The 140987-nt window shown below is 37.9% G+C and overlaps 12 protein-coding genes, 1 long non-coding RNA gene and 3 pseudogenes across 33 annotated transcripts; 7 read left to right on the top strand and 9 right to left on the bottom strand.

Moving 5' to 3' along the window:
* Positions 1-12182: 12182 nt before the first annotated feature.
* Positions 12183-19936, bottom strand: LOC103416293 (uncharacterized). Of its 3 annotated transcripts, none has more exons than XM_070822981.1 (3): positions 17914-19936; positions 15580-15685; positions 12183-12564 (listed from the first exon to the last, which is right to left on the bottom strand). In XM_070822981.1, exon 1 carries the CDS (start codon positions 19395-19397, stop codon positions 18051-18053), a length of 1347 nt encoding a protein of 448 aa, XP_070679082.1. In that variant the 5' UTR covers positions 19398-19936; the 3' UTR covers positions 12183-12564; positions 15580-15685; positions 17914-18050. The 3 variants fall into 3 exon arrangements, with proteins under 3 accessions (XP_070679082.1, XP_017182556.1, XP_008352771.1); XM_017327067.3 differs by lacking the exon at positions 12183-12564 and adding an exon at positions 16329-16481 and having other exon boundaries at positions 15167-15685; XM_008354549.4 differs by lacking the exon at positions 12183-12564 and having other exon boundaries at positions 15167-15685.
* Positions 19937-23294: 3358 nt separating this feature from the next.
* LOC103416316 (4-hydroxyphenylpyruvate dioxygenase-like) lies at positions 23295-24287 on the bottom strand (annotated as a pseudogene).
* A 1583-nt stretch (positions 24288-25870) lies between these two features.
* Positions 25871-28746, top strand: LOC103416292 (sm-like protein LSM3B). The gene is made up of 3 exons (XM_008354548.4): positions 25871-26164; positions 27199-27294; positions 28406-28746. The coding sequence occupies exons 1-3, from the start codon at positions 26048-26050 to the stop codon at positions 28484-28486; spliced, it is 294 nt and encodes a 97-aa protein (XP_008352770.1). The 5' UTR covers positions 25871-26047; the 3' UTR covers positions 28487-28746.
* Positions 28747-29008: 262 nt separating this feature from the next.
* Positions 29009-32647, bottom strand: LOC103416291 (fructose-1,6-bisphosphatase, cytosolic). Of its 2 annotated transcripts, none has more exons than XM_008354547.4 (12): positions 31975-32647; positions 31608-31655; positions 31449-31523; positions 31301-31362; positions 31118-31184; positions 30882-31032; positions 30697-30783; positions 30359-30429; positions 30221-30286; positions 29964-30050; positions 29758-29833; positions 29009-29266 (listed from the first exon to the last, which is right to left on the bottom strand). In XM_008354547.4, exons 1-12 carry the CDS (start codon positions 32070-32072, stop codon positions 29156-29158), a joined length of 999 nt encoding a protein of 332 aa, XP_008352769.1. In that variant the 5' UTR covers positions 32073-32647; the 3' UTR covers positions 29009-29155. The 2 variants fall into 2 exon arrangements, with proteins under 2 accessions (XP_008352769.1, XP_008352768.1); XM_008354546.4 differs by having other exon boundaries at positions 30882-30992.
* A 14237-nt stretch (positions 32648-46884) lies between these two features.
* On the top strand, positions 46885-49821 carry LOC103416296 (dof zinc finger protein 5-like). Of its 3 annotated transcripts, none has more exons than XM_008354556.4 (7): positions 46885-47113; positions 47882-47993; positions 48812-48859; positions 48959-48996; positions 49090-49162; positions 49258-49408; positions 49500-49821. In XM_008354556.4, exons 2-7 carry the CDS (start codon positions 47961-47963, stop codon positions 49685-49687), a joined length of 531 nt encoding a protein of 176 aa, XP_008352778.1. In that variant the 5' UTR covers positions 46885-47113; positions 47882-47960; the 3' UTR covers positions 49688-49821. The 3 variants fall into 3 exon arrangements, with proteins under 3 accessions (XP_008352778.1, XP_070679081.1, XP_070679080.1); XM_070822980.1 differs by having other exon boundaries at positions 47882-48742; XM_070822979.1 differs by lacking the exon at positions 47882-47993 and having other exon boundaries at positions 46902-47121.
* A 178-nt stretch (positions 49822-49999) lies between these two features.
* LOC103416295 (uncharacterized) lies at positions 50000-57796 on the bottom strand. Its single transcript, XM_008354555.4, has 7 exons — positions 57178-57796; positions 53999-54077; positions 53352-53503; positions 51974-52097; positions 51648-51833; positions 51466-51537; positions 50000-51342 (listed from the first exon to the last, which is right to left on the bottom strand). Exons 1-7 carry the CDS (start codon positions 57597-57599, stop codon positions 50518-50520), a joined length of 1860 nt encoding a protein of 619 aa, XP_008352777.1. The 5' UTR covers positions 57600-57796; the 3' UTR covers positions 50000-50517.
* Positions 57797-58904: 1108 nt separating this feature from the next.
* LOC103416294 (LYR motif-containing protein At3g19508-like) lies at positions 58905-61884 on the top strand. Of its 6 annotated transcripts, XM_008354553.4 has the most exons (4): positions 58905-59104; positions 60079-60153; positions 61223-61520; positions 61623-61884. In XM_008354553.4, exons 3-4 carry the CDS (start codon positions 61326-61328, stop codon positions 61674-61676), a joined length of 249 nt encoding a protein of 82 aa, XP_008352775.1. In that variant the 5' UTR covers positions 58905-59104; positions 60079-60153; positions 61223-61325; the 3' UTR covers positions 61677-61884. The 6 variants fall into 6 exon arrangements, with proteins under 6 accessions (XP_008352775.1, XP_008352776.1, XP_070679079.1 ...); XM_008354554.4 differs by lacking the exon at positions 60079-60153 and having other exon boundaries at positions 58928-59104; XM_070822978.1 differs by lacking the exon at positions 60079-60153 and having other exon boundaries at positions 58960-59104; positions 61282-61520.
* A 1239-nt stretch (positions 61885-63123) lies between these two features.
* Positions 63124-70525, top strand: LOC103402149 (protein WHAT'S THIS FACTOR 1 homolog, chloroplastic). Of its 10 annotated transcripts, none has more exons than XM_070822974.1 (8): positions 63200-63348; positions 63535-63647; positions 64706-64874; positions 65048-66562; positions 66668-66765; positions 66852-66931; positions 68770-68958; positions 69942-70525. In XM_070822974.1, exon 4 carries the CDS (start codon positions 65090-65092, stop codon positions 66311-66313), a length of 1224 nt encoding a protein of 407 aa, XP_070679075.1. In that variant the 5' UTR covers positions 63200-63348; positions 63535-63647; positions 64706-64874; positions 65048-65089; the 3' UTR covers positions 66314-66562; positions 66668-66765; positions 66852-66931; positions 68770-68958; positions 69942-70525. The 10 variants fall into 10 exon arrangements, with proteins under 10 accessions (XP_070679068.1, XP_070679070.1, XP_028957705.2 ...); XM_070822973.1 differs by adding an exon at positions 68122-68189 and having other exon boundaries at positions 65048-66765; XM_070822967.1 differs by having other exon boundaries at positions 63124-63348; positions 64719-64874; positions 65048-66765.
* On the top strand, positions 66454-70325 carry LOC139196007 (zinc finger CCCH domain-containing protein 19-like). Its single transcript, XM_070821669.1, has 4 exons — positions 66454-66478; positions 66668-66744; positions 68770-68958; positions 69942-70325. The coding sequence occupies exons 1-4, from the start codon at positions 66454-66456 to the stop codon at positions 70323-70325; spliced, it is 675 nt and encodes a 224-aa protein (XP_070677770.1).
* Positions 70526-71222: 697 nt separating the features above from the next.
* LOC103402150 (cytochrome b-c1 complex subunit 6-1, mitochondrial-like) lies at positions 71223-74069 on the top strand. The gene is made up of 5 exons (XM_008340888.4): positions 71223-71423; positions 71543-71574; positions 72163-72247; positions 73701-73790; positions 73871-74069. Coding segments are annotated over exons 2-5 (210 nt in total). The 5' UTR covers positions 71223-71423; positions 71543-71572; the 3' UTR covers positions 73904-74069.
* Positions 74070-74670: 601 nt separating this feature from the next.
* LOC103425307 (eukaryotic translation initiation factor 5B-like) lies at positions 74671-91391 on the top strand. 2 transcript variants are annotated; one of them, XM_029101871.2, is made up of 12 exons: positions 74671-75699; positions 75941-78718; positions 78811-78918; positions 79008-79108; positions 79215-79305; positions 79395-79505; positions 79669-79734; positions 81159-81218; positions 81312-81869; positions 82592-82711; positions 90511-90630; positions 90713-91391. In XM_029101871.2, exons 2-12 carry the CDS (start codon positions 75998-76000, stop codon positions 90776-90778), a joined length of 4122 nt encoding a protein of 1373 aa, XP_028957704.1. In that variant the 5' UTR covers positions 74671-75699; positions 75941-75997; the 3' UTR covers positions 90779-91391. The 2 variants fall into 2 exon arrangements, 1 of the variants encoding a protein (XP_028957704.1); XR_011581718.1 differs by lacking the exon at positions 90713-91391 and having other exon boundaries at positions 81312-82450; positions 90511-90542.
* Positions 91392-93446: 2055 nt separating this feature from the next.
* Positions 93447-94470, bottom strand: LOC114824740 (vacuolar iron transporter homolog 1-like). The gene has a single exon (XM_029101870.2). The coding sequence runs from the start codon at positions 94387-94389 to the stop codon at positions 93598-93600; it is 792 nt and encodes a 263-aa protein (XP_028957703.2). The 5' UTR covers positions 94390-94470; the 3' UTR covers positions 93447-93597.
* Positions 94471-105457: 10987 nt separating this feature from the next.
* LOC139196625 (uncharacterized) lies at positions 105458-106478 on the bottom strand. The gene is made up of 2 exons (XR_011581717.1): positions 106369-106478; positions 105458-105740 (listed from the first exon to the last, which is right to left on the bottom strand). It is a non-coding gene; the product is annotated as an uncharacterized lncRNA (long non-coding RNA).
* Positions 106479-107049: 571 nt separating this feature from the next.
* LOC103402152 (THO complex subunit 7A-like) lies at positions 107050-108169 on the bottom strand (annotated as a pseudogene).
* A 15894-nt stretch (positions 108170-124063) lies between these two features.
* On the bottom strand, positions 124064-128846 carry LOC103402223 (disease resistance protein RUN1-like). The gene is made up of 6 exons (XM_070822965.1): positions 128447-128846; positions 127878-128402; positions 126643-127744; positions 126251-126526; positions 124927-126159; positions 124064-124854 (listed from the first exon to the last, which is right to left on the bottom strand). Exons 2-6 carry the CDS (start codon positions 128357-128359, stop codon positions 124351-124353), a joined length of 3597 nt encoding a protein of 1198 aa, XP_070679066.1. The 5' UTR covers positions 128360-128402; positions 128447-128846; the 3' UTR covers positions 124064-124350.
* An 8163-nt stretch (positions 128847-137009) lies between these two features.
* Positions 137010-138221, bottom strand: LOC103402153 (THO complex subunit 7A-like; annotated as a pseudogene).
* Between the last annotated feature and the right edge of the window lie 2766 nt (positions 138222-140987).

Below are 140987 nucleotides of genomic sequence, written 5' to 3'. Positions count from 1 at the left end.
GGAACTGATGATTTGATTGTTATTTAAGCATTCATAAACGTGTTCATGCCTATTATAGTGACAAATAATTTAGTTTGTAATTTTAATCTGCAAATTAAATCTCCTTATTGTTACCCATTTGTTATCTTAAAAGAGACATTTAGGAGTGGGATCCACTGTTGGAATTAGTTGAATTAATCTTTCTATGGTTAGATGTAGGTCATTTTATTAGGCCAAAGCTATTTATGAAAAGGAGTAAATGGGGGCCAATTTTTCAGTTGGGTTATCGACCTACCACAATAAATTTTGTGGAATTTTGGACGGCTGTGATCTAATCATCAACGATGATGCGGAAATAATTTGGACATTTTTGGGACCATTAGCTTGTGATTTAATTCCTTGTGTTCTCTAATTGTGTCATGATCAAAGCATTGTAGCCACACATACACAATTTGTGCCACGACTGTATATACTATTACCATGGTTACGTTTCTCTTTCGTATTTTAAATTCCACTTAGAAACGGAATGTGACTTTTGTTTTTTTGTTATGAGGTTTTTATGATTTGCAAACTGGTTTTCTTAACATTAATATTTTTGACCATTCATGCATTAAAAATTATAATTTTCCGAAATATCTAACATGTACAATATCTTATAGTCATAAGTTGTAGTTACAAATACGACAACATCACATGTTACACTGTTAGAAAAGCTTCGAAAACATCGTAAAACGTGTGACCCAAAAACTTGTCTAGATATGTTACATGCGTGAGAAGTTATACGTTTGAAATCTCTTCTATTAATTTCATTAAAAACGTTATTTATTAATATAGTTAATTACCGTGTCAAACAAATAAAACTTCATCCTTGTGCCATTATCGTAGCCAAAAGGTCAAGAAATGAGTTTTGACCTAGTGGGTTGCAATTATGGGTAGTTTTCTTTTTCGAGCTCATAAAAATCCATGAAAATTCATAATACTCTTTAAAGTACATGGTGGACTTTATGATCAACTGATGTTCTTAAAATAAAGAGAAATGCACAGTAGACACTCTAAAAAATGTTATTTTTTATGAACTCTTTGCTATCTCATATTTTTTAGACAATATTTTATAATGTCGACACAATATTTAACGTTAAACTGTGAGGTGACAGAAAGTTCATGAATAGTTCCACTTTAAGAGAGTCTCATTAGCATTTCTCTAAAGTAAAATGTATATTAGAGACAAGAATATGATAAAAGATCATACATGGTTGCGTAATACAACGTTTTTCTTTAAGATCTAAAATAAATTACAACGAATATTATCGACCAATCTTTAATTTTTCATCGATCCTATATTCGGTGTGATAATTTTCCGAATTCAGCATATACAATGGATTTGGGAAAATATATTGGCATAAAAAGGCAGAATGAAAAAAAAAAATCAACTTGTAGGGAAAGGAAAGAAGGGAAAAGGGAAATCAAATTTTTGAAAACATTACAATTTGCAATCAATTCCGTAACTCAATTATTGAGTTGAAAAAACAAGTGGATTGCCAAACCATATAATGCAACGAGGTGGGACCCCCTTGAATGAATAAGCCATTTAATGCACAAATCATCGAAGATTAACTTTTTATGTTTACACACTATGGTTAGTGAGTTCAATTTTTTTGTATTTATTTTATTTGTGAAAATATTTTCTAACGTGATAACACATATCAATTAAAAATTAGAAGAAATCTATAAAATTAAATAAAAAATCAGAGAAAAACAAAACACAAAATAAATGTAAATTCGCCTTCACTAGTAAATAAAAATGGAAGTTAAAAACCCAAAGAACGTGAAGATTGTGTGATGAGGGTAACGTTTTTTGGGCCAACAGAATAGCGTAAGCGATTGGTAAAAGCGATAAGCAAGGATCAGGGGAGGGTCATGTTGGTAAAATGAGTACGAAGAGGTGGAGTAACACGTAAGGTAAACGTGAAAGGATGAGCACCGTCTATTTTTAATCCTTATTTTGGACAAGGGTAAACCTTATGTAACTGATAATGATAAAAATTAGTTACATTCACCATATGTTATCATTTGTTAAAAAAAAATCACTTTTAAAATATACTTTTACTGGCACTAACTAGTTTTCCATTATCTTTACAAATTATAAGAATAGGGTATGAATAGCCACTATAGCACTACAAACTAGTTAATAGTTTTTTTTTTAGAATGAATTGACACACCCCGACCTAAATCGAGGCATGCTGACCGTCACGTGAGGATGACGTAGCCATGTGCACAGTGCGGAAGCAATAATGATATAAGAAATGCGAATAAATAAAAACCAATTGACTAAAACACTAGATGAGATAATGTGAAAGTGCGATATTAAAAGTGACTACACATAATCAGAGCATAGGTAGCCTAAGTGCAGTCTAGCAGGACGAATACTAATTATACAATACCAAAGATGGTCCTACAATAGTGATAATCTGTCAGAGGAGGGCGCAAAACAGAAAGTGTGAGTGGGCAAAAACAAAGCTTTTCAAAACCATTTCATTATCAAAGTAGTAACCCCTCACCGTAAAACCTGCATAATTCCCAGAAAATAGCATATACGATTATATCTCAAAATCATATTCAAAATAACAAATCCACTGAAAATACCATGTCAAATCTCAGGAAGAAAAATAAGTAAGCCAGTTGCAATAAATCAATATGAAATAGTATGTCAGCCGAAGTTACCTAAAGTGACCTGTACGGCTGGGTCCACAACTCATTAATCAAATTCTACACACGAGTCTGAACCACCTAATGTGGTCTGTACGACAGGCTAGGTGTAAATAAATAGGCTTAAGTGCTACGGTCACGTGAAGGATGTGCGAAGTATTCGCAAGTCACATACGAGTCAGAACCACCTAATGTGGTCTATACGACAAGCTGGCACCTGCCGTGGATCCAAGGTGAGCATGTGGTGCGGGAGGTGAACGATCACGTGAAGGCTAGGCCTTGTCCTCGGGCGGAGCACTAACACTGGGGTGCAGGATAATAATCTCAAAATATATCTCAGCACTAATGTACTCATTACCATCACTACCATCAACATACTCACATGAAGCTTACCTGTGCGTTCGCAGCGTCGAGCAACAATATATATATAACCATACTAATGCACAATTAAACATAAATAGCATTTGACATGGCATTTCAAAGTATCAAACCATTTAATTAAGTTTTATGGGAAAAATACCAAGTATATATATATACTGAAAACCAAAAGCCCACTTACTGATATGTGGAAGGGTCATAACCCCCGAGCCTTGCTTGACTACGCTCGTCCTCAAGATAGGTCTCACCTATATGTGAAACAACTATTTAAATGTTATTTTTAAGCACATAAACAAAACTAGGTAATAACTTATCATACATTGCTCAATAGGGGTATATGAATATACCGCTGTGTCCTACTCAACCTTAGGAACATGCTCATATTTTTAGAAAAGTTTTCTGACGTTCCACACGCCAGCCAAGGCACGGTCACTCGTAGGCACGTGCCTGGCACACCAAACAGATTCCCTAACGGCGTTAGGGAATATTATGTTAAAAATCAGCTATACCGTTAAAGATACTTGATGCCATTAGAATATTTCGTCAACTTTGACGGAATATTGTGACAGCCCGTTCCAAATTTTACGTTTTTATTAATTTTAGAAGCGTGAATTTACGAAAATGCCCTAGAGGTAAGGACTTTGACTTTCGTTGATCATCAGTTAGAGTGGCGTATAACTTATTCTTTTTGCATATCCTCGTAGTACTCGTCACTACGAACGCATAGGCAAAAGCCGTTTGCGAGCCTGAATTATAACGGTATAGTTACGGACGTTTGAAGTTGGTTATTTAAAGGTAATTAAATTATTTGAACTCCCACCTTGTGGGAAGACTAACCAATCAGCCTTTAAGCAAAGAGAAAAGGGAACCAATCACATAAAAGGAGGACAAAGCCTCCATCCAATCAGAAAAATAAAGGGGGAAGGCTGGAGCTTTCCCATGGGTTTTTCCACTCACGACCAACCATTTTCCAAGGCTGATTCCGGCCAACTCCGACGGAGATTTTCGAAGTCACCACCACCATCTTGAAGCTCTCATTCCCCTCTACAAAACTCACTCAAGAACCACCTTGGTTAACCTCTGTACGTGGCGGTTCGAGGCCACAAAACCCGATGAAAACCAATGGTTTTTCAGCCACCCTTTTCATTTTTTCCAGCGAATCGGCAAAGCAATGGCTGACACCATCACTTGGGCTTTGTAGCCCATCATCCCAGGAAAAATCACGAACAGCCTTGACCCCGTTGGAGCACTGAGGAAGAAGAATCAAAGTTCACCCAAGTATAGGGTTACCGACGGGTTTTAACAAAACTGAAGCTCTTCCCGGCCTATTTGGCCTTGGTCATAGGTATAAATTGATTCGTCATGTTGTGTAGATGAATTTTCATGTTTGGATCGTGTGATTTGGTGGAGCAATGAGAAAGTTATAATGATTTAAAGTTTGCCCAGTTTCCGGTGACCTCCGTCACTTTCGAGGTGTTTTCCAGGCAAATCACGGTGAGATAGCCATCGTATAAGGTACCAATTTCTTCGTCTCATCGAGAACTATGATTTTTGTTTTTGAATCACTTATTTTCGTTGAGTATTGACAAAGTTATGGACGTTGAAAGGTTACCCAGAAATTCCAGCGAGTTACCCGTTTTTCTAAACATAAAAAAAAAAAAAAATATTGGTCACATCCCCGCCCCATTGCACTACCGTAGCACGATATTGTCCGTTTTGGGCTTACCATTCACTCACAGTTTTGTTTTTGGGAACTCACGAGCAACTTCCGAGTGGGTCACCCATCCATCGTGTGAGTGCTCTAGCCTCCTTCTTGCTTAACTTCAGAGTTCCTACGGAACCCGAAGCCAATGAGCTCCCAAAAGGCCTCGTGCTAGGTAGGGATAAGAATATACATTTAAGAATCCCTCCCCTAGGCAATGTGGGATGTTACAATCCACCCCCCTTAGGTGGCCCAACGTACTCATCGGCACACTTCTGGCCAAGAATTGACTCTGATACCAATTTGTCACATCCTGGCCCAGGTCCACTACATCCCGCGCCCGTTCCACCACCGTAGCACGATATTATCCTCTTTGGGCTTATCATTCCCTCATAGTTTTGTTTTTGGAAACTCACGTGCAACTTCCCAGTGGTTCACCCATCCTGGGAGTGTTATGGCCTCCTTCTCACTTAACTTCAGAGTTCCTACAGAACCCGAAGTCAATGAGCTCCTAAAAGGCCTCGTGCTAGGTAGGGATGAGAATATACATTTAAGGATCACTCCCCTGGGCGATGTGGGATGTTACAAATATTCTCCCCCTTCTTCCTTGGTTTGCCGGAGTCCAACACTGGTTACCGCTGTGATCGCCGGATTTTTGAAAATTTTCAAACCTTAATATCTTCTTCAATTCTCAACCAAAATTCCTAAAATTTATACCAAAATGAAGCCCTCAACATGTAGAACATGATCTTACCTTTCAAAGGTCCTAAAAGCAACGGAAACTTGCTAGAAAAATTTCGATAATCCGGCCACCTCTGCAACTTGCCAAACCCGAGCTTCCCGACGTCCAAAACATTCCAAAACTCTTCCCTAAGCATCGTGAAGAAGTTCTAAAGCTCCCTAGCACCCTAAAACTCGACGAAAAGTTCGCGATCACCACAAGTGAACTGTACACCCATCAGAGCTCCTTGGTTCTCGAGTCTCCGAAGTCCCCACATCCAACCAACGCTATGGATCAACTCCTAAGGTTGCAAGGAGCATGAAAACAACTTCCAAAACCCCGATCCGTGAATGGAGAGCTAGGGTAGGAGTTGTCCATACCGTTGTACGGAAATGGAAAAAAATCTGAGAGGGAAGGAGAGAAAGTCAACGAGTGTGGGTATGTGTGTGTGTGGTCCAGATTTTGTCACCAAACAAAACTAACAAATGACTTCAATTCCAAATGCTTAGGAATAAAAAGGATTGGTCCAAATCCAAAGCTTAAACCACACAACACAACTCAACGATTAAAGGGCATAAAAGTCATTTCACACCATCAATAAAATATTTCGGGACGGGCTGTCACATGAACTATCAATTTAGTCTTTAAATTATTAATATAGTGAAAATTAGGTCTCTAAACTATTTTTTCTGTAAAATCATTCCTCAAGCTAATAAAAATCTGCCAAATACATCTCTAATATTATATCAAAGTTATTCTATTCACTTTTTCATCAAGTAATTAAGGTATGTGACTTGCATGTGATACACTTTAGATGGTAGATAGAAATTTTTCATAGTTTAAGGACTTATTTTCTTCGAAGAAATAATGTATAGAGTTCATTTCGAAGGGTAAATTAGATGTTAAATTCGCAACTATATGCAACATTAAGGTCATAGGCTAGAAAATAACAGCAATATCATCTAAATGTGTCATGTGACTTAAATTGATGAAAATTGGATAAAATAGCTTTGAATATAATATTAGGAATGAAATTAGCAGTTTTTAATGAATTTTGTTACTGATTTTACCCCAAAAAAAATTTAGGAACCAAATTTTCACTGATGTGATAATTTAGGGACTAAATTGAAAGTTCCCCCTTTCTCTTATTCTAGGTGTGAGTTTTACGTTTGACTTTCATTACTCTTGAATATGAATTTAGTATCAAATTAGGCATGGCTTGTGGCTTATCCAATCTCTCATGCCCAATATCGATAAAAAAAATGATAGGATATTCATGAACTTTTTTTTTTTTTTATATAAAGGGGGGTAAAACTCACCTACACCAAATCACAATGAACCACTCATTTGTATTGAAAATCACTACAAATACAGTTTTCACCGCGTGAGTCAAACTTTGAATCTTCTCAAACCAAGTAGAGACTGGGTGCAGCTAAATTAACTGATCATGTCCGCACCAATTGGCTTGTGGTCTAATGATCTTTGGCCGCACTTAATTGGAGTAGGTCTCTTATCGACTAACATGAATGACAATGACTATTCTTCATGGTGAATTCGAATCCATACCTAATTGTTATGATATCGTGATGTGTAACTTTATTTGTAACAATCAACAATGACAAATCATATCTTTAAATGGTGATAAAAAGATCAAGAATTTTGATTATGAAATTTATACCATGAAGGACGTTACTCGCAAGTGAGTAATTCATACGCCACCATAATGGGGTTAACCTCCACTTAAATATCAAACACATAAGAAATACATATAAGGTATATGAATCGAATTTGATACCTCTTCAACTAGCGAAAACAACTACCAGTTAAATAAAACTTGCTGCAAGAGATCCTGTCTTCTAATAGTTGTACTATAATGACATAGGATAATACTGATAGCAGCACACTTGACGGTTGTCGACAGTACGCCATAATCGACTAATGAGTATGTCAAATCCAGTTATATATATAATTATATTGTACTAGAAAACAACGATGAGACACAATCGCCATCGATTGTGCACAAGTTGTACACAAATTAATTACCAATTGTTAACTGTCATTATCTGGCCTCGTCGATCAACAAATAGTAAACATGTTAATTATATTGCTTCTATTATAATTAAGGCATTAGATTTACTGGGTTACACATACACACACACACATATATATATATGGCCTGCTTAGCTGGCAGAACATATGTATCTGTAAAATCTGTAGTTGGATAGTATCCTTAGATAGCAGATGCCTTGTGCAACTTCTCTAAGCTAGCTAGCTGGAGATCGAGCGAGATGCCTTCCTCCACTATGCCCACCACTTTGTATTTTACATCCTTACACCTACTAAGTACCTCTCTCTACCATTCTGTATTTACAGCTTTTACAACGTAAACTCTCTCTCTCTCTCTCTCTCTCTCTCTCTCTCTCTCTCTCTCTCTCTCTCTCTGAGGAACTCACATGGTACAAACACATCGTTATTGTAATAATATAATGACATATGCAGTGATAATGTACTTGTACTGTATAATTCACTATAAAACTCTAGACTCGAGTTATCATTTTTACCAAGGAATGCATGATGCATGCAGTAGTGTATAGCAGGCTGCAGCCATCTTGGTCATATTATAAAAAAGAAGCAACCTTTTTTGAATAATCAAGATTCATAGTTTTACAAGATAAGGATTTGTACAATATATTAGGTATGGTAAAGATAATATTAACGTATATACACGGACGCGTATACGTCACTTGCTAATATTGATAAAATGAAATACTATTTTCGATCGTAGTTGTCTTTTACTGCAACAACTTGTAGGAAAACCCAATCTTGGTGACTTGTGAAAGCCAGATATTCTGCTAGCTGCAGAACTTTAGGCATAAAATGTAAGAAACCGAAAAAAAATACAACAAATTTAAATGAATAGGAACAGAATCGTTTCGATATGATCCAACCTTTGGGTTAAAATACAACGTTTACTTTGTAATTGTAATATATATTATTTCTGGTATCGTATCGATTACCTCACTTTTACAAGACAAACAAATGCCTCGAACTAGGAAAATGTTTTGGAGCATTATCATCATTTTCTTTTTCCTCTTATTAGATGTAGGAAATTATTTAAATATATCTACGGAAGCCTTCAAAGACTAACCAATCGATAAGTTAATACAGTGTTAATTATATGTTTGAGTGCACTCCACAATGTCATCTCATGATGTAACTGTTTATCGGTAATTATTTGAAGGCAACCCTTGCGAAAATTAGCCGCACTAAAAAACATTATTTAAATATATATATATAGGAAACCTTCAAACACCAACCGATTAATAAGTAATACGGCATTAATTACACATTTCAATTCACTCCACAATGCGTCTGATCATCTAACTTTTTGTCAGTAATCAATTCAAAATAATACAATAACAACAAAGCATTTTCTCACTAAGTAAAGGTTGACTATATGAATCTTAGAACACTATTGTACTCGATTTTGAGTCACGTCTTCCGTTAGATCCAAGTACTATAAATCTTTTCTAAGAGTCTCTTCCAAAATCCTTCTAGGTCTTCCTCTAATAGTTATTACAAAAATTAGCGAAATAAAAAAAATTTAATCATCTAACTATAAGACAGCAAATAAATGAACACAAAATTGCATATTAACAATGAAAATTTCCACAACAATATCAAAAGACGATTTTTTTTATTTGACTAATTCTTTTGCAATAGTGAAACTTATATATGTGTATACATATTCGAATATTTGAAAAGTGATATTTGAACCAATATATGTATGTAGAAATGTATTATAAGAAATGATAAACACATATTTATTTTATCATTTTTGTTTTTTTTTTCATTTGATTTTTTGACTCGATAACCAAAGATAAAGACGCGTGTGTGAAATGGTTGACTCCAAAACGAATGATAAAGAAGCGTGTGTGAAATATCTGACAATAATATGAACAAATATGTATGTAGAGGTGGCCGAATTTTATAAATTACAGCCCATTTGGAAAAATAAAGTTTACACTTTACATGTGGACAAAAGGGTTTACTTCACATGGGTGGACATGTGATGTGAATGTACACACATACTTCTGTCTACCATGTGGTTTAACCCCGTGGATTTTATCTGTCACCAGCTAAGCATGCCCACACCCAATTGATTCTCTTTTTTTTCTTTTTTTTGGACCAACTCTTTCTTATTTGTATTTTTTATTTTCTACCCCCTTTCTTTTTACCTTTTTCTTAAATTAATAACAAAAAATTATGCATCACATATTAATTTTCAAGGAGCCCACCAAGAACAATTTAAGACTCCTGTCACTCAACCTCATGGAATTAATGATTTTTTTTTCTCTTTTTATCTTTTTTCAACTTATTAATTTTCCATGTGGGATCTAGAGGTAATTACTTGAATGTGACCCATCAACAAAGCTAGCTAGCTAGCTAGAATAATGTTTTTGAATGGTTCCTACTTTTATCACACTTGATTATTTATTGATGCAGAATTTTTTTTTTTGGGTACTTTGAATTTCCTGATACTCTGAATGTTTTAACTGTTAAATATTTGTCATAGATATTATTTGTCACTTTCCTCTTCAAGTTGTACCATTTCATAGTTTTCTAATAGTAATTAAATATATTTTTTTCTTCTTTTTTCTTCAAAAGAAAAGAAGGTATAAAATTAATGGTGAAAGAAACAAAGCATTAAGCAAATAGGTGTTACAATGATTAATTAGTTGTAATAGTGACCGCCGTTGTTCTTTACCAACAATGTTTGATTAATAATTTACTATATATAACACTTTCTATTAGAACCTTCCTTGTTGTCCAACCCATATCATAATATTCCTTGAGAATCGTTTAAGCATATAATAATTAGACCTTTTGAGTTTAGATGTAATTAAGTGTAGATTATTACTTGAAAGATGATAGCTAGTGGAGTGAATTGAAAGCCATTGCAGCATATATTGCAAGTTTGCAACCATGTGCCAAAGATTAGCATACTTAATCATGTTTTATTATGCAAAGCAAACCCAAATGCTGCAAACGTTTATATTAATTTGGAACATGAAAGCATGTGCATGCAAATAACTATTCCATATGGCAGTGGAAGATCCTAATTGAAGGATTCTAAGAAATTTGTATTTTCATAAAAAATTTAAAAAAAAAAACTTGTAACTCAAATGATTAAATTCATTCTAGCAAGGGAAGGTCCTAATTAAAGGATTACATTTTCGGTGGGCAAGAGGCTTGTAGACCAAGTAATTAATTTGAAGTAGCATAATATAGAAAATAGTTCTATTCACGCACTAATTTTAACCTCTCCCACACTTTTTGTTAATTTTTTGTCATTGATCTTCTTTAATTCATCGATCCGACAACCGAAAATTGAGAGAGATGTATAAGCAGTAAAAATAAGTGTGTAGATATTTCTTCAATTCATTTGATCCAACGATCGAAAAGTATGTAAAAAGTAAAAATGGTGAGTAGATATTACTACCCATATAGAATTGGTTGTATTACCCTAATGCAGGAGCTCATTGAGGATGGGCCCCGTGTGGGCCAAAGGAAAGCACCCAAAAAGCCCATATTGGGCAAGAAAGAGTGGAAGGGCCCCATGCGGCCACAAACAAGAAGTTAACAGTGGGAAAGAAAGGGAGAGTACCAAAGGAAAAATCACGTTCTCACGTCCACTTCTTTGCTTTTTTCCGCCCTTTGTTACTCACGTCCATTTCTTTGATGTTATAGTTAGACCCAATTGGATAACAGGATAAGCTTTTCCCAATACGCTTTAATGTAACACTGTTGCTTCTGTGCATTTTGTTATATTATATCTTTCCAACCCTAGCTCACGAGGATGGACCAACAAAAACATAAACATTCCGATTATACAATATGTCTGGACGACATAGTTGATGTTTCATATAATTTAATGGTATAGCACGAGTTCATTGATAGCACCATTCTCACATTGAACAATTGCTCGAAAGTGTAGTTGTGAATTGCTAGGAGAAAAACTCGGCTATTCCGGATGTATGCCCCCGAGAGTCCCAAAACATTGTTTCAGTTAAGTTTTTCTTCAGTTGAACTGTATGTAGTGAATTGCTCTAGTGGTTATGATCTCACTCTTCAACCCAGTGCATCCTGAATTTACTCTTCTTCCTCATTTCTATTGGGGGTCAAATGACATGAATCTAACTTAGCAATAACAATGGCACCGAATTTGTAGCCAAAACTTTGTAGGGAAAGGATACTCTTAATTATCCAACAGCAACAACCAAAAGAGGTCTTAAATTTAGCCCATAAGGGTCTAGGATGAGAAAACTTAATACACTCACATGATAACATGCATTTTTCTCAACCATTTAAAGTGGGATGATGCTCACTATCTCATTGGATACTATAGATTAGTTTGATTTAATTGATTTGAGACACAAATTTTGAAATTTAAACTAATCTAACGACAACCAATGAGGTGATGAGCGTCATCCTCACTTTAAAGAGTGAGCAAAAGTATTATTCCCTATAAGTTATATCAATTGATAAGAATAATATATTTATAGTTTAAAATAGAAAATTGCCATAATCCATTGAATGTTGAAATGTGTCGGCCCTATTATCTGGTTACTTTCAATTCATCCAAAGCATTGAACTAGATAGAGAATTTTATACTTTTCTAGTGAACATGCATCATCCAAAAATTGAAATCCACCTACTTGAAGAAGAATAGATGTACACATAAACCCGGGGAGGGCGGTGCTATCCACACATCTCTTTTTACCTTCCACACACCTCTTTTAATTTTTGATCATCAGATCAAATGAATTAAAGAGAGTGAAATGACATAAATTAATAGACGGTCGTGCAATGAAAATCAATGAATTCTATAGTCATTTAATAAACAACAGACTTGATGATTCCTCCTCCTCCTACCATATATTTGCCAATATAGGGGTTCCTGCACCATGAATTTTCCAATTACGGGTCTGTGCTTTCATTTACCTGGCTAAGGGGCCATGGCTAAGCTTTAATGCATGTCTACTGGGTAAATTGCAGTAAATTTAAATTTCAACTTCTGCGAGAAAGCAAGTAGTCCCAGTTAGTTAAAACCACTGTAACAAAGTAAAGAACCTACTCTCTCATTTGTAACAACAATGTCTGTCAATAAATATTAGGGCACGTACAACTAAATTTACAGGCTAACATCTCAGCACATAAATTCTCAATGAATTGGCACTTGTGTTGACAGGCCGACTGATAAGGCGTAGTGGTTGCACCATCACTGCCAACACAAGTTGTTGCGAAGATTCGACACTAATTCATGTTCAGTTCTGACGTTTTATAATCTAAGCACATTTTGCACATTCAGCAGCAATCCACCTTGAAAGCAACCTATTCAGGACTACTATACAGAAGCCTAGCTCAAAACTTCATGTGAAATGTTTCCGCAATTCACATTTACCGCTACTAACGGACTTTCATAACTACAGCTACTGTTCTCTGAGCCAGACTAGCCAAATAAACCAAAAACAAGGAACTCGACCATATACAAAATGAAAACGAATACTTGATGCAATCAACTGCTGTAATCCTACAAAGATTTGTTTCCTCTTTATCATAATGGCAAGCACTTAGAAGTTAGACATTCTTTCTTTCGCACTATTTCCTGTAGCTTCATGAACCGAGTAAAATATTAATCTTCCATAGTCGATTACTACTACAAATATTGACATATCCCATAGCAGCATCCGATATATCTACATCCATTACACAGCTTTTATATTTTGATTTTGCTTAAATGAAGCTAGCAATCTCTCTTGAGCTTTCAATCGTCAACTTATGATGCACTAGTTACACAGAGTCATTGATTCTAGCACTCTCTAGAAAAAATAAGACAAATCAACAATTAAGTAAGAGAGCTACTGAGCAGGATAAAAGTACAAGTCAGGTGGATCAATGTAAATATCAATAGATGAGCCTACACTTGTGTGAAAAATATTGAACACTGTGACAATCTAATTCTCTAAACGAAGGTCAAGCATGTTGATATTAACATTTAATGGAAAATACCGGAAGATAGATAACTGAACTGGAGTATTGTACACAGTGATTATTAAAACGTGAGACTAACTGGCCAAGAATTGCAACTTACGTAAGTATCAATACATCTGAGTCCAGCACACACAGTGCATCCTTCCCCAGCTAAGCACTTGTTTCCCTTCTAAACTCTGGCGTGGTCAACTGAAAATTCTTTTCAGAGTATATACTAATATGGAATCTGGAAACTGAAAAAGAAATGAAATTGTTTGACCGGTTTCTAACAACAAGATTCTAATCTGAACCTCAAAACCGTTAACTTTCGACATATAAACTTCAAGGCACCAAAGGTTATCCACGTCTACGGTACATGAAGAAACATATAGAATCAAAAGTTACTAATTGGTGTATGCTTTTCGCAGATGATATAGTTCTAATAGATGAAACGTGGGAGGGAGTAAATGTGAAGCTTAACCTTTGGCGAGAGTGTTGGAATCTAAAGGTCTTCGCTAGAGTATATGGAGCGCAAGTTCAGTGGAAATGGAGATCCTAATGAGATAAGGGTGAGGGTTGGAGATCAGGAAGTACCAAAGAGTGAACGCTTTTGTCACCTTGGATCTATCTTGCGAAAGAACGGAGAATCGAATGGAGATCTCAACCATAGAATACAAGCTGGATGGATAAGTGGAAGAGTACATCAAGTGTATTGTGCTACCGTCGTATGCCAATAAAGCTTAAGGAAATTTTTTTATAGGAGGGCAATAAGGCCATCAATATTTTATGGCACAAAATGTTCGGCGGTCAAGCATCAACACGTGCAAAAAATGAGTGTGGCGGAGATAAGAATGCTTTGTTGGATGTGTGGACACACGAGAAAGGACAAGATTAAGAATGAGGATATCCGAGGTAAAGTAGGAGTGGCAGCAAATGAAGATAAAAAAGGTCGTACCCAGCAAATGAAGATAAGATGAGAGAAAATCAGTTAAGATGGTTTGGACATGTTAAATAAAGACGTACAGATGCTCCAATAGAAAATGAGATGACAGAGACTCAGTGCAAAAGGGGTAGAGAAAAACTAGGAAGACTTGGACAGAGACCTTAAGAAAAGACATGGAATATTTGGCGCTAATGCACAACTTGGCGCAAAACCAAGCGTAGTAGCGTTCTAGGATTCATACAGCTAACTCCACTTAATGGGATAAGGCTCTATTTTTGTAGCATTAAAAAGTTACCAATTCACAGTATGCGAGTATCATATAGCCATCACAAAGTTCTTGTAAACCTAATTCTCTAATTTCAAGCTTAGTAGTCTTAGACCATAGCCTATCCACATATCATCCAGGTAACAAAATTCTATTACTTTAATTGAAGGTAGCATGATTCCTTACTACTGGTTGCTTGATACGTATTAGGTATTGCACAACCTCTCACTGGATAAAAGGGTATATTTGTCATATACAAATCAGCTCCAATATTTCTTTTCAGCCAGATACAGATTTCACTTCTCTGTTACTGGTTATGGAGGCAATTGCAATGGCAAGTACAGAAAGTAACTTCAACCAAATATGCCCGATTACCCGTAGGCTAACATCACAAAGGAAGGTAACATGGCTTTGTCACCAAAATATAATACAACGAAGGAACAGAAATTAGGATATATACCAAATCCTCGGATCATGTATTGAAAGTTATATGCTGACTCGGGTGCTATAGAAATTACAAAACAAGACCCGAAGTTTACATGTCTGCGAGAAAATGAACAATATCTATCACTGATTAACTCAATTAGAGGTCCCTCGGTTATTTCATGCACCAACAGCACTTCAAAATTCACATTAAACAAGCTAGTCTCAGGTTCTCATTTTCTTCCTTCACAGTTTAAGCATTTTGAGCTAAATTACCATTGCTATGCACAGTGTATCAATTTATAATTTGACTACACCAATACCCGCCCCTCCATGGTGTGAGGAATCTCTTCATTTCTCATCAAGTCCAATCATGCAATGACCACTGCCCAGCAAAGAGAGTCACAAAGTCAGGAGGAGGAGCGCACCTGACATGAGCAATGAGTTATTTGACAGGACAATGGCAGGGTGATCTTGACGGGAATGAGATCCTTCCTCACAATAATGGGCTAAAACCCACAGCTGCAGCCTGCTCTGTAATCAGCACAGATTTAGTTCTTAGTTCAGCAGAAACTTTGTCTTGAGTATCTCCGGTTAAGTTGTTAACACAACGATCAATGCAGAAAGATAAGTAAAGACGGAAGTAACAGCATATTATTGATAAGCAAATCTTCAACCTCTAGTAATAATTTTCTGAAGGTTTCTGATCACGACCAAACATTACATTCTAGCTGGTCTTTATAGTTTATACAGTACACTGCCTGATTCTAGTATCAGAATAATAGTTTATACATGCAAATTACTTGTGATTATCATTGTACAAGTAATATGTGATATCAGTCTCAAAAATAAACTCATAAACTTGAAGATGAAATATTGCATGCCATTTTAGACATGATAACTCTTGGAAATGGGATATAGGTAAGTTTCAATTTCTACAAAAGAAAAACAAGATTACTTGTGCGAGGCCAGAGCCTGCAAAAACTCACACACATATATGAAGCATTCTGGTATATCTAATTCCCACATAGATAAACCATCTATAGCTCTTGGATTTCAGGAATTTTATTGCATTCACTATGATGTCAAAGTTACAAAATTCTGAAATAAAATGATGCAAAAAATTGCGATGGTGAAGAAAATAATTCCTGGCTAAATCAACAGGAAGAAAACTAACTGTAAGAATCCAGTTCTGCAAGCTGATAAAGTGGTATGGACAGGGAGTGGACAAACATCTTAAACATGCAGTGTAGACTCCACAATCAATGTTGTAAAAGGCGAAAGCGAAGCCAAAGCCTGTCATGGATAGTCTTGCCTAGGCGATAGGTACCTAAAATTATTATAATAAATAAATATATATATATACACACACACACACCTGTAAAATGTAATATTTTGTAAAACAATCAAGCAAGCATGCCAAGCTATCAAATATTTGACTATTATTATTATTATTATTTTTTTTTTTGAATCTAGTGTCTCCGGGTCTTTGACCCGACTACTCACTAGGCCACCCGCCTGACCCCACAACATTTGGTAGGCAAGAAACTCTAGCAATTGCGAGGTGGGTACCTTGAGAGGTGTCGAACCCCAGACCTCTTGGTAACAAACCAAGGGCCTAACCATTAGACTAAACACTCTTAGGTATTTGACTATTATTATTATTTCTCTAATTCACATCATAAAGTCATAATAAACCAATAGAAACTAAGTTAGAAACATAAAATTAGCATGAACGTTGTAAAAACCCAGCACAAAACGACATCTTTTGGATTTGGGCTATTTAAAAAAAATTAAAAAAATTCAAACGCCCAGGTGGGGCCTCGACAACTCCTCAGGCGCCTAGGCGCACCTCCCAAACGCCTAGGCTAGTCTATAGCCCACTCCCGCTGGGGCAGAGGCATTTTATTGATATCCCCACCCAAAAAACCGCCTAGGCTAGTCTCAATACTAGTTTTTCAAAATATTGCTCCACAAAGAGAATAAAAGAGACCTACACGAATTATAATGTCTAATTGAAGCTTTCCCGTCCAAGATTCAGAATAACTAACACAGTTCTAGATTAGCACGAGTATCACAGACTACAACTTGAGGTGACAAGAAAGATACAACAGCTTTAAGCCAGAAACTCATAATCCTTGACCTTAAATCTGAGGATGGGCTAGCGTATTATAGCATGCAGTAATATGAACATGCATGAGGAAAACAAAGCTTGCGGTAGTAGTTGTTTCTAGCATTGAACATGACATACATATTTATGGAGGGTACAGGATGGACTGCAGAACCTGCTCCTGTGGACTTCCTAATTACAAACCTACTCTTTTTGGTTATTATAGAGAAAATAATATTACTTGGGACATAGGGACATAGACCTAAAATCATGTAAATCACTAGTACAAATTCGACATAGACCTAAAATCATTTAAATCACTAGTACAAATTCTTTTGAAAAGAAAAAAATACAAGAACAATAACTGTAACATTGAATAACAATATTTGTAAGCTGCCAGTAAAATATGGAAGATCAAAAGTAAAAAAGACAAGAAAATGAATGCCAACATTCATTTGAGAAAACCAAACAATAATACAAGAGATAAAAAGCTGATGAAATACGGAAAGCACCAGCATACAATAAGCTATTAAGACATTGTTCATACAGTTTTCAATAAAGGTTTCAACCATAGGAAATTGCCATTTTACCATATGCAAAATACTGAAAACTAGACATTGATATTGCCAAAATCATAAGTTTTAGAGAGTACATCTAGGTAGAGTCATTCCAAGAAAGCTCCCCCAACCAATATGTGATACTTGAACCCACAGCAGCTTACCAAATTCGAGAGAATCAACATGGCCTAGATGTCCCACTATTGCAATAAGTACTGATCAGAAGAGCCACTTAACTAAATCCAGCACCCATTTCCTTCTGTTTCAATTCTAATATCATACGCTCATTCTCAAGTTTCATCCTCTCATTTTCCAACCTCAGCTTTTCCAGTTCATGGTCCCTTTTCTTGCTAAATCTTTGCCACTTCAAACGCTGCTTCTCCAATTCTAACATCTCAACTTGAATTTGTAGCTTCTGTTCTTCTAACTGAAATGAACGCGATTCAACCCACTGCTTCTGTAACCAAACAGCTTTTGTACCATCAGGTAAAACTTGATTCATATCAGGTTGGGGAAGAATCTGGGGGTGAGAATAAGAACTTTTGTTACTGTCTTGGGAATTCAAAGAACTCCCAAAGTTAAAATCTTCACGGCCCTGGCCTTGTCTCAACCTCTTTACAGAGTCCTCTGAAATGTATATTCCCCTGTTATCTCCACGTAAAGCATTATTTTCCTCAAAGTCGTCATGCTCGTCATTTTCCATATCTTGATCATCTTCATCAAGATCATCATGGTGGTGCCTTCTCAGATCATCGTTGTCAGGATCATCTCTTTTAAGTGCCCTTTGTAAAGATTTCTGCAAGGCTGGATCGTGAGGCAGATGCAAACGATTTCCATTATGATACGAACACATCTCCTCATAAAACAAGTGCTTCGAGCTTAATATTTTCCTAACATCGTCTTTTTCTTTCTCTGTTAGGTACTCTATCACATCCAAAAGCGCAGGGTTCTCAACAACCTGGCAAGAAGTGCCCCTCCCAAGCATATCGTTAAGTTTCTTATACCTTTTGTTAAGGTCATTGAATTTATCTTCACACTGCTGCGGAGAAACATGATATCTTCTTTCTGCCATGACCTTGGAAACAGATTTCCACTTTCCCTTCTTCTGTACAACAGAATATTTCCTTCTTCCCCCGCTACCGCAATCTGAACTTGTATCCTCGCCTATATATGACACAGCAGTAATCAGAAGCTTCACCATCTGATCAGTCCACTTCACACGCTGCCATGGCGACCCCTTCTTCCCTTTACTAGCTTCAGGGTGACCATCAGCACCATCTTCCGCATAACTCGGCTCATCCTCATCACTTGCCGAGTTCTTGCCTCTCTCCCCCTTATTGTAATCCACCATGGAAATGGTTTGATCACAGTGATGCATGGTTCCCATTTTGAGCGGAAAACCTTCGGGAATTGATGGGTGGACCAACGACCCTTGATGAGGATGAGGAAGGTGATGGTGTATGGTGTGTTGGTGTTGGGTTTGGTGATGACCCCTCATTGATCCTTGCAAATCAAGCCCACCAAACGAAGCCCCGCCCGGAACCAAACCTCCTCCTCCTTGTGATAAATTCCCTTCCATTCCTTAATCCTCACTATTAACAACAATCACAACAACAACTTCTTCATCCTAGAACCATATTCTACATCTATTCACACGCCTCAAGCACTCAGAGGTAAAAATCAATCACCTTCCTTATCAATTTTTGAGCTTTTCGAGCTTTTTCAACCCCCAATTCAACTACCTGAAGCTACTTACAGTCTTACACCATCAAAGTATATGCATGTCCAATTCCCACAAACACCATAACCAAACAGAAACCCATTTCCTAAAATCCAACACCAATCACAGATTTTTACCAACTGAATAACAAATTTATCCAAAACCCACCAACAAAAAACTACTCAAATCAGCACAAATTCAAGGCAACAAGTTCCATAAAACGAAACATCATTCTTCAAAGATCAAGAACACAGAAGCAAAGCAACTTATCTGCAGAGAGATGCCCACACAAATCTGAGAAGCTTCCAGTAATCGAGCCAAGATTCCTGGGCAGAAGATGACGAAGAAACACCTGCTATCTGGCTCACACGGGCATAAATAAATACAAGGGGTTGGAACTTGGAACTGTGTAACGTTATACCCCTATATAATAATAGTAGGACCACATATACCAAATTTTTTATTTTTATTTTTTCCAAATTGTAGGAAGAGTGGTAATATTTACACGTCTTTTTTACTTTTCATATACCTCTAGAGAATTATCTATTAAAAAAAAATTATTCAATTACTAAACTGTTTATTTCTTGTTAAGTTTTTAAAATTAATTTAGATTAACCTTTTTCAATAAAAAATATATAAAATTTATTTTAACCTTTCTTGTTTCAATAATTCTCTTACGTTGAGTTCCTTGTTGTAGTTTGTGTTGGGAAGAAGCCAACAAAGTGATTTGACTTTGATAGGTTCAATGTATGGGATGATTCGGGGGGTGATTCGGGGGGTCCATTAGTCACAAATTTGATAAAACCCATTGTCACTAAACCAAAAAAACAATATAAAAAATAAGCAAATTACATTATGTACCCTTAATTTTGGAAACAATTGCAAACTCGTAAATCATCATTAAATTTGGACAAAGTAAATCCGACCGTGAATCTGCAATAAATGTAAATAGCACAAGATGTATCGTAGCTCACCCCAATGTTTGGGCTACGTCCACACTGATATTGTGTTTCTTAGTGAGGGAGAGAGAGCCTTTGAATAGGAGAGTGAGGCTTCTGAAGGTGGGACCCAGGCCTAAGAATTGGTCTCTCCTAATGAGGAGAGTGAGGAGTCCTTTTATAGAATAAGGGCTCCTCACTTATTACATATTTGTCATTTCCTTTATTACATAATTACATTTGAGTTCCCCGAGTATTTATACGAGATCTAAATATGGAGGCCCTAAGTATGGTACAAACAATAGTCCCCCAAATCTTCAGTCAAGAGAGTCTTTTGGCTGGAGACTTGCAATTCAGTCCATGTGTGGGCTGAAGTAACTAGATGTCGTCTAGAACTGAATACTTGATATGAGGCGGTGCTCAATGTGAAATAATGCTTAACTAGAAGTAGCACATGTTGCGAGGCTGCTCGGCTTGTGGCTTATGTTGCCTTGATTGGCTCTGCTTGTGGCGTTGAAGGTGAGGGAGTCCCTTTTATAGAAAAAGGGCTCACTCCTCAATACATAAATGATAGGCTAGAGTTGATGCTCATGGCGAGCCGGTTGCTCAGTAGGCGGTGATGCTATCTAATGATGGTGAGGGAGTCCCTTTTATAAAATAAGGGTTCGCTCCTCAATAAATAAGTGATGGGTTATGAGTGATGCTCGCGGCGAGGCGGTTGCTCAGCTGGTGGCGATGCTCTCTAATGATGGTGAGGGAGTCCCTTTTATAAAATAAGGACTCGCTCCTCAATACGTAAGTGATGGGCTAGAGTTGATGCTCTCTAATGATGGTGAGGGAGTCATTTTTATAAAATAAGGGCTCGCTCATCAATACATAAATAATGGGCTAAGTCCCCCAAGTATTTTTCATGAGGCCCAGTTGAGGCCTAATATATGGTACATACTTCAAATTGAATCCATGTATGGGCCGAAGTGGCGGTTGTTCGGATGCGGTATTTGTATACCCTACACTGAAGCTTTGCAGGTGAAGCTTTGCTAGTAAAGCTTTGAAGCTGGAGCTTTTGTAAATGAAGCTTTTGAAGCTGGAGCTCTCGAAACTGGAGCTCTGTAAATGAAGCTTTCGAAACCGATTGACATGAGTGATGCTCATATATGTTGACATGAGTGATGCTCATGAATGTTTATGTATGATTGTCATGAGTGATGCTCATGAATGTTTATGTATGATTGTCATGAGTGATGCTCATGAATGTTTATGTATGATTGACAAGAGTGATGCTCATGTATGTTTATGTATGATTGACATGAGTGATACTCATGTATAATTTTGGAGTACTGAACATACTTTCGATCACCTAGTGGGTGATAATAGGGGCAGGTTGCCGAATAATTTTGGAGTACTGGGCGTACTTTTGATCACCTGGTTGGTGATAATAGCGGCAGGCTGCCGAGTAATTTTGGAGTACTGGGCGTACTTTTAATCACCTGGTTTGTGGTAATAGCGGCAAGCTACCGAATAATTTTTTGTAGTATTGGACGTACTTTTGATCACCTGGTTGGTGATAATAGAGGGCTTGGCTACCGAATAATTTTTTGTAGTACTGGATGTACTTTTGATCACCTGGTTGGTGATAATAGAGGGTCTGGCTATTTTGGGCATATGGGCCTTCTCCCTCCACATAGTATTCCAGCCCATTATTTTGGGCTTGCTATTTTTTATTATTATTATTATTACCCTCTTATGGGGTTTATATAGATATCTCCGAAATATACAAAAAATAAATCACATCATTCAAAAACAAGAAAAGTAAATCACATCATTCTGGTGGGGTGTTTATTCCTTGCTTTTGCAGTGTGGGTGTTTATTCTTTGTTTTTGCATATGGGTGGTCGATGGCGCGTCCTCTTCTGTGAGATCCAGAACACATTTATGTGTTTGCCCCACCATCAAACATTACTTTTACTTTCTTCTTTTATTCCTGTCATTTCTTTTTGCTTTTGCTTTTGCTTTCGGCTTTTCTCCATGAGCGACTGCTTTGGATATGTCGATTGATGACATGATTAAGGGCAATATTCCTTTCTCTAAAGTGACAGCTGCTTGGACAGCCTTTATTGACAGAGAGACTTTTGGACGATCTGTTGATGCTCTCCCATTCCCCTTCCATCCCAATGCCACCAATCACCGCCCCCTCCCACACGGATCACCACCTCTTCAAGCACAGCAGCAACATCTCCCTTGATGACATCATAGAGATCACCAAGGTTATGAGGAACCGATCCATGGCCGAAGGAGCTCGCGGGAAACGGTGAAGTAGATTCTCGGAATCTGCGTCTCGGTGGGCTTCACGGTCATCGGCAAGGATCTCCCGGATTTGTAAAAGGAGATCGTTGTGGTGATGTCGAGATCCATCTCGATCGACAAGGGTGTAAATTCAACAAATTTTGCAAATTCTCAACCAAAACTGCACCTTGTTTCTATCCCCAATCTCTTTCCTTTGAGACCATTAGCCCTGAGAAACTGTCCATAGCCATCCACCATAATGTACTATGAGGGTCTATTTATGGTAATATCGTTGCTATCAATGCCGACAATAGCATCCATGACATGAACATAATCAGCTACAGTCCTACAGATTGGCCCAACTGTGTCCTATCTTGGACCGACTGGGACAACTCCAGCTCGACTAGTGAGACCAACGGTTGGCTTGAAGCCTACTACCGAGTTATAACTGGACAGACAGAAGATAGAGCTATCAGTCTCTGTCCCTAGAGCCACAGTTACCATATTTGCAGAGCAGAGCAGAAAAACTGTGTCGGTTACACCAATTGGCAATATAAGTTGGGTGTAATATCCGTCAGCACGTCCCCCACCCTCTTCTTCAAATTCCTGTAATACGTTGGCGGCGGCGCTGGCATGAATTGAAACCCGCCGACGCTGCTCTGGCTCCGCATTTCCCTCAACGTCTTGAATATGTCATCGCTCACCAACGCTAAATGCTGAACCCCTGCACCCTCGTTGTGCTCCAGGTACGTCTGAATTTGGCTCTTCCTCTTCGTCCTGTACATCGGCTCGTTCATCGAAAACAGCACAATCTCCTTGTTGTTCGCCAAGACGATAGAGTTGAGTTCACTTTTGCTCGTCCCGATGTCCTCACGGTGAACTCGGGGAACTCGTGGAATCCAGTGAAACCTTTGATGTAGGACACTGCCGATTTGAGATCCTCCACGTTGCCAACAGCGTGGTCAAGGCGGCGGATTCCAAAGTCGATTAGGAACGACGACGTTAGGGATTCGAATCCAGGGAGGAACCAGAGGTGGGGGTCGGGGTCTGTGAGGTGGTTGCGGTCCGTATAGCTGACGTATCACAAAATGACATCATCATATAGTTGGACTTTGGTGATGGTGACGCGGTTATCCAGGAGGATAGGGGCCGCCGAGGGTTTGGCGTCGTAGGCGACACTGGTTGTGAAGGAGGAGACGACGTTCTCGACTTGGATGGAGATGGTATGAACGCCAAGGCCGTGGGTGGCGGAGAAAGCGTGAGAGACGGAGTGGTCGAAGCTGGGGATCGAGGTCGCCGGAGCGGAGGAGGTAGGAATCATGGGTTTGATTGCTGGTGGATAGGCCCGACTTAGCTTCCATGGGCATGCCGAGTCCCCAGGAGAATCAGAAGGCAGCATTGGTGGCGTCGGTGCACCAAAACTCGACGTGGTGGAAGCGGTAGACTTTGAAGCGGTCGGACCGGGGGTTGGTCCGTACAAAGATGGAGAAGCCAACGAGGTTGAATTGGGTGTCGTTTTCCTGGCCCATGATGCTGCTGGTTACGATGGCTGTTATAGTGGTGGTGTGGTTGGGATCTATGGTCATGGTGGTGTCTGCGGGCAGTGGCGGGGAAATTTGGGAATTTGGTGCTCTTTGCAGCTTCTTCTCGTGTATTATCTCCGTGGTTGTGTCTCTGTGTGGGTTTTTGCAGATCCATGGCGGAGGTGAAAAATTGAGAGAGAACCGACATAGCTTTTCGTGTCGATTCTCATAGACGGCGCCAAATGTTGATGTACAAAACCGAAGGTCTTGGAACAACGTAAATCCGACCTTGAATATGCAAGAAATGTAAATAACACAAGATGTATCGTGGTTCACCCCAATGTTTGGGCTACGTCTACGCTGATATTGTATTTCTTTGTGAGGGAGAGAGAGCCTCTAAATAGGAGAGTGAGGCTTCTGAAGGTGGAACTTAGGCCTGAGAATTGGCCTCTCCTAATAAAAAGAGTGAGGAGTCATTTTATAGAATAAGGGCTCCTCACTTATTACATATTTGCCCATTCCTTTATTACATAATTACATTTGAGTTCTCCGAGTATTTATACGAGATCTAAATACGGAGGCCTTAAGTATGGTACAAACAAGTTGTAATGTCATATACTAGTTAAAGATATTTTAAATTAACCATTAAGTGATGATACGACAAATATAAAACCTATATTTTTGTTGACATTGTTGTCAAATATGCACCATGTGGATAAGAAGCAAATTAAAAAATTTGGATTACAATGGACAAAGACAAATTTATTCATTTAATTAAAAATAAAATCAAAATCCTATTTAAAGTTTTCTCCTGTACTATCTCTCTTTTTTTTTATTTGTTTTTTTATTCGCATAACACAAATTTGATAGTCACGTTTGGATTTGTGATACTTTTATGTTATCATTTGTATTTTCTATTCGTGTTTGAATTAAAGGTGCAACTTGGGTAAAGTCAATCGAATCCATTTATGCACAATTCGATTCAATCCGTTCAGGCGAGTTACAATGAAGTAAAAACTCGTCCAAGCATAACTCGACCTCAACCCTATAATTTAGGGTTGGATTGGGTTGAGTTGATGCTTTGCCCACCCATGTCAACCCAAACCCGATTTCTAGCCCAAATTGTTCATGCGCATATCACTCGTCCCACTTCATGTTATATAAGCTAGGTACAAGTCTGGGAGGGCTATACTTAAGTTAGTTGTTTGGTCTTCATTTGAACAATGAACGATAGTATTGCTTTTACATTTTTATTAGTTAAAAACTTTGGTCTTGTCTTATTATTTAAATTCAACTTTGCATGGTTAAAACTTTGCAAATGTGTCCCACACTATTTGGTTTATCTTTTGTATGGACGATGACATGTAGATAATTTGATGTTATATGGTTACTTGAGATTTACCTCATAAAATAACATATAACCAGATTGAACTTTATAAAGTTGGACAAACCCAAACTCAAACCCCAGTAAGCCCCAACCAATTTAAACCGGAACTCGAACAAACCCGCATGAAAACCTAATCTAAACCTGAATTACAAATATTAGTTTAAAATTAGGTTGACCATCTAACCTTACACCCTAATTTGAATAGAACATCTGTTCGAAAAGCAATTTGGTGTTAGGCCTGTTTACAGTGGGCCTTGCAATCAAAGACAAATTGTCCAGTCTATATTACAATATAATATTTAATATAATAAATAAGCTCAGTCCATACAAATTGCCCCCAACATAATAAACCCTTTCGAAGAAAGAGCAAAATACAAAAATGGCGAGTGAGGAAGAGAGCGCCGTGAAGGAGCCGTTGGATCTGATAAGGCTTAGCCTCGACGAGCGCATCTACGTCAAGCTTCGCTCCGACCGAGAGCTGCGCGGTAAACTCCATGTACGTTTCCACGCCCTATCTACCATGTCTCTCGCTCTGCTATATATTAGGTTTTTTCAGGTTTTCTCTGCTTTCTGGGTTTTTTGAATTAGGGTTTTAGATTGGGCAAAAACAAAAAGTAATGAGAAAATAAAATTAGGGTTTAAAGATTGCTACTTTAGTGTTAACAGCTGAATGGAAATTACATCCCATATGCATCAAGGTTTGATTCTCCTCTTTATAGTCTCGAACACCAATAACAAAATTGTCATGTATGCTCAATAATTGTCTATTTTTTCATTTGCGATAGGAACTCGAGTCTTTCCATTTTATTTGCAATTCTATGTTTTTTTTTCTTTTATATTTTTCTTTCGATGTTGCTTTTGACACTATGATGATTATGGCAATGATAATGGTGGTCAGTTGGTGGTTACTATTGCAGTTTATAACTTGTATAGTTTGCTCTTATCGCGAAATTATACTTCCGGTTTAGCGGAGCTAGGAAAATTGTGTAGCTCTATAAGAAATTTGTAGCTATTTTTATGGTTTTTTCGAGGATGAATCTTCTTTTCTCTTGGTGCCGAGTCAAATTTTAAATTTATAGTATGTGAAGTGAGTGTCAGTCTGGCACTTTTATTAGTGAACTCATCTTTATTGAACCTATGAAATATACGACAATATCTCTACCTAGTTTAATGCTAAGCTTCGAAATATATGGTCTAGCCGACTCATCCTAGTATGAATAAGTAGATCCTGAGTAATCTATGGACTTTAGCTGGGATTGTAATTCTTGTAAGGGTTATGCTAAGCCAATCACTGATATTTTCCAAATAATGTATCTTTTCCACTCCACCTTTGTTTCCATGGTTCTCGAAAATACTTTCTATAGAGTCACTAATTGTTAGCTGCTTCTGTTGTAAGGAAAGGCGTGTAAACAAACAGTATTCTTCTATCAAAGAATTAGTATGTGAAGTGATATTTGCTAGCATAGTATTTGTGGTTATAAAGCTTCCTGTTCGATTCTGATTTTGTTGTTAAAATTCTGGCTTTTGCAGGCTTATGATCAACACTTAAATATGATTCTTGGTGATGTTGAAGAAGTTGTTACATCTGTAGAAATTGATGATGAAACTTATGAAGAGATTGTCCGGGTATGTAGCTCACACTCTGTTTTCTTTTTCACTAGTTTATATAAAACAAAAGATTTTGGAAATCAATTTATCTTGGAGTGTTGTTTTCCTAGAGGACTAAATTGCATAAATAATAAAAGAATGCATAACTTTGGGGTCAAGGTTCTAAAAGACGCTAGACGCTAGTCAGGCAGCGGGCTGGGGCCTAGTGCCTAGGCGTCTAAGCGGACTAGGCGGATTTAAGTAAATCTATTATATTTCATTAAATAAGTGTGTTTATACTCAATATATATATAATTTCATCATAAACTACAAAATATAATGACATATATATTATTAAGTATTGGAATACAATGAAAACATGGGGAACAAGCCTATAATATGCTCATTTAAGTATTCAACAAGTCTCTTACAATTTATTGAAAAAAATAAAATTCAAAATTAAAGTTATCTATTTTCTGTTTAAGTGAGGTGCAACCTAGGCGGGTATGGATGGGCTAAGCAGGTGCCTAGGCGGTCTAGGAAGGCGCCTCAGCAGGTTTAGGCGTCCTTTATTAATTTTCAAACTCCTAGGCATTAATTGGGAAGGTGACCAGCCGCCTAGCGCCTAGGCAGGGCCTAGGAGGTGCTAGGCGGGGATTTTTAGAACAGTGTTTGGGGTAGAGCTGCTGTAGTGACTGTACCCTCAGATAGGTCCAGAGGTAACAATGTTTACTACCTATGGGGATGCTCAGTTAGAAATGAATGTTTCTGCATTACCACTGTGGACATGCTAAAATTTGGAAAACATCTGTCTACGGAAATTTATGCTAACATGATCACGTCTGCTCCTGAATGTGTTGTGTTTTGTTCTGTCATTCATTTATCTCATCGTTAAAAGATACTAAACTGAAGCTAGTATAGGTTATGTTAAATATCGTGCCTTTTTTCCCTATGATCAAAGTGTAACTTATATTTGGTATGTTTGGTTTCTCCTTTTTCAATTAATAACCAAAGAAATTGCTTTTAGCGTTGGCATCATCAGTGAGAATGCGTTCTTGTAGAATTAGCATGATTTTTAGCTTTAGCTTTGGCTGTCATCGGTTTGATCTTGTATTACATTTTTTGGCCGACTTTTCTTTTTCCATTGCAGACTACAAAGCGGATGGTTCCTTTTCTCTTTGTCAGAGGAGACGGTGTCATCCTTGTTTCACCTCCTTTAAGAACAGCTTGAGTTAGTTACTTGTATTGGGAAATCAACTGTTGTGACATTTACCAAATCTATCTTATGTTATTCCGCTTTAAGATTTCTGAATGAACGAGATTTCTTGAATCCCGAGCTACCTAGGATCAGAATTTTAACTGTATTTGAGGAAACCGAAAGAGTAGAATTATAAGAATCTCAGTTTCAGGTGCCTCAGAATTGATGGATCCAATTTAATGTAACCTTCATGGATGGAACTCATATCTATGAAATGTTTTCTTGAGGTCCAAGCCTGTGTTTTTTTTTTTCTTTCGAAACTTTGTTATCCGATTTTATACTTGACAACAAAGTGACGAACACAACACTTTGAACAAAACACTTCGCCATCTTTCTCTCGGTCGCCCCTTGGCAGCTCGGAGCCTTGAGCCTGTCTATGCTGCAACGGGGGCTGGCCTCCGCCCTTCTCTTTTTCTTTTCCGTTAATTTGATGGATTTCTTTAATTGAGTAGAGTTGTTTGAAATCTGAGAACATAAGGAAAGAAAGTAGAGCAGTTCTCCAGAATATAAGACGATAACCTTGTTAGAGTTGTAAGCATCAACAAATTATTGTACGCTCTCCATACAAACTTCATCTAATAGAGGAGTTCAAATAGATTAACAATTATGTGATTTACGATGAGAGAACCAGAATTCTAAGTTTCATTCCTTTCCCTCAGCTGCATAGAGTGCCTTGATTTCCTCAACGTCGTCGTAGCTGCCGAGGAAGATCGGAGAGCGCTCGTGTATCTTGGTCGGAACCAGGTCAAGGGCCTGTCAAGATGATGTTAAAATCAATTAACAATCAATTTGAAATCGACTCACAAATGAAAAGAAATTAATCCTGTCTTGGCTTGCAAGTAATGTTCAATGTTCTTTTGTTAACCATCAATCTTAACAACTAACAAGGTGAATCATTATTTATAGATGTGATTTAAATTGACAATCTAACAACATAACATATTCGACTAACAATTTTAGTAATAGATTGCTCGATTAACAATTCAGTTTGATAATTCTTCGAAGTTTTCTGCAGTTACGAGAAATTGTCTATATTGCACAAAGTATACTTTGTTGGCACAAAGCTTCATGACGGAGTGTGGAGCAGAGTTCTATAATTTCTGCCGGCGGCTGCCTATTCCATCTACCCTCAGGGCCGGCCCTGACTTCTGGCATGAATCGGCTTTATACACAGAAAACTAGCAAGCTATTTAACCATTTTCATTCATCATATCAACGAATAAGAAATGTCCGAGAGTCGATACCCGTTCCTTGCCAGTGAAGGACTGACCGCCCGCTTGTTCCAACAAGAAGGACATTGGGAAGACTTCGTAGAGAACCCTAGTTAACACAAGTTAAACCAAATGCGTCACTTAAGTCCATAAACTTAAACCTGAAGCTACAGAACATGATACAAAGCTTCCATGACTGTTTCAAATGAAAATGAAAGCTGTAATTGTGCTTGACATACCGCAGTTTCCCGTTTGGACTCTTCTTATCAGCAGGGTACAAAAAGATACCGCCATACAGCAATGTCCGATGAACATCAGCAACCATGCTGTTAACCATGACGATAAATCATAACTATCACTACTTACTGAACGAAACAGAACAGCATCATATGTCGAACACAAGAACGGGATGAAGGATCAACATTCAAATTCAACAGCGGCAGATGGTTCATATAGAAAAACCAGATTAAACTTCTACGATGAGAATCCACGGTACCTTCCAATGTATCTTAGCGACTTCGGGGATGAACCATCTTCCGGGTACTTGCACTTTTGCACATACCTGAAGCCAAAAGGGTCATAAATTTCCAATGCTGGACGTCAAAATAAGAACTATTAATTGAGCTTGACATACTTGGCTGTCGGGCCATCCCAATTTTTGGCATTCCCTTCATTCACTGAATAAATCTTTCCTTTCTTTGGAATCTGGGGAAAGAAGCAGATATGTACTGAACGTTGGACACTCCAAAGTAAGAAAAAAAAAAAGCTAATTACAAAGATAACACATCTCATTTACTACATTCTCATCAAAACGACATATTCACTATATATATGTGCACGCACACGCTCACAAAAATTTTGGGACAATAGATGAGAATGTAGTACGCTCTCAAGTAGCACACGAATTATCATAGCAACATTCAGATACAAAAGAGGTTGAATTCCTTCCGTGTGTTACAGCAAGAGAAATACCTGGATGTCTGGGTGAGTTAGTATGAACTCCCCGAGAGAAGGATCAAGGGTGAACCCATGAGCTCCAGATCCAGTGCTTATCACCAACTGTAAAACCATTACATTCCCAAATAGTTAAAAGCAGTGTCTTCCAAATCTGGACTGCAGGCAACGAAAATCCACAAGAAAGGTGGAGTTTTGTATACCGTGCAAGAGCTTCCGTACATGCAGTAGCCTGCTGCAACCATATTCTTTCCAGGTTGCAAGACATCGTCAAGAGAAGGTTCACCATCTTTTACCACATAAATCCCAAAAATCTGATAAGACAAATGTTTCGCACCATAACACTGAGTTATTCTGGAACAAATGATTCAAGTACATAGATTTTGTCAGTAGTCTTTTGATGCAATAATAAATAAATAATAAGAATGAGGGATTGTACCGTTCCAATGGAAACACCACAATCAATGTTTGACGAACCATCCAGTGGATCGAACACAACACAGTACCTGCTCCAGTATTAGTTCAAAGCATTGTTCAGACAGACAGCCTTCAGTTATATGTCTCAAAAACAAACATTCATTTGAACAAGCTCTAATAGCAGGCATAAAGCATAGACAATTACTTTCCACGCAATTTTGGCTCCACGAAAATCGCCTCTTCATCTTCTTCTGAAACAAGAATAGACTGCCACAAAACCCAAATTGTTAGCAATATTGGTCCTTCAAATTCATCTAACGCAAACATTAAAAAGGAAAACTTTGATGACTTACGGTTCTGCCACTGCTAACCAGAGCCTTAACAAAAACTTCATTTGAAAGAACATCCAGTTTCTTTTGCTCTTCACCCTATAACCGAAAAATCGAACAATTTCACGTTATAGAATAACCCCAATAGAGTATATTCAATATAAACAGATATCAAATACTTACCTGAACATTGGTCTCTCCAGCAAGCCCGATAAGTTTGGCCAGACCAGCCTGCCCAAGTCAAAAAATTCCAGATTAAAATCCCCATTTCCACAGTCACAGTCAGTTCCCCAAAAACAGAGAAAAGCCATGCATACAAAAGCTACAGTACCAAGTTAAGAATGGAAAATATTTTCTATTGTATTCGAGCGATATTCCAATTTAATCCAAACTACAACAGCAAGATTCGAACTTGGGTGGAGAACTCGACCACACTGCTCTAATCAAATTGACTACGTCATGACAATGATTCGAAAACTTTCATTCCAAGAACAAATTTGGCGTTCAATATAATCTTTGAGGAAAATGATACTATAACAAAGAGAGAGACCTTGTTGACTGCAGAGCAGACAAACTTGCAGCCAAGAACAATATGATTGAGCAAGATAGTGAAGTCACCGCGAGACTCAGGGCGCTTGGACTGCTCATTCAGCACGAACCTCGTTAGGGTCATCAAGTCCGTCCGGTGAGCATCGGCTGCGTGATCCATTTTTTTCTCTGCTGTCGTTACTATTCCTCCACCAAACGCGCTGTCACTTAGAACCTCCAATAACAAACCCCCAAACAGCTGACCACTAATTATATAGAGTTTGGTTATTCACACTCTCTCTCCCTCCGTTTTTTTAATGAAATTATGGATTACAGGTTCGTTTATTTATAAAATACGATGTAAGGATCTTAAAAATATATAATAATAATAATAATCATTTAATATTACGATTTAGTTGTATTTTTTTTACTTGATTTATAACTGAGAAGCTTTAAATCGATTCTAGTGAATAGCATGGCTTTTCCTATCCCTCCTCCTGAAAACTATAAGGAGAAAAAAGGAAGGAAAAATGTAAGGAGGAAAAAAAGGTTTGGCTTGGATTGGATTAGAAGGTGGTGGTGGTGCTGGATTCGAGGGCTAATGGATTGGGGAAGGGAGGCTAATCCGGCGCTAATGGAAGTTTCGGCAGACACGTGGAGGGCTTGGGATGGGAGAGTGAGGTATGTGGTTATCACTAAAGATAACGCCTGTCGTCGTTTTCTTTCTGATTCGGCGGTTACCAGGTTTTTGTCTCTTCTTTCTCCATCATGGAAGAAAGGGACGAGGTTGCCTTCATTTCAAGCAACTGTTCACACTTTTCTCAACAAGTTGCCTTTTTGCATGGAGGTACTAATTCTTTTATGCAATAAATCGGACGTCTTCCTTCTTTTCCTTCTTTTCTTTTTATGCAATAAGTGTGAAGTTTTAAGTTTAATTCTCGTTAAAAGTAAATTTAAACTATAGAATTATAATTAGTTCTGTATGGGGCTTTATCCATTCTTCGATCTCTAATATAGATAATATCGTTTGTTAAAAAAAAAAAAGTAGCACAATGATCTAAATTAAGATTCTAAAAGACATTAGACCTTAGTCAAGAGGCGGACTAAGCTGATTTTTAAATAAATTTACAATATATTGTATAAATAATTCCATTGTTATAATAAAAAATATATATATATAATTATATCGGAATACATAAATTGCAAAATAAAATGATATATAGATTATAAAGTATTAAAATTTATTGAAAACATAGGAAACAAGCATATGACAAGTGTTCATCCAAGTATTCAACAAATCTCTCCTATTTTAGTGAAAAAAAATTAAATGCAAAATGAAAGTTATGTGTTTTCTGTCTAAATGAAAGTTACTACATAAGTGAGTGCCTAATTGGTTATAGGCAGAGACAGGCGCCTAAGCAGGTCTAGGCACCCTTTATTAATTTTCAAACACCTAAGGTTAATGGGGGCAATGGCTAGCCACCTAACGCTTATGTGAGACCTAGGCAGCGCTAGGCGGATATTTTTATAACATCGTCGAAATTGTTTACGTTTTATGTTACTTAAAAAAATTAATTATGCAAAAAATAAACTAAACTAGATGCGCTAACCATTCGATTAACGTTGTTAAATATTAATGTTTAATCAAAGAATATTGTTGAAATATCAAGATTGTAACAACATTGTGTAATTTATCAAAAGTAATATAAGAAAATATGGCGATCTTCACCTCCACATATTAGTCTTCCATTTTTACAAACATGATCCATTTATTTATCATATACCATTAGGTCATCTCCAACTGAAAGAGGGGGGGGGCCAAAAGACCATGTTTAGCCCTATAGGTCTGCAAGAAATTATTTTTTTTAATGAATAGTGCCTGACCATATTTTATATCATCTCCAACCGAGGGGGTCAAAAGGCTATAGGACAAAACATAACCCTTTGACAAAAAACCTATAATGACCCATCCCTAAAAATTATGATTTTTATAGTTTTTAAATGTGAATTTACGGAAATGCCCTTCGAGGCAAAGATGTTGACTTTTGTGGACCATCTTGTCATGTCATGTAAGGTTTGTTTTCTTGGTGTATTCTCGTAGTACTTGTCGCTACAAACGCGTGGGCGCGAACATAATGTAATTTGAAGTTATAACGAAGATTCTATGAACCTTTAAACGTCAAGGATATTTTGGTAAATTGATAATTAATTAAACATGTGTTATTTTATCGGACCGTTGGATGAGTGCCACGTGGGACCATCCCCACTTTTCTGGAATACTCTCTCTTTCTTTTTCTTCTTTCTTCCGTAGCTCTTCTCTCTACTCTCCTAACTCTCTCTCGGCTCTTCCTTTCTCCCATGAAACAAACCACCATCATCACCAAATCTTTCGGATTGTTGAACATCAAAACCATCATTATCTGCATGTCTTCACCGCCATAAACCCAGTTTTGAGTTTTGTTTCATTGAAAACGAACCCGAAACACGAGTTCGAAGAACAAGGTTTTGGGCCGAGACTTCTAGGCGTGATTCAGATAATTTCTAGCCATATTTTGAACTCTAAAGGTATAAATCGATTCTTCTTGTCGATTAGATAAATTTTCATGTTTGGATCGTTTAATTTGGTGAAGAAATGAGAAAGTTATAACGATTTAAAGTTTGCCCAGTTTCCAGCGACCTCCGCTACTTTCGAGTCATTTTTCTGTCAAATAATGAAGATATAGCCATCGTCCAAGGTACCAATCTCTTAGTCGCATCGAGAACTATGATTTTCATTTTTGAATCACTTGATTTCGTTGAGTATTGACAAAGTTATGGACATTGAAAGGTTGCCCAGAAATTCTGGCGATTTTCCCTGTTTTCCCGCGGACAGCCATCTTTCAGGCCATTTTCTGGCCATCTCCGGTGACCATTTGGACTCCAAGAAGATATAATTTTGTTCTATACATCTCTAGCTTCGATTTGGTATATTATGAGTTGAATTTGGTTGAAAAACAAGTGAGATATGGAGCTCTAAATATTGCCCATGAAATCTGCAAAATCTGTTGAATCCAGCGAAGTTCTATTAAGGTCCGCCACTTGATTAGAATAGTAATCGACGATCCGACAGTTTGATTGTCACCAAACTTTAATACATTATATTACGTAATATTTGAGGACCATGGGAACTTACAGATCGAGAATCCGACATATGGATCTTTCCGAATTAGACTTGTAAGTTAGTAAAATAAAACGTTGATTGCCACTTGAATTTGCAATTGGTGGAGATCCAACCGTTGGATCATAATGAAATTTTAGTATGTTATTCTAAAAGCATAATGTGGATCTTTGGAAGTTACGGATCGAAAATCCGAAGTGTGGATGTTCCGAACATGCTGGGTGTAAATAAGTACGCTCAAGTGCTGGGTATAAATAAGTACGTTCAAGTGCTACGATCACGTGAAGGCTGTGCGAAGTGTGGATCTTTACTGTCTTTGTGCATTGTTTTACGTATATACGTAGTATTATTTTCTGAAAACTATACAGGTTTTACGGCGAGGGGTTATAACGTTTTCAAAGGTTTTTATTAAAACTTTATTTTCAGACCAACTCACCCTTGTTTTTCGCCCCTCCAGGTTTTAGCTGCTAAAAGTTCGTATCGATGAGGATTTTTGGCGAATCTTAGTATAGGTGGCTACCTCTGAGGGTATGATCCTTACCCACACTATTGTACTTTACTTATGCTCTGACGGCGTGTGTGAAATATGTTCATTCCCGTTCACAACGCACTCGTCTTTAGGCACTTTTGGGTTTAAATTTATTCACATTTTCCACATCACTATATTTTATGGCTTCGTCAACTTCCAGGTGTCGGCCAGCACAGCTCGATTCTGAGTCCCAATGGACATTCTGGATTGGGGTGTGTCAAAACCCATCTCCAACCGAAGTGGGCTATTTTTTGGCCCCTTGAATAATTTATTAATTTAATTGAATTAATATGATTAATTGAATTAAACTACCATATTAAAATAATATTTTCAGACATAATTGAATTAAACTACCATATTGAAATAAAATGAGATAAGATAGTATGAAATGATGAAAAGAATGTGAGAAATGGTGTAGGAATGACTTAGGTATTTATAGAAGAAAAAAATTAGAATTTTTGTTTTTTAAATTTTGTCTAAAAAGCTTTGTAATTTATCATAAGATTAAATTATGTTAATGCCAAATGCACCTGACAAATGGCACTGGAACTAACTGCTTCATAAAATTAAGGGCTCGTGTATTAATCTGTAATTAGATTGAAGGGAATTGTATTGATGATGAATTGGACTAAGGAGGAATCATAATTAGATTCATGTTAAAGTTGTTTACTAAACTAGCTGGAATAAGAGTAAGAATGATATTTTGGTTTCGTATAACTTGTTTACTAATTCACCTGAATTGGAATTAAAACTAGCTTGATTACTAAGTTGCCCTTGTTAAAATAAATTATTCTTGTAATAATGAATAAAATTCAAGTTTATATAGATGACTGACACACCCCGACCGATGTCAAGGCATGATGGCCATCACGTGAGAGTGACGTAGCCATGTGCACAGTGCGGAAGCGATAAAGATAGTAAATATACGAATAATTAAAAACCAAATTACTAGAGTGCACTACTAAACGAAAGTGATATGAGTTAGTTACAACAATGAACACTCCTAATCAGAGCATAATAAGTCTAGGTGCAGTCCAGTATGACAAGTACTAGTTATACAGTACCAGGAATGTCTACTATTATTCAAATAGGTCAGAACTGCTGACGATCCCGAGCCACCAATAGCAACTTACTTAGAACCTGGAGGGGCGCAAAACAGAAAATGTGAGTGGGCAAAAACAAATGTTTTACAAAAACATTTCATTTATCAACATACTAACCCCTCGCTGTAAAACATGTAAGATTTTCCCATAATTAAGATATAAGCACACACACACACACACACACACACACACACACACACACATATATATAATCATATCAATTCAATTTGTTTATACCATATTTAGGGCCTCGTATTTAGATCTCGTACAAATACTCGGGGGACTTAAATGTAATTATGTGATAAAGGAAGGGACAAATATGTAATAAGTGAGGAGTCATTATTCTATAAAAGGACCCCTCACCCTCACAATGAGAGGAGGCCAATTCTTAGGCCCTCTCACCCCCTTTCAAAGCCTCACTCTCAGAGGCTCTCCTCTCTCTCAAATAAATACATAATCACTGTGGACGTAGCCCAAACCTTGGGGTGAACTACGATACATCTTGTGTTATTTACATTTATTGCAGATTCACGGTCGGATTTACGTTGTTCCAAGACCTTCGGTTTTGTGCATCAACATTTGACGCCATCTGTAGGAATAAATGTATGCTATGCCAATCATATTCACACAATCATATTCATATGTATGCTATGCCAAAACATAACAAAGTAAACAATCCAGGTAAGAATAATTTCATAGAAATGTGATATGCTAGCCGGAACTCCTGAGGTAGTCTGTACGGCTGAATTCATAGCTCAAACTCAATCTAGCTGGAGTCACTACTATGACCTATACGGCAATATACTGCACACAAGTCGGAACCACTGAAAATGGTCTGTACGACAAGATTGGGTGAAATATAATTATGCTCAACTTTATTCTCTCATAATAGCTGGGTGATAGTTCGCTAGTCACCTACGAGTCAAAACCATGAATAAGGTCTGTACGACAAGACTGTGCACTTAAGTTGGATCCAATATGAGCATATAGTGCGGGAGGTGATAAACAGGCATGTACTTCACATTGCTGGCTAAATCACAATCACCCTAGGTGCAGTCTTATGAGCTCAACATTACTTAATCACATATCACATATCACATCATCGATGATTCACACAACCAAACATAACTTACCTGAACTCACTCCACAGCACCACATTTATAAATGTATGCAATCATGCAATGCATACTTAAAATATAGAAGCATTTGACATATTATTTCAAAGCATACTTTCTTTAAAATGCATTTCTGGGAAATATATCAAGTATATAAATATATACTGAAAATAAAAGCCCACTCACTGATAAGTTGAAGGGTCGTAGCCCCCGAGTCGCCCGTGGATACGCTCGTCCTCGGGATAAGTCTCACCTATATGCGAATTAACTATTAAAACGTTATTTTTAAGCACATACACAAAACTAGCTAATAACTTCTCATACATTGTTCAAAATAGGTATATGAATATACCACAGTAATCTACACAACCTCAGGATCATCCCCATATTTTTAGAAATATTTTTGGACCTCCCATGTGCCGCCACGCGCCGGCAAGGGCAAGGCAAAACGCACTCCCACGCGCGGCCCAAACCTGACGGATTCCCTAACCACCGTTAAGGAATATTCTGTTAAACCTAATAGATTCCGTCAAATCTAACTGACACCGTGAGAATATTCCGTCCAAACTGACGGAATATTCAGTCTTCATCCCCGGTCACTAGAAAACTGGGTAAAATTTCAAACTCACCATTCTCACTCGTTTCTCAACCATTTTTCATGAAATTTGAACCAAATGAAAGCTTAGAGTGAGAAAAATGGCGTTATACCTATTTGAAGCTTCAAATCTCACGAAATCACGTCGGGGAAGCTTCGAAATTCCGACCAAAACTGCAACTCAACGTTTCTCGTGATCCTGACGTCCAAATTCCTCAAACGAGCTACCCCGAGACTCGTGAGGACCTCATTAAGCTTCCTATAAGCTTAGAATTCCCTGAAATGCAAGGTTTTACGTTTACATGAATAGTGCATGAAAATTGGGTTACGGGTTCTTGAGATTTCGAAGGGATTCTTACCTGAAATGGGTACCAATCAACTCGTAGCACCACGAGGAACACAATGGTGCACCCAAAGCCTTCGATCTGTGAAGTTTGGGGTGATCTTGAAGCTTGTCCGTATGAATAGCAAGGAGAGAGAGAGAGTGAAACCGAGAGAGAGTGTGTACGGGGAGGAAGAAAGAGAATGAGGTTTGTGTGTGTGTGTGTGATCCACATGGGTCACCCATCCAAAACCACAATATAATATTTAAGTCTCAATATGTCATACACACACACGACAATTTCCCCGTCCAAGGATAAAACCGTCATTTCACATTATCGAAAAATTAATTATTTGGGACGGGCTGTGACAATAACCGTATATAAACTTTTTATCTATATAAAATTCATCTATATAAAGTTTATTTGTATAAAAATATTCAAACAAATAATATATATATATATATATATAATAACACTTATCCAGATAAAATTCATCAATTATCTTTTCTTCCCGATCTCCAATCGTTTCTTTCCCCAACCTGCACAGCCCTCCCACGCATTCCCTTTTGTTCACAGGCTACCATGCCTTCCCCCTATTCTTTCCCACCCCTTCCTATCAGCTTCCATTTTCACAAGTCCTCCACGCCTCCCCTATCCTCCATATCATCTTCTTCCCCGGCCCAACAACTTCTCATATTCACAAATCCCTCCCACTGCCTCCTGTATTCATATGTCTTCCCACCGTCTCGCAAATTGATGGATTTCTGAAGAAGACAAATTGAGGGCAATTGAACTCTGTGCAATTCCGTTTCCGCTCATTTCATTACCCCTTCGTAAACATGCCATAAGTTTTGTTATTTTATCGGAAAATGGAATGGAGTAGCTTTTGGAATTTCAGGCTGGTAAATGGAATGGAATCAATAAATGGCGCTGGCTAGGCTACTGCATCGGGCTGGCTAGGTAGCTCATTTTGACCAGCTAGTTGGCCTGGTGTCTGATTTTTTGCCGGGTGTGGCCCACAAGCCCTTTGGCCTAGCTTGCGGTTAAAGACGGTTTTCGTGTCATAACGGGCTATATTTTGGCCTATGACCCTTTAGTCGGGTCAGTTGTAGATGACCTTAAATGATTAATAAATTTCGAATTTGGTTAATTTTTTGTTGAGTAATTCATAAAGGGTAACTGAAAAACCAAACCGTTCATATGATCGCGCAACACTAAGAAGTAGGAAAGAGATCCCCAAGAGAGAGTGGAAAGAGAGAACACACAAGCATTGCGAGTCTTGGAGCCCTGACTAAACTATATGTGTGTTCATTTATTACAGAGTACTATCAAACTCACCAAATGATAGGTGATCTTACAAGAAAGTTAATTAACAATAATTGGGTAAATTTTAGGCGAATTTTGAATGAAAATTTTCTCACAAAACAAAAATTTAATAAAAAAACGCCTAATGAACAATTCTTAACCATTAAGTATAAAATAAACAGCAGCCCCAATAGGCAACAACAACCAAAATCAAGACCCAGCTTGTTGGATTTTGACCACATGGATGTTGTCATTTTCATTAAAAAAATTTGACCAAGTGTTTTTGTCATTTTCAGTATTGGGTATGGATATTTTTTTTAACAAATGATATTATTTATACTAAGATGTTGGAAGAGTTGGCTAAGTCTCATAATGGATAGTTATAATAATATGGTTCAAATTCGCCTTTGGCGAGAATCGAAACTAAGACCTCTCATTTAGAAGTGAAGAGGAATATCACTAAACCATAGTACTAAATGATGGGTTTAAATAAATTTTAAAACTAATGTAGCTCTTTTCATTAATTTTCCACAAATTGTAATGGAAAATAATTTCTAGACATAATTTTTCACTTCTTCACATACTTTTATCTCACCATTAGATTAAACAAATCAAAGCAGAATTATTGACCAAATTTAACAAAAGCATAAGGTAAACAAAAATGCTATCATTTGTACCTCATCTCTATTAGATATGAAAACCACATGTGTTGGTATTCTCTCACATTCTGCTAGGGAAGAAATAATAAAAATGATAAACCCTATAGGATGACGCCATAAATTCCATCCCCAAAAACCATATTTTGATTGTGCCTCAACAATATCAATTATACTGGAACAGTTAGCTAATTATAATCGGTGATATCATCATCATTACCATATAACAAAATTGTACATGAGATTTTCAACTCATATGACTCCTTGAAGGCCATAAGGCCATCTCCAACCGAAGGGTTTAGAGGGCCAGAGGGCCGAAAATAGCCCTAAAACCGTCTCCAATCGAGGGCTAGGCCAGAGGGCTCGGGAATCTGGGAGGGCCCCACAAAATTTCAAAGGGCCAAAGGGCAGGGCTGGCTGGTTGGCTGGGTTTTTTTTTTTTTTTTTTTAATGTTTTGTTATTCCTGTTGGTTATAACCGACAAGATTTATTAAGAAAAAATTCAAATGAAACGGCTACTAGCCGTTGCATTTGATTTGATTTTTTTTTATATTATTATTATTATTTTTTAGGGTAAAAGACTGTTTACTACCCTCATGTTTCATGGTTTTCAACATTTAGTACATCAAGTTTTTTTCGTCTCAGAGTCATACCTAAAGTGTAAATTTTGGGACAATCTCATACATCCGTTAGTCAAACTGTTAAATTTGCCGTTAATTGTGACGTGGCGCCCATGTGGACAATGATTGGGCGCCACGTGTCAACCACGTTTTGTTTTTTTTCTTTCTTCTTTTCTTCTTCTTCTTCTTCTTCTTCTTCTTCTTCTTCTTCTTCTTCTTCTTCTTCTTCCACCCGACTGCAACATTTTTTTTTCCTTCCTCCTTCTCCTTCCTTCCCCTTCTTCTCCTTCTTCCTTCTCTTCCTCCGAATCTGGGGAAGTTTTTTTTTTCTTCCTCCTTCTTCCTCCTTCTTCCTTCCTCTTCTTCTTCTTCTTCTTCTTCTTCTTCCTCCGAATCTGCCCAGATTCGGTTTTTTTCAAAAAGTTGCAGTCGGAGGAAGAAGAATGAGGAAGAAGAAGAAAAAAAAAGAAAAAAAAAAAAGCCGAATCTGGGTAGATTCGGAGGAAGAAGAAGAAGAAGAAGAAGAAGAGGAAGGAAGAAGGAGGAAGGAGAAGGAAGAAGGAGGAAGAAGAAGAAAAAAAAAAAAAAAAAAAAAACTTCCCCAGATTCGGAGGAAGAAGAAGAAGAAGAAGAAAAAGAAGGAGAAGGAGAAGAAGGGGAAGGAAGAAGGAAGAAGGAAGAAGGAGGAAGAAGAAGAAAGAAGGAAAAAAAAAACGAATCTGGGCAGATTCGGAGGAAGAAGAAGAAAAAGAAGAAGAAGGAATAAGGAGGAAGGAGAAGGAAGCAGGAAAAAAAAATTTCCCCAGATTCGGAGGAAGAAAAAGGAGAAGGAGAAGGAAGAAGAAGGAAGAAGGAGAAGAAGGGGAAGGAAGAAGGAGGAAGGAAGAAGGAGAAGGAGGAAGAAAAAAAAAAGTTTGCAGTCGGGTGGAAGAAGAAGAAGAAAGAAGAAAGAAGAAAGAAGAAGAAGAAAGAGAAAAAAAAAATCCCCAGATTTGGAGGAAGAAAAAGGAGAAGGAGAAGGAGAAGGAAGAAAAAGGAGAAGGAGAAGGAGAAGGAAGAAGAAGGAAGAAGGAGAAGAAGGGGAAGGAAGAAGGAGGAAGGAAGAAGGAGAAGGAGGAAGAAAAAAAAAGTTTGCTGTCGGGTGGAAGAAGAAGAAGAAGAAGAAAGAAGAAAGAAGAAAAAGAAGAAGAAAGAGAGAAAAAAAAAATTCCCCAAATTCGGAGGAAGAAAAAGGAGAAGGAGAAGGAGAAGGAAGAAGAAGGAAGAAGGAGAAGAAGGGGAAGGAAGAAGAAGGAAGGAAAAAGGAGAAGGAGGAAGAAAAAAAAAAGTTTGCAGTCGGGTGGAAGAAGAAGAAGAAGAAGAAGAAGAAAGAAGAAAGAAAGAAAAAAAAAAACGTGTCACAAAAAAAAAACGTGGCTGACACGTAGCGCCACGTCATTGTCCACATGGGCGCCACGTCACAATTAACGGCAAATTTAACAGTTTGACATACGGATGTATGAGACTGTCCCAAAATTTACACTTTAGGTATGACTCTGAGACGAAAAAAACTTGATGTACTAAATGTTGAAAACCATGAAACATGATGGTAGTAAACAGTCTTTTACCCTATTTTTTATTTACAAAAATTTTCATATAACTTCTATTTTTTCCTATAACTTCTATTTCACAAAATTTATTTCATATTTTTTTTAAATTCCATTTTTTTCCTATAACTTTTATTTCACAAAATTTGTTTCATATATTTTGTAAATTCTATTTTTTTTCCTATAACTTCCTAAGTCATTATACAACATTAAATTAAATTAAGTAACATGAAACAACATTAAACAATATGAAACAACATTAAATAATATGAATTTATGTTGTAGTTTTTAAATAATAAATTATGTTTAGCCCTATGACCCTTTGGCCTTCGGTTAGAGATGGTTTTTTGTGAAATGGCTAAAACGAGCCATCTGGCCCTCTGGCCCTTGGTTGGAGACGGAGACAAATATGGTCATGTACTGTTCATTAAAATATTAATATCTTGGAGATGGCGTCTCCAACCGATGGCTGGCCAGATGGCTCATTTTAGCCCTTTGGCCCTCTAAGATTCTCTAATATATTAATATTTTAATAAATAGTACATGACCATATTTGCCTCTGACACACCCTGTCCTGAAGGAGGGCATGCTGGCCGTCACGTGAGTGTGACGTAACCATTTACACAGTTCGGAAGCTTTAAAGATACAATTACTAAGATGAAACACCCGAGGGTGAGTCCTACTTTTGTGAATTCTGTCAGAACACCGTTGGATTCCTCGTGGCCACCAAAGCTCTGCTATCTAGAACCTGGAGGGACGCAAAACAAAGTTGAGTGGGTTAGTAAAACAAAGTTTTTCGAAAACATTTCATTTAAAACATTTATAACCCTTCGCTGTAAAACCTGTATACTTTCCCAGAAAATAATATAATAGCATATACCTTCAAATATCTCAAATCATCAATCTTTATCAAAACCAGAAAGTATGTCATGCTATAATGTCAAAAACAGAATATGGATGCATCAATATAACAGGTGAAATAAGGAATCAACCGGAGACCCTGCAGTTGGTCCTATACGGTTAATTCTATAGCTCAATATCCAATCCAACCGGAGTCACCACGGTGACCTGTACGGCGCTACTCTGCACATAAGTCAGAACTACCTGAAGTAGTCTGTACGACAAGAATGGTGTAATAATACGCTCTAGTGCTTCTCTCATCAATCATCTATGCACATAATCTAAGGTCACCTACCAGTCGGAACCACCTCTAATGGTCTGTACGACTAGCATGTCGGAACCCTCTATCGGTCTGTACAACATGCACCTACTTGGATCCAAGGTGAGCGTGCGGTGCGGTGAATAATATAAGCACTAACACCAAGGGTGCAGGTTATGAGCTTTCAACACAATTCACATTATCAACAATTCACATGATTAACATAAAACTCACCTGATACTCACCTGTGCGTCCACAGCACCAATTCACATATATATGCATCAATTACTAATTCATATATCTCATAATATGCATGCATGGCATTTTAAAATGTACTTTCATTTAAATTCAATTTCTGGGAAAAATATCAATAGTATATAGGTATAAACAGAAATACTGCCCACTCACCTGGAGTTCGCCCAACAACTCCCTAGCACAACACATCAAGGCGTCATGACGATCGGCGCCTAGAACAAAAATCAAATCCAACATCAGAAATCATATCGATAGAATATATAACTTATATAAAACACGTAACTACGTAATTCGATCCGGAAGATCTGCAACCCAGATTTCCAATCCATAACTTCCAGAGGTCCATAATATACATCTAGGACAACATCCTAAAATTTCATTACCATCCAACGGTCGGATCTCCGTCAATTTCCAAAACCAAGTGACGGTTAACATTCTATTTTATAAACTTACAACTCCAATTCTGAAAGATCCGTAAATCGGATTCCCGATCCGTAAGTTCCTATAATCCTCAAATATTACGTATTACAACGTATCAAAGTTTGGTGACAATCTGACAGTCAGATCGTCAATTCACATTTTCACCTAACCACGAATCGTAACGAACTTAGGTTCAATTACTCAATTTACGTCCATCAATTATCAAAACTGAACCTAGAACCTTAAACACATGCTAAGAATGACATTGGCGGGCCATTGGCCACGCGCCGCCGTACGGGCCGCCGCGGGTGGCGGGTGGCGGTCGGCCGCCCCAGCTCGCTGGAAAATCCAACTATTTCAAAAAATTCTCAAAAATATAGAATTGAAGATCTCAATTAGTAGAGTAAAATTTATACCTGAGGCCAAGGCCAATGTGGCCTGGAAACATTTCAATTTCACCAAAATCCGTGCGGAACCCTAGAATTGGGTGAGTTCCAATTCGTCTTTAAATCAACTCCGTCGTCCCAACCAATGCTTGGGATTTGTTCTAGGCCTCAAGAGGAAGCTATGGGTGGTGGCAATTGGAAGAAATTGCTTCGGGATTGGGTGATTCGAAGCCAAAGCCGCCACACCCCTCCTTGCGGTTTTCTCCATTTTGAAAGCCAAATATCTCAAATTTTGAGATGGAATGGGTAGAGGAAGGCTCCTAGAGTGTTTCCCATGAGGTTTCTTGAAGCAATTCGCCGGAAAAACGGGTGAAAATCGTCGGAAAATAGAGATGGGTGCGTGGGTAAACGGGTTGGGGAAAAACCCGTTTCTGATCTTCTCTCCTCCGCTTCTCGCCCTCTCTCCTTTCCTCCTTTCCTCTGTTCCGATTGGCCATCTTCTCCTTCTCTCTTCTCCTGATTCGTCCCCTCCTTCTTCTTTCAGATTGGGCAGTTTTGCCCAATCCCATTTTTTTTTCCTTTCTTCTTTCTTCCCGACTGCCCAATCCTCATTCTTCTTCTTCTTCTTACGCACACACACCCACAAACCTTCTTCTCTCATCCCAGCCATCCATTTAATTCTTCATTAAATCTGGGCCGTCCATTATCATAAAAAATTTTCCAGATTTTACTAAATTATAATTCCTAAAATGCCCAAATTTCAAACATTAATAAATTATTCGATACAACTCCAAATCACGCACCGTCTGCGCCCACGCGTCCGTAGCGACGAATACTACGAGGATATGTCAAGAAAACAAATCTTAGATGGCACGACACAACGATTAACCTCGAATAATGCGCGTGCCTCAAAGGGCATTTTTGTAAAATCCTTTATTAAAACTTTAAAATTCTTAAAATCAGGGACGGGCTGTCACAGCCTCTGTCTCCAACTGAGGGCCAGAGGGCCAGAGGGCTCGTTTTAGCCCTTTCACAAAAAACTGTCTCCAACTGAGGGCCAAACATAATTTATTATTTAAAAACTACAACTTAATGTTGTTTCATGTTACTTAATTTAATTTAATGTTGTATAATGGCTTAGGAAGTTATAGGAAAAAAAATAGAATTTAAAAAAAAATATGAAACAAATTTTGTGAAATAGAAGTTATAGGAAAAAAATGGAATTTAAAAAAAATAGATGAAACAAATTTTGTGAAATAGAAGTTATAGGAAAAAAATGGAATTTAAAAAAAATAGATGAAACAAATTTTGTGAAATAGAAGTTATAGGAAAAAAAATGGAATTTAAAAAAAAATATATGAAACAAATTTTGTGAAATAGAAGTTATAGGAAAAAAATGGAATTTAAAAAAATATGAAATAAATTTTGTGAAAAAGAAGTTATAGGAAAAAATAGAAGTTATATGAAAAAAAATTTAAATAAAAAATAATAAAAAAACTGTAAAAAAAATTAAAAATAAAAAATCAAATGCAACGGCTACTAGCCGTTGCATTTGAATTTTTTCTTAAGAAATCCGATAATCGACAGTAATACATTTATACTAAATCATAGCATGTATTCCTATTGGTTATAACTGACAAAAATAACAAAACATTAAAAAAAAATGGCCAGCCCCGGGCTGGCTGGCTGGATAGATAACTATCAGCCGGTTCCAAATTAGACCAATTGAATTCTGAAACCCTACTTCTATTACAGAGGTGGTATGGTACAAAAAAATGTGTGGTAAGTAGAGCATTTACGGTCGAACCAAGACAAGTAGCAGTAGGTACCTCACAGAGAGAGAGAGTGGGAGAGAGAGATGGATGGGTTGCCTGCAAGGGGAGTGAGAAAGAGAGAGATCATACCGGACATAGTTGAAGTAATCAACTTAGAAGAAGACAATGCAGCTCAAGGTAAAATTGCTCCCAATTTGAGCATGCATTTCTTTCTGGTTGGGCTCAAAGCTCAAATCTTTTTAGGGTTTACGGGTTAGATTTATTCTGTTAGGGTTTACATGAAAGGCCAGATTGATACATTACATTTGCTGCCTGCAAGTATAATTTCTTGTAAAGAATTTCAGTTTGGATTTTTGCTTTTTTTTGTTTTTATATGATAAAATTTGTAAACATAAACTAGGTGCATTGCTCTGTTTGATTGCTGAATTATATGAGGGATTGTAACTGAAATTTTTGATCTATTTTTTTTGTAATTCATGCTTTGGTTTTAGAAAGGGTGGTGCTATCCACACACCTCTTTTATCTTCCACACAACCCTGTTAATTTCTGTCATTTAGTCATCTTGAATTCATCGGACCGGTGTCTGAAAGTTACTTAAGAAGAATGTGTGGAAGATAAACAGGAGTGTGTGGATAGCACCACCCCTTCGAAAAATGAGTGAAATTTTTAGGCCTTTTTGTGAGATTATGCTTTGTTATCTGAAAAAAGACTGAAACTTTTTGGCTTTATGTAAAGTTAGCTTTGTTTACTTGAAAATGACCTAAACTTCTGGTTTTTTTTTGTAAGATTATGCTTTGTTTTTCTGAGAAAAGACTGAAAATTTTGGGCTTTACGTAATATTATGCTTTGTTATGTTAAAAAGGACTTATATTTCTGGGCTTTTTTCTAAGATTATGCATTGCTTGCTGAAAACGACTGAGAATTTTGGCCTGAATTCGATGCCAGATAAGAAGAAAACATGTAAGAAAGTGGAGGGATCGAATGCGGATCAAGTTGGTTCCTTCACTAAGGCCATCTCCAACTGATGGCTAGCCAGAGAGCTCGTTTTATCCATCTGGTCCTCCAAGATTCTCCAAGATATTAATATTTTAATGAACAATACAGTGTCATATTTGCATTCGTCTCCAACCGAGGGCCAGAGGGCTAGAGGGCTCGTTTTAGCCCTGTCACAAAAAATCGTCCTCAACCGAGAGCCAAAGGGCCATAGGACCAAACATAATTTATTATTTAAAAACTACAACTTAAATGTTTTTAAAAATGTTGTTTAAGTTTCATGTTGTATAATTTTTATGTTGGTTAATGTTATTTAATGTTGTTTCATATTGTTTAATGTTGTTTCATGTTACTTAATTTAATTTAATGTTGTATAATGCCTTAGGAAGTTATAGGAAAAAAAAAATAGAATTTAAAAAAAAAATATGAAACAAATTTTGTGAAATAAATTTTGTGAAATAGAAGTTATAGGAAAAAATAGAAGTTATATGAAAAATTTTGTAAATAAAAAATAATAATAAAAATGTAAAAAAAAAAAAACAAATGCAACGCTACTAGCCGTTGCATTTGAATTTTTTAAGAAATCATGTCGGTTATAACCGATAGAAATAACAAAACATTAAAAAAAAAAAAAAAAAGCCGGTCAGCCAACCTTCCAGCCCTCTAGCCCTCCCCGATTCCGTGGGGCTCTCCTAGATTCCAGAGCCCTCTGACCTAGCCCTCGGTTGGACGGTTTTCGGGCTATTTTCGACCCTCTGGCCCTCTGAACCCTTCGGTTGGAGGTGGCCTAAAGTGACTCAAAATATTCATGATGTAAGTATTCCTTTTTTTCCTTTATTCCTCTTCATTAATGTGACTTGTTTGATCTGAATATGTTGTCAGGAAAAAATGATGCTCATGCAACTTTATTCCACAACCAGGAGTGAAAAGGTTGTCTTTTTGTCAATCTGATTTGGCTAAATTGTTTTGTTTTTGATGATTTAGTTTGTTTAATTACTTTGTTATATTATCTTCTGAATGTGCTGACAGAATGCCAAGATGCTGCTTAAAATTTTGGGAGACAGCGCGTATCCTTTTCTCTTGTGATCTATTTGGTAATTTTTCTCTTTTGTTTTCGTCTATCATTTCTACCGTTTGGGGTACTTAATTCAGTTGCGAAGTAAATCTCTGAACAACATTGGTGAGTTGGAAAGAATTAGAGAGGAGAACAAGGTGCATGTTAAGGAGGAAAGGGTAAGTTCAACTGACGAAATCACAAATGTGTAGGCTTTCGCTTTTTTATATTCAAACGGAGGATGTAACATGTATTATTCTGTTCATTCATACAGGCTGTTGAGGCCAAGAAGCCAGAGACTCAGAAGAAGGACGTAGAGAGGAAGCCAAGAAGCCAGCCAGAAACTCAGAAGGACGTAGAGAGGAAGAAGAAGCCAGAAGTTGTAAACAAGAATGGAAGAGAGGAAGCCGGCTCCTCCAGACCTGGTAATTAACTTGACATTCCTAACGTTTGAGATTTTGGCATCTTCGTACTACCGTACCAACATTCCTTTTGACATTTGGTAAATGCCTACAGCTTTGCATCCTGCTGCTGATGAAAGAGACCGAGCTGGAGAGGAGGCTCGCAAGAAGACAATTCCCTGCGCTCGCTGTGGTGGCACGAACACAACGTTTCGTTACTTCAATCAAGGGGATCTCAGGAAGGACACACGTAAGTGTCATGATTGTAACAGAGCGTGGGTTGTAGGTGCAAAATTGAGATAATATTAATAGGATTGGGACAGTACGGTAGTACAAAGATGCCAACAAAATCTCAAACGTGAGGAATGTCAAGCTATTGACTGTTAAGGACAAGGTTCGAATTATGTGGTATGGTTGCAGATATGTTTTAGCTGAAACTCCATGCATACGTTCACCATCTAACGGTTAGATATGTTCAAATATGATATAACCAGTCGATGGTGAATGCGTTAAATACATGCATGTACGGTAGCCAAATCCGGATATTTAATTCTATTTATGCATATATGCTATTCTGTAAGCAGTGTAGAACTTTTATAGGCAAAATTGTAAAAATGGGACATAAAAAAGAAGCTTATAGCTTTTAACCTTGCAACAAGGTTCAGGAGAAGGGATTACATATGTAACACATCAAGACCAGGAAAACTTGCTACTGTATAACAGCAGTAATGCAGTAAAAATCATTACAATAATTTCGACAACGCGACAGACTCGATGTTCGTTTATTGAAGTCTTTCCCAGGAACCGATAACTCCTCTACTCCACAACAAAGGTGATTATATGGATGAATTTTACAATTTGGATAGACAATAAACTTGCACAAGATCTTTTTCCCCCTCCCTTCAATATGTTGACGAATCAAAGATCGAATTGATTGCTGAAGCTGCAGCATGTACAGAGGATGCCATCTACACTGTCCACGTGTTGAGACTGAAGAAAACATTAGATGAACACTTCGTATCTTAATGGTGGCACTTCGACCACAAGCTCATCCTTTTAGCTTGCAATATTAGTTCTCCTGCTTCAGCAATGAAAGTACGGCAAACGATACCCAAATAAGATTCGCAAACAACTCAGACTATGCTAGGCGGGTCACCTACCCAATTGCAGACAGCACGGGGCCAGCGTGTTCTTATGCAGTCCACCAGAGGTGCGTGCTGAGCAGGCTCCGGCTTAGCAATTTCTGAGACTTTCCCTCCAGATTCATTACCACTAGAAGCTGAGGTCACTACCACATCTGTCATGTATTCTTCAGGAGTCCACCTTGGAGGTACCGACACCCTCAATTTTGTGAGCCTAGGTCTTTGAACTGGAATCTCGCCTCCCGAGCTTGTCTGGCTTCCATTCAGGTCAGATTTTGCAATTCCATTAAAATGGTAAAGATCAAACACCTTCTTACCCATCAATCCAGTTGAATCCTTCAGGCCTCCTAAGCTCTTGTCCAAATCCAAAATGACCTGCCAGAATTCGCTCCATACAATAAATCCTGTGCTGCAGAGGAGGTCAACCTTCTCAGTTGGAAGTTTTACGTTAGTTTCCCTAAGGACTTGATGAAAGCCTTCTACACTAATAAAACCACCGCCGCCGCTCTGATCTTGTGCATCAAAAGCTTTCCGAATATGTGATTCCCTTCCTTCCAGTTCATTCTCATCTTGGACAGTGGTATCAAGAGAAAAAAGGACTGTATAGTGAGACTCGCTTCCAACTACCCAGATTGGCCATTTTGGACTTTTCAAATACTGACCAACCTTACAGAAATTTAGGGATTCTAACAGAGTGAGGAATCCAACTTCCACAGTTTTCGATATGCCTTTTAAAGACATGCCACCACCCAAATCCATCTTTCCATCGAAAACATTAGGGACTGCCTGCCCGCAGAGCAATAAGTTCACAATTTCCTGTTCCATAACGTACAAGGCAGAACAATGAAATTTTAATGCAAGGTTCATAAAGAGAATAGCAAATGGATCAAGTACTGAAGCACTGGGCCAAAAGTGGAACTCAGTCACATGGATGCATACCTGTGAGGCATGGCCAAACGGAGCAGTGACAAGGGGTAGGCTGGGGTCGTCCCTATCAGATTGAACTAAGTCCTGCAGTAGAGTAAGTTCAATAAATTAGTTTAGTTAACAAAAAAATATCACTGCGTTACTGAATTAAAGTGTACAGTGTTCAAAAGAGCTTTCAAGCTTGAAAAACATACCAGTCCACGAGAAAGTAAAGCAGAAATAAGGAACAGCAGTGCCCCCATACGACTTTGAAAAGCAGGAAGCACTGCTTGGAGCCTCTGAAATGCACTTTCTTGTGTTGTGTATGTGCTAACTCTTAGCACTTTATGCAAATCAGCAGCCGATTCGATTGAAAGACCTTCAAGTGACTTGGTTATTACCTGTCAAGGCAGAAATATAAAGGCTCAAAGTTTAATTCAAACCAAATCCATATGAATATTCTGCGAGTGCATCATACATTATTCTTATCAGGAGAAAAGAAAAAAATAAGTGTATGAATCACTAGCTCCAGTTCACTTACTTCATCATTCAGTCTGTCTTCAGACCTCTCAGTTTCTTCTCCAATAACACTTAAAGTCGCAATCACCGCCCTTTTGTTGCTTCCACATAAGAACAATATCTCACCCATACTTCTAATAAGTACTCTGTCAAAAGGACGAAGTGTTGGTTTCAGCAACATGAATTCCCATGAGTCAACTTAATCAATCATGAAAAATATTATCAAATTACCAACATGAATCAACATAGGGTCAAATAATTTTCATACAGAGAGGATGCAAGAAGATGGTGCTTAGAACTTTCATGCAAATTTTCTTATAATCCTATTTCAAACCGGGTTCAGACACATATCAGGCAGTCGTCTTTTTCTTCCTTTCAGCATGATTTGGAAATATATGGTTTCACTCAAGGTTATGGTTTTTGGCTCGGTTGGTGGTACATGGGAAGGTTAACACCAGCAATTTACTCCAAGGACATGGGCTGGGATTCTTTTTATGCCCAGATTGGTGTATTTATGCAAGAGTTTGGGGGAGAGAGTGGATCATGTTTTCTTATCTTTCCCTTTTAGTTGTAAGTCAGGGTGCTTTTTATTAACCAGATTAAAGTTTATTGGTTGGCGACAAAACTCTTTTGTTTGTTTGCTGAGAAGTTAATTATTGGGTGGTGGAAGGAAGGCTAATCAATATATGGGTTGCTTGGGGTTGGCTATTATTAAGGCTATTTGGTCAGAAAGGAATCAGCGGATCTTTGAAGATGTTGGGGGAATGGAAGTGGAAGAGGTGTGGAAGTAGTTCAAGTTTTGGGCAGCGCTTAGGGCTTCTGGATCTCGTCTTTTGGGTGAGATTCTGTATCTCTTAGTCTTTACGAATACCTCTTTATCCAATACTATTCCAAATAGAAAGAAAAAAAACATATTTGTGCCAATTTCAGAGAAAAGAAAATAATAATCCTAAAAGCAGAAGCCTTGCACATAAAAAGTTAAGGTACAATGTGAAATCGTAAAACAATTTCTGAAGAGCGCAAGGAGATGGTAAATCTTACAAAAGTTTAATATACAAAGGTAAAGTGGTTACAAAAAGTAAGACTTACTAGTCATTAGCCTTGCACATAAAAAAAACTGAAAAACATTTTTGCACATCCTATAAAAATGCTCTGATTTCTCCTTATACTTTATGTAGAAACAAAAGTTAAACAATAGTTTTCCAGTGAAATTAGTGTATATTTACAAAGGAGGGAAAAGTTTGCAATGTGTGCTTACAACTCAATAATGTGCAACAGAAATGAGTTAACCAGAATGGATGTACAGGAAGTGTCTGTGGCTTGTGCTAATTACAATATGAATAACTTAATGCATAAGCATGTTCAACCATCATATAAATTACCATGCAATGATTAATCACCTTGCTTTTGCATCTTCAGTTAGAGAGGCAAAATTATTTGTTGCAACACACTGACTATTAGACGGTGTCCCTGAACCCGTATTTTGATGCATGTTTGGTGCAACTTTACCTAATTCAGCTGGGTAGAAAAGTAGGTATTTGAGAACAAATGCCTGCACAACCAAACAGAAAATACTATTACCAGTCTAAAAGAGAATCATGAAATGCCTGTCAAGTCAATAACATTTTTTAAAAAGCACCAAGAAATATTAAATAATAATACTAATAAATTGAAGAAACATCAATTAAACCTAGGGGGTGGGTAGGGGCAAAGACACATATCTTATTACAATGACAGAAACATGTCTCAAAAACATCACATATTAAAAAAAAAAAAAAATTTCTTCATATGACACAGATATTAGGAAAAAAAAAGGATAAAAGGCTCAATACAATCTTTTTGTTTCCTCCCACCGTAATTTCACTCACATCAATAAAATTGAGGAGTAAAAAAACTTTCTTATGCGAATAGCATGAAAATTGAGTTATATTCCTCAAAATACAAAAGGTGCCATTGATATTGCATGTGCAAAGCAAGAGAATTTTGAGCAACACCACATTATTAAAAGAAACACATAACATATTATGTTGAGAAATCAGGAAGTTACTTGAATGGCTGCTAAAACGCCACAGGGCCCACCTTCATGCTGCACTAGACCCATAGATGTTTCTGGATCAGGGCTAAACCTATAAAAAAAAGTTTTTTATATTAGCCAAACAAGTGAAACAACCACAAATTTATTTTTCAATACCATAATAACAGTAAACAATGGAGATCATATTAAGGGGTGGTTTGGGAGTGAGGTGCTTAAAAAAAAAACACCCATGAAAAAAAGCTGTGAAGGTTTTAGGTGTTTGGTAAACTAAAAAAAAGGGCTTATTTTGGAAGCTGCTGTGAGAATAAGCTGAAATCAAAGGAAAAAGCTGAAGCAGCTATTTGTAGCTTTGGAAAACTGGCTTTTTTTCAAAGCACACGGAGCTACAATGCTCCTTGAATGAAAAGACCCACTATCAGACTGCTTTTTTTTCCAAAAGCACTTTTACAAAAAAGTTTACCAAACACTCTGCTGATTTATTTCACAGCCACTTATTCTCACAGCATAGCCGCTTATTCTCACAGCAGCTTTTTTTCTAAGCACAGCAATACCAAACCAGCCCTAAGGATGTGATGAAATTCAAAGTGAGAAGAGAATTCAGTAAACTTGTTAAACATGGAGGCAAAATTTCTAACCAGGCACAAGTTTCCTCAAGTGATTTAAATATGTCCATAACTGGTGTCTTACAGAAGTGTTTCCGATAACTTATATATTATGGTGGCATAATTGGATGATGCACAAAGAAACCTAAGTTTTGAGCATAGAATCATAAAACTACAACAATACAGAACTGTTGAGTTGATTCAGTAAATTTAAATTGATTGTCTTCTGATGAATAAAGTATAAAGTAAACTAACTGCGGCACATGTGGATTAGTACAAGCATGACCAGATATGAAGGTTTTTATCTCCATAACCTGAAAAAGCTAATAATAGTCCCTTTCTCTGTTTGTTTTTGTTCTTTTCTTCCCATCATCATTCCAAAGACATACTAAAAACAAAGAGGTGGGCCATAGTTTTAGTGAATTGAGTTTTGAAGGTCCAGTATAGAGTTTCTGCTAGCTGGAAAAGAACAACTAGAAGAACAAAAACTTCCATCCATTCAGTGTTAGCTTAAAGGGCCCTTTAAACTTTCAAAGATAAAAATGAAAGACAAATACTCCGGAAATGCATCGCCATGTTTTTGTCAATGTATGTCCCTATTAAATTATCAGCAAAACCATAAAACATTTCATGAAGATGTATTAATATCCTAATTCTTAAGTTCCTATCTCTGTCCGTGTAATGTGAGTCCAACCATACAAATAACTAATGACAGGGCCCAACAACCATACTCTATTTCAAATATGGGTCCAGATATCCAGCTGATTGGATAGAATGCTTACTTTTCTATAGTAAATCTGCCACATCATATCTTTTAAAGCTTTACTAAAAGTCTACAACCATGTTAGCATTTTCATGCTATGTGGGTAAAGATTGCATAAGCATGTGTGCCTCGGGGAAAAGTAACAAATGTGTGAAGGCGACCAAGTTTTTACCATTATACAACAATCATCACAAGCAAGCTTAAGCTTTTTATAAACCTATATATTCCCACCCCATTTGTTATATGTGGAATGGTCTCCAAAGAAAAAGTAAATGAGAGAAACAAGTTCCCTTGATGGATTATGCCGCCAAAAGCAATCAAAGACAACCTAATCCATCAGAATTGGGGATTTCACTTCTTTGCTATCTTTTTCTAAGGGAATGTGTTATCTTCCTCTAAATATACTTTTTTCTTTCTTTTGAGAAGATTGTAGGACAGTTACTAGAAGGTGGAAACTCTGGATCATATGCACCTAGAGTTAAAACCCAGAATATCATGATCTCCACCATCTAAATCACATACTAGAAGGTGACAAAGAAAACTGCCCCGTAACTTCGGGAGAAGGGGTGCCCTTCGCAAAGGGAGTTGCAGTGAACAGGTCCGGTCAACTGTTTACCAAAAAGCACAAGTCTCCGCAAAGTAGTGAGACCATGTATGGGAGTTGATTCCTGCCCAGTGCAGGAAGGTCAAGAAAGGAAGGCTGGAATGCCAAAGGGTGTTCATTATTGAGTCCAATTCACCCAACCCGATAGTACATACCCATTTTGGGAGATAATAAATCCTCTAGGCATTTAGTCTGGATGCAACACAAAGCCAAGAATAAGGAGGCGAAAATTTTGGTCCTTTTGTGTATTTAAGAGTTAGTCCATCTCTTTCCATACTTTCCAACCTGCTTCTCTGATTTGGATGGCTAAAAGAAGGAAAAAGCTTTATGGAGTTAATGTCTGCCAGTTTTTAAGGTAATTTAGAGTGAGCGTAACAAACGGATTTGGGAGAATCACAGTGCACAGAGAGAAGAGGTTTTATGTGATAAAAGTCAGATTTTGGTCTTCACTTTGGGCTTTAATGTCCAGAGCTTTGGGATATTTTGTTTTCTTCTATTTTGGAAGATTCCAAAGTAGCCGTTCATTAAGAGTCAATTAGTGTCTTTAGAATTATGTTAAATAGATTTTATAATAAATACTCTGGCGGTACAACATTCTGTTCTCGTTAATACAGTTTTTATGATAAATTAATAACCTCTAATGGGATGAACCTTTCTTGACAACACAGCTCCCACCCCTATGCCTGATACATCACATTCCACATTTACTCCCTTCTGGCTTTACCTTTAGGGATTCTTACCCTTGATGTTTTGGTTCTTTCTAATCATGACACTTTTCTTGTTTCTTTTGTTTGTGTCCAGCCAGTTGTGTGTGCGTTTTAAAGGCTTATCCGGCCTGATTCCACCTAGTGGCAAATTCAACCAACAGAGAAAGCAACCCTAGCCCTTAGCGCAAGCACTAAGTAAGTAAACTACCTTTGTTCTGCATTATGACACTGATTAAAAGACCCGCTAAAGTCATCAATTTTTTTTTACATAGCTGCTTACTTTTAAGAAAAATATCGCGGCTTACTTGCATATAAAATGCAAATGAAATGTTTTGAACATAGAAAACAAGAACCCTAGTCCAACTCACTACAAAGACAAATCTTTTTCTAATTCCCAGCCCCATCCCAAATGAACCGTTCCACTGGTGCATCAAAATACACAAACTTTACAAGAAAAGCCAGAAACTTCAGCCATGAAAATTAGACCACAGTTACAAAAGGAATGTTATACACACCTTATACCCTGATTACTCCACTGCGCAAGAATGCCCTTGGTAACCTCGGACCCGAAAACCATCGAAAACAGCTGCTTTGCATCCTCTTCGCTCAACCCCTTTCCCAAATTCACTTGCTCCAAACTCAATTCCTTATCCTTCGTCACCACCTTTGGCGCCAAACCCGAACAGGAACCCGCAGACCCGGACAACACCTTGCTAGGTGAAGCCGAAGGCGAAGACTTCTTGGCGACCAGCATTCTCTTCTCAGCTGCAGCAGCCATGAGCTCTCGCTGAAGTCTCCGGGTCTTCACTGCCGACGGCTCCTCAGCCGGAGCTCCGGCGGGTCCGTCCCTGGGTTTGCTACGCTTGGGATCCGGGGGTGAATTCTGCATACTCATCCGCAGTGCCATTCGGAGGTCCTCCTCCTCGTGATTCGCCATTGGAACCCTTTAGATCCAAGGCTCGACAATTAGGGTTCCGATTCCAAATCGCACAACAACTGTTGAGATTTGAGGAAGAAGGAGAGGAGGAATCGGAAATGGAATTCAAAACCCTCGATGGGAGGGTTAAACGTTACAAAAAGCAAGACATGGAAAGAAAGGAATGAAAATTATGAGAGACAACGAATTCCAGACCATTTGCGACGCGAAACGGTGCGTATAAGGTAGCGACAACAACCGTGAGTCCGTAGGAAATTACGATTTAGGTCTTCGTGTTTTGTGTTACGGTTGATAAAATGAGGATATTTTTGTCAATTAGTATTGGCAGATAGGATAAGCGTTACATTAACGTGGCCGGTGATACCTTTCCCTTCATGGGAAGCAAAGCAAAAGCCGTTTCCTGTTGGACGAATCTTTTTCTTTTTCTGTTACAGCTCGTATGCTATGAATCAAGTTGTTAAAATGGTGCTTGAATTTTAAGTCAATTGAAACAATAATTTTTTAATTAAAAATTCATGATTATTGGTCTCTTAATACTTAACTTATCAAAACGTGTAACTATGATTATTTTTATCAATTTAGTTAGAATTCTGTCAAATTGAGTTATATTGGAATGACTATTAATTTGATTAAAGTTGAGGGATCATTATTCAAATCAGATTAAAATTAAGAAATCATTTCTCTAATTAGGTTAAAGTTGAAAAATCATTGCAACATTTTTCTCATTTGATTTTCTGTATTTGCTATTTGATTCAGCTTTACGTGCGTATCCCGCAACTTAATTTGACAAAAGTTTTAACAAAGTTAATAAAAAATACCATAACTACACGTTTTAATTAAGGTTTTTTAGTTAAAATAGTCTCTGATATTTGCATAACACATAACTTTGGTTCCTGAGATTTAAAATCAATAGAAGTGGTCCTGAGATTGTTCATCATCCATTATTTTGGTCATTTAGTTAAAAAAGTCCGTTAAGTTGAGGGTATAACACAGAACTTTGGTCTCTGAAATTTACATAACACATTATTTTGGTTACCGAGATTTGCATAACACTTTGGTCAATGATATTGTCCATCATCTATCATTTTGTTAATTCCATTAAAAATCACAGGACAACTTAACAAAGTTCTTTAATTGAATGACCAAAATAATGGATGGTGGATAATGTTGCAACCACTTCCATTGATTTTAAATCTTAGGGATCAAAATTATGTGTTAGGAAAATATCAAAAACAACTTTAATTAAAAAAATCTTTAATTAATTAAAAATAAACCATTACTTTTATTAAGTTAAAATTGAAAGAGATTGCTGCAATTTCCTTGTGAATCAAAATTCATCATCTTCTCTCTCTGCCTTACCAGTCGCCGAACCCGAAACCGAGAGACCCATTTTACAGCTCCACTTTCTCGGTTCCAACTTTCACTTCCATTTCCTCCCTCGGTTTTGTCTATCTCTTCTGCCCATTGCAGCACTCCAGAGCCGACCTTTCTCTTCGAATTACAAGGTAAAGCTCTTTTTTGCATCCGCTATTGAACTAGACTTGGTATCGTTTCCTTTTTTATGTGTTCTTATGCAGGAAATCTGAGAGCTTTCATGGTTCCTTTCAATGATTTTGATTTTACTTGGTGGGGTTTTAATTATTTTGATTTTCCGCAATTCTTAGATTGCATATTTAATTTGGAAAACATGGAAGATTACAAAGGAATTCTACCAAGTAATAATTAATGAGATTTTATGAATGCTTTGCCTGCTTTTGATGAAGAATCCAATTTGCATTCATGAATTCCATTTTTCTTTCCTGGGCAATGATATTAGTTTGATTGTTAATGGAAACACACATAAAAACTGAATTTAAAAAAAACATGGGTTGGTTAACTCATTCTTTTTTGTTTTTTCCGCTATGTTGGATTCGAAGCATTTTGGTGCTGGGTTTGCATCTACCTGAAGACGTGGATAACCCCAAGCCATGAAAAAGTAAATATGATCCCTTCGTTGTTAATGCAGCTATCGAGTTTGTTTGAACAGGAGATTTTATACCAAACACATACAAAATTTTTCTCTGTTACAAAATAAACACCCATTTGTTTTGTAAATGACTTTGGTTTGTAGGATGGTGGTTTGCTTGTCCTATTTATTTGAACATGAGATTTTATACCAAACCCATACAAAAATTTTCTCGGTTACAAAATAAACACCAACAACAACAACAACAACAACAAAGCCTTTTCCCACTAAGTGGGGTCAGCTATGTGAATCCTAGAACGCCATTACGCTCGGTTTTGTGTCATGTCCTCCGTTACAAAATAAACACCCATACAAAATTTTTCGTTACAATATTTGATGCATTTGTTGCAGTTGCAATTATGTGTTTGTTAAGATTAGGGCTACCCGTCCTGGTATAAACTTTGAACAGTTATGTTTATTTATTCTCTCTCTCACCTATATATCTTTTTATTTACTCTATACGGGGCGGACAAGGAACTTGTTGATCAAAAGAAGTATCTTGAGGCGTCTTGCCAGCCTTAATGTGTGAAGCCTCTGATTGAATAACAGGTGATGTACTTCTGTATAATTTCCTGGGTGGCTGTTGAAAAATTCTATCTGTTACAACGTTGAGTATCAGGAATTGGCATTAGTATGAACTTACAGTTGGATCAGATTATTACTAGCTTACTTCTAAATGGTATTAACTCGTTGGTATTGTGTTCTACATTTGTCTTTTATCCATATCCATGCTTCCTTCTCTTCACGCGATGGAAATTACAACTAGAAAAGCTTCCAGAATGAAGTGTCCTGTCAAAGCTTCAAACTTATATTTGCATTAGTGGAAGCAATTTGTTAATAATTTATCAAAAGTGAAAGTTAGTGATTGTAAGTTGTTAAGTATAGAAGACTAACTTACAAAGAGTAATTGTGCAAAGGTTTTAGCATGAAAAAATAAAGATTAAAGAGTCTGTTCAGACTATGAAGTCCCAATCAAAATCTATAGCACTTGAACCTGTAGACATTTGGACTTGATATGGATATTGAATCTCGCATTTTTGGAACTTATTGCATTGTATGTTGCTCTGTGAACATTGTAATTCCGTCTCCAATACCGCAGTTATGCAGTGAATAGTGATTACCAACATTCCAAAATTCTCTAGCTACTTTAATTATCATGCTAGATTTAATAAACTGCTCTCGTCTGTGCTTACAAAGAGTAGATGACTAGGCAGTTGTTTCTATTGAGCATCAGTTATTGCTCAACCTTAGAAATTGTGTGGATAAAAATGTCTTGATAAAGTCTTGATTTCTAACCTTAGAATAAGAATATTGAATTTACATTCGACATAAACTGAGGATCTGCATAAGCTGCAATATCTTTTCATGTCCGTGTTTGAATCTCTTTTTTTTTTTTTTTAACAGATTAAATAAAATAAAATATAACTTTATAAGATCATCTCCAACTTTTGAGTTAAAATTTAAGGAAAACTAATGAAAAGGGCTTCAAAACTTTAAGTTTTAACCAAAAATCATCTACTAACTTTATTTAATGATAAGGACAAGAGAAAGAAAAAAAAAAAAAAAAACGTAACAAAAGTTTGGTGCAGCTCTTACTTAGCCCATTATATCTTGTTAGGCAATGAACAAGGGCCCGTTTCTTTAGACAAGCAAGAGCTCTTTTTGTTTTCGTGGAAGGTTTTGAGGCAATGATCACTGATCGGCGAGTCGGAAGTTGAGAAATGGAGAAAGCATTGAAAATCTACGCGGAAGTTGTGAGATTGGTGAGGAGGTTGCCAAAGGACTCTCAATCGTACTATGCTAAGTACGCCCGTGAGAACTTCGTCAATTACAGAGAGGTCGAGGCCAACGACGACCAAGCCCTCCACGAGCTCTTCCTCAGGGCCTACAATCACTCCCTTTGGGTCCTCAACAAGGTACACAAATTTGTCATTTTTTTTGTTTGTTTTTGTTTCTGTGTTTTCGACGCTTTCGTGTGAGTTTCTGGTGAACCCAATTGGGGTTTCTTGCGATTGCAGTGCTTAGTGGACAAATCTGCGGCCGAGAAGTTGAAGAAAATCTGCTCCACTTAGCGCGCTTGCCAAGTGTTCGATGTAATGCCCAAAAGATTACGAAGATATCCAGGCTGCAAAATGTGACTAAAGTTATAATAATGGAAAAACTTGTATTAATTGGGTCATCATCTGTGCCAATATATGTGAAATACTTTTGTAAAGTTTTCACAAAACCTAATGCCAACATTGATAAAGGGAAGAAATAGAGATTTCTTCAGAGTTCAAATTGATTTTGCATTTAAAATGTAAGAGAAAAAGGAATGTGTGTATAGCCGTAGTGGTTGACAACACAACAGAACATCCACCATCGAAAAGGTGAGGCCCTTGAGGGCTTCGATGGTGTCATCTTCTCCATTGGGCATGAATTCGCCACAGCCATCTGTAGCAGTCCTTCCTATGGCTGTTGCATGATTCTTAAGGCACTCTTTGTAGTAAGTTTTCATAAACAGTGTCGTAAGTTTCATAAACAGTGTCGTAAGTTTTCATAAATAGTGTAGTAAGTTTCATAAACAGTGTCTTAAGTTTCATAAACAGTGTCCTAAGTTTCATAAACAGTGTAGTAAGTTTAATAAACAATATAGTAAGTTTAATAAACAGTGTAGTAAGTTTAATAAACAGTGTAGTAAGTTTCATAAACAGTGTACCGTGAGTCTACACGTAAGATTTTTTGTCATTTTTATTAAAACTATGTCTATTTCATTAAAATTTAAGTTCTTTTGTCCTTTTTATTAAAATTTAAGGGTTTTTATTAAAATTTAACTCTTTTTAATTAAATAAAATTATAGCATGATTTTTTTATTAAAATAAACTTAATCCAAGTTCTTTTCATGGAAGTTCCCTAAAATTTAACATTTTAAATGAAAAAATTTAGGTTTTAATCCAAAAACACATTTTAAAAAGAATTTTTTACTTACTTTAGCCGTTTGATTTAAATTTGGACCATTAGATCTTTTTTTACTATTAAATTTTATTATGTTAGATTTTAATTATTGGTTTCAATGAATTTATAAATATAAAATTTAAAAAGTACACATATAGTGGGTACTAACTTAGGGAGAATCCTAACTTAAATTTTCCTCAAAAATTCCTATTTATGTTGGAACAAGTCAAAACCTTAAAATTTGAGTTTTACTCAAATAATTAAAGTAGGTCTAAATAAAAAAGTTCAGAGCCGAATTCAGTATTCTCTTGAAAGTTTTTGGACCGATGCCCAAGGTGGTGGAAAATAATAAAAAAAAAAGGCCCACTAGAGCTTTTCCAATTTTCTTAGGAATAAGGATTGTATGCCCTTCACTTTCGGTATCCTTCTTGTGCTTTTTTATTTGTGTAATCACGGTTAAGTCATGTTAATATTTTATATTACTATTTATTTTTGTCTTATTATATTTATAAAAAAATATAAAATATTGACGTGACTAAACCACCGTAACCATACAAAATAAGAAGGCGGAAGGGCACTGGAAGCGGAGGGTCCTTGTCCTTTTCTTATAAACCCTGACAGACTATCCGTTCCGAACCCTAGAACTTTTAAGAGACAAATACGCTTTTGTTTTTCTCGGCCCCCAAGAAAACTGTCTCACTCTCTCTCTCTCTCTCTCTCTCTCTCTCTCGATTGTAATCAATTCGAACCCGATCGTTGTCCTCCGCAATCCGTCGATTCTGTTGCTTCCACTCCTCCTCGCCGCCCCAAGTAAGCTCTATCCCTCTCTCTCTACACACACATATATATGCGTGTGTATTTTGTTTTGTGTTGGTTTAGGATCAGATTATTGCGGTACTGCTTTATGGTTGTAAAATCTGGATCTATTTCTTTACATTTCGAAACAAACAATAGCTAAATAGTAAATATATATGTTTGTGTGTGTGTTTGTCGAAGCCTCGATGGGTCGGAAGAAGCCGACTGCTCGCGACGATGAGAACCCGCAACCTACTGCGGGTGCAAAGTCGAAGAAGAAGGCTGTGGTAATTGAAGACGATGAGTATTCAATGGTCAGATTGTGCATATTTTTTTTTCCTGGGCAATGCTATTAGTTTGATTATTAATGGGAGGCACACACAAAAAATGGATTTACAAAAACATGGTCCGGTTAATTCATTCACTTTCAGACCATGAAGAAGTAGATATGATCCTTTGTTCTTTTTCACTTTCAGACATTATGTTACTGAAGGGGTGTGGGTTATGGGTGTTTTTAGATTCGAACTTTACTTAAGGGATCAAGTCTTACATAGACTATGAAGTCCCAATTAAAATCTATAGCACTTGAACCTGTTGACATTTAGACTTGCAGTGGATATTGAATCTCACATTTTGGAACTTATTGCACTCTATGTTGCTCTGTGAACGTTGTAATTCCGTCTCCAATACCACTGTTATGCAGTGAATACGTGGATTTGTAATCAGCAGAATGATTGCCAACATCCCGAAATTCTCTTGCTACTGTAACTATTATGCTAGATTTAATAAATTGCTCATTGTGCTGGATTTGGGAAACTGCTCTAGTCTGTGCTTACAAAGAGTAGATGACTAGGTAGTTGTTTCTATTGAGGATCAGTTATTGCTCAACCTTAGAAATTACGTGGATAAAAATGTCTTCCTAACGTCTTGATTTCTAACCTTAGAATAAGAAGATTGAATTTACATTCGATATAAACTGAGAATCTGCATAAGCTGCTATATCTTTCATCCACTAGTGACTAAACCTGTACAGGAAGGGACTGCAGAACTGTTTCAGTTTGTGATGGTGCATATGAATTAGCTAGACTAAGAATAGGGATTTACCGGAGGATATTTCGTTTTTTTTTTTGGGGGGGGGGGGGGGGGTTTAGAATCAAACCTACTCAAGAAATCAAGTGTTACATAGACTATGAAGTCCCAATAAAAATATAGCACTTGAATCTGTTGACATTTGGATTTGTTCCAAGTAATTATTGCGCTTTATGTAGCTTTACAAGCATTTTAGTTTCATTTCTATTACCACAATTATACAATGAAAACCTCAACTTTTGTTGCTTAAGACATAAAATGATTGCTGATTTTGGTTGATTAGTCTTTGTTTGTAGGTAGAGGTCGCACTTGGTGTGATGGCAAGTGCCTTCGCCCATGAGCGGTACGTCTCGGGTTCGAGACTTGGGAGCAGCCTCTCCATAAATGGGGGTAAGGCTAGCCGACATTCACCTCTCCCAGACCCTGCTTAAAGCGGGAGCCTTGTGCACTGGGTACGACCTTTTTTTAGTCTTTGTTTGTAGGTCTTTTTAATCTTCATTTACTCCATTTATCTCCTTTATACCTTTTGTATGTTCGTGTTCTGTCATTGTAACTTTCCAATTTGTGTTCTGCATAAATTTGTTTTCCTAACACTTGTATTAATTTAGTACCTTTTTTCTTTTAGTTTTCATTTTGAAGATATTGAGGATACATAAAGAAGAGAAATATGGCTGCTACAGTGCATCAAAACCCAAGACTTGTTCAAAACTTTGCTCGGAATTTTTCTCTATGGTCAATGAAGAAGGACCCATATCTTGAATCTGCTCTGTCAAAAAATCGCCGATGGATAGTGAATAATCAAATAAAAAACATCATCCTTAGGTGTCCTGATCAGGTAGCAACAGTGACATTCATTCAGAAGAAGTTCAAGACCCTTGATCTTCAAGGAAAGGCTCTCAATTGGCTCAAAAAATACCCATGTTGCTTTCAAGTCTATTTGCAAGGCGATGAGTATTACTGCCAGCTAACTAAACGGATGATTTCTTTGGTAGAAGAAGAAGAATCTGTCAAAGATATGCAGGAACCTGTGTTTGTAGAGAGATTAGCAAAGTTGCTTATGATGAGCTCCAATCAAAGACTAAATGTTGTTAAGCTTAATGTACTGAGGCGGAACTTTGGTTTCCCAGATGACTATTTAATTAGACTTGTGCCAAAGTATTCTGATGTGTTTCGGATTGTTAATTATAGCGGGCGGCGGAGTTCCATGGAGATTGAGCTGGTGTCTTGGAATCCAGATTTGGCAGTTTCTGCTATAGAAGCTTCGGCTCACAAGCAAGGAACTGAGCCATGTTTCACATGCTCATTGCCTTCAACTTGGAGCAAGTCATGGGAAAGATTCCATGAATTTAATGCGACTCCTTATATATCACCTTACTTGGGCTCCACAGGCTTTGTGGAGGGATCAAAGGAGATGGAGAAGAGGACAGTGGCTTTGGTACATGAGTTGTTGTCATTGACTCTATGGAAGAAATCATCCATTATGAAGCTGGCACATTTTCGGAGGGAGTTCAGTTTGCCCGAGAAATTGAATGTTTTGCTGCTTAAGCACCCCGGCATATTCTATGTCTCAAATAAGTACCAGAACTATACTGTCCTTCTTAGAGAAGCTTATAATGGGCAAGAACTGGTTGATAAGGATCCACTTGTTGTTGTGAAGGAGAAATTTGGGGAACTTATGCAGGAGGGGCTTCATGAATATAACCGTAGGCGTCATTTGGTAAATCTAGAAAAGAAGAAGAAGAGAGGCATGGTTTTGGGTAGATCAAATGAAGGCAAGGACGTGAGCTCTGAGATGTCTGACCCCGAGGATCAGGGAGACACAGGAGGGTTGTTTGATCCAGAAGAACGAAAGCGATTCTATAAAGTTCTCTTTGATGACGGTGCCCCATGACAATATCATTCGGCAAGGAAGGAATGAAACTTATCCAACCGCTTGGCAAAGAGGAGGAATCAATATCACCAGAAGATGATGTAGAAAACAAGCAAGCCCACTGAGGCCGGACTCCCAGTCCCCACTGCCTCACGTCAGCAATGGCCATCACCGTCTGTTCATCTGGTTGATATTGTATATAGCCACTGTTTTACAATCCTTCTCCTCATTGGAGACTGCAATCAGATGCAATATCGAATAGTCATGGCGGTGCTTTCTATGTTCCCTGCATTGTGGGTTTGCAATTCGGCTTGGTCTTATAAATGTTGTAATATAACAAGTCCTGCTTTATTGTGCTGGCCTTGTGATCTGCAGAAGTTAGGAGTAAGCTCAAGCTGGCTGAGAAAAAAAGTCGAGCAGATGTTGGAGAAATTTTTTCAATATTCAAGCTGGTACTCCCTGTGTGACCGCAGGTTAGTTGAACTTTGCTTACTGTATGTCGATCTTTTGACCTTATTTCTGTGATTGCTTGATTCATTAGTTTAATTGGTGGTTTCAGGGGATGTCCCAAAGCATACCATCCTTCATGTGTTAATTGTGATGAGGCCTTCTTTCGAGCCAAGGGTCGATGGAATTGTAGTAAGTTGCTGCGGCTTATCCTTAATTTTCTTTTCCTTTTCACAAAGTTTTATTGTTTTATTTAATTCTGATGTAGTACGTTAAGGGCCAGTAGACTCTTAATGCACAATGTACTTGGTTGTACAATGTATATTCAGGATTTTCTAGTATGCTCCAGGGCATTCTATACACTGGGATTTGATGACCGAGATCTAACGGCCAACAATCCCAATGTATTGGATACCCCTAAGTATAGTAGGATTTCGTGTATATTCATAGTGGACATTCATCACGAAGTTTAAGTGCATTTTGAACAAACATCCATTCAGCACTTACACCTCATTAAACGATTCATCTAGTGGAATAGGCCTTTAAACTAAGACCCTTGTAATCTTGAGGAGACTTCAGTTTTCTGATCAGTTCCTAGATTTGCCTTTGAGAATTTAGGTTTATCTCCTAGCTTCCGCTAAATTGAATTCTCTTTATTTTTATTTATTCCATGTCTTCGTATGTTTGTTTCTTTGGTGATCATTTATGTGTTTAGCGTGCGGTTTCTGTGCTTCAAACTCTAGCTGCATTAGTGCTTCCTTGGTGCAGTGATGATTGAGTTAGTGTTTTTATGTTGTAAAATTATATTTATGTCTTTGTTTTTGTTTTTGATATTTGGTTTAAATTATATGAAAATGATATTTTATTAGTTGCTGGCAAGGTCTAAAATACTGTATATTTTATTAGTAGCCGACCCCACTTAGTGGGAAAAGGCTTTGTTGTTGTTGTTGTTGTAATTGAATTTTTTTGCATACTTTCAGTATCCTGAAGTATTGGACAGTTTGTGTCTAGTTAGAGTTGATTTGGAGCTGCATGGTTGTAATTATCGACCCGGAATATAATTATTCGGATGAGTATTGGTTAATTGTCCTTGAACAGTTTGTGTGCTTTGAAGATATTAGTTAGTCTCCAAGTGATTATGCATTTGTTTGGAATTATGACTACAAGTACCTGCAAGATTTAGTTCTTTGTTTACTTTACAGTTTTAAAAATTTGAAATTGTTTACAAATGTACTCTTTAGTTGTCGAGATATGGTTATTACCAAGAGGAGGGCATTGCTTTTTCTGCAGAGAGGGATCAGTTTTTTGATCCTTGGTTTAGATTTTCTTTTATAATGACAAAGGGAGAAACAATTGCTGATGTAATGACCTATGACCGACAGCTAGTTAGGGAATTGACGGACATTGTGTTGCGACCTATTACCAAGAGAGTTACAGCTGCTTGTCTAAGGTAATGTTATAATATAGAATGGGGACTTAAAGCAGGTCGAATAAAATCAAGCTTTGGGAAGAAATATATCAGGCATAAGATCAAGCCCTTCTCTGCCAAATTTTGATTTTCGTACCTGTTCTGTATCGTGTACAGTTATGTTAATGTTAAAAGTAACATAACAAGTACCAAATACCTTGGCAAACCATGTTTTAGGCAACATTTTATCAACTTTTTTTTTTTTTTTTTTTTTCCCCTGTTTTTGGAAGAATATTAAGGGTCCATGAAAGGTATTCAGCATTTACCTCAGTTCAGACTTCAGACTCTAGCTTTAACCTGGAAGTTATGTGTTTGTCCGCTTCAATTTTTATTATTCATGTACTTTTAGTGAATCTAGTAGCCAGTGTCTCTTTTGAGAGAGATTGCAGGCATTATGGCTGTATTTTGAACTCTTCATCTCATAAGTACCGGTTCTTTTGCATGTGTCACTGGGTTTCATCACTTAACGATGTTAACATCATTATAAAAATGCTTATTTGAAAATTATTTTAGTTATTTTGGTTGCTGGGGAGTATCTGATGTATTAATAAATGTATTTTAGGTTGGCACCTTTGTAGCAACTGTGAAAAGAGTGCACACTACATGTGTTATACATGTACCTTTTTCCTTGTGCAAGGCGTGTATCAAAGATGCTGTTATCTTATGTGTTCGAGGAAACAAAGGCTTCTGTGAGACATGCATGAAAACTATCATGATGATTGAAAAGAATGAGCAAGGAAACAAGGACAAGGTATGATGCCTTCTTTCTTCTGTTAATCCCTAATCACTTTTGTATTTTCCTTTTGCTAGCATTGTCACGATTAGGGTCAAGGGATATATCTTTCTTGGGAGTGTTTTAGTATGTGAAAGTAGTGTGTCGTGAAGTTCATTTTTGCTACATCCTAATTAAATCAGTCCGCCAAAAGGGAAAAAAGAAACAACAAAGCGTATACATTTGGAGGTATCGTAAGCCTCTGTATGTAATGAGGTTAGTGACTTCCCTTTCTTCTAATCGAAGGTGAACTGGTAACCAGCAGTATCTTGGTTTCCCTGGTGGCTTTTTCCTAGGGTTGTTGATATCTGGGATTTTGTCTTTATATGCTCCTTCCTTTGTTCTCATCTTTTTTTGTTTGAGTTCCCTTCTGGCGGACCGTAGTTCACTCGATGAACAATGTATCCAGTCAGTGCATATTGAGTTGCTTGAGTTTGTACAAGTCATATATCTGGAATTATACGTTGAATTATGTCAATAAATTTAAGGGAAGCTAGTTTGATTGAGTATTTTTGTTTTGTAATATTTATTTTTTGAGGAAAACTAATGAAAAGGGTTTGAAAACTTTGAGTTTTAATGATAAAGACAAAATAAAGGGTACAGTGAATATGGTATCAGGTTTGACATTTTAGTGTAAAATGTGGTTTTTTGTTAAAGTGAACAGTACCGTGGGTTTTTCGTTAAAACTCCTTTTTTTTTTTGTTTGTAAGAAATCTTTTATATAATATGTTGGAAAATATGGCTTCAAGAATAAAGTGTCTGGTTATAATTTTGTGCAAAAACGAACAAAAAAGAAAAGAAGATTAGATGTAATGTGGCTGAAAGCTCATGTGAAATGGTCGAGGTGTTGAAATGATTTTATTAAAATCTTGTCCTTAACTATGTACTGTTTTCACTTCACACGTTTAAACTGCTTGCAGTGGCATTCATTTTATTCTTTTTGTTTTCTTGTGCTTGTGCAGGATGAAGTGGATTTTGATGATAAAAGCAGCTGGGAGTACCTCTTCAAGGATTATTGGATAGACTTAAAAGAGAAGTTATCTCAGTTTGATGTCCAGGCTCTCTTGCTGGAATATATAAAAAGGAACAAACTTCGTGACCCTCGGCGAAAAAGTCAGATAGTTTGTGATACAAGGCTTCAAAATTTATTTGGGAATCACTTTCTTGTAAAAGAAGATGCTCACGCTGATGATCTTCAAGGGAGTGTTGTTGATACCGATGACAATCAGTTGGAGGTTGATGGCAACTCTGATACCCCAGCACAGGCCAGTAAAGATAAGAGACCTCATTCTAATATGGACGACTTTGCAGCCATTGAAAATATATCATTTTCTTCATTTGTATAAAGACACGTGTCATAAATTCAATCGAAGACCGGTAGTTGAAAAAATTTCTGTAGATGATGGGTCTATCGAGCAACTTGGGAAGGCCTGGTCTTCCTTTACCGCCAAGTTTTTCAGACTTAATCTGTTACACTTGTTAAGTAACCAATTACTAGGAGCTGCAAATCAGTAATTCATTGACAATGTGAAATTAGCTTGTGAAACTTGCAGTACTTGGACTAGAACCAAACAACCAACCACCCAGTTTGGTCCCACTATTGTATGTGTGGTTTTTACACGTCCTAAAAATGAGTTCCGCATTTCCCACATCATCAATTTCATGGAGATGGAAGATATAAATTGATACGATTTTAAACCCTTGAGGTGCTGTGTGAATTTTTTTAAAACTCTGTCACCTGTTTTGATAATAACGCTTAAACGTGAAATGCATATGAAATGTAAACCTGAAAGGAAAAAAATTTAAAAGAACTAAAATTAGCAGTTGATCACTTAGTACTACGCAACCGCAACAACAAAATTTTATCTCCTAATTGAGGCCGGTTGTATGAATCCTAGAACATTAATACGTTCAGTTTTTCAACAAATCTTCCTTTAGCTCCAAATATTCCATGTATTTTCTTAGTTTTTTTTTTTTTTCATGTCTTCCTAGTTCTTCCTCTAATCCTTTTGCCTTGAACCTCTTTTCTTATAATCGCATTTCTTAACCAAATCATCTATAAGTCTTTAGTTCACTACGGTATAATAATATTTCTCGTCACTTGTACGTAAGAGGACTAGTTTAACTCTGTGAATAAAAGAATTCTTAAATTTAATTCTTGTGAATTGTAAATTTATAACTAAATTATTATGGCTGACACCCGTTTCTTGTATTAAAATTAGCGGTAGACCCAAGCCCAAAAAGGAGAAGGGTGGAGTGGGCCAAGGTTAAATAGTTGGCAAGTCTTGAGCGGCTCCCCACAATCTCAGTTAGTGTGGTTCCCAAATTCCAAATTCCAACTTCCATTTCATCTCTCGGTTGTTTGTTTCTCTCTCTTCTGTTGTGGGATTTGAATTACAGCCATTGCACAACTCCGGAGCCGACCTTCCTCCTCGAATCACAAGGTATAATTTCTTCTTCTCGGCCCCCAATTAATTAAATTTGTAAAACACAACTAATTTCATTGATTGTTGTTTTTTTTGTAAATTTAATTTATTTGTTTTGTTTGATTGTTTTTGTGCAGGAAATCTGAGAGCTTTTTCGGTTCTTCTCAATGTGAGTATTTCTGGGTTTTTAATAATTTTGATATCCCATAAATGTTAGATTTGCAAATTTTAAAAATTTATAAAAATAAAATGGAAGATTTTTGTACTGTGATTAAGAAATCACAAACCCAAAGGGATTCCTTGGTCATTTTAATTAGTAATAATTAATAATATTGGATAGTTGATTACTGTATGCTTTCTTTTGATGAAGTATTCAATGGTCAGATTGTGTATTGTGGGTTGGTTGGCACCTATAAAGCATGGATATACGGTACGACATGACACGGTGATACATAAAATCTCTAAAAACTAGAATACGATACGTCAGGGATACCCGTTCAAAAGGCATCTGTGTTACAAAATAAATACCCGTTTGTTTAGTAAATGACTATGGTTTGTAGTTGTAGAATGGTTGTTTACTTGTCCATTTCATATGTAACGTTCATTAACAATATTTGCTCAGGCATTGTTGTAGTTGCAAGAATGTGTTTGTTATTTTTTTTGGTCGGAACAAGAATGTGCTGGTTAAGGTTATCTGTCGTCGTGTAAACTTTAAACAGTTATGTTTATTTATCTATCTTTTTGTTTACTCTATAAGGGCGGACGATGAACTTGTTGATCAAAAGAAGTATCTTGAGGAGTCTTGCCAGCCTAAATGTGTGAAGCCTCTGATTGAATATCAGGTAATTTACTGGTGTTATTCAAAAAATCTGTGTGTTGCAACTTCTAGTACCAGGAATTGGCTTTCGTATGAACTTAAAGTTGGATCTGATTATTTATTAAAATTACTAGCTTACTTTTAGATTCCTTATTTTGCTTCCCAAGATAGTCATATCTACTTGTTTGTATTATGTTGTACTTGTACCGTTGGCTTTTACCTGTACGGGCTTTTTCTCTTTACTGATGGGGATTACAAACTAGAAAGGCTTCAAATATATGTTCGCATGTGGTCTGATAAGTTAGAAATGCGTAAGTGTTCTAAGTTTTTCCATTTGTGGAAGCAATTGGAGATGATATATAAATATCAAATTTAAAGTTAGTAATTGGAAGTCGTTATATGTATATCAGGCTAACATTATAAAGAGTAGTTGTGCAAAGGTTATAGCATGAAAGAAGACTATCAGATGATCAAGATTCGAATTGTCGTAAATAAGTGATTAAGCAAGCCCTTTTGACATATTTTAATAGGGGTTCATTGTGAGATGATGTGTGAATTGCAAAAAGAGGGAGACAAGCTAGATATATCATATGCAATAGAGATTGAAATTTATCTTCAATGAAAGGATATTTCTTTTAGAAATAAAAATAAAAGATAGAGAATTCACTTTACAACGTACGTACACTGAGGATCTTCATAAGCTGCTATCTCTTCTCGTCCACTAATGAGTAAGCCTGTCCAGGAAGGTACTGCAAAACTGTTTCATTTTCCGATAATGCATATGAATTATGAAATTAGTTCGAGTGAGAAAAGGGAAAAAGTATAGAACATATACTTACTGAAGGATTTTTGTTATTCCTGAAGGGGTGTGGGTTATGGGTGTTTTTATAATTCGAACTTTACTCAAGGGATTAAGTCTTACTAGACGGTGAAGCCCCAATCAAAATCTATATCACTTGAACCTGTTGACATTCGGATTTACTGTGGAAATTGAATCTTACAATTTTGGAACTCATTGCGCTGTATGTAGCTCTATGAACATTGCAAACTTCTTGCCACAGTTATGCAGTGAAGGCGTGGATTTATAATCAGCAGAATGACTGCTAGCATTGGAAAATCTCTAGCAACTTTAACTATCCTGCATCAGTTATTGCTCAACCTTAGAAATTATGTGGATAAAAATGTCTTGCTAATGCTTTGATGTCTACCTGTTATTCACCCTTTTCCCTCCTTCCATGATTAAGTGCTTTCTACTCTGTGTGTCGTCAATAATTTTGAGTGACAAGATTAAGTTGTTGAACTTTTTCTTCCATTTGTGTTTCCTTCTTCAAAAATAAAAAAGGAAATGGGATGCCATGATAATCGGAGGTCTTCATTTTGATATACTTCAGCGGGTAGGGGGTTTTCACATATTGTTTTGAATGGACTAAAATTTGGTAATTGTACTGAAATTATTTGAACCTTTTTATTTGTTGTAGGCATGTGTTAAGAGGGTTGAAGGTGACGACACTGGAAACAAGCATTGCACAGGGCAGTACTTTGACTACATATCTTGTGTTGACAAATGTGTAAGTCTCATTTCATTTCATTATACTGTAGGAAAATTTTGTTCTCGCTCAGATGATGATAATTGCCTTCTGCAATGCAGGTTGCGCCAAAGTTATTTCAAAAGCTCAAATAACGGAGTCACAGTTCTACGGTCTCCCCATCCTTTAATTGTTACTCTTTTACATTGGATATGAATTTTTAAACCGCGCTATGATGTTTGCCGGTCTTTGTTTCCAGCAACATGATTCAAATCTTGTCGAGAGGTCTTGAATAAAAAGAAGATTTTGTGAGTTGGTTAATATGGCATGCTGTTTTTGGATTTCATATAGCTAATAAGGTGATTTTTGCTAGTTTAAGTTTAATAGCAGGGGCCTCTTGTCATCCTGCTATCGACGTTTGCCATTCTACTACAATTATTGATTGATGGGAGAAGCGGTATCAGTCGTGGGTGGAGAGAAACTTTTGGATGTCCTTGCAGTATGTGATGTATGTCCTTGCAATATTTTGCTTCATCGCCTATACATTCAGCTTCCTTTTTCGAACAAAATTCCTAGTGCTGCCTTGGATGGAGAGAAACTTAAGTGCAACCGAGTGTATTGTACAAACAATAGAAATGCATGGGTTGCTTTTCATGGCCAAGGCGGCGCCGAAACTCTTTGGTGTCGACAGTAGTGCAGGGTTTCCGTGGTGACTGATAATAATTCTTCTTGGCGTGATGATCAATCGATGGCTTGTTCTTTCTTGATATGTATATGACTTATGCTTGGTGGATGAGTTGAAGGATCTGGGCAGCGGGCAGGCATGGGGAGAGGAAAGGGATGAAGGTGTGCGATGGTTGAATGTTTTAATCATGTTCGAGGTTTTTTTGTTCAAGTTTTAATAATATGTTTTTTCCGATAAAAAAAAACATTCATGTCCGAGTTTGAATCTCTTTTTTTTGTGTTTTGGTTTTTTGTTTTTGTGTTTTTTGTTTTACAGATTAAATTAAATTAAATATAGTTTTGTTACACCAACTCCAACCTTTGATTAAAATCTAAAATTTTAGTCCAAAAAATTTAAGTTTAATTTAGAAACAATTTTTTTCTTTCAACCTTTTTAGGTTAAATTTGTAGTTTGAGATTATTAAATAATAATTTTAAGATAATTTTTTCTCTTAAAGTAACCTTTTTTCAAAAAATAAAAATAAAAATATGTAGATTATAATCTAATTTTATAAATATTTTAACCTAAACATATTTAGATTTTGATAAATATTAAAAAATTAATACACGGACACCATGAAGTTCGTGGGACACTAGAAAAGAATATAAAACACATAAAAGAAATTTTTTTTACTTACTTTAGTTGTTTGATTTAAATTTGGACCATTATATCTTTTTTTAACTATTGGATTTGATCATATTTGATCATAATCATTGAATTCAATGAATTTATAAATATAAAACTAAAAAAATACACATATATAGTAAGCCAGTCCTACTAACTCAACGGAAATCTTAGCCTCAATTTGCCCAAAAATGAGTTTTGAAATAAAACTCCTATTTACGTTGAAACAAGTTTAAAACCTAAAATTTAAGTTTTTACTCCAAAAATCGGGTAGGTTTAAATAAAAAAAGCTAAAAGCCGAATTCAGTATTTTCTTGAATGTTTTTGGACGGATGCCCAAAGTGCTGGAAAATTAAAAAAAAAAAGCCCACTACAGCTTTTCCAATTTTCTTAGAAACCCAGACAGACTACCAGTACTCAACCCTAGAACTTTTAAGAGAGAAATCCGCTTATTTTTCTCGGTCTCTCTCTCTCCCCCGGAAACTCTCTCAGTCTCTCAGTCTCTCTCTTTGTGTCTCTCTCGATTGCAATCCATTCGAACCCGATCGTTTTCCTCCGCAATCCGTCGATTCTGTTGCTTCTACTCCCTCCACGCCGCCCCAAGTAAGCTCTCTCCCTCTCTCCCTCTCTACACACACACACACACACACACATATGCGTGTGTATTTTGTTTCGTGTTGGTTTAGGATGAGATTCTTGCAGTACTGCTTTATGGTTGTAAAATCTGGATCTATTTCTTTAGATTTCGAAACATACAATAGCTAAATATATATATGTTTGTGTATATGTGTGTGATGTGTGTTTGTATAATCTGTATTGATTGTGATCTTGGTTTTGCGATTAGGATTTTGGAATGGGCTTCGATAATTGTTGAAACAGATCATAATTTGTCGAAACCTCGATGGGTCGGAAGAAGCCGACTGCTCGCGACGATGAGAACCCGCAACCTGCTGCGGGTGCAAAGTCGAAGAAGAAGGCTGTGGTAATTGAAGACGATGAGTTTTCTATTGGAACTGAGCTGTCCGAGGAGTCTCAGGTGCAGGAAGAAAAAGTTGCTGTCACTGGAAAGAAGGGCAAAAAGGGTAATTCAAAAGCTTCAAAGAAGAGCAGGGATGAGGACGACCTCGACGATGTGGGAAAGGGGGACGAGGGCGAAGATGAGGTTCCCCAAGTTGCTTTCACTGGAAAGAAGAAGGGAAAGTCGAAGAAGAGTGGTGGGAATAGTGTGGTCAGCGCTTCGAGTTTTGGGCTGCTTGGAGATGAAGAAGACGGTGTTGATGATGGGAAATCTGGGTTAACTGGTAATGATGAGGAGGATTCTCCAGTGGTGAGTTTTTCTGGCAAGAAGAAGGCTTCGACATCGTCAAAGAAAACTGGTGGTAGTTTGTTTACTGGGTCCCCTTTTGATGCTATTGGTGATGAAGGTGATAGTGATGGTGAGGTTGTTGATGGTTCTGTGGGTAAGAGTAAAGAATATGACGATAGTGAGAATGAAGATGAGCCTGTAATTTCTTTTACGGGGAAGAAGAAGCCATCCAAGGGTGGAAAGAAGGGCAGGAGTGTGTTTGCAGCAGCTAGCTTTGATGTTCTCAATGATGCAGATGAGGATAAGGATGAAAAGAAAGATGAGGACGATGAAGTTCTTCAGATTACATTCTCCGGTAAGAAAAAGAAATCATCAAAGGGTTCAAAGAAGAGCGGTGGTAATTCTTTTAGCTCAGCCCTGCTTGATGAGGGGAATGATGAAGATACTTCAGTATCCGAACCAACTAGAGTTGGTGATGACACAGTTGATGATGAAGATGAATCTGTGATTGCGTTCACAGGTAAAAAGAAGTCTTCCAAAAAGAAAGGTAATGATGTTTTTACTGTATTGAGTGAAGATACAGATGTAATTGAACCGGAACAACCAAGTGTCGAAACTAATAAAAATGAAGCTGATGATTCTAAAACTAACAAGAGTAAAGAGGTTCCAGAAACTTCAAAAAGTAAGAAAAAGAAGAAGAAGAGTGGACGGACTGCTCAAGAAGAAGATGACTTGGATAAAATTCTTGCTGAGCTAGGTGAGGGTCCTACAACATTGACACCAGCTGAGGCTACCATGAAAGAGGAGAAAGTTGAGGTTCAACCTGATCCGGTTGCCCCAGTTGATGCTTCTGGTGAAAAGGAAGGTGAAGAAGAGACTGTGGAGTCTGCTGCTGCAAAGAAGAAGAGAAAGAAGAAGGAGAAGGAAAAGGAGAAAAAGTCAGCAGCGGCAGCAGGGACTGCTACTGCTCCCATGGTTCCTAAGGATGATAAACGAGAAGAAACCCAAATTGAACCCACAGACCCCAAGAAGAAAGAAGTGAAAGGTAAAGTAGCAGATAAGAAACTTCCAAAACATGTGAGGGAGATGCAAGAGGCTCTTGCTAGGCGACAGGAACAAGAAGAGAGATTGAAAAGGGAAGCAGAGGAGAAACAGAGGAAAGAAGAAGAGGAGCGGCGTAAGCAGGAAGAACTTGAGAGGGAAAAGGAGGCGGCCAGGATTCTGAAAAAGGAAAGGGAAAAGGAGAAGCTACAAAGGAAGAGACAGGAAGGCAAGATTTTAACTGCGAAGCAAAAAGAAGAACAACGCAGGCGGGAGGCAATGAGAAACCAGATACTTGCTAATGCAGGGGGTTTACCTCTCCTTACCACAGACAATGAGAAAAAGGCTAAACGGCCTATGTACCAGAAAAAGAAGACAAAAGCAGCACCCATTCATGCAAATGGTGCAGCTTCTGCGAAGCCAGTGGAAAACCTAGAAGAGGGAGACCAGCAGGACACTATCCCCGAGCCAGAGTCTGGGGAATTTGACAAGGTTGAAGATGTAGAGTCACTGGATCTGGAGGATAAATCTGAAGTTGCTGAATCTGTTAAAGAGAATGGAGTGGAAGAAGAAGAAGAAGAAGATGATGATGATGATGATCCTTGGGATGTTAAGAGCTTTGATGATGTTAACCTTTCTGTTAAACGTGGATTTTCTGATGAAGAGATTGACTCTGAGCCTGAACCTGTTGCAAAAAAAGACATAAAGAGTTCAGGTGCCAATCCATCAGTTTCTGCTCAGAAAACTGTTCCTTCTCAACCAATAAAATCTCAGGATGGTGAGGATAAGAAAAAACAACCTGATAATGACGTTGACAAAAGTAAGAAGAAAAGCGTTTCTGTTAAAAAAGAAGCGCCAACTTCTAATGCTGACCCCAAAGAGAGTGGAGATAACCTTCGTTCACCTATTTGCTGCATTATGGGCCATGTTGATACTGGTAAAACTAAGCTGCTGGATTGTATCAGAGGCACAAATGTTCAGGAAGGTGAGGCTGGAGGTATTACTCAGCAGATTGGAGCAACATATTTTCCTGCTGAGAACATTCGTGAGAGGACTAAAGAACTGAAAGCTGATGCGAAGCTGAAGGTCCCTGGTCTGTTGGTCATTGATACCCCCGGGCACGAGTCATTCACTAATTTACGGTCACGGGGCTCAGGTTTATGTGATATTGCTATATTGGTTGTTGACATTATGCATGGCTTAGAGCCTCAGACAATAGAGTCACTTAACCTTTTGAAAATGAGGAATACGGAATTTATTGTTGCACTAAATAAGGTGAGGTTTATGGTCAATTCTACTGTCCAGATCTCTACTACTCTCGGCTCATAAATGTTTAATTTTTGTTTTCTGGAATATCCAATTGTTAGGTGGACAGACTCTACGGGTGGAAAACCTGCCGCAATGCACCAATTGTGAAAGCAATGAAGCAACAATCTAAGGATGTACAAAATGAATTCAATATGAGGCTTGTACAGGTCTTGTGTGCTGCAACTTTGTCTTTTGTTCACTTTATATGTTTGACCCTTTGTGTTTCTAAAATTCCAATTGTTTGTTGGTTTGCCAGATTATCACTCAATTCAAGGAGCAGGGTTTAAATACTGAATTGTATTATAAGAATAAAGAAATGGGGGAAACCTACAGTATTATTCCTACAAGTGCCATTAGGTATGGCTTGTGGAATAACTCTTTTAATTTTTAGTCTCTACTGCAGAGGTGTTTTTAGTAATTTGCTCTCCGCTATGTCCTGAAATATGGGTTTTGAATATCGCAGTGGTGAAGGAATTCCAGATTTGCTATTACTATTGGTTCAGTGGACACAGAAAACTATGGTTGAGAAACTCACTTTCAGCAATGAAATCCAGGTTTAATATATTTTCACCTTGTTTCCAGTAATGTAAAGGTGCTTAACTGTTTATATGTGAGTTGATGGGGGGCTGTTCTTGTGAACCAGTGTACGGTTTTGGAGGTTAAGGTTGTGGAAGGCCTTGGGACAACAATTGATGTTGTATTGGTTAATGGTGTGCTTCATGAAGGAGATCAAATAGTGGTTTGCGGCATGCAGGCAAGTATCTAAAACCTTTCCTATGACAATTTTTGTAAAGTCTGACTATTATTAAACTATTTTCAATATTTGCTTTAGAATTGCTGGCAAATGATTGTAGGTAACATGTGATGTATTTTACATGTAATTATTATTATTGATATCAATTTTTTGTCTCTTTTAGGGACCTATTGTTGCAACAATTCGATCTTTATTGACTCCACATCCAATGAAAGAACTTCGTGTGAAGGTAGGTTTTTTCTTTTCTTTTCAACTTCTGCTTTTTGTCATGCATTTGCAATTAGCTATTTAGTGATTCTGGTGTGAGAATGAAATCTGTTGCTCCCATTGAAAGTCCACTGAAGAGCAAGTAGAACAGCATAAAGTGCTACATGCACGTATTAGTGGTTCGCTGATCATGTGTTAAAAAGGGGACAATATTGATATTATCATAAAATGGAAGGTTCAAAATTTGATATAGGCGAACAAGTAAGACACGAGGTACAGGTAAATCCCGGACATCTAAAGAAACAGCAGCCAAACTATTCTGGTGAATCCAAATACATCCCATATAACATCAGCCAACATATCTGTGAAAAACTCGGTGGAAAGTGAAGCCCACAAGATGCCAAAGTGATTCCTACCCCACAATGGATCTGCTTCATGGTGCATGCACCTCTAAAAATGTCCTGTTCCTAGGTATTGCCATTGGGTGCATTTCCAAAAAACAGTAACAATGCTTAGTTTCAGGTTCAGGTTAAATTGTTTGCCTACGATAGTGCTCCTTATGATTTAAGGGCTGCAGTGCTGCATTGCTTTGGACTTTTCTGTGTGATTACAAGCATCGCATTGTTCCTCAATGCTTGTTTGATTTTTTTTTTTTTTTCTTTTTCATTTTCATTCTTTTTGTAATTTAAAAAAAGCTTTTAGAGAAGAGTGGCGCTGTTCCCACCCCACATTTCCTATTTTCACTCTACATTTGAATATTATTTATCCCAAATGGACCCGTACATAATAGTACTTTTAAGGGAGAAAATTAAATATGTAAAATTACATAACACAAAAAATGGAAGAAAACAAAGATATTGAGGCTAATATGACTGCTAATGGAACCAGGTAGTTTTGTAGAAGAGTGGAAGAGAGCTGAAACTGATGTTTGAATGCTCCTTTTCTATTATAGACAAGTAATTTAAAGAAAAATGGAATTAAGTAATAGCTACAGAAGTAAAGTAGGCATGTTTGGCTGAATTAAGTAATTGCTATAGGAGGGAAGTCCAGCCTGTCCAGAATTGGTCCTGCCTGATTCACAAATATCTTTTTTAAACTTGATGGGGGTGAGAAAGGAGGTGAGGGCATTTTGGCAATGCAAATAGTAGACTGATATCTTATAAAACTTGCTGGGGGTGAAAAATATGGAGGGTGGGTTCAGTGCCATTTTAGGATAATTATTCTTGATAAACTAGTTTAGGACAAAATGATTCTTATAGTTTGGATAATGGTACATTTTGGATTCCAGTTCTGATAACTATTGAATACATCTGGTTTATCAAATATTCGATTTCTTTTCGTTGTGCAAATCCAATTCAGTGGGATCTAAGGTTCACTTTTTTTTTTTGTCCATAAACAACATTCCATGTTGGCATCAGATGATGATTCTATGGATCTTTATTTCAGGGAGCGTATCTGCATCATAGTGAAATCAAGGCTGCACAGGGTATTAAAATTGCAGCACAGGTAAATTTATGTTGAAATCAAGGCCAATCCAGTTCTACCTATCTGAACTCCTGTTGTGAGATTTTCTTGATTTTTGATGTTTGTTTTATGAAGGGTCTTGAACACGCTATTGCTGGTACTGCTCTACATGTAGTAGGGCCTCATGATGACTTGGAGGATATCAAGGAAACAGCTATGGAAGACATGAAGTCAGTTTTGAATAGAATTGACAAGACTGGTGAGGGAGTTTGCGTACAAGCATCTACTCTAGGTTCCTTGGAAGCATTGCTAGAGTTTTTGAAAACACCAGCAGTAAACATTCCTGTTAGTGGTATTAGCATAGGCCCTGTACACAAAAAGGATGTCATGAAGGCCAGTGTAATGCTTGAAAAGAAAAAGGAGTTTGCCACCATCTTGGCATTTGATGTCAAAGTTACACCGGAGGCCCGAGAAATGGCAGACGATTTAGGTGTGAAGATTTTTATTGCTGATATCATCTATCACTTGTTCGATCAATTTAAGGCATATATTGACAATATTAAGGAGGAAAAGAAGAAGGAATCTGCTGATGAAGCTGTCTTTCCTTGCGTGCTCAAGATTATGCCCAACTGTGTTTTCAACAAGAAGGATCCAATTATCTTGGGGGTTGACGTTCTTGATGGCATTTTGAAGGTATTATTATATGGACTCCATTTGGTTTACCCATCTCTTTGGTGGGATATGATTGTTTACCATCTTAATTTGTCTCTCTTTTTTATTTTCTCTTAAAAGTTCTTTATTAATTCTTTTGTTTGGATACTTAACATTTAAAATATCTGATGAGAGACTTAAAATGAAATGTTGCCGCAAGTAGAAGGATTCTGTAATTTTCACGGAGTTAGTAGGGTTGTTGGATGTATAGCGTAGGCAGTGGAAACAGTTTATTTGAAAAAACTGTGACAAAGTGTTCCCCAGGAACCTGCTAAGGTTCGCTGGGAACTGCTAAAGCCTAAAGATGTAACTCTGGAAGTCTGGTAGATTGATTTAAAGGATTTGCAGTGTTAGCTTGCTCGGTTTTTCTAATCTTCCTTACCTTCATCATATGAATACTAGTTCTTGAAGAGGTCGCACTTGGTGCGATGGCAAGTGCCTTCGTCCATGAGCGGTAGGTCTCGGGTTCGAGACTTGGGAGCAGCCTCTCCATAAATGAGGGTAAGGCTAGCCGACATTCACCTCTCCCAGACCCTGCGTAAAGCGGGAGCCTTGTGCACTGGGTACGACCGACCTTTCAAAGTGTTATATTGTATCAGTTAAATGTTCGTTAATTAAGTTCAGCTGCGATTGAACTACAATCCCATGAAAATTAGGTATACTGCCTAAAAATTCTTATTATTTTTATTATATGCTCTGTGCAGGTGGGTACTCCAATTTGTATTCCTCAAAGGGATTTTATTTCTATTGGGCGCATTGCATCCATTGAAAATAACCACAAACCTGTTGATATGGCGAAGAAGGGGTCGAAATTAGCCATCAAGGTATGAATGTGTGATAACGCTTGACATACATATATATGTGTGGACACGCCACACGTGTTGCTAGTTGGTGTTGGATTTCTGCAACCTTTGATGTTTGTTTCTGCTGCATTTCTTGTCGTGGGTAAATCTATCCTGTCAAAATGGCTTATATCCATCATTTATGATTAGTGTGTTGTAGATACTTGGGGTTTTGTTAGGTCAATGACTTTTTGTATGAGAAATGTCTAAGCAATGCTAAACACCGATTGATATTAGCTATCATTACAAGTGTAAGTGCTATTGATGGATTTTACTATAATTTTTCAAGGAACTGCGCACATTATTTTTGTGTAATATAAATTCTTTCACAGGGTTCAGGAGTCTTTTAATAGAATCTTTGTAATTTGACTTATTTCCATGGTCTAGTGTCTATAGTTGTGAAATAACATTGCCTTTTAGCCATCTGTGTTGGGAGGAAAAAGATGATAGAATTTGTAGGCATCAGTAAAAGGCGAAAAAAGCTGTCAGAGAAGCGAAGCAAGAGGCGAAAAAAGCTGTCAGAGAAGCTAAGTTAGCGGCTTACGACGATATGTATAAACGACTAGATACCAAAGAAGGAGAGTTGGATATCTATAAACTATCTAGAGCAAGGGAAAAGAAGACAAGGGACCTAAACCAAGTGAGGTGCATCAAGGATGAGGATGGAAAGGTTCTTGCTACAGAGAACGCGGTTAAAGACAGATGGAGAGGTTATTTTCATAATCTTTTCAATGAAGGACATGAAATGAGTGATTCTTTAGGGGAGTTGAGTAACTCAGAAGAGTGTAGAAACTACTCTTTTTATCGTCGAATCCGGAAGGAAGAAGTGGTTGTAGCTTTGAAGAAGATGAAGCATAAAAAAGCAATAGGCCCAGACAATATACCAATCGAAGTGTGGAAACTTTTGGGAGAGACAGGTATAACATGGCTCACTGACCTTTTCAATAGGATTTTGAAAACGAAGAAGATGCCAAATGAGTGGCGAACGAGCACTTTGGTGCCTATCTACAAGAACAAGGGCGACGTACAAAATTGCATGAACTATAGGGGTATTAAGCTAATGAGTCATACAATGAAGCTCTGGGAGAGAGTCATTGAGCATAGATTGAGGCAAGAGACACGGGTTTCGGACAACCAATTCGGGTTCATGCCAGGGCGCTCAACCATGGAGGCAATCTATCTCTTACGAAGATTGATGGAAAGATATAGAGATGGGAAAAAGGATTTACACATGGTCTTTATAGATTTGGAAAAAGCGTATGATAGGGTCCCAAGAGACATTCTTTGGAGGATTTTAGAGAAGAAAGGAGTACGAGTAGCATATATCCAAGCTATAAAGGATATGTATGAAGGAGCAAAGACTGCCGTAAGAACTCATGAAGGACAAACCGAAAGCTTCCCCATAACTGTAGGATTACATCAAGGCTCATCCTTAAGTCCTTACCTTTTTGCGTTGGTAATGGATGAGTTAACAGGACATATTCAAGATGATATTCCTTGGTGTATGCTTTTCGCAGACGATATAGTGTTGATAGATGAAACTCAGGAAGGGGTAAATGCAAAGCTTAACCTTTGGAGAGAAGTGTTGGAATCAAAAGGTCTTCGCCTAAGCCGATCAAAGACAGAATATATGGAGTGCAAGTTCAGTGCAAATGGAGGCCAAAACGAGTTAGGGGTGAGGATCGGAGATCAAGAAATACCAAAAAGCGACCGTTTTCGTTACCTAGGATCTATCTTGCAAAAGAACGGAGAATTAGATGGAGATCTCAACCATAGAATACAAGCTGGATGGATGAAGTGGAAGAGTGCATCCGGTGTGTTGTGTGACCGCCGTATGCCATTGAAGCTCAAGGGAAAATTTTATAGGACGGCAATAAGGCCGGCGATGCTGTATGGCACAGAATGTTGGGCGGTGAAACATCAACACGTACACAAAATGGGTGTAGCGGAGATGAGGATGCTTCGTTGGATGTGTGGGCACACGAGAAAGGATAAGATTAGGAATGAGGATATCCGGGGTAAAGTAGGAGTAGCCGAAATTGAAGGAAAGATGAGAGAAAATCGGTTACGGTGGTTTGGACATGTGCAAAGAAGGCCTACTGACGCTCCGATTAGAAGATGCGACTATGGGACAGAGGTTCAGGGCCGAAGGGGTAGAGGAAGACCTAGGAAAACTTTGGAAGAGACTCTAAGAAAAGACTTAGAGTACTTGGATCTAACGGAGGACATGACACAGGATCGAGCACAATGGCGTTCTAAGATTCATATAGCCGATCCCACTCAGTGACTTGGATTTTCCAAGTCTCCAATCGAGAAGTTTTCCTCACTCGGGAAATTAAGGGAACACTACCCCAACCTACATGCTCCACTCAGAAAGCTTCAACATACAAGCTTTAACAAAAGAAAATTCAAAGAACTTAGCGAAGAAGGCTTTGGTGTATTTAACACAATACGTTGAAATGAAGGAAAGCTTATTTATTGATATCCCCGATCAGCTACAAATATGTACATATACATGAGTCAAAATAAACACACAAGACGGAGCCTTCACAAAGGTTGCTTAGGAGAAGTCTCAGCAGTCGGTAGAGCCCCAGAAAGAGAAGGCACCGGAGGGGGATCATTTGGAGCCTCAGTACTGGACAGAACCCTAGAAGGAGGAGGCATCAGAGGTTGATCATTCGGAGCTTCATTACGCGGTACAGCCCCAGAAGACGAAGGCAATAAATGCCTTTGGAACAAACCCACAAATCTCTGATGATCAAGTAAAACCTGACCATCAGTTTCCTTCATCTGGTCAAGCTTCCTCTTCATGTTTGTAGCATAGTCATGTGCGAGCCGGTGCAACTGTTTATTCTCATGCTTGAGCCCTCTAATCTCCTGTTTGAGACTCATCACTTCAGCCGCCAAGGATTCAACTTGGCGGGTTCGAGCAAATAGGCGTTGGGCCATATTAGACACAGAACCTGCACACTGCACACTGAGAGCCAGCGAATCCTTAACAGCTAACTCATCAGACCGTTTGGAAAGTAGTCTGTTATCTTTGGGAGTGAGAAGGTTCCTGGCCACCACCGCAGCGGTCATATCATTCTTCATCACGGAATCCCCAACGGTAAGAGGACCAGTAGGAGAGACGAAGGATGGGCGCCATATGTTGTCTGGAGAAGGCGGGGCTGCCTCTTCAACAAGGTTCAAGTCAAAACGACGGTCGGAGGGGCCAGACATTTTCAAAGGTGTTGAAGAGAGAAGAGGTCGGACAAATCAAGATCTTAGAAGTGCAAGAATGAAGCTTCTACTGGTGGATTTCAAGTGTGCTTTGGAACTTAATGTCAGCCTCTATAAAAATCTGCACTCGACGGAGCTTCGGAAATCGAAGAGGCGCCTGCTCAGAAATCGAAGAGGCGTTTGCTTTCTCAAAAGCTGGGCTGCTTAGAGATCACGAGGGTTGATCTCAGAAATCGAAGAGGCGTTTGCTTTCTCAAAAGTTGGGCTGCTCAAAGACCACGAAGGCCGATCTCAGAAATCGAAGAGGCGCTCGCTTTCTCAAAAGCTGGGCTCCCCAGAGACCACGAGGGCCGATCTCAGAAATCGAAGAGGCACCTACTTTTCCAGCCTTGTCAGCACCCGTCACACGCACACTCAGCTTTGCAGAAATTATGGGCATTCTGTCGAAGACTTCTGGGGAAGTAGAAAACACATGAATCTTACTGTTCAATCACCCACTTCCCACACGCAACAATAGCTCATGGGTACCACAGATAACTTTGCCAAAGTTCTCTGCCAAAGTTGAGCACGTGAAGCTTGCAGCTCCCACTACATCGCTCTGACCAAGAAGGGTAAAAGAATAGCAAAGAAACAGCATTAACAAAGTTTAGACCCATAAATTTTGAAGGTCTAGCTACCATATTATTACCCACAAGGGTAAAGGAACAGTACCACTGCTGGATAATTGGAAAGTCCCTGTGTGTCAACCTCTGTGCTTCGTGGCAAGGTAGACTAGCAAACATGCCCAACCTTTACTCACATTCGAGAAAACACTCCCAATAAGATTGCTTGCTCCAAAATCGAAGAGGCACCGTCCTTCGAATCTCGAGAGCCAGACTCCCAACATGACTACTTTCTTAAAAATCAAAGAGAGGGTAAAGGAACAGTACCATTGCTGGATAATTGGAAAGTCCCTGTGTGTCAACCTCTGTGCTTCGTGGCAAGGTAGACTAGCAAACATGCCCAACCTTTACTCACATTCGAGAAAACACTCCCAACAAGATTGCTTGCTCCAAAATCGAAGAGGCACCGCCCTCCGAATCTCGAGAGCCAGACTCCCAACGTGATTACTTTCTCAAAAATCGAAGAGACACTGCTCCCCGAATCTTCGAGAGCCAGACCCCCAGCATGATTGCTTTCTCAAAAATCGATGAGGCATCGTTCTCCGAATCAATCGAAGAGGCGCTCGCTTTCTCAAAAGCTGGGCTGCTCAGAGACCACGAGGGCCGATCTCAGAAATCGAAGAGGCACCTACTTTTCTAGCCTTGTCAGCACCTGTCACACGCACTCAGCTTTGCAGAAATTATGGGAATTCTGTCGAAGACTTTTGGTGAAGTAGAAAGCACATGAATCTTACTGTTCAATCACCCACTTCCCACACGCAACAATAGCTCATGGGTACCACAGATAACTTTGCCAAAGTTCTCTGCCAAAGTTGAGCACGTGAAGCTTGCAGCTCCCACTACATCGCTCTGACCAAGAAAGGTAAAAGAATAGCAAAGAAACAGCACTAACAAAGTTTAGACACATAAATTTTGAAGGTCTAGCTACCATATTATTACCCACAAGGGTAAAGGAACAGTACCACTGCTGGATAATTGGAAAGTCCCTGTGTGTCAACCTCTGTGCTTCGTGGCAATGTAGACTAGCAAACATGCCCAACCTTTACTCACTTTCGAGAAAACACTCCCAACAAGATTGCTTGCTCCAAAATCGAAGAGGCACCGTCCTCCGAATCTCGAGAGCCAGACTCCCAACATGACTACTTTCTCAAAAGCGAAGAGAGGGTAAAGGAACAGTACCATTGCTGGATAATTGGAAAGTCTCTGTGTGTCAACCTTTGTGCTTCGTGGCAAGGTAGACTAGCAAACATGCCCAACCTTTACTCACATTCGAGACAACACTCCCAACAGGATTGCTTGCTACAAAATCGAAGAGGCACCGCCCTCCGAATCTCGAGAGCCAGACTCCCAACATGATTACTTCCTCAAAAATCAAAGAGACACTGCTCTACGAATCTCGAGAGCCAGACCCCCAGCATGATTGCTTTCTCAAAAATCGAAGAGGCATCGTTCTCCGAATCTCGAGAGCCAGATACCACAAACCACTTTTTCAAAGTGCTCTGACAGAGTTAAAACATGTGAAACTGGCAGCTCCCACTACCGTGCTATGACCAAGCAGGGTAAAGGAATAGCATTACTACTTGTTGTTAGGGAGACTCCTATATATGTCGACCTCCATCCCCAACGGACAGGCAGACCTGCAAAAATGCTCAACCCTTCATCATATCTGAGAGGGCACTCCCAACGAAGCTTTTCGAAATATTCAGCTTTCTTTCCCCCCGATAATACCTCTGCAAACAAGCTATACTAGAGCAAGAATATCTCATATCATCAGGGTTAAAAGCAAGAGTATCCCATATCATGCTTTTTCCCTGTCTTTTCCTTTGGCCTTGTTTTTACCTGCAAGACAAGGAGAAAGAGAGCAATCAGTCAGCACTTGGATCAAGCTTCCAGCCAGGAACTGACTGCCTGGAACCCCTTACCTGATTACTTACCTGGTATTGCTCTCGAGTACTCATCTTCAACATCTTATGTTTCCAGGGAAGATTCCGCATCTACTTGAGGAACAGATAGGGCAAGTGCGAAGGATACAAGGAAGCATGTGGAGACAAGCGTAACAGCACACGTGCCGATACACCCATTACTCTGTCAAAAGCAAAAGTATCCCATATCAGCAGGGTGGAACGTACTCTAGATTTGATGGACTTGTTTTGACCCTCAAATTCTTCAGTCGGCCTTATACTCTGGAGGAAACCAGAAAACCCTCCAGCTCAGTTCAAGAATAAGCCTGTGGAAAGTTACTTCTTCAAAAGCAAAAGTATCTCATATCATCTCTTCTCATTTTTCTTCTTTTTATCCTTCATGCTGCTGCAAGATGGGGAGAAGGTGAACAATCAGTCGGAGCTCTGATTGCTTACCTTGTCTGTCACCTCTTTCAGCAGACCCCCTAGCTCGGCGACTTGGGAGACTCCTACTACATGGTTTGTATCGCGCTTGACCAAGCCTGAGACTACAAGTAAGCTTCAAGTGAAATTGATACATTACCTTGTGCATCTCCACCAGTTAAAGATACCACCCCTGGATGGAGGAAGAGTACTTCCAGAGAAGATGCCACATCTACCTATGAGACAGATAAGGCAAGTCAAGACGACACCACACTCCGATACTTAGAAGTTTCGTGATTACGAGATCATTCTCCCACAATATTTCCTAATGTCATTTGTACTAAATCATTCACTTGTACTCACTAAAGGAAAGCTTGAACCTATGTACTTGTGTAAACCCTTCACAATTAATGAGAACTCTTCTATTCCGTGGACGTAGCCAATCTGGGTGAACCACGTACATCTTGTGTTTGCTTTCCTATCTCTATCCATTTATATACTTATCCACACTAATGACCGGAGCAATCTAGCGAAGATCACAAAAAGCGACCGTTTTCGCTACCTAAGATCTATCTTGCAAGAGAACGGAGAATTAGATGGAGATCTCAACCATAGAATACGAGCTGGATGGATGAAGTGTAAGAGTGCATCCGGCGTGTTGTGTGACCGTCGTAGGCCACTGAAACTCAAGGGAAAATTTTATAGGACGGCAATAAGGCCAGCGATGTTGTATGGCACAGAATGTTGGGCGGTGAAGCATCAACACGTACACAAAATGGGTGTAGCGGAGATGAGGATGCTTCGTGGGATGTGTGGGCACACGAGAAAGGATAAGATTGGGAATGAGGATATCCGAGGTAAAGTAGGAGTAGCCGAAATTGTAGGAAAGATGAGAGAAAATCGGCTCCGATGATTTGGACATGTGCAAAAAAGGCCGACTGACGCTCCGGTTCGAAGATGTGACTACGGGACAGAGGTTCAGGGCCAAAGGGGTAGAGGAAGACCTAGGAAAACTTTGGAAGAGACTCTAAGAAAAGACTTAGAGTACTTGGATCTAACGGAGGACATGACACAAAACCGAGCGCAATGGCGTTCTAGGATTCATATAGCCGACCCCACTTAGTGGGAAAAGGCTTTGTTGTTGTTGTTGTTGTTGTTGTAGTAAAAACTCACCTATGAGGTTCATGTCCTTTGAGGTTTGATTCCTACATTGTTAATTGATATTTAAATCCGAGGGTGATCTGGTTCTTACCTACTATTGTTTTCCTTGGTGATTTTGGCTAGCTGATTGTGTGCTAATATTGTCATCTGGATTGGCTTTGTTATTGCGGTTGTGATCTTGCTTTTAGTTTGTTTGATTGCTTTTTGTTTTTTGTTTTCTAGCTGACCATTTCTTAATACTGTTGGTCTTGGCTTTCCCTGTGTTTTGTAGCTGATCATTTGGAGTTTGTTTGTGTTTCTTCTGATATTTCTCTTACTCTCTCTCCAACTTAATTCTTTGTAATGCTGAAAAGAAACCTTTACACTTAATTGTCCTTATGCTTATTGCAGTTTTCTTCTTGTGTTTTTGCAGATTATTGGGTCAAATTCCGAAGAACAGCAAAAGATGTTTGGTAGGCATTTTGAGATTGATGATGAACTTGTCAGCCAAATCTCAAGGAATTCGATTGATGTACTTAAAGCAAATTACCGAGTAAGTTTCATTTTCTCATACAGTTTACCTTTTGGACGATGTAATGTGAACCATCATTATTAACTGTAATTTAAAAATGCAGGATGAACTGTCAATGGAGGAGTGGAAGCTGCTTGTGAAATTGAAGAAGCTTTTCGAGATACCATGAGAAAAGCTAGTGCTATATATTTGAGCAAATTCTTTTATTACACAACACTCGGAGGCTTCGCTGACTTCAGCTGCAATCAGAAAGGATACCAAGGTTCGTTGCAGATCTATTTTTGATCGTAAGTGGCACAAATACCTTTAGGCACTTAAATTCAAGGCAATCATATGTGAAGGGGGAGAAAAGGTTCCGGTTAGCGTTTCCATGAGGTCATTTTTCCAAGAGTCCGCATTGCATTTTTTGTCCATCTAGCGTTGATACTTTCTTTTGCCTTTTTGAACTTTAGTTTTTTTCTTTTTTTTTTTTTGGTAAACTTTTGAACTTTAGTTTCTCTAGAGTTTATGATACCCCACCCCATGCCGTGGCAAGTTGATCCAAGTTGATATTGATGGAAGAAAATGTGTTTCGGCCTCACGCGGCCGCTGCTTTGGATGAGTAAGGGTTGATTTGTCATGCCGAAACAGTTTTGTTCAGTCCTCTTGGAAAACCCGACAGGAATGATCTGAATTCGACATTAAAGCTGTAAGGTTGTTGGCACGTATGTATGTTGTCGTTGTTTTGCTAACGGTATAATACAAGGAAACCTCAAATAGAAATTACTCTCTTGGTGCCTTCATTGATTTCTCGATCGTTCGATCCTGAGGACCTCAATGTTTTTGCCTCTGTACGCGAATGACCATACTTTGGAAGAGAAATGCCAAGAAAACTCTCTTAAAGGGGGACTTTACATGAACATTCTGTCACCTTGTGATTCTGCACCATGTTCTATAATTTTGTCACGGGAAACACGAGGTGACGGAAAGTACATGGAGAGTCTTCTTAGCATTTCTTGACTTTGGAGTACTACAATTTTGTTCTAGAGTGTTTTAACCCTCGGTGCTTCCTTGAATGCTTCCCTTTCATGCTTGAATACTGGAAAGTGTAGTATGTGTTGATCAAAAACATAATTAGGGGTGCAAATTGATATGGTGTTTCTCAGTTTGTCGTTAACATCTTATGAATTTATACATTCGAACCTGATATTTTTGTTTAATCTGAATATTTTCAAAAAATTGAAATGTCGTGCATTTAGACATTTCAAGACGTCTTTTTTTGAAGTGTTCAGAATGTATTCTGCTAGTTTGTTTTCTAAAATATTCTAGCTTTATTATATTTGCCAAAATTATTTATTGGAAAGTTTTGTAGTTTATTGTTAGTTTTGAATGCCTTTTATTCGTTATTTTTATGTTAATTATATCATAAAAATAATTGAATTTATACGTAGGTTTATCCCAAATATTAAAAATAAAATAAATTGTATGTACGGAAAAGTTCGAGAATACTAAAATCTTGTAAATGGATGAATTTAAAAAATTTTAAGATTATTCTGATTTCGAAAATTTTGAATTTGAAATTTCTGATATGATCTGATTTTGAAATTTTGGAATAAAATTAAAAGGCTTTGTTTCCAATTCGATCCGTCCCAAAATCATTTCTAAACATAATGGATAAACCACATGGTGTGGTTATTGATGTGACAACATGGAGAGAGATTTCAACGTAAATTTCTTCTTATATTTAACGATTGATTCTATCTAGCTAATTATCTAGTGTGATTAGCTACCATCTTAATGAGTTTAATTAAGCTCCTTGCAAATTGATACCATGAATTGTTACTTAGAGGTAGATGCCATCCATGCTTTAGGATTCATGTACGATGTTTCTATGTTAGTTTTAGAAGATCGTATCGTATGAATTCTTTTGTGTTTAGCCAGTCTAAATCATTGATGGTTAACTTGTAAGAATATGTTTACTCTAGATGGTTTACGGTTTAAGGGGGAATCGGATGCTCTAGTATTTTGTTTAGCTAACATAGAGTAGCAAATGGACTTAAGTCTGATGGTTAGAATTAGATCAATTTCTTTGGGACGATATGTATTATATGTGCTTATTTTGTATACTATCTTAACATCTGTACACTTGCGATTACTAATATTATTTTATCTTTGTCTCTTTTGGGGACCTATCAATCGTTACTAATATTGTTAAGCTTTGTTCTATTAAAAAAAAAAGAACATTAACCGAAAACTTCCGGTACTATTTATTTTAACGAAAAACCATATTTTTGCACTAAAAAATCAATCCTGGTACTATTCACTTTACCTTTTATTTTGTTTTTATCGTTAAAACTCAAAGTTTTCAAGCATTTTTTATTAGTTTTTCTAAAAAATATTGTTAAGCTTTGTTCTTCAGTTTCTGTTTAGGTTCTTAGAATTATAGTTCTAGTGTAGTAGACGGCTAGGATTATAACATCTCAAAGGTGTATAGTGTGCCAGCTGCCATTGTAGCTGTGCATAGTTGAGTAAACATGGGCAATCCATGCGAGGAAGCTTAGGATTCTTGTTCCAATGGTCATTTTTGTTCTCCTTGCTTCTCGGATCTGTTTTTCACAACTACAGTGTTTGTAATCGATTTCAGTCAATGAAACTGTAGGAGCAATGTATTCCATTCTTCTTCCTCCTTGAGCACTCTGTGATTTCTTACTAAAATTAATCAATTCATCATTCAAACAACAACATAAAGAAGTGGATTTATGCACATTTTTATATTTTTATTTTTAAATTGAATAACTTACAAAGAAATTAAGGGAAATAAAAAATAGATGCATGAGGAGTGAAGTGTACGAAATTACTTCTCATACTACAATTATGCGTTTCATTTCTTTAAGAAGTTACATCTCACTTCCAATGAACATCTTACATTTCATTACACAAAATCCAACAGGAAAAAATAACGAAAGATCTTGTAGCACAATATTCATGGGCGTGTTAGATCAAAGGGTCTCATAGCCCACTTGAGCCAATCAACTTGGTTAACCCAAAGGTAATAGCCATGGCCATCCAACCTCCAACCAAAACCCTCATCACTGATCTCATAACTGGTGCCTTCCCCAACTTAGCACCCAACCACCCAAACACCACCAAAGCCAAGCTCACAGCCGCGGCCACAACTCCTAACCTCACCTTATACCCCCTTATAAACGATGCTGCTAGCAATGGGACCATTGCTCCCACCGAAAACGCCAGTGCTGATGCAGCTGCTGCTTGTAAAGGATTGGGCAGACTCTCCTCATCATCTCCATCGCCACCATCATCTTCTACCACGTGTACTTGTTGGTTCTTTTTCTTTTTCTGATTGTCCCTTTTCATTTGAGCCACCTCTATGTCCAGCTGGGAGTACACGGAGACAAACTCTCCAATGGCCATACTACATGCCCCGGCTACTAGTCCCACGAACCCGGTTAGTATCATGGCCTTAATGTCTTGTCTCACAGCTCCAACTCCCATCATTAACGACGCAGTTGAGATTAATCCATCGCTGGCACCTAGGAGGGCGGCGCGGAGCCATTGGGAACGTTTGGAGTAGTCAAACTCCTTTTGGTCTAGGGTTGTTTGGTGCTCGAGGTCGTTTGTGGTCATTGGGATGACACACTTGCCTTCACTTAGGGATGATTGGCTGTTTGGTGCCATGGAAATATTAACGGGAGAAGCGGATAATGAGGAATGAGGGTTTATGGGTGTGTCGTGGACTGAGGAAGAGAGTAGAGAGATATTGGAGAAGTGTGGAGGACACATGCACGCTCTCAACAAGGGTATTTATGGAGGGAGAAGTTCAATCATGGATGCAAAGGTGGGTACAATAATTGAAAAAGAATTGAAAAAAGCAAAGTGTGTTTACCTAGTGCTATTGCTTTCATTATATAAGATACCACTATAAGAAGAAGATGAATACTTCAGATTTAGGAATAAATATTAATATAAGAAGATGAGTTTATAATTTGATGAGTCAATATTTTACTATATATTTTTCTCTAATCTTAGTAATAATTTATTGATTATTTTGATACTTTAAATTATATTTCTAATTTAGGATATGCGACTTCCTCTTGATCATAAAGTAATCAAACGGATGAATTTTGAAGTGATTCTAACTGGAGGATGTTTGTGGGTCTTTTAAGATGATTGTGTCAAAGTTTCAGATTTTTCTACCGAGCCGTTTAACCTTGTCAATGAAATAAAGGCCCAGCGCGCAGCTTTCCCAGATTGATGTTTATGGATATTTTGGATATTTTGGAGGTTAAGATGACATATTTTAAGAAATATTCCTTCTGAGATTTGTAGGGAACAACTTAAGCTTTCAAAAGAGAAATTTTAGGACCAAATCGGAGTTGATTTGGTCAGTCAAAAGTCTGATTTTTTTAGAAGTCCAAATTTTAGTTTAAATAGGAAACATTTTATTTTCTGTTTTATTTTTTTATTATGTTTCCTAGTTTTATTCTAAGACCTTTTAAGGTTTTATTTTGTAGGAGTATAAATATAGATATTTAGCCATTAGGGTTTGGAGAAGGAGAGGAGGAGGCGCACTACTTTAGAGAGCCTTGCACAATTCAAGTTTATTTTCAAGATGCTTTCTTTTCATGTTCTCAATAATACTTTGTCTTATGATTGTTCGTAATTTCTTTTGTTAGGGCAAAGCTACAAGCCTTAGCAAGAATATGTAGTTTCTTTTCAATTTATTTATGATATTATGCATGCATGTTTTGAATTATTAATCACTGTGATTAAACTATCTAAGTGTCTTAGTGATTCGCAGCCATTAAGATATTTAGAAAAGTAATCTGATGCAATTTTGGTCGGAAGGTTTCCTGAAATAGACGCTGGCTTCTTGTGGTTAATAATTGTAATTTCACTTAAGATGAACACCATGTCTTAAGGGTTGCATGGTTTTTCAAAGGGTTTTCATAAAACTTAATGAGTCTTTCATGTTCATATTTGATCCGAACGTCCGGATGGGTTGGATGTTAGATATACGTTTTATATTGAAGGTTCCAAGTAGGACATATATTAGGAAAACTTAACCTTCAAAATATGCATGAGTAATCCATAAGTAATTGGACGAACTATGTAGCATTGTTAAAGTGACGGTGGAACCCTAGTGTTTCTTTAAATTGATTTTCTTTAAATTGGTTTCTAGTTGATTGATTTAATTGTTTTAATTTAAATTCGTTTTTATTATATTAAAATCTCAAAATCAACATTTTCCAAACTTTGTTTTAAATAATTAATTAAGAGTTAGTTTTAAACACAAATTATTCATTCTATCTCTGTGGAAAACGACTTGCATGAACTGTTATACTAGGATAACCTTGGACTCTTGCAAGTATTTTTGTGTGATTTTAACTTCTTTTCATAGGTGTGAAAAAGCCTATCATATATATACACATCAAAAGATAAGATGATAAGCACAATTGTAATAGTTAGATCGACTTAAAATATGGCTGATTTCAAACTACTGAAAGCAAATAAAATCGAGATTACTTACTAGCACCACATGCATGCATGATTTTGAAGCTTGATCTCGACCAACTTTGTCTCTAACGCAATTGTACAATAAGCTTCAAATATCTGAGATTAAAACGGAAAAATTGGCGATTAGTGCTAACAGTAGAACATAATCAGCAGACCGGAAGAGATTAGCGATGAGGAAGAAGATCAATACAAAGAACAAACAACTTTATCAACATCATATTTTAAGAGGAAACGTAAGACTTCCAAGGCAGTTACACCGGAAAAGAGGCAACACAAATCCTGCGTAACCTTTTTTTCTTACAAATATGAAAGCAGAAGCAATAATTCAGGCTTTCCCTTCCCTTTCTATCTTTTTCTATTTATTTCGGTTATATTATTTCTATTATTTTAGTTTGTCCAGTAATATAGCTTCTTTTCGTGTAGCTTAGCTCGTCCATGGGCATGCATAAGCACAGCGTATACCTTCTTATTTGGTGCGATTTTGAAGTATAGCTAGCTAGCCAGACCTAAATCACCTGATTCCGTAGACATCAAATATTTGGTGGGATTTGTATATGTAAGCTCATAAGTATATGCTGTAATCACCAAAATTTGTGCCATCAAGAAAAAAGACCTAAATCACATGATTCCATGGGCATGCATATGAAATAAATTAGCGTGAACTAAAGTGTAATGTTCTCTAAGTAAACTGTTTAAATGATTTGATATGATAATCGATCTGGAATCTTCGTTGAGCTGCCATACGGATGCCAATGTAATCAGAAATCATCAAGGTAGAAGTTTTCAATCAATCCTTTAGTGGGAATTCTTTTAATCAAATTCTTTAATAGTATTTTTCTTTCTGGCGTCGCAAGAGGTTTCAAAATTGGGATTATTAACTCTCCGTTTTGATAAAAAAAAAAAAAAAAAAAGTTCTTTAGAAAAAGGTCCTTGAAACTCTTATTTTTCAAAAAAAAAAAAATCCACCTAATATTAAACATCCAAATAAAATCCAAATTTCAAATAGAGTACCATGTAGACAAATAAAATCCAAATCCCATGACTGGGAAGTTCTCGTGTGAGTTCCCAGAAACAAAACCGTGAGGGTGTGGTCGAGGCCCAAAGCGGACAATATCATGCTATGACGGAGTCGAGCTCGAGATGTGGTGGGGTCCGGGCCGGGATGTGACAAAATTTGTTATGATATGTTAATATGCAATGATTTTAAATCAATGCATTTTCCCCCCCATTAATCTCTCCCTTCAAATCTGCATAGAATTAAATGTATACATTAAAACTGTAATTAGGAGTATTTTAGGCATCTGAAAAATACAAAATGTGTAAAGGCAAACAAAATTAATGAATTTTCTTATGTGGAGCCTAGTCATTGGGTTTTATTCAAATAAAAAGATTATATTGGGGTTTATGTAAGGAAACTTGAGTTTTAGGGGCTAAAATCATATTTTCAGAAGAAAAAAAAAATATGGTGAAGGCCTAGATAAAACTCTTGGGGTCGGTTTTCAATCATGCATGCCACAATACACCAACTTAAATATCAAGTACAAGGTCCTGGTTTGATTACTGGCGTTAGTAAATCACACGATGGTGGTCAATAAAAAACTGAAATAACTGAATTTTCCCGTCTTCTGAAATAGTAGACTACGAGGATTTCACCGCTAGCTGGCCCTTTTTTTTCTTTTTCTTTTTTTAAGTACGAGGATTTGGACCTTCATATACCTTTTACGTCAGAATTTACTAAATTTTGATAAATAATTTAAAAAAAAACCTGCTAAAATGATCACCAATGGATTGCTGAGGAAGAAAGCACCGAGTGTGGAAAAGAGAGTGGGTATTAGATAATATAAGAAAAAGGAAGGGAGAGTGTATTCCATATGAATGCCAACACAATCTTGACTTTAGATTCAGTCAAAAAAAACGAATTAGAGTTCCCTTTATCTTCTCGGCCTTTCTTTTCAGCGTCCCACACACTACCACTCAAATCACTAATTGTTTTTGGATAATGCTATAGACACCAAAATTTTAAACGAAATTTTTGTAAACCAAATGATGTGGTTGTTAATGATTGAATTATTACTTTAGTGCTAATTAACGCGCTTATTTTCTATTGGTAACACATTATTTGATTTGAGAATTTGGTCTACCTAGCGTTACCTTTTTTTTAATTTTTTTATGCTCGTTTTGAAGCAATAAATTGCTTTTGTGTATAGATACAAAGGCGGTTTTGGGAGAGAGCGAAAGGTGCAACCGCACATGGCCCCTAGTTTGAAAGAGTTTTTAAAAATTTTGTCATGCTATATATACAAAAAATTTAAGGAAAACTAATGAAAATGACTTGAAAACTTTGAGTTTTAACGATAAAGACAAAATAAAGGGTAAGGTGAATAGTATCAGGATTAACTTTTTAGTGTAAAAATGTGGTTTTTCGTTAAAGTGAACAGTACTGGGACTTTTCATTAAAGTTTCTAAAAATTTATCTTTACTTTAGACTTGACTACTCATAAGTGCAAGTCTTTTCCTTTAAATATTAAAATTTGGAGTGCACAATAAGATATTTGGATTGCCAATAACAAAACCATAATTTTTTTTTCAATTTTATTATATAATAATGCTATACATTCAAGTGACGCTAAAGTTAGAGTTTTAGAAGCTTTTTTCTTTCTTCTTGTTTAGTTGTTTAAGAATGAACTGCTTTTAATTATCTAGTGAATGTTATGTTTGTAACTCTTTACTTATTTTTTAAATACATTTTTAAATTTATAATCAATAAGTCCTAAAATTTGTTTTGATTTAATCATTGTTTTTTGAGCAACAATACTTTGTCCTACTTTTTGAAAAACTATCTAAAGAAGGTGCCCTATATAAATTTTGCATAGAACCTCTAAAATCTCAGACCCCGTACTAAACGTACCATGCAAGTAAACTTTGGAAATATGTGCATATTATTTTCACTTTTGTTAGTGGAAATCCCAATTGTTTTGTCTACTTGAAGCCAAAATCTCCCCGATCATGGCCACGCAACAACTTTGGTTAATAGGTAGCAGAAAATATATTTAAAGTAGGGTTTCCAAACAATTGGTGAATCAGATCACGATAAATCTTTGCCTTTTTTTATCCCGATATTCGACATTTCAAATAATGTGTTGTTTTATGTGACATGAACAGATTTCATAAATGTGTTCAAGAACGGAACGTTTTTCTATGTATTGCTAAAGTTGAGGATTCATAAATATATCCAAGAAGAGAAAGGCTAGAATTAAACCTGCTCGAATCACTCTTGCATTACTAAGAATGATAAAATCATTTAAATACATCATTAATAGAAGCCCTGTAATTTTGTTTTTTTAGTCGTCTAGGATTTATTAGGATATATAACTCACCATATTCGATGGTGTACAGTTGAATGAAAAAATTGGATGCTTATTTTCATTTTTTGTTAAAGTGAGGGTAGAAGATGGATTAGCAAATAAATAAAACTAATTCCTCTTAATCCTCTGAAAAATGGTAGAATTTGGACAAGAATATTCAATCATATTTCTTCACTTGGACAAAAAATTGCAAGTGCGCAATGAATTCTTCATTCCATTCACTGAATCTAGTGATTTATCCTATTTAAACTAATCCCAGACAACAAATGAGGCCTAAAGGAATTATACTGGAATATATTCTTAATATTTCAGCCATGTTCTTCATTGCTGTCGTGAGCTATTCTGGACAGGCTTTGGGTGTGTTGACTGCTATATCTTACACAAAAATATCAATTATTTGTATGGCCTTAGACAAACTGAGCGAATGAATCCCTATACAGTTTTCCAGCAGTAGTGGCGGAGCAAGCCCTCTTGTTGATTAGGAGGCAAAAGCCACACTTTGGCCTATATTTGTGGATAAACCATTAGTTTTCAGGCCAAAAAAGATTTATCATAAGCACTTGTGATATAATATCATGTACTAAATAAAAATATATAGAGTCCCACCTGCATGGTGGGACATTCGTGTTGTGTCTCAAAATCACTGAAAAATGTGTTAGATGAACGCAAAAATTTCTCCTAAAACCTCCTTGAGAGTTACCCTATATATTATTCGGAGTTGGTCCTCCATAAATGGGGGTAAGGCTAGCCGACATTCACCTCTCCCAGACCCTACGTAAAGCGGGAGCCTTGTGCACTGGGTACGACCAGTTGGTCCTCCATAAGCCTGGAAATCTGGAGTACTAAACTAAGATAAGGAATTCTCCTGTGTGGACGCCTACATTGTCTGGTAGTAAACTCACAACGGGTGAGAACCAGATGCAAGGGTTTCTGTTGGAATGGATGCAAGTCATATCTTTTGTTAAAATGCATGCATGAAATAAACATGTTGGATGACTAGTGAAGTTAGGCTAGTCAACATTCTTTGTGTAAATTAGGCAAGTTAGGCAAGTTAGGAAATTAGGCAAGTTAGGCAAGTTAGGCTTATGTTCTCTTTCTTTTCCTATATAATGTTTCATCTTGTAATTGTTTTGATATGAAATACACATCAAAAATTCAACATGGTATCAGAGCAGGAACTCGAAATTCCTGGCTCTGTTGATCGTTTCCGCTAAGTTTCTTTTACTCTAAGTCAAGATGGCTGGAGAACATTATGAAGCTGAGTGCTCGATGGATGCTCTGTTGATCGTTTCCGCTAAGTTTTTTTTACTCTAAGTCAAGATGGCTGGAGAACATTTACTCTAAGCCAAGATGGCTGGAGAACATTTACTCTAAGCCAAGATGGCTGGAGAACTTTTACTCTAAGCCAAGATGGCTAGAGAACATTTACTCTAAGCCAAGATGGCTGGAGAACATTTACTCATTTACTCCGAAGATGGCTAGAGAACATTTACTCTAAGCCAAGATGGCTGGAGAACATTTACTCATTTACTCTAAGCCAAGATGGCTGGAGAACATTATGAAGCTGAGAGCTCGATGGATGCTTTAGCTCTACCTAACGTTGTTCAAGTTTGTGGCACGAAGCCATTATTCTTTGTTTGCGGCACGAAGCCAGCCATTATTCTTTGTTTGCAGCACGAAGCCATTTCAAGTTTGTTTGTTTGCGGCACGAAGCCATTACTGTTTGTTTGCGGCACGAAGCCATTTCAAGTTTGTTTGTTTGCGGCACGAAGCCATTACTGTTTGTTTGCGGCACGAAGCCATTTTAAGTGGGAATTTGGTAACATGGCGCAGCAAGAAGCAAAGCGTTATTTTTACTAAACCTCTTCCTACGGTTCAGTTCATGCGCATTCTGTCCAAGCTTGGCTCAAGGAATCCCCTCGATCCAACTTGAGGGGGAGTGTTGGAATGGATGCAAATCATATCTTTTGTTAAAATGCATGCATGAAATAAACATGTTGGATGACTAGTGAAGTTAGGCTAGTCAACATTCTTTGTGTAAATTAGGCAAGTTAGGCAAGTTAGGAAATTAGGCAAGTTAGGCAAGTTAGGCTTATGTTCTCTTTCTTTTCCTATATAATGTTTCATCTTGTAATTGTTTTGATATGAAATACACATCAAAAATTCAACATGGTATCAGAGCAGGAACTCGAAATTCCTGGCTCTGTTGATCGTTTCCGCTAAGTTTCTTTTACTCTAAGTCAAGATGGCTGGAGAACATTATGAAGCTGAGTGCTCGATGGATGCTCTGTTGATCGTTTCCGCTAAGTTTTTTTTACTCTAAGTCAAGATGGCTGGAGAACATTTACTCTAAGCCAAGATGGCTGGAGAACATTTACTCTAAGCCAAGATGGCTGGAGAACTTTTACTCTAAGCCAAGATGGCTAGAGAATATTTACTCTAAGCCAAGATGGCTGGAGAACATTTACTCATTTACTCTAAGCGAAGATGGCTAGAGAACATTTACTCTAAGCCAAGATGGCTGGAGAACATTTACTCATTTACTCTAAGCCAAGATGGCTGGAGAACATTATGAAGCTGAGAGCTCGATGGATGCTTTAGCTCTACCTAACGTTGTTCAAGTTTGTGGCACGAAGCCATTATTCTTTGTTTGCGGCACGAAGCCAGCCATTATTCTTTGTTTGCAGCACAAAGCCATTTCAAGTTTGTTTGTTTGCGGCACGAAGCCATTACTGTTTGTTTGCGGCACGAAGCCATTTCAAGTTTGTTTGTTTGCGGCACGAAGCCATTACTGTTTGTTTGCGGCACGAAGCCATTTTAAGTGGGAATTTGGTAACATGGCGCAGCAAGAAGCAAAGCGTTATTTTTACTAAACCTCTTCCTACGGTTCAGTTCATGCGCATTCTGTCCAAGCTTGGCTCAAGGAATCCCCTCGATCCAGCTTGAGGGGGAGTGTTGGAATGGATGCAAGTCATATCTTTTGTTAAAATGCATGCATGAAATAAACATGTTGGATGACTAGTGAAGTTAGGCTAGTCAACATTCTTTGTGTAAATTAGGCAAGTTAGGCAAGTTAGGAAATTAGGCAAGTTAGGCAAGTTAGGCTTATGTTCTCTTTCTTTTCCTATATAATGTTTCATCTTGTAATTGTTTTTGATATGAAATACACATCAAAAATTCAACAGTTTCACTACCTTCTGAGCTGCTGTAGAAGAATTTCTTCCCCTTCAGACAGATTATCGTAACATTAGTGGTTCGTGTGGTGGCCGATTTGAACGTTATCTTAATTGGAGTTGCATATGGAACAAGTAATGGTGAATTGATATATGCAATATGCTGGCCAAAAGGAAAGCCAATCCAAGTCTTGTCACTCCTTTTTATTGCCCCAATTATATACTGTGTGTGTTTACTGTTGGGAATGGGGATTTACACTTGCTTCAACCACTGGGGACTACTGTGGTGGTGCGTGATGTTTGTTGGGGAGATATCCATATCAAGTTGAGTTGGATTCTATTGGAATACACCTAGAGAGAGGAGTTCGTATCGTAAACCTTTGAACTTATCAGGGTTAAAAGTGAGAGAATAAATTTGTATCAAATTCGCCATTTGGAAAATTCGAGTCTAAAATCTTGTTATTTTTAAGTGAAGACGAATTATCAACAAACTCTAATAATTAGCCAAAAATAAAGAAGGGTAATTGTTAACAAGATCATTCATAGTTTATCTCACCCTCGTACATAGATAAACTATATATGTTCATCTATGCGGACGTTTTTACCATGATTTCATACTCATCAATATGATATACGTCGCTAAAATATGTAGAAAATAACTATTCACATACGGTTAATGCTAGAAATATCAAAATTTTAAATCAAATAACGTGATGGTTGGTAATTGAATTATTACTTAAGTGTTGATTAACGTGCTTATTTCCTATTTGTGACACATCATCTGGTTTGTAAATTTGGTTTAAAATTTAGTCTCCCTAACATTATTCTTCACATATTACCCATATACTAAGGATAATGCTAGGGAAACCAAATTTTTTAAACCAAACTTGCGAACCAAATGATGTAGTTATTGATGATTGGATTATTATTTAATTGTTGATTAATGTGCTCATTTCCTATTGGTGACCTATCATTTAGTTTGCAAATTTAAAAATTTTGATTTTCTTGGCATTATCCTTCACGTATATGCTAATGCTGCCCAACAAGTGAACTTATTAGCTGTTAACATTGTGACACAGGAGGTGACCATGAGCGAGACATGAAATTAAACAATAATTTTAATGCAATAATACTGGGGATGAAGATTTGAGTTGAGATACACAATAGCCCATGTATAATTAGGTACCGAACTTACCATATCTTAGAATTGAAATTGAGACCTTCCACAAACATGTGAAAAAAATTGCCACCAACCGTGTAGTGCTAGTAGCATGGAATTAAACAAGATTAGTGAAAAGTGATCATGATATCCATTATCAGATTCCCACTAGCAAATAAGATGAGTGTAGACTGTAATTATTGATGGGATATATGTATATATGTTCATTTTGCAAGAGGGTAGTCAAGAGATAATGAAAGAGGCAATTGCTGAGAAGCTTGACATCAAACAACTGATTGCTTTCCCAGGAGCAGCTTCTTCAAATACATTTGGCATTGTAGACTTGGGCTGCGCCACCAGATCATACTAGAAGCCGCGGTACTTCAACTCCAATCCGAAATAGGATTACAAACTTGTCAAACAATGTTCCCCAAATTTTCGGTTTAGACACTACATTTGTAATTAATAGTGAGCTGCTGGTCCAATTCTTAAATCTAGATAAATTTTTCCTTCTATAAATTCAACGGAAAAGTTTCACGTGGACTAGGGAAATGTTCAAAGTGCAGGTTTTTTGTGTTGCCTACAATAACCTCGCAAACGAACTTCCTGAATTAAAGAGTATGGTTGGAGTAGAAAATTTTTAGGGGCTCCTTAATTAACTCTACAGTCCTTTCAACTAAATTCACAATGTTGTCAAATTCACTTACCTAGCAATCCTTGACGTCTACCTAACAATTTGAATGGCACACGCACTACAAATATTGGCAAGCTTTCCAAATTGAAATTCATGCCCCTTTCAAGGCATGCCTAGGAACTAATGGCATCGAACCAGACATGGAGATGCATATTAATTTTCAATTCCTAGAATCAATGTTGAATGACCAGGATGGATAGAAGGTTTGGGATCTCGATTGTACTTTATGGGCACGTTTGATACCCAAGATCGATTTGGCTTGGACTACGACTAATTGTAGGGAATGGTTTGACAAACAAGATCTATTTTGATAACAGATGAAAGCCAGACGTTGAAGCTCAAAGCGATATCTGCGTCATCATCGTCGTGAGGCTTCCTTTCCATGTGTCTCAAGTTACGGGTTTCGATTGGTTCTACCGAGGCCCCTCATTTTGGTCCCTCGTCTATTTTTTTTTTTTTTTTTTTTGGATAACCCTCATCTGTTTGGTTCAAGCTGAGATTGGTGTTACATGTGTGGAACAGTTTGGTCAACCAAACTATCTCCTTCAATCTTGGCAACTACAAGATAATTCACAATCAAAGGCATCCGAGCATACAACTTCTCAAATCAATCACATTTGGGGAAACCATCATTTGGTCAGTTCGAATTGTAGTGGGGGCTTCTTCCCACATTGTGAAAGTAGTCAACTCGATCTATGAAATTAAATGAACGAAAGTTTCGCTCATTTTGGGAAGCTTTGATTTGGGTTGGGCATCAGTTGATCTGCTACAGGTGGTACTAAGCGAACTATGCAACTGAGTATCTGCTACAACATGGAAAACCTTAAGACACCCAATTCAATGGCGAAGTGATAATCGTAAACAATCCTAGGTTAATTACTGGGCAGAGTTGAGCTATTAGGAAAATATCGTAACTGTAATCATAGACTTACACCGTAAACACTTGTGCGATCTCAAGACACATTCATTTCATGAAAAAGATATGACTTTTCTTTCACATCTAGACAAAGACCATACAACAAATATGAAATACCTAAGACAAACTCAATTAATCTCAATCAACTCAATTCGGAAAACTAGAATTTAAGAGAAAACCGGACAGTCTTTACCTTGATTGAAGTTCTACCAAGACAAGTCTCCCTCTTCTGTGTCCTTAATATAGCACTCTGCCTCAATCGGAGAGAGATCTTCAATATACAAGTGGAAAAAGTCATCATCTGCATCACCTGAACCAACATGTTGTACGCACCATACAAAATATCATCAGTATTAAATCTGCAGATTCAAAATTTTGAACTAATAGCCTTTTGATTTTTGAGCACCTAGGTAAAAATTAGTCGGACCACATGACCCACAAAGAGTGTGAACCATAGCTAGTCAACTCTGGTGAGGAACCTCAATACAAAACTTCAAACAGTCAAAAGGAGTAACCACCAAACACTATTATAAACGCCAGACAAACGCATGCATGCTTTCCATCTCATTCCAGTATGTTACCAAAAATCTTCTTCCAATAATCCCACAACTCCTTATGATCAAGTTCGTATTCATATGCTTGCGGATGGTAAGAAAGCTCCAACATATTCACCTACAACCCTACTATTGTATTTCCCCATCTCACAAATACTAGACTCTAGCAAAACATGCCCACTTGAATAGGGCTTTGGTACCAATTGTATCGAGAAAGGGATGAGCAGAAGCATGTCTTGAAAATCAAAAGCAAACTCCTTCACGCATACCAAATAGAAGTCTCAATATCATTTGTTGGAACTCTGTATACATACTGTACAAAAACCAGGAAATTAAACATAAAAAAAGTACAAGAACATAAACAAATCTAAACCCAAAACTAACTGCAATTCTCAGCTTGCCTATGTCCCAAGCCATAACACAAAATCTGCCTCTTTCCCTTCCAGTAGCCCATCCACTTTCTGTTAGCGTCTATACAAAATTACAAATCTATGAAAAATGTGGCGTTGAATGCAATAACTTTCCAGAAACTTTTCACTTGAAAGATATGTGTAACATGTACTCTACTCTCTCAATAGAGAAAACGAAAAGCAAATCTACAATGAGTGATCTATTAATTAATAAAACATCTAGTCTGCCCACTACCCTGTTCTGGAAGATCAGTAGTTAAATCCATCGCTTTCTAAATGAAATACAAATACAACTACAGTCATTAATATATTAGAAAGTTGTCTTACAAATGCTGATAGCATATGTGAAAACAAATCACATTTGTTCTTTGGCATTGCAAGACCAATATCAAATAGTAAAGACTTTGTAATGCAGCAATGGTGCACCCAAGGTACTTTCACTTAAGCAAAGCCAAAAAAGTCAGATTATAAGGAATTTGAAAAGCACAAGCATTTCATCTACAGTATGAAATTCTCCGAAATTAAACTGTATAACATTACACTACTAAAGGAGTAAACCCAAATGCAATGAAAGCAATGCATCCAAGCATTAGGTTTACATGATCAACTACTTAAAAAAATAATTTAGGAAAGAGTTACGGCAATTTCCTTCTCATCAACTAAACTTGGTAATTCATATATGCAAAGAGAATCATTCAAATGCACAATAATAAGAATTTCATAAAATTGCTAGCATCCTGCAACTACGGAGCAATACACCGATACTCTCTTGCGTGCCCATTTCTGAAAATCAAGAGACATCAATGCATAATTAGAAGCGCTTTTCCGAAACACGCAATCTTACAACTTGGAAACGGAGAGTCGAGAGATGCATTGTATTCTAATCAACATGCATGGGTTCTGAGCCCCCAGCTGTTTTCTGTTCTTTCTCCTCAATTAAACTCCTCTGTTCTTCCTCTATGGTATTCTGCAACTCATCCACCTGCAACAACATAAAATACACCCGGAAATTACCCCACTTTCTTAAAGCGTTCAAATTCTACTGCTTAATGCACAAAACATATCGGGAATTCAATATAGCTCACATACCACGTGCAGAAGCAGAGCAAACTGCTTCTTCCTCAGCTCCAGCGTCCGCGAAGTTGCGGTGTTCTCCACATCCAATGCCGCAATCTCCTTCTCCAAACTTGATATGATCTTGAGCGTCTCAGACTGCGGCGGCTGCGTAGCAATCAATTTCCTGATCGACTCACACTCCTCCTTATGCCGTCTTTCGATCTACTCTCCTGGAGCTGCTTCTTCAGCATCTCAATGTCAATCTTCGCCTGCACAATCTGCCGATTAATCTCCTCCCTCAGCTCGTCAAAGTTGTGCTTCTCCCGGAGATTCGCATCCACGAGGGCCTTGCTCTTGAGGTGCGGAATCTCGAACGTGTTGAGCTCCTGGAGGAAAGCTTTGGCGATGACGTCATCTTCGAGCGGCCCGAACGCGTAGTTCGCCGCCACGGCCTCTCCCCGCCCTGAAACTTTTCTTCCTTTCGCCAGCATCGGAACTGACCGGAGATTATGAGTCCGGCGGAAATTCGATTTCGAATTGACAAACCCTAATATAATCTCCAGAAAGAACCAAAGGAGAAATAATCACACATTAGATTATAAAAGGCTTAAACAGTTGTTGATGCTCAACTCAGTTAAATCTGACAGAGGTTGTGTGTTTGTATTTATAGGAATGAATTACATCAAAGAGTTACAAGTCAAATTGATTACAACTAACTAGTCTATATAAATCTCGAAATATAAGAGATAATACAAGAGTATATTCCCAACTCTTAGCAGCAGCATCTGTAGTGGATGAGTCACAGCAAACAACCAACTTATGGTTTATCACGCCCCTGCAAGGGCAACCAAGAACGGGAAGCTTGGAAATAAGAAATTGAAACTGAGTGGAAGACAAGCCTTTGGTCAGAAAATTGGCTACCTGATCCGGAGATGCAACATAACCCACAATAATTTCCTTCCGAGTAACCTTCTCACGAACATAATGATAATCAACTTCAACATGTCGCATTCGTGCTTGATATATAGGGTTCGAAGCAACGGCAAGAGCACTTATATTATCACACCATAACTGAGGGGGTGTAAGATAAAGATGAAGATCATGAAATAAATTGCGAAACCAAAAAAAAGTAGCAGCAGTATAAGCGAGTTGACGATACTCAGCTTAAGTGCTTGAGCGAGAAACGCCACGTTGTTTCTTGGAGCTCCAGGAAATTAAATTAGATCCAAGAAAAATACAATAACCGCCTGTGGAACGACGATCATTAGGATCACCGGCATAGTCTGCATCCGCATAAGCTGTGATGGATAGGGAACTTGGACGATAGAGCAAGCCATGATCATGAGTGCCCTTAAGATAACGTAAAATGCGTTTGACAGTAGCCCAGTGTACCGTTGTGGGAGAGTGCATGAACTGACATACTTGATTGACAGAGAAGGCAATGTCGAGACGAGTAAAGAGCAAATACTGAAGGGCACCCATGACACTACGGTATTCAGTAGCATCAGAAAGAGGATCTCCTTCGTGAAGAAGCAAATGACGGCCAGGAGATGATGGCGTTTGGATGGGCTTGCAGTCGGCCATGTGTGTTCGTTGAAGAAGGTCCCGGATATATTTGGCCTGAGACAAATGAAATCCAGATGTGGTACGAGTAACCTCCATTCCTAGAAAATAATGTAAGGGCCCAAGATCTTTCATAGAGAAAAGTAAGCCAAGTTGAGCAATGAGTCGGGCAATCTGCGAACTACTATTTCCAGTGACCAAAATGTCATCAACGTAAATCAAGAGATAAATAATGGTGGTGCCATCAAAGTAAGTAAATAAGGATGAGTCAGCTTGGGAAGCAATGAACCTGAGTGCCTCGAGATGATTGGAGAAACACTAAAACCACGCTTGGGGGCTTGTTTGAGTCCGTAAAGCGAACGTTGCAATTTGCAGACATGAGTTGGAAACTGAGGATCAACAAAGCCCTGGGGTTGTCGCATATAGACATCTTCAGAGAGGGAACCATGTAAGAAGGCCTTCTGAACGTCCAACTGTCGGATAGACCAATTGTAATAAAGTGCAACAGAAAGAATTAATCGGATGGTGGCGTGAGTAACCACAGGACTAAATGTTTCAGCGTAGTCAATGCCTTCCTGCTGATGAAAGCCATTAGTAACAAGATGGGCTTTAAAGAGTTCGATTGAGCCATCGGATTTGCGTTTGATTCTGTAAACCCATTTATTGGGAAGAACATTAAGATGTGGTTGAAGCGGCACAAGAGTCCAAGTGCCAGTGCGTTGGAGAGCTGTGAACTCCTCAGCCATGGCTTGACGCCACCGTGGACATTTGTTAGCCTATGTAAAACTGGAAGGTTCAACCAAAGTATTAGTGACAGCAATTAAAGCATAGCGGGGATTAGGTTTACGAATGCCATCTTTGGCTCGGGTAAGCATGGAGTGAGATGGTAGATAAGGTGTCAATGGCACAGTGCTCATGATCCCAATATTCGCAGGGGAAGGTAAGGATGGGGAAGGGTTAGAGGTATGGGAAATAGTGGAGTCTGGAGGAAGAGTGGTTGGTATGATAGGGATAGTAGGGTTGGCAAGCGGTGGAGTGGGAGTAGATAAAGGTAGAGGTGGGGTAGGATTAGGTGGCATGTTTATAGGGTTGACACGGTGGGAAGTGTGGGCGAGTGGGTTTGTAGGTGGCAGGATAGAATTAGTTGGCAAGGTAATAGGATTGAGACAGTGAGAGTTGGTGGGATTTGAGACTGTAGGTGGCAGGACATGGTCAATGTTGATCATGTTAGGGGATGGAACATGCAGAATGGGAGGAACAACCATATCCTTATAGGGAAAGCATTTTTCATCAAAAATAACATGGCGAGACATAAAAATTTTGCCCGTGGATGGATCAAAACAACGATAGCCCAGCTAATTTAAAGAATATCCAAGAAAAAAACACTTTTTAGACCGAAATTGAAGTTTGGTTTGAGTATATGGGCGAAGATATGGGAAGCATGCACATCCAAAAACCTTTAAAAATTCATATTGAGGAGGAGTGGAGAATAATTTTTGAAAGGGAGATTCATTATGTAAAACTTTGGTAGGCAAGCGATTAATCAAATAATTGGTAGTGTGAAAGGCTTCTACCCAAAACGTGACAGGTATGGATGCATGAGCAAGAAGAGTAAGGCCAGTTTCAACCATATGTCGATGTTTACGTTCGGCAAGGCCATTTTGTTCAGGGTGATAAGGACATGTAAAACGATGATGAATGCCATGAGAGGATAAATAGGTTTTAAAAGCATGATTCATATATTAGCCACCACCATCGGTTTGCAAAGATTTGATTTGTCTACTAAACATATTTTCAACGAGTTTCTTAAAAGTGACAAAAGTATTAAACACATCGGATTTTAGTTTTAAAGGATATATCCAAGAGTAGCGCGAATAATCATCAATAAAAATCACATAATATTTAAATCCATCAATCGAGTAAGACGGGGAAGTCCATACATCCGAATGAATTTAATCTAAAGGAAATTTGGAATTTGAACTTGAAAGCGGGAAGGGAAGCTTGTGACTTTTTCCTAGAGGACAAGAATGACATAGAGCAGAAGTCACATGGCCATGAATTGGCAATTTATTTCTAGCAACTAAAAACTTTAAAATAGAAGAAGAGGGATGCCCTAATCTAGAGTGCCACACGACATTAGAAACGCGACCACCATAAAATGCAAAAACGCCATGTTTATTGTTTGATGAAAGACTGGAAAAAGGATAGAAGCCGTTCTTACTCCGGCCTTGCAAAAGGGTATTCCCTGTTGTTAAGTCCTGAACACGATAAGAATGGGGATATAAGGTTAGGGAGCAGTGGTTATCCATAGTAAAACGATTGATAGAAATAATATTGGTAGAAGCATTGGGACAATATAAGGTGTTGGAAAGATTAAAGGTATGGGAGGGAGTGCGAATATGTAAGTGACCAACTTTAGAGATGTGCAAACTTGTGCCGCCAACTACACCATTCACATGGTGATTTCCATTGTACTCTCAGGGATCAACAACTTGTGTCAGATCATTCGTAATATGAGCATTAGCTCCAGAATCAAAGAGCCAATTTTGAACTTGAGGAGGAGCCACGGGGAGATGGTCAGGAGCATGAGCAGCAGCAGCAAAGGCCTGAAGGTTGGGCGTAGGAACATGACCTTCGTATGCCATGTTCATACGATTGTAGCAATTGATAGCAGAGTGACCAGGTTTGTGGCAGATTTGACACTGAACATAACCATTGGGATTAAAGCCATGACCTTGCTGAGGGCCAACACCAAGGACACCATCATTAGGAGCACGAGCTCCTGGCTGTCGAATCACGCCACGACCACCTTGAAAAGGACCACGGCCGCCACGACCTGCAGCAGCCTAAAAACCACGACCACGACCAGCACCGGCCTGAAAACCGCGCCTTCCACGGCCAGCAACGAGGGCAGTAGGGGCAGCATCAAGATGGACCACCTGACTTATCTTTTGACGACGTTCGGCACCGAGAAGCAAGGCCTCCAAAGCACCATAAGAGATGGCATCCTCTCGAGCTTGAGCAGACGAGACGATGCTTTCATACGCAGGACCAACGTTGTTGAGAACAATGGCTACCAAGTCCGAGTCTGAAACAGGAGACCCCGACAGAGGAGTGTCAGTGAGAGAGTTCACACGGTTCAAAAAATCAGCAATGGATGAATCACCACGATGCGTGTTCATCAGATCACTCCGGAGTTGCAAAAGACGACCAGTTGATGTGAAAGCATAACGCTCACGGAGAGAAGTCTAAGCGGAGTGAAAACTAGTTTTGCCAATAAGAGTGGCCAAAACAGTGGGGTGAACGGAACTGTTGATCCATGATATAACCATGGCATCCTGCTGCATCCAAAGTTCGAAAGCGGGGTTGACAGCAGTGGTGAGATTGCCGTCAGTATCTTTGAGAAAAGCCGAAGGACACTGACTAGTGCCATCAACGAAAGAGACGAGGTTCCTGCTACGAAGCAGGGGGAGCATTTGCGCATGCCAAAGAAGGTAGTTGGTACGATCAAGCTTGATTGTCAAAAAAATGGAGACATTAGGGATAGCAGAAGTGGGTAGGGCAGAAGAGGAGTCGGAGGAGGAAAACGCAGAAGAGGCCATGTCGAAAAAAAAAAAATTGCTAGGGTTGTCGTGAGACTTTCTTAGCTTTGTGATACCATAAAGGAGAAATAATCACACATAAGATTATAAAAGGCTTAAACAGTTGTTGATGCTCAACTCAGTTAAATCTAAGAGAGGTTGTGTGTTTGTATTTATAGGAATGAATTACATCAAAGAGTTACAAGTCAAACTGATTACAACTAACTAGTCTATATAAATCCCGAAATATAAGAGATAATACAAGAGTATATTCCCAACTCTTAGCAGCAGCATCTGTAGTGGAAGAGTCATAACAAACAACCAACTTATGGTTTATCAAGAACAACCCCGTTCACAGCGGACGATCCAGCTTCTGTTTGTGGAATCCAATGACAAAGGAAGACATTTGTTGTTTTTGCTCAAGGTTAATTGGACGGTGGGATGTGCTTCACGGTTAAACACTGATACACCGGATCCAGATTACACATTTATCACACAAAAAATAGAAGAACTCAGATTGGACCTGATTCAACGCATCAAAGCACATGCTGCCAATTATTTTTTCTTCTTTAATTTATGAGTGGTTTTGGCGGGTTAGGTGAAATTGAAATAGGACAGAAGTAGGCTTTTTCTTTCCTTTTTTTTTTTTAACATTTCTTAGTCAGATTGGACAGATTCCTGTGCTGCCAATTAATTTTTCTTCTATAGTTTATGGGTATATTGCATTATCCCTTAGGGTGAAATTATAATCGTATACAATATTTTTAAAATATTGAGAAAATTATAGCAATATACTTTCAGCTTTAAACTAATTAGAGTAATAGTTTATCAATTAAAAATTCATGATCATTGGTCTCTTAACTCATCAAAACGTTAGTTATAGTCTTTTTTGTTAATTTCGTCAGAATTCCATCAAGATGAGTCATGCTGGAAGAACCATTGATACAATTAGGTAAAAGTTGGAAGACCATTTCTCCAATTGGATTAAAGTTGAAGGACAATTCCTACAATTTTTCTCATTTGGTTTTTCATATTTGCCCTTAATTTAACCTCACATGCGTGACACATGACTTCTTTTGACGCAAGGTATAACGAATTTGACAAAAAGGATTATAGTTGCACATTACGATGAGTTAAAGGACCACTGGTCACGGATTTTCAGTTGATAGATCATTACTTCAATTAGGTTAAAGTTAAGAGACTATTGCTACAATTTATTCTAAAACATTTCAATCATATACATTTAGTTATTATTTCATTTCAATTCCATACAATACTAAGTTAGTCTTTTAAGCGATGACGTGGTAACAGTGGCTACCACATTTGTGCTGTAACATGTTCGGAACAGTTTGTAATCAAATTATCTCCTTCAATCTTGGCAACTACAAGATAATTCACAATCAAGGGCATCAGACCATACAACTTCAAATCAATCACATTTGGGGAAACCATCATTTGGTCGGTTCGATTTGTAGTGGGGGCTTCTTCCCACATTGTGAAAGTAGTCAACTTGATCTATGAAATTAAAAGAACGAAAGTTACGCTCATTTTGGGAAGCTTCGATTTGGGTGGGAATCAGTTCTTCTGCTACAGGCGGTACTAAGGGAACCATGCAACTGAGTATCTACTACAACATGGAAAACCTTAAGACACCCAATTCAATGGCGAACTGATAATCGACAACAATCTTAGGTTAATTACTGGGCAGAGTCAAGCTATTAGGAAAATATCGTAACTGTAATCATAGACTTACACCGTAAACACTAGTGAGATCTCAAGACTCATTCATTTCACGAAAAAGATAGGCTTTTCTTTCACATCTATAAAAAGACCATACAACAAATATGAAATACCTTAAGACAAACTCAATTAATCTCAATCAACTCAAATCGGAAAACTAGAATTTAATAGAAAACCCGACAGTCTTTGCCTTGATTGAAGTTCTACCAAGACAAGTCTCCGTCTTCTGTGTCTTTAATATAGCACTCTGCCTCAATCTGGGAGAGATCTTAAATATACAAGTGGAAAAAGCCATCATCTGCATCATCTACAGGTAAAACTTACCATCAACTGAGTATCTGCTTCAACAAGGAAAACCATAGACACCCAATTCAATACCTAACTGATAATCCAAAACAATCTAAGGTTAATTACTGGCCAAAGGCGATCTAATATAAAAAATATCGTCTCATGACTTTATAAACCTCTGAAAATCTCACACTTTTTATAACTGTAATCATTGACTGACCCCATAAACACTTGTGAAATCTCAAGACTCATTCATTTCGTGACAAAGAAAGACTTATCTCACATCTAGAAAAGACCATACAGCAAATATGAAACACCAAATACTAACTCAATAATCCCAATCTACTCAAATCTGAAAACTAGAATTTGCGAGAAAACCCGACAGTCTTTACCTTGATTGAAGTTCTACCAAGACAAGTCTTCGTCTTCTGCATCTTTAATATAGCACTCCGCCTCAATCTGAGAGAGACATCTTACTTGAATATACAAGTCAGAAATGCCATCATCTGCATCACCTGAACCAACATGTTGTACGCATCATCACTATTTCCACACCATCCATTGAATAAAGCTGCAGATTCAAAATTTTGAACTATTAGACTTTTGAGCTTTGAGCACTTTGTTGAGCAAAAATTGTACATAATATGTAAACAAATAATTCGCTCGACACAATTTCACCCTCGTTCAATTTTCCAAAGAGGGTTTTATTAATTCGAGTTCGACCCATTCTAGGCTATGTGCCTATTAATTACAACCCTTCTTTTGGGAAAGGAATACCCTTTGATTCTAATTTGAATAAAATGTAATTTGAGGACTTTGGTGTTTGTTTGATTTTGTGATTGCATCTAGGTCGAATCCTAGATTGCCTACGTACCCTCTTGAAGGATCAAGTCACTCGTAGTTCACGAATTTGGTACTTATTTGGATTTGATGCCTTGTGCAGTTTTAGCTCATGCGGGCGAGGAGCATTTGAAAATTTGATATGGCTTCGTGCCATTTGAGACTTTGATACAGCTTCGTGCCCTTTGAAACTTTTCTTCGGCTTCGTGCCATTTTGGTATTTGATGGTAGGAGTGAATTTAGTTTATATAAACCAAGGATTCGTTTCGGTTTCACGGTTGCGTCTATAACTTGATATTAGATTGCCTACGTATCTTTAATAGAATCAAACCGGCATAGTTCATTAAATATTTGATTTGGTTTTGTGTTCAGATTTTGGCAAAAGAAAGGTGCCCAAAAGATGATGACTGGCAAAACGAATTGATGATTTTTACCAAGTATGACCCACGTCTTTTCCTTTAATAATCAAAGCTTAGTGCATTTAGGGTGAGACCATACTTCCCACGTGATGAGCAACCTTTCTTTCTTGTATTTGCCTTCATTTACTTTGTCTTGAAACTCATTCTATCTTGTGCTCATGCCTGACACAAACTGGGCAGTATAGTAGCAAAGCAAGTCTTTGCTTTATTTAATAAAAGCAAGCGGTAAAGTACCATTTTTTATAAATGCCTTTTTAGGATTTAGTTCCCCTGCTTTTATCCTTTTTTTTTTTTTTATGCTTTGATTTTCTGTGCCTGCTGTGCCTCTCCTTGATAATTTTGAGGATTTAGCATCCTCATCCCCCAGTAAGATGGCTTCAACGATCCTCTTTCCCTTGGCATGCCTTTTTAAGTTTTAGGTCCCTTGCTTTTATCCTTTTTTTTTATGCTTTGATTTTCTATGCCTGCCGTGCCTCTCCTTGATGATTTTGAGGATTTAGCATCCTCATCCCCCCAGTAAGATGGCTTCAACGATCCTCTTTCCCTTGGCTTTGAAATCTGGTGGTTTTCCTCTAGAAGCAAGCGACTATTCCGCTATATTTGGACTTCTGTGGACTTCGTTGCATTTCAAACTTCTATTTGGATTGGGTATCCGTGGATTTCAGAGTAAGAATGGGTAAGGTTGGCGGAATTCAAACTCTTTTGATTTGTTCTAATTTATCTTCTTTTCCCTTTAAACCATAGAGACCTATTTATACAGGCCACGGGCTTTCTTTTCTTTTTGTTGTACCATCTTGCTTATGCTTCTCTTGTGTATTGAAAATTCAGAGCGAAAAGGAGAAAATAACCAGCAGGTCATTCCATTTTTTTTTTGTTTTCTATTTTCTGTACTTGATTTGGTGTGGGTTGAAGCTGCTCTGAACCGTGATAAATTTTTTTGTGCAGTCGTCGCAGGCTTGGTTGTTGGACACACTATTTGCAGTACCGAGTTTGCTGAAGACAATTGTTGATTCATGGCTCCAAAGGTGGGAATTACCACCCCCCCTGAAATTTGTAGTAACGCACCCATTTCTTTTTTTTTTTTTTTTCTATTTGTGTGTTGCCTTCGATGCTTTTCCATTTGAATGTCATGTGAGTGGTTTTAAAATAGCCATGCTCATGGTAGTCTGCTTGCTTTTCTTTCTTATCAACATTAGTCATCCATAACATTTTTTCCTCAGTATCCATGAGTAAATATAGTTTGATATTTGAAGTGTTTTACACGGCATGTTTCTTCCAACCTAGCTGCTCCTTTTTTCAAACATGACAGCTACCTTTGAGTATAGCTAATGTCAGTACCCATGAGAAAATATAGTTTGGTGTTCGGAGTGTTTTACATGGCATGCTTCCCTAAATATAGCTGCACCATTTTTCCAAACACAACAGCCACTTGTCCCATGCTTTTTCTTTTGGTGAAGTCCCATGCTTTAACTTTGGTCCACCTTGGAAACACTTGAACAAACATCATCAACTTTGCTGGAGCTTTATAAATATAAAGGGAGACATCCTCTTTTCCGACTTTTCCTTTTCCTTGGACTCTTTATCCCCAATGGTTTTAGTAGAGTTTTTAGCCAAAGCCATCCTCCATGTTTTGTACCCGTGGGTAGCAAAAACAAAAACACCAAATAGAATAATTTCTTTTCTCTTTCTTGAGTTGCATCTTTGTATATGTTGACTCCTTGCTGTCTTATTTCTCGGGAACTTAAGCTTAGAGCTTTGAAATTGCACTTGACAATCTGGCGAAGGAGTAGACTATTTAAACTTTGGTTAAAATTTCACGGGGTGCTCTAGGCCACCCCGAAGAAATTCATGGGATTCTTAGAGATTATCTCTGCTGCAGCTGGGGAGTCGGTGGATATTTAGAGTCTCCAACTCCATTTAATTGGTGAAGAACGCCAAACAAAGAGGCAAAGGTCTTATATGCTCTTGCTTGTTTCCCTTTCCTCATTCATTGCAGCTTTTTATTTTTGTGTTTGCTGCCGCAATTTTTTTGTTCTTCTTGCAACATAACATCAAACTAGAGAAAAAGAATAATTTTAAAAGAACTTGCTTCATACCTGGTGATGAATGTTCTTCTTTTGGATCTTGATTCAAAAGCACAAAATGGTTGAATAGCTTGCTCTCTTTCCTAGCATCACCTTGTTGCTTTTGGTATTTTCTCTAAAAGTTGCTTCTTATTTTCTGCAGAGTTTCCCCCCTTTTTTTTTGTCTCCCCCTCTTGCTGCAGGTGATGCCTATTTATAGGCATCCTAGGAAAGCTCTAGGATTTGTTACGTGGGGAAATTTGGAGGCCATGAACTCCTGCCACTTTTACTTAACCTCTCCCACGACTAGTGCAGTTTTTTTTCACGTTTTGCAGAGAGATAGGAGGTTTCTGTGTTGCACGTTTTTTCTTCCCCCTTTTGTAGGAAGAAATTCATATTTATTTTTTTTATTTGTTTATTTCTGGATCTTGTTTTGTATGTAAGGCCCATTCTTAACTTTTTGGGCTGGTTTACATCTTTGTTTTGGCTTGTAGTCTGACCCAATTTGTATGGACTCTATTTTTTTTTATGTTGTATATTTTTGTTGTTCAACACACCTAACTTAAAATAAGTCGGACCACATGACCCACAAAGACTGAACTATTGCCACTCAACTCTAGCGAGGAACCTCAACACAAAATTTCAAACAGGTGAAAGAAGTAACCACCAAACAGCATTATAAACACCTGATAAACGCATGCACTCCATCTCATTCCAGTATGTTACAAAAAATCTGCTTCCAATGATCCCACAACTCCTTATGAAAAAGTTAAGTATTCATATGCTTTCAGATGGTAAGAAAGTTCCAACATGTTTGCCAACAACCCTACTATTGTATTTCCCCATCTCACAAATACTACACCCTAGCAAAACATGCTCACTTGAATAGGGATTTGGTACCAATTGTATCGAGAAAGGGATTAGCCAAAGCATGTCTCAGAAATCAAAAGCGAACTCCTTCACACATACCCAAATAAAAGTCTCAGTTTCATTTATTGAAACTCTGTATACAATACAGTGTACAAAAAACTTAAAGAAACTAAATAAAAAAGAAAAAAAGAACATAAACAAATCAAACCTAAAACTAACCACAATTCTCTGCTTGCCTATGTCCCAAGCCATAAACACAAAATCTGCCTCTTTCCTTTCCCGTAGCCCATCCACTTTCTATTGGTGTCCGTACCAATCTATGAAAATGTGGATCAACTTTCCAGAACTTTTCACTTGAAAGATGTGTAACATGTACTTTACTCTCAATGGATAACACGAAAAGCAAATCTACAATGAGCGATCTATTTTATAAATCTACCACTTTCTAATGCAAATACAATTGTAGTCATTAATATAATAGAAAGTTCTCTCACAAATGCTGATAGCGATAACAAATCGTATCTGGTCTTTGGCATTGCAAGACCAATATCAAATAGTAAAGACTTTGTAATGCAGCAATGCACCCAAGGTATTTTCACTTGAGCAAAGCCAAAAAAGTCAGATTATATGGAATTTGAAAAGCACAAGCGTTTTGTTTACAGTATGAAATTATCCGAAATTAAACTGTGTAATAATACACTACTAAAGGGTAAACTCAAATGCAACGAAAGCAATGCACCCAAGCATTAAGCTTATACGATCAACTACTTAAAAAATAATTTAGGAAAGAGTTACGGCAATTTCATTCTCATCAAGTAAACTTGGTAATTCATATATACAAAGGGAATCATACAAAACCACAACAAAAATGATTTCATAATATTGATGCACAAAATCAGCGAGGACTTTGGTACAACAGAAAGTGTTAAGTTTGTGACCTTCGCTAGATTGCTCCGGTCACTAGTGTGGATAAGTATGTAAATGGATAGAGACAGGGCAGCAAACACAAGATGTACGTGGTTCACCCAGATTGGCTACGTCCACGGAGTAGAGGAGTTCTCATTAATTGTGAAGGGTTTACACAAGTACATAGGTTCAAGCTCTCATTTTGTGAGTACTAGTGAATGATTTAGTACAAATGACATTAGGAAATATTGTGAGAGAATGATCTCTATTTATAGAAGAGAGTTTCTAGTTTCATTCTGACATTGACACGTGTCGTGTTGTGATTGGCTTCTAATGTTGACACGTGTCGCGCTATGATTGGCTTTTGATGTCGAATTGGCCTCCTGGTTGGAGGGAAACTCTTTTGGGTCCTTGACGGTATAACGTTGACCGGTGCTCAGTAGTTTTGGGATTGGTCAAGTATGGTATAGATAGTGCTCCCCTAAGTTCCCGAGTGAGGGAAGCTCATCGGTTGGGGACTTGCAAGATCCAAGCCATTGAGTAATCACGAAACTTCTAAGTACCGAAGTGTGGTATCATTTTCACTTTCCTTATCTTTCTCATATGTAGATGTGGCATCTTCTCTGGAAATACTTTTCCTCCATCCAGGGGTGGTATCTTTAACCGATGAAGATGCACAAGGTAATGTATTAATTTCACTTGAAGCTTACTTGTAGTTTCGGGCTTGGTCAAGTGCGATACAAACCCTATAGTAGGAGTCCACCAAGTCGTCGAGCTAGGAGATTTGCCGAATGAGGTAACAGACAAGGTAAGCAATCAGACTTCCAAGTAAGCAACCTGGATCGAAGGTTCGACTTCGGCTTCTGGTTGATTGTTCTCCTTCTCCTTGTGTCGTAAACAGCAACAAGGATAAGCATAAGCAAATGGAAAAGACATGATATGAGATATTTTTTCTTTTGAAGAAGTAACTTTCCACAGGCTTATTCTTGAACTGGGCTGGAGGGTTTTCTGGTTTCCTCCAGGGTATAAGGCCGACTCAAGAATTTGAGGGTCAAAACAAGTTCATCAAATCTAGAGTACGTTCGACCCTGATGATATGAGATACTTTTGCTGTTGACAAATAAGTGGATGTATCGGCACGTGTTATGTTACGCTTGTCTCCACATGCTTCCTTGTATCCTTCTCACTTGCCCTATCTGTTCCTCAGGCAGATGTGGTATCTTCTCTGGAAGCATAAGATGTTGAAGATGAGTACTCGAGAGCAATGCCAGGTAAGTAATCAGGCAAGGGATTCCAGGCAGTCAGTTCCTGACTGGAAGCTTAATTCCAAGTGCTGACTGATTGCTCTTTTTCTCCTTGTTTTACAGGTAAGAATAAGGCCAAAAGAAAAGACAGGGAAAAAGCATGATATGGGATACTCTTGCTTTTAACCCTGATAATATGAGATACTCTTGCTCTGGTGTGGCTTGTTTGCAGAGGTGTTATCGGGAGGAAAAGAAGCTGAGTATTTCGAGAGACTCTGCTGAGAGTGCCCTCTCGGATGTGAAGAAAAGTTGAGCATTTTTTTTTATTTGCAGGTCTGGCTGGCTGTGGAGGATGGAGGTTAACATATATAGGAGTCTCCCTAATAACAAGTAGTAGTGCTATTCCTTTACCCTTCTTGGTCATAGCAATGTAGTGGGAGCTGCAAGCTTCACGTGTTTTAACTTTGTCAGAGCACTTTGAAAAAGTGGTCTGTGGTATCTGGAAAGCTGATGTTGCATGTGAAGATTGCAGACAAGCTTTATCCAAGGAAATCTGGCTCTCGATGTTCGGATAGCGGTGCCTCTTCGATTTTTGAGAAAGCAAACCTGTTGGGAGTCTAACTCTTGAGATTCGGATAGCAGTGTCTCTTCGATTTTTGAGAAAGTAATCCTGTTGGGAGTTTGGTTCTCGAGATTCGGAGGGTGGTGCCTCTTCGATTTTTGAGCACGTAATCCTGTTGGGAGTCTGACTCTCGAGATTCGGAGAGTGGTGTCTCTTCAATTTTTGAGAAAGCAATCCTGTTGGGAGTCTGACTCTTGAGATTCGGAAAGCAATGTCTCTTCGATTTTTGAGAAAGTAATCCTGTTGGGAGTTTGGCTCTCGAGATTCGGAGACTGGTGCCTCTTCGATTTTTTTACCAAGCAATCTTGTTGGGAGTGTTTTCTCGAATGTGAGTAAAGGTTGGGCATTTGTGCCAGTCTGCCTTGCCACGAAGCACGGAGGTTGACATACATTGAGACTTTCTAGTTATCAAGCAGTGGTGCTGTTCCTTTACCCTTGTGGGTAATAGTAGGGTAGCTGGACCTTCAAAATTTATGTGTCTAAACTTTGTCAGAGATCTTTGGCAAAGTTATCCGTGGTACCCGAGGAGCTGATATTGCGTGTGGAAAGTGGTGCCTCTTTGGAATCCTGAGAGTGGTGCCTTTTCGATTTTTGAACCAACGGCTCTGTTGCCATTTCTTTTATAAGGGCACCAATTGTGTGCAAGAAGTACATTCAGAGAGTTATTGCTTGTAGGAATTTTCCCTTTACTTCAGAGATTTATTGCACCTCATTTCTCCTTCATCATTTCTGAGAATGTCTGGCCTATCCGACCGTCGTTTTGACTTGAACTTTGGTGAAGAGGCAGCCATGCCTTCTCCAGACAACATATGGTGCATATCCTTTTTATCCCCTACTGGTCATCTTACCGTTGGGGACTCTGTGATGAAGAATAATATGATCGCTGCGGTGGTGGCCAGGAACCTTCTCACTCCCAAAGATAACAGACTACTTTCCAAATGGTCTGATGAGTTGGCTGTTAAGGATTCTCTGGCTCTCAGTGTTCAATGTGCAGGTTCTGTGTCTAATATGGCCCAACGCCTATTTGCTCGAACTCGCCAGGTTGAATCATTGGCGGTTGAAGTGATAAGTCTCAAACAGGAGATCAGAGGGCTCAAGCATAAGAATAAATAGTTGCACATGCTCGCACATGACTACGCTACAAATATGAAGAGGAAGTTCGACATTTTACTTGATCATCAGAGGTTTGTGGGTTTGTTCCAAAGGCATTTATTGCTTTCGTCTTCTAGGGCTGTACCGCGTAATGAAGCTCCAAATGATCAACCTTCGGTGCCTCCTCCTTCTGGGGTTCTGCCTAGTACTGAGGCTCCAAATAATCACCCTCTGGTGCCTCATCTTTTGAGTGCTCTGCCGACTGCTGAGACTTCTCATGAGCAACCGTTGTGAAGGCTCCCTCTTGTTTGTTTATTTTGATTCATGTATATGTACATATTTGTAACTTATCGGAGATATCAATAAACAAACTTTGCTTCATTTTAACGTATTGTGTTAAATACACCAAGGCATTCTTCACTAAGTTCTTTGAATTTTTCCTTTTGTTGAAGCTTTGTGAGTGAAGCATGTAGGTTGAGGTAGTGCTCCCTTAATTTCCCGAGTGAGGAAAACTTCTCGGTTGGAGACTTGAAAAAATCCAAGTCACTAAGTAGTCATGAGACTTCCAAGTATCAAGGTGCAGTAGCATATGGTAGGAGTCCCCCAAGTCTTCGGTCGAGGGAGTTGACGAAGGAGGTGTTTTGTTAGTAGCCAAAAACTCCTCCTTCATATATATTTGTTATAAAAGTTGTTAGGCCCAAATAAGAGGAGGCCTAGGCAATTTTTTTTTTTTTTTTTAATTTTTGGTTTTTTTTTATTGAATTTTTAAATTTTCGAATTTTTGAATTTTTAAATTTTAGAATTTCCGAAAAAAAAAAAAAATATATATATATATATTAAACTTTATAGGTGAAGCTTTGAGGTTGAAGCTTTGTTGGGTACCATGAATTGATCAAGATAGTGTGAAGCTTTTGTAGATGAAGCTTTTGTGGTGGGTCAAGCTTTTGTTGGTGAAGCTTTTGTGGTGAAGCTTTTGTTGGTGAAACTTTTATAGGTGAAGCTATTGTGGGTGAAGCTTTTGTGTTGAAGCTTTGTAGGTGAAGCTTTGGAGTTGAAGCTTTGTAGGTGAAGCTTTTGTGTTGAAGCTTTTGTAGGCGAAGCTTTGGAGTTGAAGCTTTGTAGGTGAAATTTTGGAGTTGAAGCTTTTGTTGAGTACCATGAATTGATTTTGCTTCACTGTGAATAGTAGGTATAACATCGGTTAGGGTGGAATCGGTGATGGCAACATGGAGGGGCAACACATTCTCCGTGAGGGGTTCATAATTTTTTTCTGAAAGGAATAGACAAAGCGGAAATACTAGGATCTCTGCCCTCATTTGGGATTTTAATTGTCTGATGCTATTGTTCTCACCAAGTATATATATATATATATATATCAGACTTGATTAACTAGGTAAAAATATGCAATAATATTTACCCTAATTATAGACTTAAACGGGAAACATAGTCCTCCTAATTACACATGAAAGTCAACTTACTCCGACCATTCTTTCGCCAAACTATGCCTCTTCAACTTGGTCTTTGGAGGAACTTCCACTTTCACTGGGTCCTGCTTCATTACCGTATTGTTCACGTCTTCGCTTAATCACGTCTCGTACAGTTTTTTATTGGTCAAAATCACAATTGGTAATATCCTCACAATGAAATGCTTCTGTTGGAACTGTTTCTTCGTTCAGTTGATCTCCTCTTCTGTATCTTGTTCATACACCGGACAGACTCCGCACTTCTTCACCTTCAAGCATGTCTTGCTTCCGAAATCATTTACTGTTTCGAAACGAAACTGAATCTGATCACACAATTTCTCCCTACGACTGGTTACTTCCAAAAGGAATTTCCTAGATAGACCGACCAACCAAAGGTGATCTGACGCTGCCTCACCAAGCGAACTCGCAATAGTCCGACCGCTGTCTGGAAAGGTGTTGTTTGAACCAAAACTGTAACGACAGAAAATTCCATGAGTACCACTTAGTAGCGAATCTAGTCCGCTAGTGGAAGCTGAAATATTTTGACCAGCTACAAATAGAGCGCATAAAGCAAATCCCATCTCCTTGCTATTGCATGAGAGCGGAGGTAGTTTTTCAATCACCGAATCTCCTACACTTTGGTTATTGAACCAGTCAGGAATTTCACTTCCGGGAATTAGTATATTGAACATTTGCAGAAAATGAGGGAGCTCCTGCACAAAGGAACAACGTAAATAAATGTAAAAAACTAAGGAGACGAGGGATGATGGGAGAAAGAGAAATACCTGAAGGAATCTCTTTAGTGCTGAATATAGTGTGGCATTGCAACCTTGATTTCCAGCCAAACTGAAGCAATTGACAGAAGTCAACCAAAACCTGCTTACTCTGCAAGCATGTGGTAAATATGGGAGCATTTTTAAGGAAGTACAATTCTCCGTGTCCATATATAATTCGCTGTTTAATGGAATGGCTGGCAGTTGTTGAAGCCTTTTACAATTTCGCAATTCAAAAAACTCCAGCTTAGAAAGCCCACTGATGCTTGCAGGAAGGCTAACAAAATGGTTTCCGCTAAGAGTTAGTAATGCTAAAGAGGACAAGAAACCAAAATCATCGGGAATTGCTCCTTCACAAAGATTGCAGTCCTTTAGATTTAAATCCTCCAGCTTAGAAAGCCCACTGATGCTTGCAGGAAGGCTAACAATATGGTTTCCGCTAAGATTTAGTCCTTGTAAAGAGGACAAGGAACCAATATCATCGGGAATTGCTCCTTCAATAAGATTGCAATTCTCCAGATTTAAGTACTTCAGCTTAGAAAGCCCACTGATGCTTGCAGGAAGGCTAACCAAATGGTTTCCGCTAAGATCTAGAGTTTCTAAAGAAGACAAGAAACCAATCTCCTCGGGAATTGCTCCTTCACAAAGATTGCAGTTCTTCATATTTAAATCCTTCAGAAAGCATAAATCTTTCAGCGAATCTAAGACCAGACTCACAGGCTGTGAAGTCTTTGTTGGAAATTCGCCAAAAGTGAAGAAGGAACGCAATGATCTAGCTGGTGGTGCATTACATCCAAGAAAATTTGATAGTTCAAAATTTTTCACTGAAACCAGGGAGGATTCCGTCTCTCTCAAAGCAATTCCACTTAAATCAATCCGCTCCAAACTCCGACGTATAACTGAGGAAGGTATTTCCTGAACATCAGTTCGGCTTAAAGAAAGCTTAGAGAAATTTTTCATTTCTCCAACAAAGTCTGGAATCTTTTTCACTTTTGAGCAGCCAGAAATATCAAATACTTCAAGAGATTCCATTTCTACCTTGTCTGGGAGACACTTAATACTTTTACAGTCTTTAAGATTTAGAAGTCTAAGCCCTTTGAGAAACGCAATGGATGAATGAATCTCAACTAAATTTGTACAACCTTCAAGCACCAGCTCCTCGAGATTTTGAATATCTGTGAAATCTGGGGTCCTTGTCAAGTTGTGTGAGTAACTAAGATCGATAGACTTCAACTTGCCCAAGCGCTGTACAAAATAGAAATGTTACAATAGTTCATGTTCAGACACTACAATTATTGTAATCGACAAATTAAAAATCAATTGTGCAATCATCTACCTTTATTCCATTCCAAAGGTGATCGATTTTGCTATGCTGCAGACTAAGTTCTCTAAGTTCATCCGGTTGAAAAATTGGTGGTAGACATTTAGAGGGATACCAGCTCCATTTGAGAACTCTTAAAGCATTCGGAAGATGCTTTGGGCCCTTAGAAAGCCTCACATTATGAATGTCGAGCAACCTCAGCTTACACATCTTAGTGAATGCTTCAGGATTCCAGTCTGCCACTTCAAATTCACTCAAACGTAAGACTATGCCTTCAATTGCTTCTGATCCCTGATAAATAAGATTAAAGGAATAGTTAATTTCGTAATCAAGTCTCTTACCATGTTAAATAGTATTATAGTGTCCTATCCAAACTTTGGTATTTTCATTTTCATGCAAATTCTTACCGTATTCTTTGCAAGCACATGCCAGATATCATTAGGAAGCCACAACCGACTACGACCACCTGGCTCATCATAAGACTCTCGTCGAACAATCTCCCATGCCATTTCTTGTATCAAATCATGCATATACACGTAAGAGTCTGAAATACTTAAGAGAGATTTCTCAATAAGAACTTCGATCACAATGCAAGCGCCAACAAAGCCACACTTTTGTAGGCTTTCAATTACTCGCTCCTTTTCACAAAACTTATGGAAACATGCAATGTCAAGGAAGATTCTCTTCTCAAACTCATCTAGTCCATCATAACTTAATTTCAATGTTTCAAAAATTTTTCTATTAGGAGCTTGCTTCAGTTTTTGTAGTGCACTCTTCCATTCATCTCGACCTCTTTTGTACAAAAAAGACCCTAAAGTTTTAAGAGCTAATGGAAGACCGCTTGCATAACTGATGAAACATTTCGACAGTTCTAAAAAATCTTCTTCCAACTCATCATCTTTAAAGGCTTTCCGACTAAAGAGAAAAAGAGCTTCATCTTGGGTTAATGGCTTAACCTCATATACCATCTCTATACCATGTTCAACTAACAAACGTTCATCTCTAGTTGTAACGATGACTCTACTCCCGAAACCAAACCACTCTTTTTGTTTGACCAACTTTTCCAGTTGGTCTAATTGATCCACATCATCGAGTATGAGAAGAACCTTTTTATTACACAAACACCTACTTATCCTAGTGATTCCATTATAAGCATTCCAAATTTGTATGTTATTTTCCCCTAAGATTTCAGAAAGAAGCTGCTTTTGTAGATGAGCTATACCATCCGTAGAGCACACCTCTCTAACATTAGCAAGAAAGCTGCTACCTTCAAAATCATGAGAAATTCTCTTGTAAACTAAGTTAGCTAGGGTTGTCTTACCCACTCCACCCATCCCCCATATCCCTATAAAGCGAACATCGTTTGCATTTGTATCTAAAAGCAAATCTATTTCCTCCAGTTTAGAATCAATTCCGACAAACCTCTCTGAGGAATCTAACATTGACAACGTAGGGTGCACTTTCTCCCATAGTGTATTGACGATTCCTTGGATAAGCTCTGTATCATACCTACAAGAAGAACAAATGACGTAAATAAAAAATCATCACACCGTAAAATAAAGTGCATGTTAACATCGAAACTCAATAGTAAAAAATTGGTCTTCTTAAGCTATAAACGTCAGTTGTTGCCTCCTACGCTTACCTATAATGCTTTGAATTCCACCCGGCAAGATTAGCCACCCTTTTTAATGACTTTCTCCACTCATTTACCTCCTCCATGTGTTGCCGATAATTTACTTCATGTTCCGCAAAGGCTTCCCCAAAACTCCCTCGTTGATGGCGTACATCAGAAGGATCCACGCCATAAAAAATGGGAAAAATTCTCTTTTTCTCTTCCATGCAACGAACAATATGAGTAAGTTCTCGCAAACACCAACTTGAAGAAGCAAAGTTTGTCGAAAGAACTATGATCGCAGACATTGATTGGTCAATTGCCCTCAGGAGCTCTGGATTGATATCTTTCCCTCTTTCAAGTTCTGGTTCGTCCCTGAAAGTCTTGATTCCTCGCGCCTCCAACTGTTTGTATAAATGATCTGTAAAACCCCGGCGGGTGTCTTCACCTCTGATACTCAGAAACACATGGTACTTCCATGGAAAAACTACAGGAGCAGAAGCCCGGGCCATTTGGCTGCACAACGCAAATTGGAAGTGTTCCAAGCAATCAGCTCTAAGCACAGTCGCACCGACACGGGCTGGACACGGTAAAGACACCTAGCTCTGAGCACAGAAGCTAGGTTGCACAGATACTCCAAAACTCCGAAGTGTCAGGTGTTGGACATGGTCAAGACACCGGTCAACGGGTTGGACACGCCTCCTATACGCCGCCGACACGGGTTGAAATATTTTGAGGCAGTTTTTGAAATATTCAAAATCTTTGGGGCAATTTGAAAATACAAAAACTGAAGCCTCAAACTTGAGTCTCTGATCTAATCTACGCTTCCCTCCTCTTCTCCCTCACTTTCAAAGCGGTGGATGGTCTCAAATCGGAAGGCAAGGAAGAGAGGTCGAGGTGAGAGATGGAGAGAGAGAAGGGAATGTGATGGATAGAGAACAAAGAGGATCTGATGGAGATAAGGGGAAAGGAGAGAGAGGGGTGATATTGTTGGTGGGAAGGGTATTATATATATATATATATATATCATCTAATTAATATAATTCTTTTTGTCAACCAAAAGAGGATGAAAATATAATTTAATTTTCTATCACACAAAAAAATAATGAACAATAATGTAATTTCACAAATCCAAATTTTACTGTTTTTTTATTAAAACCTCACATACAGATAATATTAAAATATCTCTAATATTAAAAAAAAAATCAAAAACAAAAATCTTCTACTCCCCACATTCTCTCTCTTTGTCTCCCTCTTTCCTTCTTATTTTCTGAAAAAATATGTTCATCCATACAAAATGTAGACAAATGTTAGTAATAATAAAAAGAAGTAGAAAAGAAAACCACTAAAGTAGTTGGAGCGTCATCTTTCAAAGTGATGAAGTTGGTGGGAAATGTATCATAGATAATTTCTAAGAAAGATTGACGATGTTTTGTTCTATCATTCTTTGTTTTGTTTAATTGATTGGCTGATGACATCGTGAGTTTGTTTAATGGGGCAGATTGTCTGGCCTCCTAGTTGTGGTGACCTTCTATGTCCTCCTATTTGTGCTATCGCGGTTAAGCCACGTCAACATTTTATATTCTTATTGCTTTTTATCTTATTATCTCTATTAAAAAATTAATATAAAATATTGACGTAACTTAACCGTGATCGCATAAAATAGGAGGGAATAGAAGGAGCACCACAACTAGAAGAATCTGCCTCCTTGTTTAATTTTGTGTTAGTGTACTTTAGTATTGACAAGTTTTTTGCTTTTCTTTAAACAAAATGCTTTTTTGCTTTTTTGCTTTTTTGCTTCGTGTAAGAGACAAGGAAATTTCCAATTGGTTTAAGTGTGTTAAGTGAGAAAAGAAAATGCTTTTTTGCTTTTGTTAGTCAGATTGATCCTGATTCATCGCATCAAAAGCACATGCTGCCAATTCTTTTTTCTTCTTTAATTTATGGGCCAGTCACAACTCTTCTTCTTCTTTTTCGGTCAATGTCGCAGATCTCACTGTTTTTTACCTCCTTCTAGCACACACCCCTTCTTTCTTCCAACCTGTTTGTTGATTGTAGCCTAAATCTTTCCAAGCCTCTGTTTGTCGCAGATTTAGAAGTGGTACTTAAATTTTCACTCAAAATTAGATTTAAGTCCCTAAACCAAAAGTTCGCTAATTGAGGACTCATAATTTAACAAAATGTGCACTATTGGTCTTTCCGTGAGATTTTTGTCAATTGTATGTAAAATAACATAGAACGCACAATTAGTCCCTAAACTTTGACCCTAATTTAGATTTGGTCCTCAACAAACATTTAGAATTGATATGTGAGATCTACTTATATGCCATATCATCAGCTTAACAAAAGAAATTTACAAAAGTTAATGGTAGAAACTAATAGTGCACACTTTGTTAAATTTATTGAACTAGGGACAGTTACCTCACAAACCAGAACCAAACCTTGTCTGTAGCCATGCAACCTAGCACAAAAGCACTGAAAGTGATTTGCCAAAATATTCCGTACTCCATAGATTACTATTGAATAACTAAAATGATGAGAGAAAAAGATGCCTTTGCTGTTAATTGATTGAAAAAAAAGGAAACTAATGAAAATGGTTTAAAAACTTTAAGTTTTAACGATAATGATAAAATAAAGAGTAAAGTGAATAATACCATGATTGACTTTTTAGTGTAAAAATATAATTTTTCGTTAAAATAAACAATACCGGAAGTTTTTCGTTAAAGTTCTCTAAAAACAGATGATATATTAAATAGAAAAGAAGATGACGAAAGTAGTTGGTGAGTCACCTTTGAAAGTGATGGAGTTGGTGGGAATGGCATCATATATAATTGTTGTGATTGGCTCATATAATGTTGAGCTGGCAACAATTGAACCGTGTGGTTGCTGTCAGTGGAGAGATCATCTTGCCGTGGGATGCATTGAAAGATGCAGATCATGTGGAGTGCTACAAAAAGAAAATCAAGAGTAGGCTTGCTTTTTTTACTTTTGGAGCATTTGGGTATGCTTGCCGAGTGAGAAGGCAGGCAAGCATCCAAAGAGATGGTGAGAGCATTTGGCTCTCCCATGGCCACGGTTGAGAGAAATCAAGAGAGCTAGAGTGAAAGGTTCTTGGTGAAAGAACTCTTGGGGTTAGAGTGAGGCTCTTAAGAAACTTCTGTGAATAGGTGTGCAAGAAATTTGAGATTAGGTTTTGTTGATTTAACTCATGTGTAACTTGTACTTATACTTTTAAATGTATTTATATGTGTAAATTGACAAAAGACAAGTTAAATATTTGAAGCAAATAAATAATTTTAAATCATGCTAGAAGAAACCCCTCATAAACCAATTAAAGCAGTTGAATTCACATAATAAAATCGGTCTCTATAGAATTTACATTAAGAATAGACAAAATAATATTTAAAAAACAATTGATAGAATCATATTATTGCTAATCCATTGTGAGGCTAAGCTCACCCCCTTCCCTCAATGTAGATAATATCTTTTGTTAAAAAAAAACAATCATTTGACAATTAATTTGATCACATTATTATCCCCATGCGAAAGACCTTTTTTAGAGAAACTAAATCATATTATTGCTAGCATATTATGAGGTACTAATTATAAAAAAACAAAAAACTGCAACAAACAATTAATTTAAAAAAAAAACATTGTTAAAATTACAAAATTACCCTTGCATTATTTTATGCATCTTTTTTGCCGCTTTTGATGTTTTTGGACGAGGGGCATTTTGGCCATATTCTTTTTTGTTGAAACCGTGACCCCAAAGTGGGGCTCTGGCTTTATATATAAGATTATATGTGACATTATCCCTTGCATACTCACAAAACACAAAATTAGACACTATTCCTTGCAACCAAACATCCTTTCAAAAGCCTCAGAGAAAAGCAAAACTCAGAAAAGCAAAATTGGAAAAGATGCCTTTGATGTTAATTGATGAAAAAAAAATGATATATTAAGTAGAAAAGAAGACGACAAAAGTAATTGGAGCATCACCTTTGAAATTAATGGAGTTGGGTGGTGGGAAGGGCATCGTATATAATTGTTGTGATGTTGAGCTGGCAACAACTGAACCGTGTAGTTGCTGTCGGTAGAGAGATCATCTATCGGTGGGATGCATTGAAAGATGTAGATCATGTGAAGTCCTACAAAAGAAAAGCAAGAGTAGGCTTGCTTTTTTGACTTTGGAAGCATTTGGGTATGCTTGCCAAGTGAGAGGGCAGGCATCAGGGAAGCATCCAAAGAGACAGTGAGAGCATTTGGCCCTTCCATGGCCACGGTTGAGAGAAATCAAGAAAGCTAGAGTGAAAGGTTTTTGGTGAAAGAACTCTTGTGTTAGAGTGAGGTTCGTGGAAAACTGTGAGTGGGTGTACAAGAAATTTGAGATTAGGTTATGTCGATTTAATTTATGTGTAACTTGTACTATTATTCGTATATTGAAGAGCAATACCTGCTAAGTACTACTGTTGCTATTAATATTAATTTTTTCAATTTATACCACTCACTGTCCTTTACTAATATATTATGTTAAACACGTGGCAAAGAAAGTCTTCTTTTAAATCCGTCTTATATGTTACATTATCCCTTGCAAACTCACAAAACACAAAATTGGACATTTTCCAAAAAGACCGGAAAACTCACGAACACAAAATTGGACTCTATTCCTTGCATCCAAACATCCTTTCAAAAGTCTCAGAGAAAAGCAAAACTGGACATTTCCCACTCCCAGAATGACGACAACATGCCTTGAATCCACTACCTAGAAAATAGAAATGCTAGAGTTTAGTTTTGAAAGACTCCATGAACTAAAGCCTGCACAACAGATAATCATAGACCTAAAAGTAGTAGATCACAGCTCTAAGTTAGTTTGAGTTGCTTCGGCGAGTTCGGTTACTGTTAGATTGCTGTTAGCTTTGTGCAGCGAGACCCCTCGAGTGGCCATATAACATGTTATGGTGTATGTATGACATTAGGTATAGAAGACAAACAGGCGACCATGGCATGGATTAACTAACAAGATTAAATAGCTATCATAAAAAAGCATGAATTGAACGTCTCTAGCTTTAAAACCCCGTCTTTTTCGCCTTGCACATTGGTAATTATACAAAACTAGCTTGATTACTCTACCTAATTATTATTTGGTTTGCTGTATTTTGACTAAAACGTAAAATACATTACTCAAACAAATATATGACATCTAACTCGGTTTGTTGATCAAGATGGCAAAGCAAACAGAAGGTGGTCAATTAGTGATCAATTCTATTGAAGATTTGATAATCTTAAACAAACTAAAGATAATCGGGGAAAGAACGGCGCCGGTAGGCCCTATTGCTTGTTTAAAGTACCTTGGCTAACATATGTAATGTCATGGTAGAATTCTTGTTGCAATAAAAATACACTATCTTGCTTCATTGGTATGGGAGAGGTCTTAGGTTCGATTTTCGCCAAAGACGAATTAGAACTACAATACTGATAGCCACCAAATCATACTAAAAGTTGTGGGACTTCAACTCAAATATGAATTAGGATGACAAACTTGTCAAACAATGTTCCCCGAATTTTTTGTTTAGACACTACATGTGTGATTAATAGTGAGCTGCTGGTCCGACTCTTAAATCTAGATAGATTTTTCCTTCAATAAATTCAATGGAAAAGTTTCACGTGGACTGGGGAAATGTTCTAAGTGCAGGTATTTTGACACGCTCCAACCCTAATCTCCCCAAATATCAGGATAGGCAAATGTTGGCCGACACCTGAGGGTGATGAAGCCATTTTAAACATGCATGCGAATAAAATACGTAATTAGAAAGAAATATACTAATGCAGAACCATGTTCAGAGCATGCAACTACTCAAGAATAATGTGAGTGAATTATAATAAAAGGTACGAATAAAGGAATGAGACCTATACTGAGAAGACTCGAAGATACCTATGCGGAAGTGCCCTGACGTCGAGATTGTATGGCTCGAACCTATCTCCTGAGGGGGTGCAAAACAAAAGGGTAAGTGGGCCAAAGTTTATAATAATACTAATAATAAGAAAACCATTTTCTTTCTAAACATACTAACCCCCTGTTTTGAAAACACATATATATAATACTACATAGTAGGTTTTTTTAAAACTCTAACATGCCATGCAAATATTTTTAAAACATGTACATGTAAAATAATGCTCAATAAATGTTATAATGCCAACCGAAGGTACCGTTAATCATCTGTAAATCACATCCATGATGTACTCACTAGGAGTATCATAGTCGCCCGAAGAAAGTACTTGTCCATCACCCGAAGGTGAAGCTGTACGACACTGGGTTACACCAATGAAGAAACATGGTAGGCCCCATCACCTGAAGGTGAAGTTGTACGACTCTGAGTTACGCCAAAGAAGAAATATATAACATCACACACCGACACTAGCCGTGACTAATGAAGCTGTCTGTCACTGGTTTCACCAGTGAAGTCGGGGGTATGGCATAAAATCCTCAACTGTGTACTATGACCATAGATGTCTACATACCCGTGTTGTGTGGATGTGCTGTATGATAACCCACTAGATAAGCACCGAAAACATACCTCAAAATCTCGTATCAAATCACCGATGCTCAATAGCTTAAAGCATCATCTCATAAATCCATAATGCACATATTCGTAAATATGTAGAATTTCATATACGAAAATCCAAAGATTCATAACTTTTAGTAAAACATAACTTCGATAAATCATAAATATTTCGTAAAAACAATTTAAATAAATAATAAATTCTCCGTAAACCATAATTATAGAAATTTGTAAAACATAATATAAAACATACTCAAATCATGAAATATGAAATGCATGCAAGCCTAATATTTTACAAAACATGCAATTTAAGAAGGGGTCCACTCATAGATATTTTGTTGCCCAGGAGCCGCTCGAGCTAGCGAGGATGGAGTCACTTCCCACCAATGCACCTGCGCCGAGGTCCAACTCGACCGGGAAGTGGCCTGAAATTACCATGAATCGTCGGAAACCCTAAAATGGGTGAACCTCGATTCGTCAAATTCGCAGCTCTGTCGCCACCAAACTTGTTTGGGCTTTGATTCAGACTTCAAGGGGAGTTGAACAAAGGTGGTGGTCAACGGTGGTACTTGAATAAACAGCGGATTTTCACAATCTCCCCACGGTGCCGTTGGTGATATCCTCACAAAACCGAGGCAAAAAACTGTTGGGTTTCGGGTGGAACTTGAAGAATGAAGGTTATGGAGTCGTGTGCAGGTGGTGGCGAGCCTTGGATCGCCGAAAAAACGACAAAAAATAGTCGGAAACGGTCACCAGGAACCGGGTCAAAATCGGGTTATTATCAGGTCAAGGAGAAACCCATATTGGTTGCTTCTCCCTTCTCTCATTTCTCTCATTTCATCCTCTCTTTATTAGGCAGCTTCCCCCTCCTTTCTCTCCTCCGTCCATCTCTCTCCTTTCCCTCATTTCTCCTTTCATCCCTCCATCCTAGCCACACATATGGCACCATCTCACTGCTCCAGCAAATCTGGAACCTTCTAGATTTATGGTCAAATGACCATTTTGCCCTCAACTTTGCTTGTTTACAACTCTAAATTACATTCCGTTTACGCTCACGCTTTCGTAATGACGAGTACTACTAGAATACGCCAAGGAAACAAATCTTAAGTGACATGACAAGGCAATCAACAAAAGTCAATTGTTTTGCCTCGAAGGGCATTTTTGTAAATTCATACTATAAAATTATAAAAACCGAAATATTTGGGGACGGGTCGTTACATTTTTTATGTTCCCTACAATAACCTCGCCAACAAACTTCTTGAATTAGAGAGTATGGTCAGAGTAGAAAATTTTTAGGGCTCCTAAATTAACTTTGTAGTCCTTTTATCTAAATTCACAACGGTTCGTTAGTGATAGAATTGTCAAATTCACTTACCTTGCAATCCTTGACATCTACCTAACAATTTGATAGCACACGCACTACAAATAATGGAAAGCTTTCCAAATTGAAATTCATGCCCCTCTCAATGAGTGCCTAGGAACTAGTGGCATTGAACCAAGACATGGAGATGTGCATATTAATTTTCAACTCCTAGAATCAATGTTGTATGACCAGGATGGATAGAAGGTTTCGGATCTCGATTGTACTTTATGGGTACGTTTTATACACAAGATCGATTTGGCGCGGACTAATTGTAGAGAATGGTTTGATACACAAGATCGATTTTGATAACAGATGAAAGCCATACGTTGAAGCTAAAAGTGAGATTGTGTCATCAGTGTTGCGAGGTTTCCTTTCCTTGTGTCTCAAGTTATGGGTTTGGATTGGTTGTACTAAGGCCCCTCATTTTGGTCCCTCAGATGAGATTGGTGCACATGTGCGGAACAGTTTGATCAATCAAACGCCTCCCATAGTTCTATTTTCCGGTTCTTTTTCTTTTTCCTTTTTGTTATATAACACGTGTGGAACAGTTTGTAATCGCATTATCTCCTTCAACCTTGGCGACTACAAGATAATTCACAATCAAAGTCATCCGAGTATACAACAATTTCAAATCAATCACATTTGGGGAAACCATCATTTGGTCGGTTCGAATTGTAATGGGGGCTTCTTCCCCCCATTGTGAAAGTGTCTTATCAAATTAAAATAACGAAAATTTCGCTCATTTCGGGTACCTTCGATTTTAGGTCGGAAATCAGTTGATTTGCTACAGGCGGTACTAAGCGAACTATTCAACTGAGTATCTACTTCAACAAGGAAAATCTAGACTCCCAATTCAATAAATAACTGATAATCCAGAGCAATCTAAGGTTAATTACCAGCTGGAGGTGAGCTACTAGAAAAATATCGTCTCATGATTTTTTTCTGTGTTGTTTTCACTCTTAACATCTCCATAAACCTCTGAAACTCTCACACTTTTCATAACTGTAACCATTGACTTACCCCATAAACACTTGTGAAATCTCAAGACTCATTCATTTCAAGACCAGGAAAGACTTCTTTCACATCTACAAAAAACCATACGGCAAGTGTGAAATAGCTAATGCAAACTCAATTAATCTCAAAAGACTCAAATCTGAAAGCTAGAATTCGAGAGAAAACCCGACAATCTTTACGTTGATTGAAATTCTACCAATAGTGATAGTTATGGCAATTTCCTTCTCATCAAGTAAACTTGGTAATTCATATATGCAAAGAGAGTCGTACAAATGCACAACAATAGAATTTCATAAAATTGCTAGCATCCTGCAACTACATGGCAATACACCAATACTCTTTTGCGTGCCCATTTCTGAAAATCAAGAGACATCAATGCATAATTAGATGCCCTTTTCCGAAACAAGCAATCTTACAACTTGGAAACCGAGAGATGCATTGTATTCTAATCAACATGCATGGGTTCCGAGCCCCCAGCTGCACCTTCCATTGCATTTTTCTGCTCTTTCTCCTCAATTAAACTCCTCTGTTCTTCCTCTACGGTATTCTGCAACTCATCCACCTGCAACAACATAAAAATTAAATGCACCCGAAAATTACACCACTTTCTTAAAGCGTTCTACTTCTACTGCTTAATGCACACAACATATCGGGAATTCAACATAGCCCACACACCACATGCAGGAGCAGAGCAAACTGCTTCTTTCTCAGATCCAGCGTCCGCCAACTTGGGGTGTTCTCCGCATCCAATGCCATAATCTCCTTCTCCGAATCTGAAATGATCTTGAGCGTCTCCGACCGCGGCGGCTGCGTAGCAATCAATTTCCTGATCGACTCACATTCCTCCTTGTGCATTCTTTCGATCTTACTCTCCTCGAGCTGCTCCTTGAGCGTCTCAATGTCGGTCTTCGCCTGCACAATCTGCCGGTTAATCTCCTCCCTCAGCTCGTCGAAGTTGTGCTTCTCCCGGAGATTCGCATGCACGACGGCCTTGCTCTTGAGGAGCGGAATCTCGAACGTGTTGAGCTCCTGCAGGAAAGCTTTGGCGAGCTTTATCGCAGTCGGCGAAGTTGTCATCGTTCTTGTCGAGCTCGACGAACAGGGACGTGAACTTCTTCTGGAGCTTCTTCAATGGCGGTTCGCCTCTCGTGGTTGTGGTCCGAGTGAGAAGTCTGTGTCTGATGATGAAGTCATCTTCGAGCGGCCCGAACGAGTAGTTCGCCACCACGGCCTCTCCTCGCCCTGAAGCTTTTCTTCCTTTCGCCAGCATCGGAACTGACCGGAGATTATGAGTCCGGCGGAAATTCGATTTCGAATTTGACAAACCCTAACTCCAGATTGAAAAACCCCGTTCACGGCGGAGGATTCAGCTTCTGTTTGTGGAATCCAACGGCAAAGGAAGACGTTTGTTGTTTTTACTGGAGGTTATTTGGACGGTCGGATGTGGTTCACGGTTAAGCACTGCTACACCGGATCCAGAATACACATTTATCACCAAAAAAATAGAAGAATTTGGGGTCCAGTATATCCATCAATGAGAACCATAGATTTAAATATTGGTAATATCGGAAATATCGGTAGTCCGAAAACACGAAAATATCGATGGAAATATCGGTAAAATATCGATATCGATAAAAATTACATGGAAACCACGTAAATTGTAAGAAAAACTTGGAAATTTTTATTGAAACTTTGTAGGATGTTTATTTAGTCAATTATCTATTAGTTTATCACAAAAAATTGGAAAGAAATGCATTGCATGATGGATTTAACATTATCAAGTTGCTTATATAGCGAGCTGACAAACATTGTGAGTGTAGAAAATATGTAGTAATTAATGAAAGAAGTCTAAACACACCATAATCATTTATATATAATGAATTAGTACAATATTTTACACTTTAGTACCACATAGAATTTCTATGAGGTTCAAAATTTTCACTATCTTCATCATCTCTACGTGTAGAATGAGTGTATTGTGAAGAGTAGTTATCAAATGATAAATCCCCAAAATAGTTTTGCATGTAATTGTTAATATGTCACCCATATGGATCTGAGATTGGTTGAGGTTGTCCATAAGAAAAATCATTTGAAGATTGAGTCTGGGATTGTTTCCATGAGTCGCTCGATTCCATCCCAACAGGAATGGGATATGAAGGGTAGGGAAATGGTTGGTTATGAGTATAACCATAGTTACTACTTCCCAATCCAACAGAGTCTGAAGTTCTAGATAACGAGTCATCTTCTTGACTTGACAAAATCCCCTTGCCTCTTTCTCTGCGAGTATAGTCCTTCCCTATGGCACCAATTCCTGGTCCTGCCCGTCTACTGCCATGGTCATCATCCTGTGTTGCATGCGTGAAGTTTGCCTCACCAGTGAAGGGGCTCATATATCCGGGAGGTAGTGGTCCATAATAGTTTCCATATCCACCACCACTACCTCCAGCTCCACTACCTCCAGCTCCACTATGTCCTTCATCATTCCCACCTCCGGTGGTAGGTGAGTCTCCTGATCTTGTACTAGAGCTATCATTAGTATCAGCACGATGTTGTGGTTGTGTAAGATTGGAAGAAGGTGGAATTCTAGTGTTTCTTGGTCTTGGGCGCAAAAGTTCGTCCAAAGAGTCAGCGCTGCTAGACCCCACCTCCTCCTCTAATACTCTTTCTACATTTATCCCTTCATTACGTGCTTCTTCAGCAACTCTGGGAGCTGGGTTGCCTTCATCATCATCTAGATGAAGAGGTCTAATCCATTGAAAAAGTTGGTTACCCTCTGTATCATCATCTTCACCAACAATATCAAACACATCTAGTGGGTCCCCACGGTCAACATGATCTATTTCTGCTTCCTTATCTCGAATTTGAAGCTTCATGTTGTAGTAGCAATAAACTAATTTTTCCAAGCTACTATGAGCCAACTTATTTCTTTGCTTTGTGTGTATGAATGCAAATGTGCTCCAATTTCTTTCACAAGCAGATGAGGAAGCTGTTTGTGATAATACTTTGATTGCTAACTTTCTCACAGTTGGTGCATTGGTCCCATACATGATCCACCATTCAGCTACAATGAAAAACAATGTTGATAAGCCTAATAACTCCAACAAATTCTATTATAAACTTATAGTGAAATATGTTTATACTCACTAGGAGACATATTTGTTCGAGCAGCAACTGATGTTGGTTCTCCAAAAGTTCTTCTTGCATCTTTAAACCATGTTAGCTGAATTCAATAAATCGTGTTAGTTTAATCCAACAAAGTAATTATTATAATTTAAGTAATTGTGTACCTCATTTCCAAATTGGCCAACTGCTAGTGATGCAGGGTCTAATTTAGAGAATACATTATGTACAGCACGTATAAGGGTACCATCATCTCCAACACCAGGTCTGTATTGGTATCAGGGATTCAAATAATATGCTGTTCAAAGAAACACATACTCTAATAAGAGAAATAATACTTATGCAACTAAAGAAATGAATTGCAAATTATGACATAATTTATACCTGCTGCATGCAAATCGTGGTATAATGTTTTATACCATCAGTCATCAATTATCTTTATGACCCACCTTGCACCATGTTTTCTTTCCAATTCATCCTTCACTACACGCATCAACTCATATACTGCCCCCATAGTAGGATACACTTCTGTGTCAACGATTCGTAAAACTTTGTACAGAGGTTCAAACACTTGGCACACATGTTTTGATTGAGTCCAAAAAGCATGATCAAGCACTATACTTTCCACCATACGACCTGTACTTGAGCGGCTGAAATTGTGGTTGGCCCAATCATCACTAGTGAATAGTTGCTTCAACCCTGCTTTCTTCTTAACTAGGCTGTCTAATGCAATATAATTGGTGGCAAATCGAGTGGTAGCTGGACGAATAATTTCTCCCTTGCAAAATTCACGCATCTTTGCCAACAACCAACTGTGATTGTAAATATAATTTGTGATCGTTCTAGCTCTTTTGACCACAGTAGAAACATTCTCTCTCTTCCCCATTGCCTCAAACATGAGATCAATACAATGTGCTGCACATGAAGTCCAAAACACATTATGATGCTTCATTAACTTTTTTCCAGCTTTGACAAATGCAGAACCGTTGTCGGTCACGACTTGGACAACATTATGCTCTCCCACCTCCATGATTACATCCCTCAATAATTTGTAAATATACTTGTAGTTCTTTATATGGTCTG

The sequence above is a fragment of the Malus domestica genome, chromosome 05 (genome assembly GCF_042453785.1).
Source record: "Malus domestica chromosome 05, GDT2T_hap1".
Lineage (NCBI taxonomy): Eukaryota > Viridiplantae > Streptophyta > Magnoliopsida > Rosales > Rosaceae > Malus > Malus domestica.
This window is presented reverse-complemented; position numbering and strand designations above follow the sequence as displayed.

What these genes read in the sequence shown, in the direction of transcription:
- LOC103416293 (XM_070822981.1), bottom strand. Translation starts at nt 19,397, where the DNA reads ATGGAAGGGAATTTATCACAAGGAGGAGGAGGTTTGGTTCCGGGCGGG.
- LOC103416292 (XM_008354548.4), top strand. Translation starts at nt 26,048, where the DNA reads ATGGCGAGTGAGGAAGAGAGCGCCGTGAAGGAGCCGTTGGATCTGATA. An exon ending in AGCTGCGCGGTAAACTCCAT is followed by an intron (nt 26,165 to 27,198) that starts GTACGTTTCCAC and finishes TGGCTTTTGCAG; the next exon opens with GCTTATGATCAACACTTAAA. An exon ending in CTTATGAAGAGATTGTCCGG is followed by an intron (nt 27,295 to 28,405) that starts GTATGTAGCTCA and finishes TTTCCATTGCAG; the next exon opens with ACTACAAAGCGGATGGTTCC.
- LOC103416291 (XM_008354546.4), bottom strand. Translation starts at nt 32,133, where the DNA reads ATGGATCACGCAGCCGATGCTCACCGGACGGACTTGATGACCCTAACG. An exon ending in TGGTTAGCAGTGGCAGAACC is followed by an intron (nt 31,363 to 31,448) that starts GTAAGTCATCAA and finishes GTTTTGTGGCAG; the next exon opens with TCTATTCTTGTTTCAGAAGA. An exon ending in TGGGATGGCCCGACAGCCAA is followed by an intron (nt 30,287 to 30,358) that starts GTATGTCAAGCT and finishes TTTTGGCTTCAG; the next exon opens with GTATGTGCAAAAGTGCAAGT.
- LOC103416296 (XM_070822979.1), top strand. Translation starts at nt 47,020, where the DNA reads ATGGATGGGTTGCCTGCAAGGGGAGTGAGAAAGAGAGAGATCATACCG. An exon ending in ATGCAGCTCAAGGTAAAATT is followed by an intron (nt 47,122 to 48,811) that starts GCTCCCAATTTG and finishes ATATGTTGTCAG; the next exon opens with GAAAAAATGATGCTCATGCA. An exon ending in TGCATGTTAAGGAGGAAAGG is followed by an intron (nt 49,163 to 49,257) that starts GTAAGTTCAACT and finishes TCATTCATACAG; the next exon opens with GCTGTTGAGGCCAAGAAGCC.
- LOC103416295 (XM_008354555.4), bottom strand. Translation starts at nt 57,599, where the DNA reads ATGGCGAATCACGAGGAGGAGGACCTCCGAATGGCACTGCGGATGAGT. An exon ending in GCGTTTTAGCAGCCATTCAA is followed by an intron (nt 53,504 to 53,998) that starts GTAACTTCCTGA and finishes TTGGTTGTGCAG; the next exon opens with GCATTTGTTCTCAAATACCT. An exon ending in ACTGAAGATGCAAAAGCAAG is followed by an intron (nt 52,098 to 53,351) that starts GTGATTAATCAT and finishes TCCTTTTGACAG; the next exon opens with AGTACTTATTAGAAGTATGG.
- LOC103416294 (XM_008354553.4), top strand. Translation starts at nt 61,326, where the DNA reads ATGGAGAAAGCATTGAAAATCTACGCGGAAGTTGTGAGATTGGTGAGG. An exon ending in CCCTTTGGGTCCTCAACAAG is followed by an intron (nt 61,521 to 61,622) that starts GTACACAAATTT and finishes TTGCGATTGCAG; the next exon opens with TGCTTAGTGGACAAATCTGC.
- LOC103402149 (XM_070822967.1), top strand. Translation starts at nt 65,090, where the DNA reads ATGGCTGCTACAGTGCATCAAAACCCAAGACTTGTTCAAAACTTTGCT.
- LOC139196007 (XM_070821669.1), top strand. Translation starts at nt 66,454, where the DNA reads ATGGCCATCACCGTCTGTTCATCTG. An exon ending in TTTTTTCAATATTCAAGCTG is followed by an intron (nt 66,745 to 68,769) that starts GTACTCCCTGTG and finishes AATGTATTTTAG; the next exon opens with GTTGGCACCTTTGTAGCAAC. An exon ending in AGCAAGGAAACAAGGACAAG is followed by an intron (nt 68,959 to 69,941) that starts GTATGATGCCTT and finishes GTGCTTGTGCAG; the next exon opens with GATGAAGTGGATTTTGATGA.
- LOC103402150 (XM_008340888.4), top strand. An exon ending in AGCCTCTGATTGAATATCAG is followed by an intron (nt 72,248 to 73,700) that starts GTAATTTACTGG and finishes TATTTGTTGTAG; the next exon opens with GCATGTGTTAAGAGGGTTGA. An exon ending in TATCTTGTGTTGACAAATGT is followed by an intron (nt 73,791 to 73,870) that starts GTAAGTCTCATT and finishes TCTGCAATGCAG; the next exon opens with GTTGCGCCAAAGTTATTTCA.
- LOC103425307 (XM_029101871.2), top strand. Translation starts at nt 75,998, where the DNA reads ATGGGTCGGAAGAAGCCGACTGCTCGCGACGATGAGAACCCGCAACCT. An exon ending in ATTCCTACAAGTGCCATTAG is followed by an intron (nt 79,109 to 79,214) that starts GTATGGCTTGTG and finishes TGAATATCGCAG; the next exon opens with TGGTGAAGGAATTCCAGATT. An exon ending in TTCTTGATGGCATTTTGAAG is followed by an intron (nt 81,870 to 82,591) that starts GTATTATTATAT and finishes TGCTCTGTGCAG; the next exon opens with GTGGGTACTCCAATTTGTAT.
- LOC114824740 (XM_029101870.2), bottom strand. Translation starts at nt 94,389, where the DNA reads ATGTGTCCTCCACACTTCTCCAATATCTCTCTACTCTCTTCCTCAGTC.
- LOC103402223 (XM_070822965.1), bottom strand. Translation starts at nt 128,359, where the DNA reads ATGGCCCGGGCTTCTGCTCCTGTAGTTTTTCCATGGAAGTACCATGTG. An exon ending in TGGAATTCAAAGCATTATAG is followed by an intron (nt 127,745 to 127,877) that starts GTAAGCGTAGGA and finishes TTCTTCTTGTAG; the next exon opens with GTATGATACAGAGCTTATCC. An exon ending in ATGTGCTTGCAAAGAATACG is followed by an intron (nt 126,527 to 126,642) that starts GTAAGAATTTGC and finishes CTTATTTATCAG; the next exon opens with GGATCAGAAGCAATTGAAGG.